This window comes from Schistocerca americana, chromosome 2, assembly GCF_021461395.2.
Source record: "Schistocerca americana isolate TAMUIC-IGC-003095 chromosome 2, iqSchAmer2.1, whole genome shotgun sequence".
NCBI classification, from domain to species: Eukaryota; Metazoa; Arthropoda; class Insecta; order Orthoptera; family Acrididae; genus Schistocerca; species Schistocerca americana.
Genome location: NC_060120.1, coordinates 283,408,562 through 283,552,740, shown reverse-complemented (window position 1 = coordinate 283,552,740; position 144,179 = coordinate 283,408,562). Strand labels below are relative to the sequence as shown.

The following is a 144,179-nucleotide window of genomic DNA, read 5'->3' as shown; positions in this document are numbered from 1 at the left end:
CCCATCTTTTCAGTAACAGTTATAAAATGTTTGTTAAAAAGTTCTGCAACACTATACACATCTGTCACCAATGTATCATTTACTCTTAAAGCTATTTGCCCCTCGTCATGTCTGGTTCTACTGATCTCCTCCTTCACTATATCCCATATTGTCTTTATTTGGTTATCTGACATGACTACCTTTTCCTTATAATATATTTGCCTTGGTGTCCATATTACAGCCTTTAATATTTTGCAGTATTTCTAGTATTGTGCTATTAGCGCCAACATCAGAACTGTTTTGGATTGACAGAAACAGTTTTCTTTTTGTTTTACAAGACACCTCTATTCCTTGAGTAATCTATGGCCTCTTTGTAGACTTTGCTCTAACCTTGGTTAGTTTTGGGGGATAACAGTTTTCAAAAAAGGTACGCACTTCATTAGCAAAAGTGTTGTATTTTTCATTCATTCCATGAGCATGTGAGAAGAGTCCTAAAATAATCAATTTTTGGCTTATTGATTACCCTCTTGGGTCCAGACTTAACAGATATCCTGTTCAGTGTTAACATTTAACAGAAGGAACTGAATGTCATGGTCTGAGAGGCCATTAACTCTTGGTTTTGTAATATAATTCTGTTCTTTGGACTTTTGTGTAAAGAAATTATCAGTGGCTGTTTGTGAGCAATTGGCTAACCTAGTTGGGAACTTAACAGTGGGAATTAAGTTTAATGATAGTGTTACTAACTCAAATACGTTTATGAAATTGTCCTTCTGTTGCATATGCTTCCATATGCTGTTCTAGGCAAAATTTATGAATGTCTATGTTCCTAAATTTATGACAGTTCCTGATGAATGTGGCAACTCCTCCTTCCTCCATTTCTGCTCTACAAAAGTGAGATGCTAACCCAAATCCTGTAACACTTAAAAGTTGTATGCCAGTGGTCACATGATGCGCAGAGAGGCAGATTATGTCAGCTGGATTTGAGGACTCTAATTCATCTATACAGGTAATTAATTCATTAATTTTCTCAGTCCTCGAATATTTTGCTGCAATAAAGTTGGCTGACATTTCACATTGACTGAGTTAAAATTGGGTAGAGTTGAAATTCCTGCTGATTGTTGGCAATTCTTAACCAACAGCTGTTTATGCTGATGTAATAAGCTAGAATTGTTTTTTGGTTTCTTTCTCAAACTACAGGTTTATCTCAATCCTAACCATTCTTAAAACTTGGTTTCTTTCTGTCCTCCCTACCCTAAAAAAGGGTCTTTTGTGAACCCTATAATCACTGGTATTTTATCACTCATGATACTGCCTCCCCCTTTAACTTTCCTGCTATTTTCCCAGCCAGTTTACCCTTCCCTTTCCTGTTGAGGTGAAGGCCTTGCTTAGTATAATCCCACCTATTGAGAGAATCAACAGGAACCACACCAATGTTTGACCCTGCACTTAACATAAGCAGCTGTTCCAACTCCAAATTACTTCTCCTGGCAGAAGAGTTCAAATGAGGTCAATCATGGCGCCCAGGAATAGATACAAATTCAACACCAGTACGCTTCAATGCTGATTCATTCTTTGCCGGGTCACACGCTATACTGTACCCAGGATCTCTGTCAGTACTGATACCTGGCCCACCCAGTATAACCATAATGTCTTCCCTAGTGAAATCTTTGCAAGGTGATCCTAAATCCTCTGTCACCTCCTCCAGATCAGCAGTAGGTTTAAAAAAATTGGTAACCTGGTATTCTGATCTTAGTTCATCCTGCAAAAGTTGGCCAGCATCTCACCCATGGAAACTACCTAACAACAACACTTTATGTTTGGACAACATGGTTGTGGAATAACAGCGATTGATATAAAATTAACTTAGTATTAAGAATGCAGTCTTAATATATAAAAAAACGTGATTGGGACTGCTTTATTAATACTAAAAGAACACTTTCTTTCTCTTTACTGATTTCCCTACATTCTCACTTTTCAGTTTCCTGCTGGAAGTTTTTTGTGCCCTGTCTACACTTGCAACTGCTTGAGTCTCAGCAGCTTCTAACTGAATCAACAGGTCAATCTATTTTCCACAGTCACCGCAAAGTTCTAGGCCTGTTCCTCCTGTTGCCTGTTGCCGCTTCCCACCGCTCTTCACCCTTCTCCCTCCTTAACCCATCAAGATCTCCTCTGGCCTTGTCTAATTCAGCCTGAAGGGCGGCAGTTTTCCCCTCCAGTTCTAATATCTTCCTATATCTACTACATATCATACAAAACCACTGATGAGTCTCATTTACTTCCTCTACTCCCACGCCACTACAGTCACCCAAATGGAAAAAAAACTACTGCATCCATCACACCAAAGCCCCAACCTAACAATTCTATGGCAAGTCAAGCACTTTTCACTCATGATAAACGTAACAGTTTATAAAGAATAAGTCTGTTAAATTACAGATAAACACGAAAACATGATTCGACAAATTTGACCTATACGCAACTCTATGTAAACAAAAGCAACAGTGCAAAGATTCTGAAACAACAACTTAAACATTACGCTACTTTCCGGAAATGTGAGTTAAGTAATGAAGAGGTACGCTACAGTTAAATTGCTGGAGAGAGCAAAAAGCATTTAAACGAAATCTATAGATTCGCTGCGTTAAAACGTAAATAGAAAATACGACTATAACCCGACTGTACGATCTTTTCGCGTTTTCTGCTATATTACGTACAGAAAAAAGAAATGTACGCTTAAAAGGCACACTAACACACCTATTTACCACGTAATCAGTACTAAGCTAAATGTTCAATGTGTGTGAAATCTTAAGGGACTTAACTGCTAAGGTCATCAGTCCCTAAGCTTACACACTACCTAACCTAAATTATCCTAAGGACAAACACACACACTCATGCCTGAGGGAGGACTCGAACCTCCGCCGGGACCAGCCGCGCAGTCCATGCCCGCAGCGCCTGAGACCACTCGTCTAATCCCGCGCGGCAAGCTAAATGTTATTATAATCTAAAATGACTTATCTTTACGAGAACACCAAAACTCATGCTAGTCGCCTGGCTGTAGGGCTGCTACCCCGGGTGGTTTCGGAAGATGTCACCTACAGCCCGAGGTTTGCTGGAGCCCATCGTTAGAACATTTGGTTGTTTGAACACTTTATTGTCCAATGAGAAAGTGAATTAGGAATTTAGTAAAATTTCAAGGAAGTCAATGTAAGCAGTACTTTGAGCTACTGTAAACTTTTTATGTTTCATAATACTGTTTTTAATAACTTCCACTGCTTCATCTATGCAGATGGATAGATTAGTGACAACTAGTGATAACATCTCGCACTTGTTAGGAACAGGAATCTTTTGTGGGTCATGTCCTACATTATAGCTGTTTTCTAAAAGGAATTTTCTTCAAATGTGTAATTGTTCCTGATAATCTCATTTAGTTTATGACTCAGCTTATAGGCTCGGCTGCTTCTAGAATTAATAATAGGTCTGACAGGGTGGTACTCGTTGTGACTCTTTAGTTGTGACCTCAGTTGTGGTTCTTTTGGGTTCATAGGGAATAAAAAGGCATTTCTCTTTGTTAGTAAGTAAGAAGTCAGTTGTCTTTAAGGATGCCTTGAGTTCAGTATGAAATTTGTCTGTTGGGTCTTTTTTTATCTGCATATTGTTATTTTTCTTAAAGAGGTGTAAGGTTTTTTGAATGTAAGTTTGATCATATACAATCACTGATGCACTGTCATCATTAGCTTATTTTCTCTTGCCTTATGTTCTCTTAGTTTACTGTTTACAGCTTTTTTTTAGTGTTGTACTGTCCATACTGGATTTACACCAGTGTGTCGGTCAGACTGGACGAAATTTCTAAACTAGATTTAAAGAACATATAAATATAAATACTTTTAGGTACAGCACCTCAATAAATCTGTCATAGCTAACCACATTAATGACACAGGACATGCTGTTGACAGTATGGCTAATAATCTGTTAGTACTTGCGGAAATAGTGCTAATGAACTAATTTGGAAGCTTCTCAATCGCAATACATGTCCCGTAAATTTTGCTACTTATGTTTGAGTGATGTAAATCATAAAATAACTGCCAAATCGCCAAAATAAATATATACTGAAGTACACAGCGTAAGATTTTTTTATTTTTTGCAGTGTGATTATCTTAAGTGATAACATTGCAAAGGATGAACGACATATTTGTTATCTCTGTCTTTGTTTAGTAATGTAACATAATAAAAAAAAGTTCTTTTACATACAGGGCACTGTATTTCAACAACGATTCACCTAACGAAAAGGGTGTAAGACCTTGGGAGAAAATAAAAAGTGACTTACACCAACAATTGTTTTAACTTATCTTTCATAAGCTATTGATAGCCTTTGTCTCCCTGACGTTTATCGCTCCAATGGCATTAAAATTTGTGAATAAGATTTGCTGATGACACTGTAATTCTGTTAGATGAAAAATGACATGGAAGAATAGTTGAGTGGCATCGATAGTGTGTTAAAAAGAGCTTATAAGGCGATCATGAACTGAAGTAAAACAGTTGTAATGGAATGTATCGAACTAAACCAGACGTTGCTGAGGGAATAAGATTAGAAAATGTGACAATGAAATCAGTAGCTGAGTTTTGCTGTTCTGAAAGAAATATCACTGTTGATGACTGAAGTAGAAATACAGACTGGCTATATGAAGAAAACAGTTTCTAAAGAAGAGGAATTTGTTAATATATCATATAAATTTCAGTGTTAGGAAGTCTTTTCTCAGTGTATTTATCTGAGGTATAGCCATGTGCGGAAGTTAAACGTGGACAATGAGCAGTTCCAAGAAGGGGAGCTTTTGGAGTGGGGTGCTGTAGAAGAATGCTAAATATTACCTGGACAGAGCGAATAACAAATGAGGAGGTACTGAAATGAACTGGAGAGAAAAAAAAATTATGGCATAGCCCGACTAGAAGAAGGGATCAGTTTATAGGACATATCCTGGCATCAAAGAGTCATCAGTTCTGTAATAGAGGGAAATGTGTGGAGAATACAGCAGGCAGGTTCAAATAGATGTTGTAAGTTGCAGTAGTTATTCAGGGATGAGGAAGCTTGCTCAGCGTAGACTAGTGTGGACTATCATGGAGAGGTGCACTAGCCAGTGTTCGAACTGAAGACTACACAACAATGCTCAGTAGCTGCTGTAATAGTTTTACTTTTAGTAATGACCAGTTCGATCGATACTGGAAACATATTTGTGTAGGTACGTTATATTAGCAGCTGTTGGTGCTGCATAAAAATGAGTATAATTAAAAATCGTTAATCACTGCAGAATATTAATGACGATTGTCACAGTGATGTGAGCTACAGAAAAACTGATGACGGTGCGTGTGCAGATACAGTAGGTGGAAGTTTCCAATAAAATCGTCTGTATTTTAGTTTAGTTTTTAAAATATTACAGTTAAAAATTGAATACAAATTTCTTGCTGTGAAGGCGTAGTGTTGAAGACCAGGGTTCGATCATCTAAGTTATGAGGATATAGTGAACAAAGTGTGTTCTGTAGAGGAAGCGAAATCCAGCAACGACAAGGCGAACTGGAAAACCATTTTCATGCTCTGCGAGATACAGAATTGGTTGATAATTTATTAAACGATGCAGAAGAAAATTCGTGTACCAGCGTTCAGACTATATGGAAAATGAGAACCGTCGTCAAGGGGAAAAAGGGAATAAAAAATAAAAAGAGAAAGAATTGGACTTTTAGCTAACGAAAGTGAACTGAAAGCAAGTGATAAAAATTCATTGTCTTTTAAGTGTAATTTTGAAGACAGATGGCCGGCCGGTGTGGCCGTGCGGTTCTAGGCGCTTCAGTCTGGAGCCGCGTGACCGCTACGGTCGCAGGTTCGAATCCTGCTTCAGGCATGGATGTGTGTGATGTCCTTAGTTAGGTTTAAGTAGTTCTAAGTTCTAGGGCACTGATGACCACAGATGTTAAGTCCCATAGTACTTAGAGCCATTTGAACCATTTTTTGAAGACAGATTGTCAGTTTCCTTGCAAGTAACTCATAAATGATGTACTTGTTTTCAAATTTGGAATGTAGCATATTTTGTAAATACAGTAGGTGGAAGTTTCCAGTAAAATCATCTGTATTTAAGTTTAGTTTTTCAAATATTTGTACAGCCTGAGATATACATTAATCCAACTAACGTGGAGCTTGCTGTATTTCGCTGGTTTCGGCGTACTTCACGATGTGTGTATATAGAGGCTATTAAATAATTCATAGATTAAATGTTGCTTTATCCATGTTGGATCTTGTGAACTCTACAACCATTAATGGTTGTTGGTGAATAACGCGACCAGCCACAAATACTTTTAAAGTGCCATTGTTTTACATCATTCATGCACATTATCAGATGGCTAAAGTTTCCAGCTACATAAAAGTTCCATCTTAAATTCCTTCACCCTTCCCTCTCTGTCCACCTCCTCCTCTCCCTGTCTCTGTCCATCTCTTGCTCCTGCCCCATTATCTCTTGGCATCACCTCCTCGCCATTCTCTCTGTCCATCTCCTCTTCTCATTGTGTTCTATTCCCCCCCCCCCACACTCACTGTCTCTGTTCTCTTATCCCTCTCTCTCTCTATTTGAACCTTGTTTGTTGTTACTGCAAACGAAGCCTTGATTGGGAATTGAAGTTGCTCAGAATGAGTGGCTAAATAGGTTGGAATTGTTGATATACGAGGTATGAGAGACACCCCGCCCCCCCCCCCCCAAGCTGCTGTATCTGTCAGGGTAGTAGCCTCAGTGACAGTAATATGTATAGTTTTGATACTGTGAATGGGTAGTATTGCAAAATTCAGATGATTCAAATTCTACAGTTAACATTCTAATCATAATCTAATAGGCCATACTACATTCTGATGATGAGGAACGAAACAAAACAGCACATTGTTATGTATTCAATTTTTGTTTGGAAAAACATACAAGGAGGAAAAATATATATTGGGCAATTAATTTGGCTAATGGTTTAAATGCCTGCTATTGTAGTTGAAAGTGGCTGCGAGAAAGAAATCGAAACTGCATGTTTTTACATCAGAGTGCAGCCCTTCCTTGCAGTCAGCTTTGACTGAAAAATTGTGAAATGTCATATAAAGAAATATATAGCCCAAGTCTATCTGTATGTTTATTAACACATTGTGTAAAAAATTCAAGTAAATTTTCAAGAGTTTCTCGAAATTTTTCCTAACAACATTCCTGCTTCCTAAAGTAAATCTACATTCTTATATTATGTACACTAGAAAAATACAAATAAATTGGTTAATTTTATTTTTAATAACCACATTTATCGTTCATACATTGTGTAAGTATTTATACAGTGCATACATTAAAAAATAAATGGCCTTTTGTCCATCAGAATGTGCACCAGAGAATCATTTAAAAATCTGAAGTAAATTGGTCAAGAATGTCCCAAAAATTTTTGGTAACAATTTTTCTCCTTTATATATTACATTTGTATTTATATACTACATTTATTAACAAAATATTTAGTCCACACCTGTGTGGATGTTCCTTAGAGTACTGTACAAATATCTGAAGTAAATTGGTCAAAAATTTTCCAACACTTTTGCTAAGAACATTTCCTTTTTGTATGTTACATACATATTTATATATTACAAATATTTAAAAAGTGTAGCCTATGCCTGTCCAAATGTTATGTAAAGTATTGTGTAAAAATTTAATGTAAATTGATCAAGAACTTTCGGAGATTTTTGGTAACATGAGTTCCTCTTTATATATTAAATGTAGCTTTATATGTTATTTGTAAATAATGTATATATGTGTATGTTCAAATGTTCATTGCGGAAAAATTTGAAGTAAATCAGTCAAGAACTATCTGAGAGTTTTCCTGACAACATTCCCCCTTTACATATTATGTACTTTTATGTGTATCATATATGCCTATGTCTGCCTCAATATTTATTACAATATCATGTCAAAATCTGATTAAGTCAGTCAAGAACTTTTCGAGACTCTTGCTCTCACTTTTGCTTTGTATGTTATATACATTTATATACCAAATATATTGAAAATATAGAGTCTATGTCCATTCAAATTTTTAGAGTATCGAGTTAAAATGTGATGTAAACTGGTCAAGACATTTGCACTATTTTTGCTAAAATGTTCCTCTTTATACAGGGTGTAATGGGTATAAGTGCACATATTTTTGTGTGTGTTACATTAACATGTACACATATCACTATGTCCATGTCAAAATATTCTTTCCACAAACATGTCACAAACTTTACAACCTGCTGTTTTCTGCATGGTTGTAACTGCACCACAAGTGGACTTCTTCTGTCAGTATAGACTAACCATTTTGCATTCAACTGTCCGCACTTCAACACTTGACCTGTTGCTCATGAAAAAGTAAGCATTAATGACTTGCTTTTCCAAGATTTAGCTGAACACAATAACAAGCCTAAAAATATACGAGTTATGATGACTATAATTATTAGTCTTATGTAAATACGGATGTAATGTCGTACAATACACCATCCTCAGTCGTCAGTAGCACTGCACTTATATCCGTTACACCTTGTATATTATTTGTATTTATATTTTGTGTTGTTGTTGCTGCAGTCTTCAGTTCTAAGACTGGTTTGATGCAGCTCTCTCATCTCTGAATAACAGCCTACATCATTCTGAATTTGCCTACCATATTCATTTCTTGGTCTCCATCAATGATTTTTTTACCTGACACTGCACTTCAGTACTAAACTGATGATCCCTTGATGTCACAGAATGTGCTCTATCAACCTACCCCTTCTCCTAGTCAGGCTGTGTCACACATTTCTTTTCTCCCTAATCCTATTCGGTGCTTCCTCATTAGCGCCGTGGTCTATCCACCTAATCTTCAGCATTCTTCTGTATCACATTTCAGAAGCTTCTATTCTCTTTTTGTCTAAACCATGTATCATGGATGTTTCACTTCCATACATGGCTACACTCCAAACAAAACTTTCAGGAAAGACCTCCTGACACTTAAGTCCATACTCAGCATTAACAAATTTCTCTTCTTCAGAAACGGTTTTCTTGACATTGCGTCTACATTTCATATCCTCTCTACTTCGGCTATCATTAGTTATTTTGCTGTCCAAACAGCAAAACCCATCTACTACTTTAAGTGTCTCATTTCCTACTCTAATTCCGTGATCATCATCTGATTTAATTGGACTACATTCCATTATTCTTGCTTTACTCTTGTTGATGTTCATCTTATGTCCTCCTTTCAAGACTGTCTGTTCCATTCAGCTACTCTTCCAAGGATTTTACTGCCTCTGACAGAATTACATGATTGGCAAACCTCAAATTGTTTATTTCTTCTCCTTGAAACTTAATTCCTACTCCAAATTTTTCTTTGGTTCCCCTTACTGCTTGCTCAATGTAGAGATGAATAACGTTGGGGATAGCCTTCAACCCTGTCTCACTCCCTCCTCAACTAATGCTTCCCTTTCATGTCCCTCAACTCTTACAACTGCCATCTGGTTTTTGTGCAAGTTGTAAACAGCGTTGTGCTCCCTGTATTTTACCATCGCTATCTTCAGATTTACAAAGAGACTATTCCAGTCAACACTGTCAAAAGCTTTCTCTAAGTCTACAAACACTATAAACATAGGTTTGCCTTTCCTTAACCTACTTTGTAAGATAAGCTCTGGGGTTGGTACTGCCTCACGTGTTCCTAAATTTGTATTAAAATGTATATAGTGTATGTCCATCTGTTTAAAAATTTGAAGTATATATGTCAAGAACTTTTCAAGATTTTTGGGAACAACTTTAAACAACGATTTGACTTTATATAGTGCTAAAGAACAGATACATATCTATATATGTGATCTATACTAATTTAATGAACACATGTAGCCTTTGTTACACGAACATTTATTAGAACATAGTGTACAAATTTGAAGTGAATTGGTGTAGGGTTTTTCGAGCTTTTGCTATAATGTTCCCTCTTCACCCCCCCCCCCACACACAGACACAAACACATACACACACACACACACACACACACACACACACACACACACACACACAAGTATATATATATATATATATATATATATATATATATATATATATATATATATATATATATATATATATATATACAGGGTGTTACAAAAAGGTACGGCCAAACTTTCAGGAAACATTCCTCACACACAAAGAAAGAAAATTATGTGGACATGTGTCCGGAAACGCTTACTTTCCATGTTAGAGCTCATTTTATTACTTCCCTTCAAATCACATTAATCATGGAATGGAAACACACAGCAACAGAACGTACCAGCGTGACTTCAAACACTTTGTTACAGGAAATGTGCAAAATGTCCTTCGTTAGCGAGGATACATGCATCCACCCTCCGTTGCATGGAATCCCTGATGCGCTGATGCAGCCCTGGAGAATGGCGTATTGTATCACAGCCGTCCACAATACGAGCACGAAGAGTCTCTACATTTGGTACCGGGATTGCGTAGACAAGTGCTTTCAAATGCCCCCATAAGTGAAAGTCAAGAGGGTTGAGGTCAGGAGAGCGTGGAGGCCATGGAATTGGTCCGCCTCTACCAATCCATCGGTCACCGAATCTGTTGTTGAGGAGCGTACGAACACTTCGACTGAAATGTGCAGGAGCTCCATCGTGCATGAACCACATGTTGTGTCGTACTTGTAAAGGCACATGTTCTAGCAGCACAGGTAGAGTATCCCGTATGAAATCATGATAATGTGCTCCATTGAGCGTAGGTGGAAGAACATACTGACGAAACTAAAATGAGCTCTAACATGGAAATTAAGCGTTTCCGGACACATGTCCACATAACATCTTTTCTTTATTTGTGTGTGAGGAATGTTTCCTGAAAGTTTGGCTGTACCTTATTGTAACACCCTGTATATATACACTCCTGGAAATTGAAATAAGAACACCGTGAATTCATTGTCCCAGGAAGGGGAAACTTTATTGACACATTCCTGGGGTCAGATACATCACATGATCACACTGACAGAACCACAGGCACATAGACACAGGCAACAGAGCATGCACAATGTCGGCACTAGTACAGTGTATATCCACCTTTCGCAGCAATGCAGGCTGCTATTCTCCCATGGAGACGATCGTAGAGATGCTGGATGTAGTCCTGTGGAACGGCTTGCCATGCCATTTCCACCTGGCGCCTCAGTTGGACCAGCGTTCGTGCTGGACGTGCAGACCGCGTGAGACGACGCTTCATCCAGTCCCAAACATGCTCAATGGGGGACAGATCCGGAGATCTTGCTGGCCAGGGTAGTTGACTTACACCTTCTAGAGCACGTTGGGTGGCACGGGATACATGCAGACGTGCATTGTCCTGTTGGAACAGCAAGTTCCCTTGCCGGTCTAGGAATGGTAGAACGATGGGTTCGATGACGGTTTGGATGTACCGTGCACTATTCAGTGTCCCCTCGACGATCACCAGTGGTGTACGGCCAGTGTAGGAGATCGCTCCCCACACCATGATGCTGGGTGTTGGCCCTGTGTGCCTCGGTCGTATGCAGTCCTGATTGTGGCGCTCACCTACACGGCGCCAAACACGCATACGACCATCATTGGCACCAAGGCAGAAGCGACTCTCATCGCTGAAGACGACACGTCTCCATTCGTCCCTCCATTCACGTCTGTCGCGACACCACTGGAGGCGGGCTGCACGATGTTGGGGCGTGAGCGGAAAACGGCCTAACGGTGTGCGGGACCGTAGCCCAGCTTCATGGAGACGGTTGCGAATGGTCCTCGCCGATTCCCCAGGAGCAACAGTGTCCCTAATTTGCTGGAAAGTGGCGGTGCGGTCCCCTACGGCACTGCGTAGGGTCCTACGGTCTTGGCGTGCATCCGTGCGTCGCTGCGGTCCGGTCCCAGGTCGACGGGCACGTGCACCTTCCGCCGACCACTGGCGACAACATCGATGTACTGTGGAGACCTCACGTCCCACGTGTTGAGCAATTCGGCGGTACGTCCACCCAGCCTCCCGCATGCCCATTATACGCCCTCGCTCAAAGTCCGTCAACTGCACATACGGTTCACGTCCACGCTGTCGCGGCATGCTACCAGTGTTAAAGACTGCGATGGAGCTCCGTATGCCACGGCAAACTGGCCGACACTGACGGCGGCGGTGCACAAATGCTGCGCAGCTAGCGCCATTCGACGGCCAACACCGCGGTTCCTGGTGTGTCCGCTGTGCCGTGCGTGTGATCATTGCTTGTACAGCCCTCTCGCAGTGTCCGGAGCAAGTATGGTGGGTCTGACACACCGGTGTCAATGTGTTCTTTTTTCCATTTCCAGGAGTGTATATACAGGGTGTTTCAAAAATGACCGGTATATTTGAAACGGCAATAAAAACTAAACGAGCAGCGATATAAATACACCGTTTGTTGCAATATGTTTGGGACAACAGTACATTTTCAGGCAGACAAACTTTCGAAATTGCAGTAGTTACAATTTTCAACAACAGATGGCGCTGCGGTCTGGGAAACTCTATAGTACGATATTTTTCACATATCCACCATGCGTAGCAATAATATGGCGTAGTCTCTGAATGAAATTACCCGGAACCTTTGACAACGTGTCTGGCGGAATGGCTTCACATGCAGATGAGATGTACTGCTTCAGCTGTTCAATTGTTTCTGGATTCTGGCGGTACACCTGGTCTTTCAAGTGTCCCCACAGAAAGAAGTCACAGGGGATCATGTCTGACGAATAGGGAGGCCAATCCACGCCGCCTCCTGTATGTTTCGAATAGCCCAAAGCAATCACACGATCATCGAAATATTCCATCAGGAAATTAAAGACGTCGGCCGTGCGATGTGGCCGGGCACCATCTTGCATAAACCACGAGGTGTTCGCAGTGTCGTCTAAGGCAGTTTGTACCGCCACAAATTCACGAAGAATGTCCAGATAGCGTGATGCAGTAATCGTTTCGGATCTGAAAAATGGGCCAATGATTCCTTTGGAAGAAATGGCGGCCCAGACCAGTACTTTTTGAGGATGCAGGGACGATGGGACTGCAACATGGGGCTTTTCGGTTCCCCATATGCGCCAGTTCTGTTTATTGACGAAGCCGTCCAGGTAAAAATAAGCTTCGTCAGTAAACCAAATGCTGCCCACATGCATATCGCCGTCATCAATCCTGTGCACTATATCGTTAGCCAATGTCTCTCGTGCAGAAATGGTAGCGGCGCTGAGGGGTTGCCGCGTTTGAATTTTGTATGGATAGAGGTGTAAACTCTGGCGCATGAGACGATACGTGGACGTTGGCGTCATTTGGATCGCCGCTGCAACACGGCGAACGGAAACCCGAGGCTGCTGTTGGATCACTTGCTGCAGTAGCTGCGCGTTGTCTTCTGTGGTTGCCGTACGCGGTCGCCCTACCTTTCCAGCATGTTCATCCGTCACGTTCCCAGTCCGTTGAAATTTTTCAAACAGATCCTTTATTGTATCGCTTTTCGGTCCTTTGGTTACATTAAACCTCCGTTGAAAACTTCGTCTTGTTGCAACAACACTGTGTTCTAGGCGGTGGAATTCCAACACCAGAAAAATCTTCTGGTCTAAGGAATAAACCATGTTGTCTACAGCACACTTGCACGTTGTGAACAGCACACGCTTACAGCAGAAAGACGACGTACAGAATGGCGCACCCATAGACTGCGTTGTCTTCTATATCTTTCACATCACTTGCAGCGCCATCTGTTGTTGAAAATATTAACTACTGTAATTTCGAAAGTTTGTCCGCCTGAAAATGTACTGTTGTCCCAAGCATATTGCAACAAACGGTGTATTTCTATCGCTGCTCGTTTAGTTTTCATTGCCGTTTCAAATATACCGGTCATTTTTGAAACACCCTATATATATATATATATATATATATATATATATATATATATATATATATATATATGTGTGTGTGTGTGTGTGTGTGTGTGTGTGTGTGCGTGTGTGTGTGTGTGTGTGTGTGTGTCTTATGTCCGTCTGAATGTTTATTAGAGCATCGTCTAAAAATGTGGAGTATATTGGTCTGCTACTCTTTGAGGTTTTTGGTAACAGTGTTAAACAACAATTAGTCTTTATGCGGTAGTATAAGTGAAATGGAACTGTTGTGTACACTTACATAGCGGATGGCGCTTCATCTTGCCATTGTTCCTATGCCCTTCCAGGAAAATGTGTAAGTTGTCGCGCATGTATTTCAGACAAATCACTGTGGCACATAGAACAAACTTCAGAGTATTCTTCACGCTAGTTTACACTTCACACATGTGGTTTAATTCGGGGTTCTTCCTCACACAGCAAAGAGCATCCACTAAGCAAAGATATCACTGATTCTTATTCAGCACACATCTAAACTAAGTAGAGAAAATATGGGGAGGGCAACATGTTAAAACAGGAAAAGCTTTACTCATTATTACTTATTATTTAAGGACTCTAGGCGAAATTGTTTCCAGCACCTTTTTTATAACAACTAGCAGCAGAAATTTTATCAAGACATTATAAAGCCATCAGATTCCATACCATAATTTATAGATGTACAGAACTTTTTTTGATCATTAGGGTTCATAAGTTTGTTGCGGGCAACACAGAATTAAAAAGGTGAAGGGTGGGAGGAGTTCAAAACACTTGTTCAAAATTATTATTTAGATTTAAGTAACTTGTTACTGCCATCAATTAATAGTTTTCTGGAACAGACTGCTTGGTTGACACTGGAGTTTTATAACAGCTCATTCCTAGTTAATAGATTAGCCCATTCCTATTTAAAATAGTACTATTTTAATTAAAGACTTCCATACATCTGATCCCCTCTCTTCACGTGCCTCAACTGTTAAATATTTTGCCACTTTTGATTAGAAGTCTCTCAAGAGGTCTGCAAACATCTTTAGCACTGAATGGATATACTTAAATGTTGATTGATGATTTAACTTTTATTAATATCTCATCATTACGTTTTGGTATATGCCCATCACCAGGCATTTGGTATAAATATACGATGTAAGCCAAGAAATGAAATTTAAAAGCACATTTTTCAATAATGCAGTGAAGTTGACAAACGCAACAGTCAGAAATCATATGCATTCCTATGTCGCCTTTTGTTACATTTCGGCAGATTATTAGTAACCACAGTGACGCAAGCAGTACAACACAGCAGAAGTAAACAAATTTGCCAGTAGGTGTCGTTTGTGACAGTACACTTATGAAGACATGCTAAACTGGTATATGACCTGGCTTATTGAAACTTGAGTTGTATAACTGATTAATAAAAGAATATAAAAATATAATTAAAGGGGCAGCTATTACATTTCAAGCTGCAAGATTTGGCTCAAATGGCTCTGAGCACTATGCGACTTAACTTCTGAGGTCATCAGTCGCCTAGAACTTAGAACTAATTAAACCTAACTAACCTAAGGACATCACACACATCCATGCAAGATTTTAAACAAAGTTAAAAGCAATGCTACACTGTACAACACAATCACAAATAGATCTGTATATGAAAAAGCGTAAAGAGAATAGTATGTAACAGACGATACAGATCAGAAACATGGATTTTTAAGCAAGTGGAATGAAGTCATGCCAGGGCATTTTCTTTTGATAAAAGAAACCATAAAAATGTATGGCTAATTACACGTTATAACAGGAGCATGGTCATAAGCCATTCCACGAAAGACAGTAGATAGCAACCGTCAGTCATATTTTCAGTCATTGTTATTTGAATACGAAGTTCTCATTCCTACATTAAAAAAGTACACTGGAGCGCAAAAATAAAGGACGAAAGTAACTTTTTCATGACATGTCTATGCCAAGTAACAGAGCTCAATGAATCTTGGACCTTATAAAGAAAGAAGTGCTACATTACTTACAGTACAGTAGAGTACAGAAGGTAACTGAAAGAAATAAGCAATGATACGAACAGAAATAGCACTTTTATTCAAATACAATAATTACACTGATGATCCCTTTGACGTAACAAAAGACCTGACATGATCATCATCAATGACAATGCACGCTCTGCAACGTGCTCCCGTGGTTGCTAAAAGATGGTAAGAGTTTTGTGTGGTAGTGCGTTTCGTCCCTCCACCATTGTGTTTGACAACTGCTGGATTGCCGGCGGTGCAAGTGCAGTGGACATGTTGCAATATGTCTCTACAACACACCCCACATGCGCTCGATGGGACTTAAGTCGAGGTAACGGCAGGTCAGTATTTTTGCCGAATGTCATTTCGTTCCAAGAGCTCCTCCAGCTGCGGTGGTCGTTGCGGTCGCGCTTTGTCACCGATAAAAATGAAGTCAGGCCGAAAGTACTCCTGAAAAGACGCTCGTGGGGAAAGAGTATAGTTTTACAATAATGTTGACTGCTGAGTGTACTGTGTTCAAAGATTTGGAGACCACTACGCCTACGCAACATCATGTAGATAGCCGCAGCCACGGCCTCTGCAGTTGTCGGGATAGCGAGGAGCGAAGTGTGAGGAGGAAGGTCCGTCAAGTGCCCAAAAGTGGTAGTAAGGCATTGTTAATAGAATACACATTTCTTGTTGATGGATAGACAGCTGTCTTATTTAACTTAACCAGTAGACAGGCGAGCAGGTGAAACTCAGACAAGGCCAGTATGCTTCTTCACGTTTTCGCGGCGTAAAGACTGTTCCATAAAATTTCGGGCGTGGAGCCGCATAAATTCAGTTTCTTCTTCAAATATTACGGCTGAATACCGTCCAGCCATCTTCAGGGTGAGCTGAGGTGGCTAACGCTCCAGCATTTGCTCCGTCCTTTTGAACCCAAGGACCGAACCACTGCGTATGCGGCCAAAGACACACAAGGCGCCAGAGACGTTGACAGGCGGCAAAGAGGTGTAACATTTGCATGGAAATTAAATCTGTGGCTGCGTAGTCTGTCCACACCGTGACATCGATGTGTCACGGAGAGCTGTACCGTCGCGACGTCTTTGTGATTTAATTACAGAAATTTCCGGATTTCATGATTTGTCCAAGCTGAAGCCGCTATCTCTATTAATTAAATTCGTAGTCAACCGAATTTCAGTTGCTTCCTTCACTACTGAGTCCTAGAAAGATGAGGTTGAGGATAAAATTTCGACATTATCGTACACCATAGAGTGCCCAGTGTCAATACAGTGCTCTGCCACCGCAGATCTATTAGGTTGTAAGAGACGGGTGTACCTGCGGTGCTCTGTGCATCTGTCATGGACTGTACGTGTCGTCTGTCCGATGTATGAACGGCTGCACTCACAGGAGATCATATAAACCCCAGGCTTCCGAAGTACCAAATCATCTGTAATTAAACCACAAAGACATCGCGACGGTACAGCTCTCCGTGACACATCGATATCACCGTGTGGATCGACTGCGCCGCCACAGATTTAATTTCCATGTGTATGTTACCCTTCTTTGCCGCCTACTAACGTCTCTGGCGCCCTGTGTGTCTTTGGCCGCATATGCAGTCGTTCGGTCCTCCAGTTCAAAAGGACGGAGTTAGTGCTGGAGCGTTAGTCACCTCGGATCACCCTGAAGATGGCTGGACGGTATTCAGTCGAAATATTAGAAGAAGAAACTGAATTTATGCGGCTGCACGCCCGAAATTTTACGGAAAAGGCCAGTATGCGTTTACTCCTCCAGGCTTTGTAGTCTCGGCCACTGGGGCAACGCGTCTGAACACCCAGTAGGCAGCTACATCACAGGAGTTTGCTGACTAGACGCTCTGCGTTCGTTACTTGCGTGGTCCCGGTGGCCAGAAGCAAGGCTAGCAGGTTACCAGCAGTTGACATCGTAGACGGCGCTCGGGAAAGGCACCCAACAGCTCTGCTCGATGTGTCCGTAGCCATCAAGAGTTGTGTCCGGCCTCCGAGTGAGAGAACGGCCAGCGACGATGGTGCCTGCTCGGGGATACAGGTCGCGGGTGGCAGCTACTGCACTCGCCTGGGATGATGGTAGTTTGGCAGGTCACTAGGTACCATCAGCGACGCCTCCTGGCTGGTAGAAGACGAGGCAGCAGCAGCTCATGGCAATCATAACTTTCAGGATGGGCTGGCTCTTGCATTGTAGATCGATGCAATCTAGGTGGACCACAGCTGCAGCGTCACAGATTCCACCTCAGGACTGATTAGCTATAAACTGAGAATTAGGTTTTGGAAGTCAGAGTGTTTTTACCAGTCGGTATGTGCCAATGACTTTATCAAGGGGCAATAATGACCGAATGGTCCTAGTTTTATGAATCTCTGCGCCACGCTGTGTCGCAACTATTCCGTCCAGGCTTTCAGTTCGGTTATTTCTGCAGCGTCTGTGTGCTGTGAAGCCACTCTCGCGTGCGACTTACGCATTGTTAGTTTACTGTGCGTTGTCGGGAGCATAGCCTTATGGTACCTTCTCTGTGAGGTAAATACTGCATCGGCACATTGGTTATCTATCTTGGATGGTGAGTAGCAGTTAACTCGCTGGTGTACTACATGCAATACCGGCTGTTCTTCTTTGTTGGCCTCCCAATCTAGATAATGGTACTAAACTGACTTGGGTTCAGCTATGGCGCTGGCACCAGCCAGGGAAGACTGTAAAAAAATTTCACATCCGTAATCTGTTTATTATTTCCATCGCCGTATCTGTTAATACGTTAATCCCACAGTGAGACAAGATGGCCAGTGCCTTCACGGGAAAATTTTTGCTGTTATTTACGGAGCCATGATTGTACTCCGCGGAGCACCTTTTCGTCCGAAATAAATTGACGGCCACGAATGTCTTTCTTCAGTACTCCACAAACACACAAATCGTGTGGGAGATATCGGGACTATTCAGGATGCGAAAGGGCGTCCCAGCGAAACGTCTGCAGTCTAATTGAAACAACCTTGGCAACGTGTTCCTTGCACATCCGCCATACAGTTCAGATCTCTCCCCATGCGGTTCCGTATTTTTTGAGGCCTGATGAAAGAAATTCTTGGCTGTCGATTTATTTCGGACGAAAAGATACGCCCCTGGGTACAATCGTGGCTCCATAGGCAACCACAAAAACTTTTCCATGAAGACACTGACCGTCTTGTCTCACAGTGGGGTAAACGTATAAACAATTAAGGCGATTGAAATAACAAACAGATTATTTACTTGCTTTTCACCTGTACAGTTTTCATTTGACTGCACCTTATAAGAACTCTACAGTCAGACACTATACGAACTGAAAACTACTGGTGAACAGGGTTGGTGATGGTCGAAGAGGAAGCTCCGTAACGTCAATTTTTTTTTACAAGAAATGATCGTATCATGTATATGCGCGTGGGAAATCACAATAATGGTCCATCTTTGCTACATGAGATACGCAGGAAATCGGTAAAAAATGCAATATAAAATCGAGTATAATAAAGGGAAGTGGTTCAATTGTTGCTTCTGTGAAAAAGCTTACTTGAAACCTGGAGAAGCAGGAGACGTGTTTTGTAATCTAATGAGCAACATGCCAGGAGGTCCGTTACCCACACAGTTCGCTGCCTGTGTCATAAAAGATGGTATTTATGAGGAAAATGTATCTTTGTCTCCTTGTGTTTCGGCAGGCGAGCCCCCTGCGCTTTTGGCAACGACAGACGCGTGCGTCTGTTTTCATTCTCGTTAGCTCTTTGTTCGAATTTGTTCACCATGAACAACTTGAAAAGAGTACTGACAGACTCTTACAGTCCGCTAAATAACGTCAGCTCTGTTTGAGCCTACGCATGTGTAATTCAGGAGTATAGTGGATGGTTATACGGCTTTAACTAATGTGCCACGCGATACAAATTCTATTCTTATCATATTCCATAACATTTTCGAAACGTATTTTTCTCTGCGTAAGACGGTGAGCTTGTTTCAGTGTTTGGCAACATTTATTTCACATTTCATGATACTTTTTATTCCTGTATTCTGAAAACACATTATAATTTATTGTTTCTAAAACTAACCGGTTAATCAAACTCAACAAACTGCAATTACCATTCAATGTAAACTATTCTATAAAAATGTCATCTGTGTATAGATACCGATATGAGTTATACCCTACGATTGATCGCTGTAAAGCTTTTGTATCTTTGGTTTGTGTTTCTGCGAATAGTAGTTGGCAATGAGCTCTGGAGGGGAGAATGTGGGGCGGTGGGTAAAAGTTAATCATTGTTTGTGCGCCGTTTTTCTCACACGAACCTGGCAACTAATTTTGTGGTCAGCCAGAAAGCGAAGGGAAACATACTGACCTTAGTTTCCAGCTTGCACGGCTGCATTCTGGTCCAGTTCATTGAAAGAGAAGTTTCTATTCTCCTATTTCTTTGCGGGATCAGGACTATGATCTTGAATAAAATATAAAGTTCCAGTCAAAATTTATATTACGTACAGTTTCTCGCACACAACACTTAGAAATTCACTATTGTCAATTGAAAGCAAGTCTTTCTATTCTAACAGCACATTTAGCACTTCAGAGGCGACCTCTACGGTACGTTCCTACCAGATTGTCTTTGGCCCTGACTAACATTACTCAATGAAAGTTTGCAATAAACGTTCCAAATTAATGCTCGCCATAAAAGTGGAAATAAAGTCACCACTTGCCATGCGGTATTGTAATTCTCACGGACTGCACACTAACAGTTACTTTGGCGAATTCTAAGCGATCCAGGACGGTGCACAGTCCTCGCGAGTTCATTATCCGTTTTTACTGCAAAATAAGCGCTTTGACACATTTCGGCTCTGACGTCAGCCGAGGCACAGCGCGATCCGACGTTTAACAGACGTGGATCTTACAGTAGCTGAATGCGAAGTGAACCTTACCTCTGGGGTTGCGTTTATATAGGTGCCGGAGCGGACGGCCGAGGGAACACCCGATTTCTACAGCTATCTGCATACTGCAGCAGCCTCCGAACGACCGCTTTCTCGGGCACATAAACTTTAATAATATAGTTACTAATTACTTCAGAACCCTTTTAATTTTTATTTGTATTTAGTTAAGTTGTTTGAAATCACCGAAAGAGTTTCAGCTCACTAGAATGAATACTTTGCCTTCTAGAATTTTTATAGTGGAACTAACGATAGATCGTTACCTCTGAACCATATCTTTAATAGAACTTATGTCAGCAGTTATTAATACTACAACTCTCAAATTTGGTATTGCTCTATCACTTGGTGTGTTTTACCATCCACTTTAACCAAAATTCTCTATCACTAAAATCACAGGTACTAAATCTACAACAATTGGGTACATTTTAGTTACAAAATTTGTTTTTACTTAACTAGCCAAAAACTATAAGACGAAGCTTAACATGGTCTTTCATCATAAAACAAATTTTGATGTTCCTAAAAATGGTTCAAATGTCTGAGGTCGCCGGCCGAAGTGGCCGTGCGGTTAAAGGCGCTGCAGTCTGGAACCGCAAGACCGCTACGGTCGCAGGTTCGAATCCTGCCTCGGGCATGGATGTTTGTGATGTCCTTAGGTTAGTTAGGTTTAACTAGTTCTAAGTTCTAGGGGACTAATGACCTCAGCAGTTGAGTCCCATAGTGCTCAGAGCCATTTGAACCATTTGTCTGAGGTCATCAGTCCCCTAGACTTAGAACCACTTAAACCTAACTAACCTAAGGACATCACACACATATGCCCGAGGCAGGATTCTAACCTGCGACCGTAGCAGCAGCGCGGTTCCGGACTGAAGCGGCTACAGCCCCTCGGCCACAGCGGCCGGCTCATGTTTCTAACTCCATTATTTAGCATCTCTGATTTTTCCTAAAAACGTGGATTCCGGTGTTAATTTTTGTTATACGGTTTTGGAAACCTGCACCACTTATTTATGAGCTGTAGGTGCACCTTCTGACCAAATTCTGGCTTTCTAGCTTCATTATTTGGCGCCACTTATTTTTCTCTTCAACCGGCATTTTTACGTGATCTGTTAAGTCTAGAACATAAAGACTTGGTATTTGGAACATTATAACACTAAACTATATTTTAACAAAGTTTTAAACATAAATTTTGATTTTTAATTTGGTACGTAATTGTGGTGCAATGCTTGCGCGCTACGTGCAGGCGCGTTAAGGTGACGTGGCGCTACTAGCAGTGAACTGGGGTAAGTCCTGGGACACTCGCTCACATCTGTATCTAACATACGATACAGCGCTTGGGTTGCTTCAGGAAGCAGTTGGTTGTGGGATGTATTGATGGTCGAACTTGGGAAGGCGAGACCGTAACTTGTCTCCATTGCACCCTCCTAAAATATATTGTCAACGAATGAACAAATTTTAAAAACTGTTCTGTGCTTATTCAGGAGTGAGGGACTGTAGGCTATGGTAATTTCAGATGGTGTTTCATTTCAAAGGCGTTTTATTTATACCTGATTACATTATTCTGAGAACACGATAGAATAGCATTATTGACGAATATTTTGGATGAAAGAACTACGACCGTATACTGAGACCGAGAATGAGATTAATGTATTGTTCTTAAACACTTCCAGGATCCAGGCACTCTCTCGGCGAAATCGAATCCCGTTTTATTTCAGGACAACGAGCAACAACAACGGTAACGAGCAGAAAGATGAGTATTAATTTCAACCATTAACATTTCACAACGAGCAGTGTTAACGAAGTAGTTCTAGCACTTGAGCCCTGCAACTCTTTTTAATCAATTGTATGTCTTGTGTGCACAGACAAAAATGTGATTGTTCTCTTATTACGACAGTTGTTCAACAATATTTTAATTATACGGGAGAACAGGGTGGCATTAGAGTACCAAAAACTGACAAGGAAGGCAAAGAAAGACAAGCACTCATCCAGTGTAAAACTGCTCAATGGCAGAATGTTGAAATGGATACAGTGCACTCTTTGAAGTCTGTTTCGCACAAAGCTTAGATCCTATCATTAGCTTAGAAATATCTTAGACTGACGCTCACAGTTATTAATTTCTTTCCTTTAAACTCTTGCAATGTTATGACCTCTATATATGCAGTCCATCAAGTTTCCTTAGAGCCGCATGGGGTTTGGCAGCAGTGAGTGGAAGCTGGCTGCCACACTCGTGGACTCAAAACACAATTAATTCTAGCATCTCTTCGACACTTGTAGTTTTACAGCGTCACAGTACGACACTGTTAATGAAAACCACTAAAACGTTCAGCGCAGATGCAGATAAAGTTGGATTACCAATAAATAAACCCCCAAAAATTATGAAAGAATTATCTTTCCTCGTTAATCCAAAAATGTTCCCCATAATGGCACCTGTTTTCCACCGGAACGCCAACAGAGTGAGTACACAATTCAGGTATACAGAGCCGTCTGATGATGTTTATTTAGAGAAAAGTGTTGCCACATCAGATGGTTGTAGAACAAAAACACGATTAAAGTTAATCCTTAATTTATTGCAATGCAAAAAGAGACAGCCAGTGCTGCAACTAAAATGGATGTTTATTTAGACGGTGACCTGTTTCGGGCTACGACCATTCTCAAACCAACCAATGTTTGCCAGGCGAAATGTCCGTCCAAAACGGCAGTAAATGAAGTGGATGCATATACGAATATTAGTTGGGATCACAGACATATGAAACCATTTTCTTTACTGCTATTTTGGACGAACATTTTACTTGGCAAACATTAGTTGGTTTGAGAATGCGCGAGACCCGAAACCGAACACCGAGTAAATAAACATCCACTTTAGTTGCAACTGTGGCTGTCCGTTTTGGCATCACAAGCTAAAATGAGTTGCTGTCCCAATATACTCAGCACGGTGGAGTCAGGCCTTAATTTATTGATTAAAGAATAATATGATTCGCAGGTCAAAGGAACCTATAGTGACAATTTACCATGTCATGAATAATGAAATTACTGCGCATGGAATTATAAACAGAAAGAAATTACCCAGTCACGAGATAAAATTCCTGTCTCTACTGATTGCATCGAATAAATACTGAAGGCCTCTGTGGAAGACTGCTACTCAGGAAGCCAATGATCTTTCGATGTCTGAGCAGCTCGCAAATTCAATTATACTGGAGAAGATCGACCGATGATACCAATACAAGAAATCCAATATCAAAAGAAAGCTCATAAATTAAACATGCTAATAGTGAGTTGCTCAGAGGAACTGCGACACTTACTCAAACAGAAGAGAGAAAGAAGCGCCAGGCAGGGTCGGACACCTCGCGATATGTCCTCTGCAACAAGACGGTGAGCTCCACGTCCTCCAACCCGACTCCGTCTGACTGTCCTCTCCTATATTCCTCACTGCTCCCCTACTCTACCGGTGGAGGTGAGGAACTGGAGGGGAGGAATATCGTTTTCTGCCATCGTGACGACTACGAACTTCTCCTCACATTCAAAATTGCAGGCCGAGAGCCTAGAGAATTTTCTCAAAAAGCACTTGTAGCATTTCTGTAAACTAACTAGAAGCTGGTACTGGGCGGGCTTTCGCCACGATTGGCTGAGAATTCGTCTGGGCACAAAGTGTAGTTTGTTGCCACGCTGCATACGGAAATATGGTGCTTATGCTTCTAGGAAAGACTCAGGGTGTTTCTGGCGTCCCCTCCCCCCAACCTCCTCCCTCAGGTACCACTTGTATTACGCACAGCTCTGAGAAGGCCGGCCTGGGAGCACCGTTACGTCCCGCACCCCTCTCACGCGGCTCTAATGCCCTTCGGGGAATTCAGGGAAATGTCCCAAAAATCCACTCCCCGGCTACCCACCGTCATTAGCCTGCAGTTGGCCTTTCACCACTTTCCAGCAATGGGGAGTTTAGCGAGTTCAGTACTCCCGACTTCATAAGCCGTGTTCCTCCATCCAGAAAATTTAGCATAATACAACAGCAATAGCTACATTTATGGTCGCTTAGCGACATGTGACTAACAAGTTACATCACACATTTGTTCAGCACGCTTCTGTCAGTTGTAATTTTAAAGATAATACAAGGGCTATTCGGAAAGTAAGCTCTGATGGGGTGAGAAATGGAAACCACAGAGAAAATCCTATGAAGCTTTGCACAGATGCGTTGGGCAGTGTTCCTAGTATGCATGTCGATAGCGACAAGTCATTCTTTTCCATTCTGAGCCCACAGTGAGCTCGTAAAGATGCCTAGAAAAATAGTGTCTCCCGCGAAGTTTGAGGGGCTGGTGTGAGATTTCGCCTGATGTCATGCAGCCTACATAACATAACTGTCATGCGTTTCCTTCTGAGTGACAGTTCTCGGCAGCATTCTGAAGGGGCAATGAAGATGCCCCTGCAGCGTTTTAAATGCGAAATGTTTGATCACCCACAATGGAGCCCGTAATTGATTCTCCCTGAGTTTCATTTTTGTTCACATGAACAAGAAGACGACGTTCTCGCACAGACAACGAGCTGTAGACCAGCGCAGAGAATTGGCAGGAAGTACAGGCGGCTCTTTCTATGACGAGGGTGACCGCCCGGTTGGCCATGCAGTCTAACGCACGGCTTTCCGGGCGGGAAGGAGCACCAGGTCCCCGGCACGAATCCGCCCGGCGGATTTGTGTCGAGGTCCGCTGAACCGGCCAGTCTGTGGATGGTTTTTAGGCGGTTTTCCATCTGCTTTGACGAATGCGGGCTGGTTCCCCTTATTCCGCCTCAGCTACGCTATGTCGGCGATAGCTGCGCAAACACGTTCTCCACGTGCATGAACACCACCAGTACTCTACCACGCAAACATAGGGGTTACACTCGTCTGGTGTGAGACGTTCCCTGGGGGGTCCACCGGGGACCGAACCGCACAATAACCCTGGGTTCGGTGTGGGGGTGAAGTGGACTGCGGTAGTCGTCGTGGGGTTGCGGATCACTGCGGCTGCGTCGGGGACGGAGCCTCTCCGTCGTTTCTAGGTCCCCGGTTAACATAACATAACATGATGAGGGTATTGGAAAGTTGGTACAACGCCAAGACAATTGTCTTAATCGGATCGGCAATTTTGTAGAGAAGTAAACTGGAAGGTGTAGCTAACTGTTGCAAATAAAACATTTTTTTTAATTTTTACTGTGTTTTCCATTTTGCGACAGATCGGACCTTACTTTCCGATTAGCCCTCATAATTCGTTTGTAAAGTTTGTTAGAAGAATTAATAGTTCTCTGTAGCTTGACATTGCTACAGTGGCGCAATATGCGTGTTGCTTGGAGTGGCCAAGGGAAAGGTGCGCTGCCAGTTACTGGCAGTACGAGCAGTTTAGGGCAAGTTGTGGGGCCGGCTGTCCCCGCGCCCCGCCGCTCTGGCGCCTGTGTACAGAGTGCCGGCACCTGCGGCGGGTGTTGCTCGCGCCTCGCACCACGAAAGCCGCCCGCCGGGCGGTGCGCGGGCCCCGCAACGGCAGCGGCAGCAGGCCGAGGCTGCGGGCGCGCCCATTATTACCGAAATTAATTTCAATCGGCCGCTGTGGGTGAGTCGGCAGTCGGCGAACAAAGCGCTGCCTGTGCCGCTGCCTGTCCCGGCAGCCCGTCCTAATTATACTCGCGCCGCTGCCAGCGCAGACCAGCCGCCGCCCGCCCTAACGAGCGCCACAAAACTTGGCCGCCCGCTGCCTAGCCGCTAATCCAGTGTCACAGAAGGGTTAACGTAGTTGGCGTCGCCAACGTTTACATCTACATCTACACTCTGCATCCCACTTTATATTTATTCATAGGTCTAAAATGGATTCTCGTGTCATACAGAGACAATAAATATGAGTATATTACGGATAAAACTTCGTTGACTGTCTGCATTTCTGTTTTTCGTATTATTATCTTTCGATAGATCTTTCGTAAAGCACCATCCAAGTTGACTATAAGTTTTTCATAATCACCTGCATCTGCTTTGCCAGATTGTGATGAAAATTTCGAATGAATCTTGCAGTTTCCTTTCCGTAATGTGTTGTTCTTATGGTCTTCAGTCCAGAGACTGGTTTGATGCAGCTCTCCATGCTGCTCTATAGCGTAATATGTATCGAAAATAAAAATGGTTCAAATGGTTCTGAGCACTATCGGACTCAACATCTGAGGTCATCAGTCCCCTAGAACTTAGAACTACTTAAACCTAACTAATCTAAGGACATCACACACATCCATGCCCGAGGCAGGACATTTCGTAGCGGTCGCGCGGTTCCAGACTGAAGCGCCTTGAACCGTTCGGTCACATGGGCCGACGAAAGCAAAATCTTCAGAAATTGAAATAAAGACAATCGACAGAAATGTATTAATAAAACATATAAGGCACTTGCGTCTGCAAGGTGGCACGGTGGCACGGTGCATTCCTGTTGCATTTGCGAACATTGCATGGCAACAACGGATATCAGTAAGGCCTGGAACTTGCTCTAAAGCCTCTCACTTTCCTGCCGTGGTCATTTCGTGGATGTACCCCGTGAGTCCAGAAAGTTTCGAGAGTGCTTCGTTAGTGACATGTCACGTAGATCACCTGAACGATTTTTTTGCCGTAGTGGTGTGGAATGATCAGTTTACAGGTATACATGGCATGTGGCAAGTGCTAACATAGTTCTGAAGGCCTAATCGTGTCACTACATTTAAAAGCTATATTTTTTCTTTTTTCTTTTTAGAGCCTACAACTTTTCTTTCTAGTACAAATTCCTCTGGGGATAGAAGGAGTTGTCCAGGAAAAATGATTTTACTCATAGGTTAGATTTAAAATTTCCGTTGCTACCTGTCAGATATTTTGGGTAGGGTAAATTATCAAAAGTTTTTCTTGCTGAAAATTTAACTCCTTTCTGAGACGCATACAGCTCTAATAACAGGTTATAAAGGTTATTTTTCCTCTATTGTTGTAATTCTGGACGTCGATATTCCTATCAAATTGTGACGTATTATTTATGACGAATTTTACCACCGAATATATGTATTGTGACGGCGCAGTTAAAAGACCTAGCTCCTGGAAGAGTTACCTACATGACGTCCTTGAATGAACACCACCTATTACTCTCACTGCTGGCTTTGGTGCAATCAATACCTTCTTTATAATTGATTAGTTACCAGAAAAAATTGTTCCATAAGATATTACTAAGTGGTAATAAGCAACAAATGCTGGCTTGTGTGGTCGAGCGGTTCTAGGTGCTTCAATCTGAAACCGCGCAACCGCTACGGTCGCAGGTTCGAATCCTGCCTCGGTTATGGATGTGTGTGATGTCCTTAGGTTAGGTTAGGTTTAAGTAGTTCTAAGTTCTAGGGGACTGATGTCCTCAGATGTTACGTCCCATAGTGCTCAGACCCATTTGAACCATTTGCAACACATCTCAGTAGGTCGTTGATTCGTTTGTTTGCAAGACTAGCAACTGTATGAAGAGCAAAAGTAGCTGAACTTAATCGTCTGAGAAGCTCAGTAATATGCTTCTTCCAGTTCAAGTTTTCACCCAAAAATGTTGAGCATTCTACCCTATTTACTCACTCCCGCTCATGTTAAAAAATGGTTCAAATGGCTCTAAGCACTATGAGACTTAACATCTGAGGTCATCAGTCCCCTAGACTTAGAGCTACTTAAACCTAAGTAATCCGAGGACATCACACACATCGATGCCCGAGGCAGCATTCGGACCTGCGACCGTAGCAGCAGCGAGGTTCCGGACTGAAGCGCCTAGAACCGCTCGGCCACAGCGGCCGGCCCTGCTCATGTGCTACGCAGTTGCTGGTTAGAATTTTTATAATTCTTTTAATTTCATTGAAGGATTAATAAAAAGTAGAGAAGAGTTAACATTGTAAGTTTAAGGCTTCAGATGTCCTACACAAACTCCTCCCAGTTAAGGACGCAAAGAACGTTGATCACCCATGTGATACTGTCACAAAATTCCTTCCTTGGAATGTTGTTGCTCAACTCGCACGTCACTTTGGCTTGAATGTTGGTTATGTCGTCAAAGCGTTGATCCTACACGTAAATTTCTGCACTTTGACGTTTTGTCTTAAGCTCCTCTTGATAACATCAGATCTAATCACCCTTGACGATTTGTTCTAGGAAGAATTTCCCACGTTTTTCATTTCGCTCTAGTTGCAACAGGCTTCCGCGGTCGTTGATTTTGTTCTAGAGTCAAGGTCTGGGAGACAAACTTTCCACACACTTTCCTCTTCTTCAAAGCATTCTGAGTAATGTCTTGAACACATGATTTAGAGATGATGCTCTATTGTGATTTGTGACGCAAAAGCGTTAACACACTGGGGTCGCACGTCCGATTCGTAATACTGCCTGCTCACAACTCACAGGTCGAATTCACATCTGTTGTTTGGCTGTTGGTTCGAACTGCCACCACAGTTACTGTACTGATGTCGTTTATAAGCCAGGAATAAAATCAGTCTCGGAACTTTCTGTAGGGGCGGGTGGCGGTAGTGACCGACTCTTCTGGGACTGTACACTCTCGGAATTTAACATCAAACTGTGATGCGCAAAGCCTCTCTTGTGACATCTGCTATTCAGTTTGCTGAACACCTCCGCAGTGTTGTTGCTCTGGATGATTGTGAATGAGACCAAACACGCAGCTCTTGTTTGAATCTTCTCTGTTTCCTCCATCAGTCCTACCTGGCAAAGCGCCCAGACTGACGGCCAATACTCAAGAATTCTTCAACAAGTGGTTTGAAAGCCATCGCCTTCCTTAAGGTTCTTCAGATGAATCCCAGCCTCTCATTTGCTTTTACTGCTACTAGGTTTTATGAACCGCTCGGGATAGCCGTGCGGTCTAGGGCGCCTTGTCACGGTCCGTGCGGCTCCCCCCGTCGGAGGTTCGAGTCTTCCCTCGATCATGGGTGTGTGTGTTGTCCACAGCATAAATTAGTTTAAGTTAGATTAAGTAGTGTGTGGGCTTAGGGACCGATGACCTCAGCAGTTTGGTCCCATAAGACCTTACCACAAATTTCCAAACAACTAGTTTTATGTGATAATTGCACTTTATCCATTTCCGAATGGCTCCTCCTCGGTATTTTCTGGCTGTTCAAGGCTAACAGTGTCGTTAGTAATGGGACCAAACATTCACTCATCTCTAATCGTGCAGCGTTATGCCTTCCCACACGATAACACCTGAACCATCAAAAGGATCCTGTATGATAGTGATGGACGTATCCTCATTTGGTGAAAGGTGAGAACACGTAACGCACTCAGGAACGCTGTCGAAGACGATCGTTTTGCTGATCCATATGATATGCGGAGGGATAATGTTGCACTGACGTATTGACTTTCAAATCTTTGAACTCGCTAATATCACCGATCAACTTTAGTGTCACTCTGTACTGCTTCCCCACGCGCTTTTTCTCAGGGCTGCTTTCAAGCTTGACTTGCGCGACCGCAACGAGCAGCGCAGATGAAGGAGCTCTTGCAGCGAGAGGATATTCGGCGAGCACGTGTGGGATGCGTTGGGGATACGTATTGAGACACCTCCACGTGCACCGAAGACCATGTTGCAGTTGTCAGCCGCACTTATGGAGGAATGGAACGTCCTAGCAAGAGAACCGCTCAACAACACTGAGGCCCGCGTGGGAGCCTGTTGCAGAGCATGACTGGCATGCATTGAATAAAAGTGTAATATCTGTTCATCTCATTGCGTATTTCTTTCAGTTAGCTTCTGTACCACAGTGTAGCAGTTCTTCCTAAGTCTTGTCCAAGCCCTCTGACCGAGCTATGTTACTTGGTAGCGACACATAATGAGAAAGTCACTTTCGTCCTTAAGTTTTGCATACTAGCGTACTTTTGTTGTTGCTAGAGTCTTCGCAAAACCAGTAAATGGGACATAGATTTTTTCGTAAATTCTCATGATGCACAGTAACATTTCTTGATCTCCGACAAGGTACGAATGTTCATAACATACGAGCAGCTATATTCGTAATATCTTTCTGACATATGGCCTACATAAAATAAGATTATCTACTTTTAACGTGCTTAATAGTATATATTAATTAAGTACACACGCGACGGCCTGTGTCTGAATTTTGTGTGTGTGTGTGCGTGTGTGTGTGTGTGTGTGTGTGTGTGGTTCAAAAAAAATGGCTCTGAGCACTATGGGACTTAACTTCTATGGTCATCAGTCCCCTAGAACTTAGAACTACTTAAACCTAACTAACCTAAGGACATCACACACATCCATGCCCGAGGCAGGATTCGAACCTGCGACCGTAGCAGTCCCGCGGTTCCGGACTGCGCGCCTAGAACCACTAGACCACCGCGGCCGGCCGTGTGTGTGTGTGTGTGTGTGTGTGTGTGTGGCCATTAGAGGAAGTGTGTCTCGATTTAATCATGCATCAGCATCGTCTCTTAGAGACGATTTCCTATTCCACATACCCACATTTTACTCTTTAGTGATGCTGCTCTTTGTAACACAATGTCAGATAAATCTTTGCTACTGATACGCGTATATTACTTTGACATTTCAATCTGCATTGCGTCCTACACTATGAGATGCTGTAACCATTCATATCGTACCTACTGCGATAATGCAGATTATTGTTATCAGCCGTCGGCGCTGACATTGGCGTGCGAGTATATTGATGTTAATTCAGTCTTGTGATAGGAAATCAGTGCACCGATAACGCACACGTTTGAGCAGTTGTTAAATTCTACCTCTTTCTTTTTTTTTTTCGAACGTATCATATAAATTATCCACATGTTCTTTTATCTGTGTAATTTTCTGGAATTTTTTAACTCATATTTTTGACGGGCAGTGTCCGTCAGCTGGTTTATATAGGAAGTCTCGTATCTTTTTCAGGTGCAATTCCCGAGAACCAGTATTTTTGCGAAAAGGAGAGTTCAGAAGTTGATAGGAAAACGGCGGTCCAGTGACGAAGTCTCTAGTTGTAAGCCGGACCGTAAGCCTTCATTTCGAACTCGGAAGTGGTAAAATATTTTACAGAAGCTTTGTGCAAGCCCGAAAGGAGTTCTTTGGTCGGCTTTTAAAAGTACGTCCTGCGCTTCTATTCTCCAGTCCTCACACATGAAACTTTACCGCGTTTCGAGTGATCAGGCGTTACTTCATGCTGATCCCGGAGAAAGGGACAATTATTGAGAGTGGTTGCTTGAAAAGACTGTGGATGGCGAACAAGACCCGACACTATCTTTTATGAGTGATAAAGGTTTCTTTCCCCTTTCTGGGCACGTGAAGAGCCCGACTTACCCCTACTGGTCTGCCGAAAACCGCCACATTGCGAGTCAGATTGAAGTTTCCTGCGTTGTTTGTGGCAATTAGACTATCGGTCCGATGTGCTTTGAAACCATCATCTGTATAGAAATTTATGTTTAAATTTTGGAGAAGTTATGCTCTCAATTAAAGGACCTTTGAACTGGAGTGCCGGCCAGAGCGGCCGAGCGGTTCTAGGCACTACAGTCTGGAGCCGCGCGAGCGCTACGGTCGCAGGTTCGAATCCTGCCTCGGGCATGGATGTGTGTGTTGTCCTTAGGTTAGTTAGGTTTAAGTAGTTCTAAGTTCTAGGGGACTGATGACCACAGAAGTTAAGTCCCATAGTGCTCAGAGCCATTTTGAACTGGAGTGTAGGGCTTTCTGGCTGCGTGCCACATGTTCTCGTCAACACTACCTTGCATTCGTGAGGCCTCCGTCTTGTGATTTCTGTCTTTGGGGACATTCAAAAGGAAACTTAAAAGGAAAAAAATATATAAAACGGTAACCAACTGAAGGAAAACTTACGCACGTGCGTTGAAAGAAAGTGTTACTGTTAGGGATAAAGTGAGTTTCAGTGTGCTATCACGAGCGGAAAAATGCATAGAGATTCTGGGCGACCGTTTTCAAAGTATGTTGTAATTTTCAAATTGCTCTAATTTTTAAAATACACTACCTGACATAAATGTAAAACACTCAGAAGGGGAGGAGGAAACGAAATGAAGCTGCACGGGTTGAGAGGGTACGTGGAATTCCAGCGATCACAATAGCGAGTCAGATTTACGAAGAAGTTAGGGGGCATCAGCCCACTTATCAGTATGACGTTGCAGCTCCTATGGCAGGATGCAAGCACTGATTCCATTGGGAAGCCGTTGTATCTTTTCCTGAAGTAAGCTGGTCAACAACTGTTGTAACTGGATACTCCACTCGGATGGAGCTCACATCCGATATGGCGTCACACATGTTCTATAGGAGACACATACGGGTATCTTGCTGTCCACGGGAGTACCTCAGCATCACATGTTCATACAAACATGCTCCACATGTGGACGAGCATTGTCATGTTGAAAAACGTCATCACGTTACTCTCATATAATAGATGACACATGAGGACACAGAGGGTGCGGTTCTGTCGCCAGAGTTCCCTCAATCGCCGTCAGCCGTGACTAAAGTCATACCCGATACGTCCCCGAACCATGGCAGCGGGAGTAACACTGCTGTGCGGCTGGTCCCGGCGGAGGTTCGAGTCCTCCCTCAGGCATGGATATGTGTCTTTGTCTTTAGGATAATTTAGGTTAAGTAGTGTGTAAGCTTAAGGACTGATGACCTTAGCAGTTAAGTCCCGTAAGATTTCAAAAAAAAAAAGTAACACAGCTGTGCGTCTCCGAAACATCGGAAGAATAGTTCTCTCCAGGCCGCCGCCATACTTGTCGACGACGGTCGTCAGTGGCAGCGCAGAACCGCGATTCATCGCTGAACACAATGCAACGCCATTCACCAGCAGTCAATGTTTACCGGTCACGGCTCCACACAAAACGCAGCCGTTTGCTTTGTGACGTTCACGGCAGTCTACGCACTGAACGGAAGTGCCCTAGATCGACTGCAGCCACTCTGTGACTAATGGTGCGGAATGACGCAGAATGTTCCAGGAAGTCGGTTACCTGTTCTTGGATGGCAAGCGCAGATGCGAAGTTTGTACGATCTGCTTGGTGCACATGACCCTCTGCCAGGCACTTAAGTGTGATTTGCAGAGTATCCAGGTAGATGTAGATCTAGATGACGGCGATACCCTCTTGTGGCGGTCACGCGTGGTCGACCGCAACCTTGACGACGGTTACGGTGAACTCGCGTTCTCGTGCAGTCCATCACTCACTCACTGTTGCAGCCGAACGCTCGACAGATCTGAATGCCGCACGACTTGACCTGCCGGTCAAATGAGATCCCCTCTAGACTTCGTCCGGTGCTGATGTCGCTGTCTCGCACGAGTACGCGGCATCGCCGTGTCCTCCACAGTAATCACTCAACGTGTCATGCTATTCACGTTCCTTCTGTACCGTACCAGGAGCGTTAACAGCGCTAAACCCGAACAACACTAATGCACTCTGGTCAGAGAGAATTGCAACTCTTTAATCATTTACACGCTACAGTGACATTTCTCCATGTATTAATGATTACTGAAAACCACCTGAGCTATATTTTTAAACATTTATTGTGTTACGACCGGTTTAGTTTCTCTGAACATCTTCAGGTTGCCTGTAGATTTAGAATAATTACGTGACATATATCTGAAGCGATAATTTTGATCCCGCAGAACGATCATAAGTTGTTAGTAACGTTGTTACAAGACAAGCGTTGTGTTTTAAACATGTAAAGAAGCAAAGGCAACCAGTCTGGTGGTTATCTTATGCTGTTGATCAAATCACAAGCGACCTGCTTTATGTTAGCTTCTTTTATTTACAATGGAGGAGTACATACACCAGTGGCTTCTAAAAGCTGCATGATCACTGTGATGATGACGACAAACGACTGATCGCACAGTAATTACATATAGTACAACATAACCCGTAATTGTGATCGTACAAAGGTATCATGACTGCAGAATAAAAGCCGTTACCACAAATAACATCTTGTCACTGAACGTATAAAGGAGTTCAAATTAGCCGAACAGGGTAAATAATTGCAGCTAACTTAAAACAGCTCCCTTGTAGTTTTATTAAAAGCATTCGATAACCATCAGTTCGAGTCCCTTAGCTCTTTTACATTTTTAAAAGGCATCGCATCTCTTGTAACAAGGTTACTTATAACTTACGATCGTATTGTCAGATCAAAATCATCGTTCCAGATATATTTTACCTAATTATTCTGCAACTGTACTTTATATTTGTTGACTTACTGTCAAAGCTGTCGAACGACGATGTAATATGGCGTAAGTACTGTCACCTGTTTCGATGTTGTGTATGTCTGGAAGAATAGACACCACGCATTAGTATAATGTTCCCTTGTTATTGTACGTAATTGTATTCTTAATATTTCTTCGGTTCTACTTTTCAGTTGTTTGCGTTAATTGTGCACTCTTTAATATTAGTTCTGTACTTAAGGTAACTTTAAGGTAACTCTAAAGGTAACTCTTACGATCGCACAGTCAACTGTCGCACTCGACGGACACCAGATACCGTGTTTACAAGTTTACTTCTGTGGAGGGGCGGCCCTGTCTAGGCAGTTTATTGTAAGCAGCTTGCCGTATCGGCTCGCGTTAATTCCGCCAAGCGGTCGGCAAAACGTTTACGATCTGTGTTCTTGGATGTTGCCTTTAACATTACATACCGCAAGCAGTCCATTCTACATCTTGACTTCATCATAACCCGGTTGGGGTTTAGCATAAGGTTATTATCAGGGCGAGTCGCCTGTTTTATTCGTTAAAATGATGTAGCCGTTGCCTAGCTTCCTGTTTTGTTTAACTACAGGCAAACTGAAGCTATCCGAGCTGTGTTCCAGCGCGATTTTGATTCTGGCGCCTGTCAGGGATACTTGATACAGTTGCTGCACGTTCGTTTCCGCAGTCGCCGTGTGGACACCGGGGGTGTGGTCATTTGTGTACTTAGCGTCGGTTGCTTGCCTTACAGGACAGCGGGGCGGCAGTTGGTGGATGGAGAACACGACGGGACAGCAACGAGCAGGAGGGACGAGCTATTGCTTGGAGATTAAATGGGAGTTCTCGACCCAAGTCGCTCCTGAGTGCGCTGAACGTTGCTTGACTGCTCACCCGTGGTCGCTGCCAAGCGGGTGCTTTCGACTATTACATGTTGAAATCTTGTGACTGTGTCTTCAGACCCGCGTGCTCTTGTTTGCACTGACGTTTATTTCCTCCGCGCTAGTCTGTTTCCCGAATGAAAGAACGCACATGTTTGAAGATAGGCAAGCAATCAGTTGTTGCCTTCATTTGACTGTTTTAGAGCAGTACTTCCAGCAGTCAGCTACTGAATTCGTGTTCTGCTTCAGCTGCCTTTTTACGACATTTGTACAGAAGATTGGCAAAATTCTGTTGTCTGTTTTGTTTCTGCAATTTCAGAATGTGTGCCGTGAGCTGTGATTGCCGCTCTCATAATTTGCTTTTTTTTCCTACGTTGCAGTAAGGCGAGAGTTGGGTGATTCCTTATCCGTATTAAGCTGCCTCCTATTAGTAGTTGAACGAGCATGCGAGGTGCAAGCACCGCGGCGCCATTTCGCTTCGTCGTACGGAAGCCAATTCATTCACCAATTTGGTTAATGTGTTTCTTATTAAATTTTCTCACTGCGTGACATATATATGTGTGCCCTGTTCAGTATATCGAAGGCTTGTGTAATTTTTTTAAAGTAATTGGAAATAAAACTTTCTGAGTCTTAAGCTTTACGTGGTTAGTTATGTAAATTCATACTGAATATTAAAAGACTCACTAAAGTCCATTTTCGTTAAAACGCACTTCATTTTCTTAATTCTGTATTCTCCTTTAGCTGAAACCTTTTATTTCAAATTATGATAAAGGCAGTAACAACTCATCTCAACACACTGGTCTGGTGATTTAATTATTGTTAATTAAGAGTTTATTTGATATAATGGTTACTTTTGTATCAAATTTCCTTTAGAAAAGGAGGAGAAGAAACAAAAAGAATCTAAGAAATAAGAGTGTTGCAGTTTAACCAAAATATTTCCTTTCTGACTAACCAACACTTGCCAATCTCCTGCCCGTGCCTTTTGTAACCAGTTCTGTTTAAATGTTCAGAGAAATGAAGCCGTTCGTAACACAATAAATATGTAAAAATGCAGCTGACGCAGTTTTCATTAATAATTAACATTAAGGTCAACTGTGGGCTCAACATGATAAAGATTATTTCTCCACGCGTCAGGGGGTTCCACATTCCTTGACAGTGTTACCGGCACGGGCTCGCTTCTGTCTCAGACACAGTGTAGCGTTCGGAAGGGCGCTAACACCAGCGACGTGTTTTAGTCAGGCCTGGACGGATGCTCGGATGGCTGGAAATCGCCTCTGAACTCCATGACGTACGAAGTATGCGGGTGGCCCGTAAACACGATCAATCTAAATTCGCGTTCGGTGTAACACAGATTTTAAATTGTCAGTTGATGTTCTCTGCTTACGCTCCTTCTTCTACATTGCTAGGAATTTGAGACACTAATTTAAAAATACGCGTAGCGCAAGCGTAGAGGATGGGCTGCTCACCTCACACGTTCCGTGGCACCCTGTGACACTAGGGGTTTACAAGTCACAATCAACTCAGAAGGTCTTCTATGTTTCACGCCATCTACGTGCTTCCTTCGTGTGCGTCAGTTCCTACCAAGGCAGTACATTATTTGCTCAAGTGTAATTACTACACAGGAATGCTGTAAAACCTGTTATACATGTCTATAAGGCTCATAATATGCAAAGTGTATGTCTGGTCGAAACTACTGAAGCTCGTTGCTGAAAAAACCTTGGGAAAATGTGGGCCTTTCAAGTAAACGGGAAGATGGGGTGAGCGAGAAGAGAAAATCTTCTCCTGTAGGCCGACTGAGCTGTACCTGACTGTCGGCCGGAGTGGCCGAGCGGTTCTAGGCGCTATAGTGTGGAACCGCAGACCGCTACGGTCGCAGGTTCGAATCCTGCCTCGGGCATAGATGTGTGTGATGTCCTTAGGTTAGTTAGGTTTAAGTAGTTCTAAGTTCTAGGGGACTGATTGTTGTGTTGGCAGAAGAGCCAATACCGTGTTACTAGTGGAGGCCGAAATGTACGCGTTTTAGCTCACGCAGGCTGGCGTGAGGATGGAAGAACTATACTGACGTGAGGTCTGGAACATGACAAGGGACGAGAATTCAGAAGGCGGGCGAAATTAGTTTGACACTTAACTTTAATCTATTAATGATGAACGTCGCTCTTGACGGTACATGATTCACAATATTATCTGTTCCGAAGACATTTTTGCAGATATGACGTATAGTAACTGAATATGGCGCATTGCTAGGTCGTAGCAAATGACGTAGCTGAAGGCTATGCTAAACTGTCGTCTCTGCAAATGAGAGCGTATGTAGACAGTGAACCATCGCTAGCAAAGTCGGCTGCACAAATGGGGCGAGTGCTTGGGAGTCTCTCTAGACTAGACCTGCCGTACGGCGGCGCTCGGTCTGCAATCACTGATAGTGGCGACACGCGGGTCCGACGTATACTAACGGACAGCGGCCGATTTAAAGGCTACCACCTATCAAGTGTGGTGTCTCGCGGTGACACCACACTTATGACCTCAGAAGTTAAGTCCCATAGTGCTCAGAGCCATTTTTTTGCACCTGACTCCGGGGCAAGGAGGGCCGGAGTGTACGGTGCACGTGCAAAACGGCAGCTGCGGGTGAGAGCCGCGGGATTTCCTGCGACACGATAAGACTTTGCGGAGAGATTAACTGCGGCCGATTACCTGCGTCTCGCCTCGCCTCCGTTACGCAACGGTGAGGAGCTGCGCGTCGCTGTCTGGCAGGTGAGCCGCGGCCGCCAGGGCTTCGCGGTGACAGCGTGCAAAGTCCCGCAGAAACGTCCCCAACCACACAGACTCCGGAAGGAGGATCTCCGAAATTTGGTGGAAGGACGTAGAAACCATTAGCTGCCGGACACACTGTCTGCTTGCGGTGTCGATATGTAGCGCCTCCTGAGTCGTTTGCACACTCACTAAGGAACGAATCAATTTTTCATTCAGCCATACGAATAATCGAAAATCGTGTGCCTACGGCTATGCAGAAACGCACTCAATATGGGAACTCACTGAATAAATCGCGACAGTCATGATGATGATGATGCTGATGACTGTGGTGGCAAATTTTGACGATGATGACGTGATGATCATGGTCACGATAAGGAAGTTGATAGGTCAGGAAATGTTTAAGCGATCGCTCTGTGGACGAGTCTGTGATAGAAGTGGCTACAAACAAGTGCCTGTTAAAACCAACGGTGGTTTCCAAAACATAGATCATGCAAAACTCATCTCAAGCGAATCATGGTTCAAATGACTCTAAGCACTATGGGACTTAACATCTGAGGTCATCAGTCCCCTAGGCTTAGAATTACTTAAACTTAACTAACCTAAGGACATCACACACATCCATGCCCGAGGCAGGATTCGAACCTGCGACCGTAGCAGCAGCGCGGTTCCGGACTAAAGAGCCTAGAACCGCTCGGCCACAGCGGCCAGCCTCAAGTGAATCATGTCTGACAACAGCGGTGCCCTCAGCAGAAGGAACGCAGTTGATTCTTTTTCTGTACTTTCTGAAAGCTTTTGATTCAGTTCCACACAGGCCCCTTGCAAAGAGAATTCGTTCCTACGGGATATGCAACCAGGTTTGTGACTGAATGGGAAGTGCCCCGACAGCCAGATAGCAGCCGTTATCCTGGATTACAAGTCATCCACATCAACTGACATAATTTATGAGCTGCTGCAAGAGAGTGTGATTGGACCGTTTTTGTTCATTTTGTATGTTGATAGCTTAGCGGGAAGTGTTGATTGCAATCTCAGACTTTTCGCAGGTGATACAGTTTATATGAGAAAGTAAAGAGTACACTTTTCAACACATTTCAGGTGATTTGCAGAGTTCAGATGTAAATGTAGACGTCTATTGTCATGTCCACTCTGCGGCATCTTTCTTCCTGTAGATCTGGAAAGAGCAGTTCTTGAGCCCACTGTCTGAACAATGAACCGCTTCCATTAGTCTGTACCTTTTTAACGAAGAAATATGCTACGTATTAACAGGCGCGGCGCCAGTGTTCTGCTGGTAGTCGTGCTTCCTTCCCTCTCGAATAACAATTATTTGTAACAAACTCCTGTTGTACGAAACAGCCAAAAACCCCCAACTGCGTTCCAATGTTACATGGCCGAATGAGTCTATCGCAGCCTTATTTCGACGCTTAACGCCATTGGGACCAATAGCTAGAGATGTATACTAATATGGCACGAAATCTTCCAGTCAGTCTTGAAAAAAATAACAAATGTTTAGTGGTTACTGGTACATATGTACTAAGAAATACTCAGTGAGAGAGACGTTCAAACCTGCTTGGAGAACGCGGATTCGGTTTTTCAACACAAGGCAGCAACGACATGAGAGAATACTTGAAAGGTATGAGATAAAAGTACCTCTGTCTGATGTGTATGATTTCGTGACGAGGGTGTTTCAAGAAAGATGGCTCCGACTTCACAGCACTTTATCTTGTACACTGCCAACGACCTTGCCGCAGTGGTAACACCCGTTCCCGTCGGATCACCACTGTTAAGCGCTATTGGGCTTGGCTAGCATTTGGACAGGTGACCATCTGGGTCTACAGAGCGCTTTTGGCAAGCGGGCTGCACTCAGCCCATGTGAAGCCAACTGAGGAGCTGCTTGATAGAGGAGTAGGGGCTCCGCTTACGAAAGCTGACAACGGCCGGAACAGCGGTGTGCTGACCACATACCCCTCCATATCCGCACCCAGTGACGCCTATGTCGCCGAGGATGATACGGTAGTCGGACGGCACCGTTTGGTCTCCGGGCTTGCTTTGACGGAGCAATATCTTCTGCATGAACGAAGATAGGAACTTAGGTTATACTTTTTCAAAAAAGTCATCCCATTTAACAGGATTATATCTTTTAATACCCGCACATACAACCTTAGAGTACTTTTTACAACTATGTTTAAAGAAGAAGTTCTTATTTACCTTCCACAAATGTTCAGTATGCCCCCTAGCGGACGCACGATAAACATCCAGACGGTAGCCAAACCCGTCCCATAGTTTTGAGAACATGTCTCGCGTTACTGCGTTCCCCACTACAGTTACACGGCGCCGCACTTCACCCAGAGACGATGAAAGAGGAGGCACATACACGCAGCCTTTCACAAAAACCCACAAAAAATTAGAAATAAGTCACACACCACGAGAGCATGCGGCCGTCTAGGCCAGCGGCGGGTGATGTGCGAGCACCAATGCATCGCTGAACCCCTACTCACGACGAAAATGACGTCGCACGTTTGTGACTGAACTGATCTTCTTGAAATGGAAAAGGCAAGACGCCTTCTGTTCAGTTGACAACTGGAAACCGACTCTCCGCGCACGAAGTCAAACCCAATTAACACCAAAATAAAACATGTTGAATATTGTCTACTGTAGTTAGTAATTAACGTCTATAAAAGAACAAAAAAACTATAAATATCCATCTGTATTCCAACAATATTTAGTGCAATTAAATTGATTGAGTTACTAGGTACTAGCTGCTAATACTACGTACAGAAAGCCCGTTAAAACCCATATTGTCGGGAAGACATTTAAGCGTATACTGAAAGGATAGGCTAACGAGAAATGGTCTCGTGTATATGTCGCAGTACACAATAAACTCAAATTCGAAGAGGTAGAAACTGAAGCTGCCTGTGAGATTGGTTGGCTCAGTATCAGGGGTGAGCGTAAGTTATAACTGCATCCCCTAACTGCATCCTTCTATCGACCACCAGACTCACCCACTTCCCAGACGTAAACGAAAACTTCTCTGAAGGAAATCTCAGTTCACCAGTACGTAAGCTCCCCAACAGTACTGAAATCATCGCTGTAGATTTTAATCATCTAACAATCAAATGGGACAGTTACAGATTTGTTAGTAGCGGACGTGACAAGAGAGCCTGCGAAACATAACTAAATACTTTCTCTGAAGACTATCTAAAACAGTTAGTTCCGAACTCCAGTCAAGTTACAGAATATTAGATTTAATGGAAACAGACAGGCCTGTCCTCTCTAAGAACGCCCGCTTCGAAGCTGGTAACGTGAACGTGGGTCTGTTGTGGCAACAAAGAGTAACAAAACACAAAAACCACCAAAAACAAATAGAAAGATTTATATTTTCAGAAAATTAGATAGTGAGACATTAGTGTCACATCTCAATGACGAACTTGAAACATTTCGCTCTGGAGAGAACCATTTAGAAGAATTACGGGCAATTTAAAAGAATAGTTGATCTCAATATATATATATATATATATATATATATATATATATATATATATATGGTGTTACAAAAAGGTACGGCCAAACTTTCAGGAAACATTCCTCACACACAAATAAAGGCGCTACAGTGGGGAACCGCACGACAGCTACGGTCGCAGGTTCGAATCCTGCCTCGGGCATGGATGTGTGTGATGTCCTTAGGTTAGTTAGGTTTAAGTAGTTCTAAGTTCTAGGGGACTTATGACCACAGCAGTTGAGTCCCATAGTGCTCAGAGCCATTTTTGAACACAAATAAAGAAAAGATGTTATGTGGACACGTGTCCGGAAACGCTTAATTTCCATGTTAGAGCTCATTTTAGTTTCGTCAGTATGTACTGTACTTCCTCGATTCACAGCCAGTTGGCCCAATTGAAGGAAGGTAATGTTGACTTCGGTGCTTGTGTTGACATGCGACTCATTGCTCTACAGTACTAGCATCAAGTACATGAGTACGTAGCATCAACAGGTTAGTGTTCATCACGAACGTGGTTTTGCAGTCAGTGCAATGTTTACAAATGCGGAGTTGGCAGATGCCCATTTGATGTATGGATTAGCACGGGGCAATAGCCGTGGCGCGGTATGTTTGTATCGAGACAGATTTCCAGAACGAAGGTGTCCCGACAGGAAGACGTTCGAAACAATTGATCGGCGTCTTAGGGAGCACGGAACATTCCAGCCTATGACTAGCGACTGGGGAAGACCTAGAACGACGAGGACACCTGCAATGGGCGAGGCAATTCTTCGTGCAGCTGACGATAACACTAATGTCAGCGTCAGAGAAGTTGCTGCTGTACAAGGTAACGTTGACCACGTCACTGTATGGAGAGTGGTACTGGAGAACCAGTTGTTTCCGTACCATGTACAGCGTGTGCAGGCGCTATCAGCAGCTGATTGACCTCCACGGGTACACTTCTGCGAATGGTTCATCCAACAATGTGTCAATCCTCATTTCAGTGCAAATGTTCTCTTTACGGATGAGGCTTCATTCCAATGTGATCAAATTGTAAATTTTCACAATCAACATGTGTGGGCTGACGAGAATCCGCACGCAATTGTGCAATCACGTCATCGACACAGATTTTCTGTGAACGTTTGAGCAGGCATTGTTGGTGATGTCTTGATTGGGCCCCATGTTCTTCCACGTACGCTCAATAGAGCACGTTATCATGATTTCATACGGGATACTCTACCTGTGCTGCTAGAACATGTGCCTTTACAAGTACGACACAACATGTGGTTCATGCACGATGGAGCTCCTGCACATTTTAGTCAAAGTGTTCGAACGCTTCTCATCAACAGATTCGGTGACCGATGGATTGGTAGAGGTGGACCAATTCCATGGCCTCCACGCTCTCCTGACCACAACCCTCATGACTTTCATTTAAAGGGGCATTTGAAAGCTCTTGTCTACGCAACCCCGGTACCAAATGTAGAGACTCTTCGTGCTCGTATTGTGGACGGCTGTGATACAATACGCCATTTTCCAGGGCTGCATCAGCGCATCAGGGATTCCATGCGACGGAGGGTGGATGCATGTATCCTCGCTAACATTTTGAACATTTCCTGTAACAAAGTGTTTGAAGTCACGCTGGTACGTTCTGTTGCTGTGTGTTTCCATTCCACGATTAATGTGGTTTGAAGAGAAGTAATAAAATGAGCTCTAACATGGAAAGTAAGCGTTTCCGGACACATGTCTACATAACATATTTTCTTTCTTTGTGTGTGAGTAATGTTTCCTGAAAGTTTGGCCGTACCTTTTTCTAACACCCTATATATATATATATATATATATATGTGTGTGTGTGTGTGTGTGTGAGGGGCAATACATGGTATACAGTCACTGCAATGGAACTTCTAAACAAAGAGAGACAACTGTATAATAGGTGTAAAACAAAGTGTGGAAGGATGTTTAATTAAACGCTTTTGGCTGTCTAGAGGGCAATGCAATTAGTGAAGCCTTCAATGACTAACGTAACTAATTATTTTCCAATGATCTCTCACAAAACGCGAGACATCTTGGTCTTATGTGAAGGTTGCTAGTGGCACCGAATTTAGTGTCAAGTCCCTAGGGACTAAGACAGGAACTCAAATTGAGAGTAGCAAAGGAAAAACAGAAATGCTAAACTCTGTTTTCAAATATTCCTTTACACAAGGAAAATCAGGAGTGTTGCACCATTTTAAGTCTCGTACCTCTGAAATAGAGATTAGTGTCAGCAGTATAGAGAAACAACTGAAATCGTTGAAACTGAACAAACCTCCACGAACCGATGTAATTTCTGTCCTTCGAACAACATGCCGTTCTCAGTAGTTGAATGAAAGCACAAGTCACACCTGTCTGCAACGTAGGTAGCAGAAGCGATCCAGAAAACTAAGGTCCATTATTACTGACATTCATTTGTTGTAGAATCCTAGAACATATTCTGAGCTAAAACGTAATGAGGCACCTCGAATAGAACTATCTCCCCAATACCAATCAGTATCGATACCGAAAACATTGATCATGTGAAACCCAACCCCCAGTTTTCTCACTGAAAGCCATGGCTAAAGGCAGCCAGATAAATGCAGTATTTCGCATTTGACTCAGCATTACATACGCTTATTATCAAATATGGGGTATTCAAACGCCATTTGTGACTGGATTGAGAATTTATTGACCGGGAGTAATCATGACTTTATCTTGGATGCAGAGTCACAGTCAGATGTAGAAGTAATTTGAGGTGTGCCCCAGGGAAATGTGCTAGGACCATTGCTGTTCACGTTGTATGTTAATGACCTCGCGAACGTTATTAATAGTAATCTCAGGCTTTTCGCAGACGATGCTCTTATCTATAAGTAAGTACTGTCTGAGCAAAACGTGCATAAATGTCCAGTCAGATCTTGATCAGATTTCAGAGTGGTGTAAGGACTGGCAACATGCTTTAAATGATCAGAAAAACAATTTTCCACTTCACAAAATCAAAATATCAATTAGTTGAAATCAATCAAATATCTGGGTGTAAAACTCAAGAAGATTCGAAACAGAATGATCACATAGTCTCAGTCGGAGGTAAAGCTAGTGGCGAACTTTGGTTCACTGGTAGAATACTGGGGAAGTGCACTCAGTCTACAAAGGAGACTGCATACAAAATACTCGTGTGTCCCATCCTAGAATGTTGGGGTCCGTGTCAAATGAGATTAAAGAGCTATGTACGTATACGGAAAAGGGTAGCACAAGTGGTCAGAAGTTTGACTGACCTGTGGGAGAGTGTCACGGAAGTGCTGAAAGAATTGAAACGGCAGACACTTGAAGATCGACAGGAACTATCCTTGAAAGCGTTCTTGGAAAGTCTCTACAACTGGCTTTATATTATTACTCTAGGGATATACGACAACCCCCTAAGTATCGCTCTCGCTCACATAGGAATCGTGAAGATAAGATTAAACTAATTACTGCAACCACAGAGACTCGAACAATCATTCTTCCCACGCTCCGTACGTGAGTGGAGACGATAACGTGAGATTGCCATAATAAGTGGTACAAAGGTAAGTACCCTCTGTTATGCACTTCACAGTGGTTTGCTGAGTATAGATGCAGGTGTAGAATTAATTAATATTGCCGTATTTTTTATTTAATGCAAGTAATGTCAGATTTTAAGAATAGTCATTAAAATATCCATAAATGCGCATATTTTCACAGAAATTAATAATACAGATAATAGATTAAAACCGTACAGGATATTATGAAACTATCAGAATTAAACAGAATGGCAATCTTGTGACCGAAAATTCACGAGTTGTGAGTGTTTTAAACATCACTTTTTAAATGTAGCAACAAAAATAATATTAAACAGTTCGGTTGAAGAAACGAGATAGCACATTAAAAATATCGTTTCACAAAACTTTAAGCAACTAGAAGTAACTTCAATATCCTTTACTGAAGTTAGTCGAATTATAAAAGTTCTGAAAAAAAATGGCTCTAAGCGCTAAGGGAGTTAACATCTGAGGTCAACAGTCCCCTAGACTTACAACTACTTAAACCTAACTAACCTAAGGACAGCCGGCCAGTGTGGCCAAGCGGTTCTAGGCGCTTCAGTCTGGAACCGTGCGACCGCTACGGCCGCAGGTTCGAATCCTGCGTCGGGCATGGATGTGTGTGATGTCCTTAGGTTAGTTAGGTTTAAGTAGTTCTAAGTTCTAGGCGACTGATGACCTCAGATGTTAAGTCCCATAGTGCTCAGAGCCATTTGAACCATTTTGAACCTAAGGGCTTCACACACATCCGTGCCCGAGGCAGGATTCGAATCTGCGACCGTAGCAGCAGAGCGGTTCCGGACTGAAGCGCCTAGAACCTCTCGGCCACAGCGGCCGGCATAAAAGTTCTGACGAAATTTAAGACAGAATTTTGAACAGTTGCTCTAACATAATAAGTAGCGTTGTTAATGACAAACTTTTACACCACTGGCACAGAGAATCTTTCCAGACAGTTCAAAATACGCCATTGTTAAACCTCTTCATAAAAAAAGGTGCCAAGAAAGAGTTAAATAGTTTTCGTCCAATTTCCTTACCGATGTCTGTTTCCACTAAACTTCCATTGAGCAGAACTGGTGCTTTGTGCAAACGGTATTAGTGTTGTGATAAATTCCATGAGACGAAAGGAACAGAACTATTGTGATTCTCTGAAAATGGACTCTCCCCTAATTTTGAGAAAACAAAATGGAAAAAAAGTCGGTAAACCTGGTACAGTGCTTCAAATATATAGGGCCTGATTTGTAAAAAGAAAGCTTACGGCACTGTGACCCTCTGGGCAGGAGTTTCCGAAATTTAGACTTCTTAAAACCTTATTTTAAGACTTTTCTGCGCGTTTTAGAAGTGCGAATACAACATTTGTACTCGTAAAGAATGAAGTTCCATCGTACCAACACATTTAAAATCTGCGGCTCTGATTTTTGTTTTTCGTCAGATGTACAGGTACGGCGTACCGGAGCGTACCGTCACAACTCAGTGAAAACTTCAGCTGGAAGAAACGTATTACTGTTCTGCTCAAACAGTCAGGTTCAGCTGCTATTGTTCCTCGTATTATTGCTAGTCATGCAAACAAAGGAATCAACACCCTAAAATACTTGGCACATTTAACCGGTCAGTAACGTCTTACGATGAGCACCCGTGGTCTGTCCCTCTGTAGTTGGGGAGAGCCAGGCTGGCGTTCCGTACAGCATCACATCCAAGACAGGTTCAAATGGCTCTGAGCACTATGGGACTTAACATCTATGGTCATCAGTCCCCTAGTTCTTAGAACTACTTAAACTTAACTAACCTAAGGGCATCACACAACACCCAGTCATCACGAGGCAGAGAAAATCCTTGACCCCGCCGGGAATCGAACACATCCAAGACAGACTGATCTGAATTCTAAGCAGTGTGGAAGGAAAGCGACTGCCTGGAGAGCTGCACTCTTTGAGGTATTAGCAAAGCAGTATCAGTATGTTGTAGATATTTTAGGCGACACTATTGGAGATTGGAGGTAGAAAACGCCAACGGCAGTGCACAAGATAACTCCAGTTGCATCATTTCTTTAAGAAGATTCTTTTAGCCGATGTAGCTCAAGTAATATGGGAAGTTATTTTAGTTCATTCTTTGAATATCATTTTTGTAACATTTTCATTTGAACACGTATACTAATTATAATCATGTAATAAAGAATTATCTCTGCCCCGGTAGCTGAGTGGTCAGCGTGACAGAATGTCAATCGTAAAGGCCCGGGTTCGATTCCCGGTTGGGTCGGAGATTTTCTCCTCTCATGGACTGGGTGTTGTGTTGTCCTAATCATCATCATTCCATCCTCATCGACGCGCAAGTTACCGAAGTGGTGTCAAATCGAAGGACTTGCACCCGGCGAACGGTCTACCCTACGGGAGGCCCTAGTCACACGACATTTACATTTATTTTATAAAAAATAATTAAATAAATCAAATTTTAAAAATAATAAAAGGAAAATTGGGGAGCCTTACATCCCTTTGCCTTGGGAGAATTTTTGAGAATAATTTCAGGAAACTCCTGAAGAGGATAGTTTTTTTTTATGGTAGCGCATAAGTGTGCAGCGCCAGGTCGGGGATAGATTTGATTGTCATTTGTTTCTTTAGAGGAAACAGGTTCAGGGTACTCTCTTCCCCTTGGGGTGGGAAACTGTCCCTAAAAGGCGAATAAACCAGCAACGATCAACGTCATGAGAATGCAACAATCAATGGAAACCACTGCTTTACAGACACATAATGTCTATCCACAGGACATGTGACCTGTCATTGAAAAAGTGTCATAATGGTCTCTCCGATGCCGAAAGATTGTGGAATAGTGCCCCATTCGGATCTCTGGGAGGGGACTGCCAAGGAGGAGGTGATCATGAGAATAAGATTGAATAACCTACGAAAGCGTAATGTTCATCGAGTCGGGGCGTGGAATGTCAGAAGCTTGAAAATCTGAAAAGGGAAATCCTAAGGCTCAATCCAGATGTAGCAAGGGTCAGTGAAGTGAAATGGAAAGAAGAAAGGTTTTCCGGTCCGACGAATATAGGGTAATATCAACAGCAGCAGAAAATCGTATAAAGGGGTAGGATTCATTATGAATAAGTAGGTAGGGCAAGCAGTGAGCAACTGTAAACAGTTCACTGATAGGTTTGTTTTCATCAGAATCGACAGCAAAACAATACCGACAACAACAGTTCAGGTATAAATGCAAGCAGCAGAGAAAGAGAGAGAGAAAGTATATGACAATAGTGAACGGGCGGTTCAGTATGTAAAGGAAGACGAGAATCTAATAGTCATGGGGGATTGGAATGCGGTTTGCAGGAAAAGGAATTGAAGAAAGAGTTGTGAGAAAATATGTGCTTAGTAGTAGGAATGAGAGAGGAGAAGACTAAATGAGTTCTGCAATAAATTTCTGCTAGTAATAGCGAATATTCTGTTCAAGGAGAAGGTGTACTTGGAAAAGGCCAAGAGGCACGGGAATATTTCAGTTGGATTACATCATGATCAGGCAGAGATTCCGAAATCAGAATCTGGATAAGGCGTACCCAGAAGTAGATTTAGGCTCAAATCATAATTTAGTAATGATGAGAGTAGTCTGAAATTTAAGAGACTAGTCAGACAGAATCAATGCGCAAAGAACTGGGATGCTAATGTACTAAGGAATGAACAGATACGCTTGCAATACTCTGAAGTAAGAGCAGTCAAGCAATTGGAAAGAAAAGCATAGATACAAGGAAGGTAACTGCGCAGGATCCAGGGGTAATAGAAGAAATACTTCAGTTGATCGATGAAAGAAGGAAGTGCTTAAATGTTCAAGGAAATTCAGGAATACAGAAATACAAGTCACTTAACAACGAAATAATTAGGATGTGCAGGAATTTCAAGGCGAAACGGCTGCATGAAAAATGTGAAGAAATCGAGAAAGAAATGGCTGTCGGAAGGACTGGCTCAGTATACAGAAAACTCAAAATAACCTTTGGAAACGCACTGTTAAATGCAGAGGAGAGAGAGGATGAGTGGAAACAACACAGTGTAGATCTCTATGAGGGAGAGAACTTGTCTGACGACGTGACGGAAGAAGAAACAGGAGGCGACAGGGAAACAATAGGAGATCCACTATCAGTATCAGATTCTAAAAGGGCTTTGAACGACTGAAGATCAGATAAGGCAGAAGGGATAGATAACATTCCATGGAAGTTTATATAATTGTAGAAATTATTATCACTGGGGGAAGTAGCAACAAACCGACTATTCACGTTGATGCGTAGGATGTGTGAGACTGGTTATATGTCATCAGACTTTCGGACCTCAAAATTTCGAAGACAGCAACAGCCGACAAGTGTGAGAATTATCGTACAAGTAGCTTAATAGCTCATGCACCCAAATACCTGACAAGAATAGCACACTGAAGAATGGAAAAGAAAACTGAGGATTTGCTAGATTACGATCGGTTTGGCTTCAGGAAACGTAAATGCACCAGTGAGGCAGTCCGACGCTGCGGTTGATAATGGAAGCGAGACTAAAGAAAAATCAAGACACGTTCACAGAATTTGTCGACCTGGAAACAGCGATCGACAATGTCAAATGGTGAAAGGTGTTCGAAATTCTGAGAAAAATAGGGGTGAGCTGTAGGGAAAGGCAAATAATATACAAATGTTTAAGAAACAAGAGGGAACAGTTCAAGTAAGACTGGAAGACCAAGAACGAAGAGCTAGGAAATGGGTGTAAGACAGGGCTGTAGTCTTTCGCCTCTAGTGTTCAATTTATATGTCAAAGAAGCAGTTGTGGAAATAAAAGACAAGCTCATGAGTGGCATTAAGATTGAAGGTGAAAGGTTATGAATAATAAGATTCGCTGATGAGATTACTATCCTTAGTGGAGATGAAGAAGAATTACAGGATCTGTTGAATGGAATGAATTGTTTAATAAGTACAGAATATGAGTTGAGAGCAAAACGAAGAAAGACGAAAGTAATGAGAAGTAGGAGAAAAGAGAACAGCGAGAAATTTAACGCCAGATCTGGAGATCACTAAGTAGATGAAGGTTAGGAATTCTAACATCTAGGCAGAAAATAACCAGTGATGGACGAGATAGGGAGGACATATAAAGCAGACCAGCACTGGTGAAAAGGGAGTTCCTGGCCACGAGAAGTCTGCTGGTGTCAAACATAGGCCTTAATTTGAGGAATAAATTTCTGAGAATATATGGCAAAGAAACATGGACTGTTGCAAAACCTGAAAGGAAGAGAATCGAAGCATTTGAGATATGGTGCTGCAGAACAATGTTGAAAAGTAGGTGGGCTAATAAGGTAAGGAATGAGCAGGTTCTCCCCAGAATCGGGGAGGAAAGGGATGTGTGGAAAGCACTGGCAAGGAGAAGGGACAGGATGACAGGATTTATTTTAAGACATCACAGAATAACTTGCTACGCTGAGATGAAGAGTTCGGGGCAGGACAGGAATTCGTGGCGGGCCGCATCAAACCAGTCAGAAGACTGACGACTAAAAAGAGAAAGAGAGCAGTAAGAATAATATATGGTGTTCACCTGCAGTCATCTTATAGGTATCTCATCAAGAAGTCAGGTATTTTAACTGCACCATCACAATATATAATTCGCTAATGAAATTCGTCATAAGTAATGCTTCACAACCTGAAAAAATTTGTGATCTCCGTAACTACAAAACTAGAGGTTCAGTTTGCATCAAGAAATAATTTTAATCATTTCCCCAATAACAAAATTTTTGACACACAGCAAGGCAAGATTTTTATCTAACCTTAAATCATTTATTCTGGGCCACTGTTTTAAGTGTAGCTGGATGAGTAGGGCTGAAAAATAGTACGTTAATTAATGTTAAAACTGGTAATGTACACATATCCTGTAAACCGGATTGCCGGCCGCGGTGGTCTCGTGGTTCTAGGCGCGCTGTCCGGAACCGTGCGACTGCTACGGTCGCAGGTTCGAATCCTGCCTCGGGCATGGATGTGTGTGATGTCCTTAGGTTAGTTAGGTTTAAGTAGTTCTAAGATCTAGGGGACTGATGACCACAGCAGTTGAGTCCCATAGTGCTCAGAGCCATTTGTAACCCGGATTCATTCCAGAAATTGTGCAAATGACCCATGGAAAATGTAGCTAACTAATTGGTGGTTCTTCACCTTGTTATGCATGGTTCAGATTCTTATAAAGCTTAGTAGGTAGTCAGGTTCTCCTAAAAAAATACAGTGATATTAGTTCCTGTCATAAATAGTATAAATGTTTAAAATAATGTAACAAGATCTCCTAGTTTGAATCTGCCTCTCAGGGTTTCCACCAATGGGAGATTTGTTGTTGGTCATGTGTGAGGCTAGTCTCACTATTTCTTTGAGTTTTGCTTAAGAGAAAGAGAAAGTGGACATGTTTACACCCTTGAAAATTAATGTGTAATTTTTATTAATGAAAATATTTTTTTAAAAAAATTAACTGTAGAGCTGACTCGATACATGAAAATGCGGCCTACATACAGGAGTAAGGCTCAATCCACGGCAGTGTCAGCGGCAGCTGCGAGACACAACAAAACTTAGAACAGGAGCCGACCACCTGGTGCTCTCAGGGCGCTCTGCAGACAGAAATTAGGATAGGAGGCAGTACATACAACCCAAGAAACTTCTACTGAAAAGTTCGCGGTAAGGACAATTTCACTGATCAACGGAATGTGAGCTGCTTTTAAACCTCCCGGCAGATTGAAACAAACAGTCCAGTTTACGTTTTACTGTGTAACGTATTCACTGCATCAGAAGGCGAAGCTGTCCTTGACACTATATGGTCCAATTATACAAATATGACCACCACCTATGATCGACATCAACGTGCAATAACCACTTACAGACGGTAGATAGCAGCACTAACAGTGTCTCGGGGGAAGGGGGGGGGGGGGGGATGCGGAAAACAGTGAAGTCATTGTAATGCGGAAACGGAGCGATTTATGTGGCGACCAAAAGGGCATGATCATTCGTTTTCGGGCCAAGAGTGGAATAGTTTCCCGATCGTCTAAGTCTGTAAACTGTTCGCGTGCCGCCGTGGTTAAAGTATACCGTGCATGGCAAAATGGCGCTATCCAAAACCGGTGCGCAAACGACTATGGTGCACCACGGGCGACAGAGGTCAGGGGTGATCGACAGCTTTGGAGATGTGTGCGAGAGAGAAGACGCGCAACTGTTGATCAACTGACCGCCCAGATGAAACAAGGGCCTACCAGCTGCGTCTCCCCTCAACGACCGTTCAGGGAACGTTGCTGCTGATGGGCCTCCGCAGCAGGTGCCTGCTTCATGCACCCATACCGACTGCTGTTCACCGACAACGAAGGCTGGAATTTGCACTCCAGTACTGCAGCTGCACATCCAATGAGTGGTGACAGGTGGCCGTTTCAGATGAATCACATTTCATGCTCTATAGGACAAATTCCCTTTGGCGTGTACGGCGTGAAAGCAAACACTCTGCAACAGCAGTCGGAAGGGTCAAGCGTTGTGGCCTGGGGAATGTTTTCGTGGCGTTCCCTGGATGATACCGTCATGCTGGAAGGCACAATGGATGAACACATATCCTTGGGGACCATGTCTACCCCTGTATGCAGTTTGTTTTCCCACAGCAGAAAGACAATGCAGTGTGTCACACAGCTTGCGGTGTATGTGCGTGGTTCTAAGAGCACCAGGATGAGTTTGCCGTACTTCCTTGGCCACCAAATTCCCCGGATTAAAACGCAATCGAGGATATGTGTGGCAACCTCGATCGAGCTGCTCACGCCATGGATCTTCAGCCTAGAAACCTGGCGCATCTGGCAACAGCACTGGAGTCGGCGTGGTTCCACATTCCTGTTGGTACCTTCCAGAACCTAAATGACTCTTGTCTTACACGTTTCGGAGCGGTCCTTCTTACAAATGGTCGTTATTGGGGCTTTCAACAGGTGGTCTCATTAACGTCACTGTGCAGTGTATTTGTGTGAGACGAGTCCGAGAAACACAATTTTAAAAACCCGTTAAATTTATTAGCTTTCAAAATATGTTCCGGTGTATATTAACCCGGGACTGGGCGACACGCCACGTGTTTCCCAGGGTCTGGAGACCTGAGGATTCGCCTGGCGTGCGCGCTGCTCCTGAGGAACGGCGGCCTCCGTGCCAAGGCAACAGGTGCCCCGCACGGCACAATGCGTTGACCGGCCACGTCCGCGGCGCTGGCAGTGTGCATATGGACACGTGTGCCGACCGGGCAGGCCGCGGCGGAGTGCGAGTCGCATGGAAACTCGGCCATTATGCTAACGGCTGTTTGTGTTCCGAGATTCCCAGGCCACGGCAGTCTGCTGCCGTCCACAGTCGCGCAATCACCGCTGTCGTGGCGGTAACGGGTCAGTGAGTTCTGCGAAGTGCCAGGTAACACATTTCGCTTACTTCGACTTTGGACGGAGAAAACACGGCAATAGCACTCTGAGCAGGTGCCTGTCAAGAGATCCAAAAACTATCACAGTGCACAGCTTTTCACTTTATGTTAATATACGAGGGGCGTTCAACAAGTATTGCAACACTTTGTAACCTCCCAACAGAAAAAATATGCATAACAATCACGTTCAGTGTAACCTCCGCACAGATAAATCCCGTAACCTACCAATAATAAAATGTGATTAATTTCTCAATAAAATTGTGGCTCACATACAACCTTTCAATAATTAACTGACTGTGAATCTAAACTGGTAAATTAGGACGTCAGTAGTGCTGCGTCATGGCCCTGAAAGATCATTCTGAATAAATTGAAAATTCTTACCTCCATGAAGTCGCTAGATAACGCTTATATATGTGCTCCTACAAAAAATTTTTCTGGTACAGCCCAGTGCAACGCTAGCCGCCAGATTTTTCTTTACGATAATCGGGATGACCATGGATTGCAGAAATTAGCAAATTCTTTAAATTTAGATGAATGATTGTCAAAAAGTTAATTTCATAAAAAAGATTATTATTAAAAGATTTTTTTGAAAAATTTACATGCGACTTGATATAACAATAGTACAAATTTAGTTGTAACAAACTACATATGCGCGCGGCTGCATTTACCTTATACTACATCACCCAGGCACCGCCATCGCTTCCCACGACCGGTCCCGCCAACTCCATGCACCAGACTGCTCGCTACTAGTTACTCTTACTGACACTGCTCTCTGGTCTGCCATTCTCTTATAGCTTACATATCGCAGGCAGCGCGTGAGTAATCCATCGAAATTACATCTGCTCGAGTGCGCTAGCAATAAATTCCTCAGTCATGGACCTCTTACAACTTTTTTTCTGAAAGCAGGTTCGTTTATTCAGGATGCCAATACACCATATTATTCACCACTCTTTTGGTTACAATACACTATTTTTCAACATCACCTACGTTCATTACGACGGCCTTACGCCACCTTATTGGGGAGGCCTGTACGTCCGCGTGGTGCCACGCTAGTGGACGCCGTCGGAGTAAAAGTTCTGCTGCACCAATAACCTCCCCATTATATATGTACTCCTTCCCGCGGAGTGCATACTTCGTTGGACGAAACAGATGGAAGTGGTAAGGTGCGAGATCCGGGCTGTAGGGTGGATGAGGAAGAACAGTCCAATGAACTTTTGTGAGCTCCTCTCGGTGTGAGGCCTTGCGTTTCCAAGGAGAAGGAGAAGTTCGTTTCATTTTTGTGCTAACGAACACGCTGAAGTCTTTTCTTCAGTTTCCTGAGAGTAGCACAAAACATGTCAGAGTTGATCGTTGCACAATGAGGTAGAAAATCAGACAAAACTACCCTCTGCCAGTCACTTAAATGTGATTTGCAGAGTATCCATGTAGATGTAGATGTACCCCTTCAGAGTCCCAGAAGACCGTCACCATGAGTTTGGGGGTTGGGTTGTTTGGGGGAGGAGACCAAACAGTGAGGTCATAGGTCTCATCGAATTTGGGAAGGACGAGGAAGGAATTCGGCCGTGCCATTTCAAAGGAACCATCCTGGCATTTGCGTGGAGCGATTTAGGGAAATCACGGAAAACCTAAATCAGGATGGTTGGACGCGGGATTGAACCGTCGTCCTCCCGGCCATCACTTTACCGGCTCAGTGTGCAGCTTTGAACCTTTTGTTCGGAGGAGAGGTGGTGTGGCGCCACTGCATGGGCTGCCATTTTGTTCCCGGTTGAAAGCGATTCTTCGCCTGTGACGATGTTTGACAAAAAAAAATCCCGACCAGCCTCGTAACTCGCAAGCAATTCCGCACACATGGCCATTCATTGCTCTTTACGATCTTCTGTACGACGGTTTGGAACCCAGTGAGAACACATCTTTGAGTACCGCAACTGGTGGACGAGTGTGTCAGTACTGATACGTCCAGTGGAGCAGCGAGGTGTCTGATTGTGATCCGTCGATCACCATAAAAGGGAGTGTCCGCACATTCCGATACTGCAGGAGTCGCAGCTGTGTGTGGCCGGCCGGCACGCGAGAGATAGATGGGTTTGCACGACCTGGTTTTGGTGATGACAGACACCTTGTCCAAATGGCCCAACGACCCATCGTTCTTTTGTTGACTTCCAGATCTCCGTAGATATTCTACAAGTGCCTATGAACACCTGCGATGCTCTGGTTTGCTGGCAAAAGAAACTCAGTGATAGCTCTCTGCATGGAACCTATCTTCATTACAGACAACATTCTGAAAGCTATGTATAGTGCATCCGCCTATCGGGACTTCGCGATAGGGGCTGAAGCAGGAATATTCCACTATGTTCTGCAACAAATTCCACATCTTTTGAATCATATGTGGCCGTATTTGAACACATCGCTGGAAAACTATATAGTGTTACTAGAACACCCCAACCAACACGCACGGTATCTGATAGTCTAAAATAAAGTTCACGAAATATTTTGAGTGGCAGCCAACAGCATCTTCAGTCAATTAATGGTATGCATTCAAGAGATCTACCGAGTCATTATTTCCAGTTTCTGCACAAGTTTTCGACGAACGACCTAGCCGTCTTCTTCAGGTGGTGCGAGTTGTGGGTACCCGCTGCCTGATCTCCAGCCAGACTGTGAAATATGGTCGGTCTCGCGCCGCTGTTTATAACCGACTTCGATTTTCCGACGCCCACTGCGCCGTTTTACGCTGTTTTCTTCTTCAGAGCTCGCACTGGTATTCCGTGAAACGAACATTCTCTCACCATTTCCCAGCTATAAATTGAGTGTCGGACCCAAAGCCTTGTTTAAACTAAACCTTCCGTCCTTGTTTATTATGGTTTCTGGCATCTTTATCTTCATAGGCTCCTTAATGTTGCTGTCACAGTAACTTGGAGCCTGCACCACGATACTGATCTCACCGCATTATATTTGAGGTAGCGCTCGGCGACAGCTGATCTGCTCGGTTGTTTTAGTCGGATGGGATGTGTCGTTTATGTTCCTTGCATCTGTCCTCTACTGTTCTGATGTCCGCCCACGTAAGATATGGCACATTCACTCCGAATTCAATACACACTCGGCTTTCTGAGACCCAGATCCTCTTGATGCATTACAGAGAAGATGTTTTATCTTTCTTGGTGGTAGAGAAACCCAATGGATACCGCATTTCTATAGGAGTCCACTGATCTTCCTCGGAACTGAGCAAGAGTTCGACAAGCGATTGTTGGCTTCTCTTTCTGTTTCTCGATCCCGACCTCTTTCGCAGGTGTTCTTTGACTGGGGCCGCATCGCATGCTCAGCTTGACGATTTGAGTACCCACTCCTTCTCAACACTATTCATAGGTCCTGTAATTCTTCGCGAGCCCCTTCTTGTCTGAAAGCTGCGTCCGACCTCTGCGAACCAGAGTCTTCAGCATCACATTGCTTTGTCACGATGGTAATGACTCGAGACGCGGAAACAGAGATCAATGTACGGTGTTCTTCTATACGCAATTTGATCCAGGGAGGTCGCCCGATCTAACTAACACGTCGAGAAAAGGTATTTGGCCCTCTTTTACGAGTTCTGTAGTGCCGCATCTGTCGCTTGGAGTCGCCAACAATGAAATCCCCGTCCGTGCCTCGACCTGCGCGAACCGCCATGGTTCGTGGATCGGACTACAGCACTCCTGGAAGAAAGGATATGGCGGAGGCGTGGCTTAGCCACAGACTGTGGGATGTCCCCAGAATGAAATTTTCACTCTGCAGCAGTGTGTGCGCTGACATGAAACTTCCTGAGTGGGTAGTGAGTCGTGCCTGGGTAACTCAGTTGGCAGAGCACTCGCCCGCGAAAGACATAGGTCCCGAGTCTGAGTCTCGGTCCAACACACTGTTTTTAATCAGCCTGGAAGTTTCATATCAGCGCACACTCCGCTGCAGAGTGAAACTTTCATTCTAGGAGGAACAGACTGATTTTCCAGGAACACTTCAACCTTTTCGTTCCATGTGGTCGCATCACAAACGTGTCGTCTACTTATCGTCAGAAAAAACTATGGTCTGAACTTGGGGGATCCTAGCTACTTCGCTTCAATGTTTGCGCGCGAAGGTTCGCCACGACAGGCGATAACGGACTCCCCGTCGCCACGCTGTTGGTTTGTTCACAGTATTTTCCGTCTAGCAGAAAAATGTCGTCAGGACGTGCCTAAAATGCTTAGCGAAAGAACCGTCACACCTTTCCGTGCTTTGTTATAAGGACTCAGGAACTGAGAGTCTCGTAAAGAGGGACACTACATCGAAACTGATCACAGTATTCGTATTCTGAATGTGTCTTCACGTAGCACTTTATATAAATGACGAAGACCCATGTCTCGTTATACGTATGGACTATTTAAACACGCATGACACGGGGGCAGTGCCCTGTTGAAAATGGCCGACGCACTGACACACTACATAGTGAGCTGTCACTTGAAAATAGCGATCTTGGTAAATGGTTACGTATGGTAACAGTCCAGATGGATGTCCAGATGACAGTCCACATGGTAACAGTCCAAACGTTGTACCGGCACTTTCTAAAATGTTGCACGGTTGTGGATGCAGGTACACGGAAAATAACCACGTATAATACTGTTCACACAACCGTTTTCGTTGGTGTTACTCGGTATGTTTAATTTAGAGTTAGATTATATTTTACATTGACACCCTTTAAATTTTCGCGGACAGAGCAACTCTCCAAACGCGAGTGACTTGAACTAGTATCTTCCAGGAAAATGAACCTCTGGCATCTGAATGTCGAAGTGATAGGATAGAAGAGAGAGAAATGTGCTGCTAGGTCAGACTTAACAGTGCATTTTGTTCCGCTCGTCAGTAAAAGCTAACGCGTCTGTTACGCGCAGTTGAGTCATTTGTACGCGATATCGTCTGCGGACAGTTCCGCTAAGGGTGATCCGGCAACGACACAGACGATAAGGTACTTGTGCCGATATTAAATTCATTTCACGACTTTCTGTCCGAGCGCGGTAAACAACATATGGCCGTCGGAACAATTGTATTGCGCAGAGAGACAAAATTCATTGTTCAGGAGACGAAATCTCGTACGTTTTGTACTCGGCCTTGCGAAAGGCGGAACGCTCTCTCGACATTACAACGCATTGTTCGCAGTTAGGGGAGCTTTCCGCCTTTATTAATATTTCGCTCATTCATCTCCTAAATATTGCTCCCAATTTTATCTTATCGCCGTAGTTTAACGTTGCCATTGTCAGAAGGGCCAAGGCATTATTACCCGGAGGCTAATGGGCGTCCCCGCCATTGTGCAGGGTGGCGCTGACTGGCGGCGCGGGCGTAAATTAGAAAACAAAAGACGGCGCTCTCGCTCGCCGAGGGGCAGTCAGTCAGTCGGTGCTGGTCTGGCGCAGCGCTGCCCTGCGTTGCGCGCGCCTCGCTTCGTCTCGTCGCGTGATCAAAAGGCGCAAATCCGCCGGCGGTGCTGGACACAATTAGCGGCGTGGCGTGCTGTTTAGGAGCCGTTAGCCGCGGAGATACACATCGCCTCGCCCCCTGCTACTTGCTGCACGTCTCGGACACGCCCCACCATTCTCTCTTTCTCTCTCTCTGTCTCTCGCCTGTACTCTCTCTGTGGCTCCATGCTCAGTGAGCGACTTGCCTCAATGAATTTTTCCGAGTCGGATTGAATGTTTCGTCGCCGGTCTAGTGTTCCACGACGCACGTAATCATAAATAAAGTTATCCGTACTGTGAGCTGAGAAACGATTTATATTATCGTTATAGTTTATTGTATAGTCCAGCCATAGCGTAAATCCGGCTGTGTCTAATAAAGTCTTCAGTAGCTGTCTCACAAAATATAGAACCTCATGAATTCCTGTAAGCTGTATTACTTCAACGAAGAATACCTGTCACAGTTCGACATATGACTTCACAGTTTTTCCCTGCTCGTTACCGATCATTGCACTGGTGGTTGATTACCACAATAAAAATGGTTCAAATGGCTCTGAACACTATGGGACTTAACATCTGAGATCGTCAGTCCCCTAGAGCTTAGAACTACTTAGACCTAACTAACCTAAGAACATCACACACTTCCATGCCCGAGGCAGGATTCGAATCTGCGACCGTAGCAGTGGCACGGTTCCGGACTGAAGCGCCTAGAACCGCTCGGCCACCGCAGCCGGCGATTACCACAAAAGTCTGCGACTTTTCCCCCTGCACCGGAATTTAATAATAATGTTCCAGAATGAATTTTCTCTCTGCAGTGCAGTGTGCGCTGATATGACACTTAAAATTGTGTGCCGCACTTCGGCCCGAACCCGAGATCTCTGCTTTTCGTGGGCAAGTGTTCTTCCAACTGAGCTACCCAAACACGACTCACTACTCGTCCACACAATTCTACTTCCGCCAGTATCAGGAGTGCTAGTCCCGCAATTTTCACAGGAGAACTTCTCTGAAGTGTGGAAGTTACGAGACGAGGTACTGGCGGAAGTAAAGCTTTGGAGATAAGTCGTGAATCGTGTTTGGGTAGCTTAGTTGGTAGAGCTGCCGCCTCTGCAGGCCATTGACCCCACTCCGATGGTGTCGACACTGCCAACGATTGACGCACCCTTCATCGCCAAGATGGAGATCGACTCGCTCATCAGCCTTCTTGCGGGAGCGACGCACTCCCTGGTATCGTCGGACATGGAAGGTCACTTGGGGAAACAACATTCTCCGAAACAAAACGTGTTTGGATATGTTGGTTCACATACAAACAGGAAGTAGCCACTTGAGAGAGAGCAGAGGCGGTTTCCCAAGCATCAAATACTGAAGGACGCCGACTTCTGCTCTGCAGTCGCTGGACTGTCCAAGTGGCAAGGCTCGAAGTGCCGTCTGGGTCAGTGAATAGCGAACTGCTGCTCAGTATGCATTTCGCTCCTTCACGATCACGTGGGTTACGGGCAAGGTGTGGAGGAGGGTGCTTATATTCTCAAATGGGTCTGCACACAAGACCCCCGATACACGGCGAGTGTTTTTGAAATTTAATTACTTGATTTGCTTTCGTCTGTCTATAGATGTGTGGACGGATCACATCACTCTTTGCGATGTGGTCACCATTCAGTAGTGTCCACCGATGTTGCTTGTGTTGCTGCGGTCGTTCGCTAGTTGTCCGCAAGCGTAGCGAAGCGCAGTAAGGGAGTTGTTTTTCTGGCGCTGTGCATCCACTAGGGCCTGTTAGGAGGTGTGTGTTTTAGAATCTGTATATGGTGTGCGTGTTAGATGGTGTTTTTTTGGAAATCTTTGATGAATGTTTAGGTCTCCATTAGCATGTTTTTTTGTGATACGTTTTTCCCAACGAAAGATGTAGCTCCGTAAACAGAGCAGGACATCACGTCTGATGTTTGTGCCAGCGAAAACCTAGTGTTTCCTACCTCCTCTTACCTTTCAGCACAGCTGCGCAAAGGCTTGTTATCACCTGATGCTTTGTTTGAGGAATAGCGCAACTTCCGGTTTGCGCATCGTGAGCTAGCTCTGTGTGCGAGCTTCTCTCCCAATCTGTGTGAGTGGGAATACGCGAGGCAGCTGGCATGTCTGCCATGCGGTCACTGTGAAGACGTGATCGGTAGGTTGTTTTTGCCGGATATGGGTTGCGGTGTTGGAGGAAGGTGCTTGGTACGTTGGTACGTACAAGACGTTGGATACATGGCGAGTCTTTTTCCCGCAGATTGCAATATTCCACACAGTCGCTCAATCTGATGAGATATTTCCCAGAAACCGATGGATTGTGGGACTGATGCAGTAAGTATTTTGACCTAACTGTACGAGTATCAAGCAAAAGGATTTGAGGTGATGTCGTAAGAGTGGAGGTACTGCAACTGAGTTATTTCCTACCAAAGAGTAGCCTTGTCTCCCGCAAACTGATTAAATAAAGAATATGCGGTAACGTATTACTGACACTGATTTGGATTTCGTGTCATGAGATCCTTCCTCTCCGTCATAGACTGAGTCTTTTCCGCCAATTTATAGGTGAAAGAGGGGAGGGGGAAATGGGGAAGGGCAGGGCTTGGGGATACTCTAGGAGGGGACAGGTGGCTTAGAACTGAACAAATGCCCTTTGCCCAGAGGGGTGAGGCGAGGAGGGGGAGGTGAGGCTTGAGGGTTTCTCAGAAGAACAGATTATCCCAGCGGAGGTATAATCAGCCCTCAGGGTGTACTAAACCACTTGGCAAAACTATAGGTGAAGGGAAGAGGGTGGGGTTGGTTTAATTGATCGATTTAGTCAACTGATCGGTTTAGTTAACCAGCATATCAATTTGATATCAAAAGTGCGCTAGAATGAACGTTACTGTATAAGAACATTGCGCTACTACTCAGAACAACATCACTAGTTTGGGCACAACATGCCGTTTTCATTGTATGTTTTTGTGACAATTATATGCCCAATAAACCTCACGTTTTAATCATGGACATACTAATCCAGTATTCTAAAAGTCTTGTAGAGACTGATTGTTATTGACGTTTAGAAATCTCCAAAGCGACGTAGAAGACGCAGAGATAAGTAATTTAATACGGGGCCGCAAATGTCGGGAAATACACCAAAATTGGATGACAAATGTTAAACATGTGACGTCACCAGATGATGCACCTCGCCGCACGTGCAGCAGCCGGGCACACTGGCAGGGGGCAGTGCTAAACACCACTCCCGTTGGCTTCTCTCCTTTAGTAAATGTAAATCGATTGATCGTCGTCTTGTTTGCCACTATCACAACCACTACCGTATCACATCGGATAATGCAACCATGAAAACCGAGTAGCCTAGCGGAGCAATGTGTAGCACAGCCCCCTATCAGAGAGACCAACCGTTGCAAGTGTGGCGAGGTACGTCATCTGGTGAAGTCATACATTCAACATTTGTCAACCACTTTTGGGTTATTCCCGACAGTTGCAGCTCCATGTGTCACATATCAAATTGACCGCCTCAGCATCTTCTATATCGATTAGAGTGTTTTTAAACGTTAATAAGAGTCACCCTATCTATTAAAACGAGAGTTATGTCCGTTGCTGTAATAGGTCCACTAAACACAAGACTTCAAAGTTGAAATTTTAACGTATTTCAAGAAATGTTGATTAATTAAGTCTGAAAGCATTTTTAACTCATATGTTACAGATGTACAAGATGGTACGCGGTAGTGTGTTTTCAAGCACTCACGCCATGGACTGGCAGTTGCCTAGTTGTTGCATTAACAACTAGTGCCGTAACACTGCTGTACTGTTTTGCGACTTGGGATGGACACTGCTTACAGAAATTGGTGGGTATCCTCTGCAGTCGAAATATGTAGCTACATGTGGTGCCAAGTTCGTGTTTCTTAAGTCACGTGGCTGTTAGTCATGTAACCACAACAACATTAGAAATACTTGGCTTCTAGGTGTAGAACCATTGACTGTGTATATTTTCCAAAAAAGTTAAATTAATGTTGCAACTATTGCTAAATTACATAGAGTGGCAAGTTTCTGAGGGCGGCAAAATCTTGAATATTAATATCGTTTAGAAAGGATGAATCAAACAAGAAAATGAAACTTTTTATGTAAATAAAGAAGCATCCATAAAATCTAGCGTCTTACCACAAATTATCTACAGAATTGTGAAACAGATGACAAACGAAGCACTAGAGTTGGTCTCTTTGTGTTTGTTTAAAAAAAAAAATGGTTCAAATGGCTCTGAGCACTATGGGACTTAACTTCTGAGGTCATCAGTCCCCTAGAACTTAGAACTACTTAAACCTAACTAACCTAAGGACATCACACACATCCATGCCCGAGGCAGGATTCGAACCTGCGACCGTAGCGGTCGTGCGGTTTTAGACTGTAGGGCCTAGAACCGCTCGGCCACTCCGGCCGGCTTTGTTTTTCAAAATAGCAAAATTTGCTAGTGGCAGTGTTGCCAAATCAATTTATAGCAAGCGCCTACACAACACTTGAAATGTACCTATGTCAGCTTGAAAGTCCCAATACAAGCGAAAAACTTTGCAATAAACAAATAAAGATAAATGCCGGTTTAGGATGGCCTAACAGTTCCTATACAACTGCCTTAAACAGAATTGCGGCATTCAATAAAAAATGAAGAATAAGTAACATATACACTGTAAATGTTTCACTTCCATTCCACTGACTGGTGCACAATATCTGACTCTGGTATTGAAGATGTATTCATGTCAGAAACATGTGTGAGTAGGCATGATATGTGAAAATAAGACATCACATATGAAGAAGTTTGTGAAAAGGGTAGACTATATCTGTAAACCTCCCCCCCCCCCCCCCCCCCCCATGAACCATGGACCTTGCCGTTGGTGGGGAGGCTTGCGTGCCTCACCGATATAGATAGCCGTACCGTAGGTGCAACCACAACGGAGGGGTATCTGTTGAGAGGCCAGACAAACGTGTGGTTCCTGAAGAGGGGCAGCAGTAGTTGCAGGGGCAACAGTCTGGATGATTGACTGATCTGGCCTTGTAACACTAACCAAAAAGGCCTTGCTGTGCTGGCACTGCGAACGGCTGAAAGCAAGGGGAAACTACAGCCGTAATTTTTCCCGAGGGCATGCAGCTTTACTGTATGATTAAATGATGATGGCGTCCTCTTGGGTAAAATATTCCGGAGGTAAAATAGTCCCCCATTCGCATCTCCGAGCGGGGACTACTCAAGAGGATGTCGTTATCAGGAGAAAGAAAACTGGCGTTCTACAGATCGGAGCGTGGAATGTCAGATCCCTTAATCGGGCAGGTAGGTTAGAAAATTTAAAAAGAGAAATGGATAGGTTAAAGTTAGATATAGTGGGAATTAGTGAAGTTCGGTGGCAGGAGGAACAAGACTCCTGGTCAGGTGAATACAGGGTTATAAATACAAAATCAAATAGGGGTAATGCAGGAGTAGGTTTAATAATGAATAAAAAAAATAGGAGTGCGGGTAAGCTACTACAAACAGCATAGTGAACGTATTATAGTGGCCAAGATAGACGCGAAGCCCACGCCTACTACAGTAGTACAAGTTTATATGCCAACGAGCTCTGCAGATGATGAAGAAATTGAAGAAATGTATGATGAGATAAAAGAAATTATTCAGGTAGTGAAGGGAGACGAAAATTTAATAGTCATGGGTGACTGGAATTCAAGAGTAGGAAAAGGGAGAGAAGGAAACATAGTAGGTGAATATGGATTGGGGGGAAGAAATGAAAGAGGAAGCCGTCTGGTAGAATTTTGCACAGAGCATAACTTAATCATAGCTAACACTTGGTTTAAGAATCATAAAAGAAAGTTGTATACATGGAAGAATCCTGGAGATACTAAAAGGTATCAGATAGATTATGTAATGGTAAGACAGAGATTTAGGAACCAGGTTTTAAATTATAAGACATTTCCAGGGGCAGATGTGGACTCTGACCACAATCTATTGGTGATGAATTGTAGATTAAAACCGAAGAAATTGCAAAAAGGTGGGAATTTAAGGAGATGGGACCTGGATAAACTGACTAAACCAGAGGTTGTACAGAGTTTCAGGGAGAGCATAAGGGAACAATTGACAGGAATGGGGGAAAGAAATACAGTAGAAGAAGAATGGGTACCTCTGAGGGTTGAAGTAGTGAAGGCAGCAGAGGATCAAGTAGGTAAAAAGACGAGGGCTTATAGAAAACCTTGGGTAACAGAAGAAATATTGAATTTAATAAATGAAAGGAGAAAATATAAAAATGTAGTAAATGAAGCAGGCAAAAAGGAATACAAATGTCTCAAAAATGAGATCGACCGGAAGTGTAAAATGGCTAAGCAGGCATGGCTAGAGGACAAATGTAAGGATGTAGAGGCATATCTCACTAGGGGTAAGACAGATACTGCCTACAGGAAAATTAAAGAGACCTTTGGAGAAAAGAGAGCCACTTATATGAATATCAAGAGCTCAGATGGAAACCCAGTTCTCAGCAAAGAAGGGAGAGCAGAAAGATGGAAGGAGTATATAGAGGGTCTATACAAGGACGATGCACTTGAGGACAATATTATGGAAATGGAAGAGGATGTAGATGAAGATGAAATGGGAGATACGATACTGCGTGAAGAGTTTGACAGAACACTGAAAGACCTGAGTCGAAACAAGGCCCCGGGAGTAGACAACATGCCATTAGAACTACTGACGGCCTTGGGAGAGCCAGTCCTGCCAAAAGTCTACCATATGGTGAGCAAGATGTACGAGACCGACGAAATACCCTCAGACTTCAAGAAAAATGTAATAACTGCAATCCCAAAAAAGTAGGTGTTGACAGATGTGAAAATTACCGAACCATCAGTTTAATAAGTCACAGCTGCAAAATACTAACGCGAATTATTTACAGACGAATGGAAAAACTGGTAGAAGTCGACCTCGGGGAAGATCAGTTTGGATTCCGTAGAAATGTTGGAACACGTGAGGCAACACTGACCTTATGACTTATCTTAGAAGAAAGATTAAGGAAAGGCAAACCTACGTTTCTAGCATTTGTAGACTTAGAAAGCTTTTGACAATGTTGACTGAAATACACTCTTTCAAATTCTAAAGGTGGCAGGGGTAAATTACAGGGAGTGAAAGGCTATTTACAATTTGTACAGAAACAAGATGGAAGTTATAAGAGTCGAGGGGCATGAAAGGGAAGCAGTGGTTGGGAAGGGAGTGAGACAGGGTTGTAGCTTCTCCCCGATGTTATTCAATCTGTATATTGAGCAAGCAGTAAAGGAAACAAAAGAAAAATTTGGAGTAGGTATTAAAATCCAGGGAGAAGAAATAGAAACTTTGAGGTTCGCCGATGACATTGTAATTCTGTCAGAGATAACAAAAGGCTTGGAAGAGGAGTTGAACGGAATGGACAGTGGCTTGAAAGGAGGATATAAGATGAACATTAACAAAAACAAAACGAGGATAATGGAATGTAGTCGAATTAAGTCGGGTGATGCTGAGGGAATTAGATTAGGAAATGAGACACTTAAAGTAGTAAAGGAGTTTTGCTATTTAGGGAGTAAAATAACTGATGATGGTCGAAGTAGAGAGGATATAAAATGTAGACTGGCAATGGCAAGGAAATCGTTTCTGAAAAAGAGAAATTTGTTAACATCGAGCATAGATTTAAGTGTCAGGAAGTCATTTCTGAAAGTATTTGTATGGAGTGTAGCCATGTATGGAAGTGAAACATGGACAATAAATATTTTGGACAAGAAGAGAATAGAAGCTTTCGAAATGTGGTGCTACAGAAGAATGTTGAAGATTAGGTGGGTAGATCACGTAACTAATGAGGAGGTATTGAATAGGATTGGGGAGAAGAGAAGTTTGTGGCACAACTTGACTAGAAGAAGGGATCGGTTGGTAGGACATGTCCTGAGGTATCAAGGGATCACAAATTTAGTATTGGAGGGCAGCGTAGAGGGTAAAAATCGTAGAGGGACACCAAGAGATGAATACACTAAGCAGATTCAGAAGGATGTAGTTTGCAGTAAGTACTGGGAGATGAAGAAGCTTGCACAGGATAGAGTAGCATGGAGAGCTGCATCAAACCAATCTCAGGACTGAAGACCACAACAACAACAACATATCTGTAAACGTAGGAAAAGGGGGGGGGGGGGGTGGTAACCTGAAATTTTCTCTTGTTGTGGGAAAATCCCTGGAGCCAGCCCTGTCTACGACGTTTGTTGTCTTGTACACAACTGGCCATTAAAGTTGCTACACCAAGAAGAAATGCAGATGATAAACGGGTATTCATTGGACAAATATATTATACTAGAACTGGCATGTGATTACATTTTCAAGCAATTTGGGTGCATAGATCCTGAGAAATCAGTACCCAGAACAACCATCTCTGGCCGTAATAACGGCCTTGATACGCCTGGGCATTGAGTCTAACAGGCATTGGATGGCGTGTACAGGTACAGCCGCCCATGCAGCTTCAACACGATACCACAGTTCATCAAGAGTAGTGACTGGCGTATTGAGTCGAGCCAGTTGCTCGGCCACCATTGAACAGACGTCGTCAATTGGTGAGAGATCTGGAGAATGTGCTGGCCAAGGCAGCAGCCGAACATTTTCTGTATCCAGAAAGGCCCGTACAGGACCTGCAACATGCGGTCGTGCATTATCCTGCTGAAATGTAGGGTTTCGCAGGGATCGAATTAAGGGTAGAGCCACGGGTAGTAACACATTTGAAATGTAACGTCCACTGTTCAATGTGCCGTCAGTGCGAACAAGAGGTCACCGACGTTTTCCTATTCGTGCATGCAGGTTCGTCGTTGAGTACACCATCCTGACTGTGATGCAGCGTCAAGGGTAACCGCAGCCAAGGTCTGCTGCAAACGACGTCGAACTGTTCGTGCAGATGGTTGTTGTCTTGCAAACGTCCTCATCTGTTGACTCAGGGATCGAGACGTGGCTGCACGATCCGTTACAGCCATGCGGATAAGATGCCTGTCATCTCGAATGCTAGTGATATGAGGCCGTTGGGATCCAGCACGGCGTTCCGTATTGCCCTCCTGAACCCATCGATTCCATATTCTGCTAACAGTCATTGGATCTCGATCAAGCAGCAATGTCGCGATACGATAAACCGCAATCGCGATAGGCTACAATCCGACCTTTATGAAAGTCGGAAACGTGATGGTACGCATTTCTGCTCCTTACAACAGGCATCACGACAACGGTTCACCTGGCAACGCCGGTCAACTGCTGTTTGTGTATGAGAAATCAGTTGGAAACTTTCCTCGTGTCAGCACGTTGTAGGTGTCGCCACCGGCGCCAACCTTGTGTGAATGCTCTGAAAAGCTAATCATTTGCATATCACAGCATCTTCTTCCTATCGGTTAAATTTCGCATCTGTAGCACGTCATCTTCGTGGTGTAGCAATTTTAAAGGCCAGTAGTGTAGATTGAAGACAGCGTTCTGACAGAAACTTCCTGGCAGATTAAAAGTGTGTGCCCGACTGCGGCTTGAAGCTGGAACCTTTGCTTTTCACAAGCAAGTGCTCTATGACCTTCTTCCTTTTAAATCGAACAAGAACTGAACACGGGCCAGCAGTTTGGTAGTTTATTGCCTTCTCTTATATTTTTAAAAGATTTTACATTTCTGATATGGAACTGACAAGCAGGGGCTCGGGGGACAGAGTGCGCTGTGCAGGGGAGGAATCCCGCGGCATGGACCCCCTCACCGCCACCAAGCCAGTATGGTATAGGGAAGAGGGCAACATGGGAATCAACTGAAGTGTCGAGATGGGCTTTTGCTCCGTCATGTAAGGGCGTATTTGGCTATGGGAAAATACTTATCCTCTAGGTATACGAGCGTTCATGGTTTGATTGCATCCGGCAGCACCTGGATGTAGCAGGCAGTCATTTGCTGGACTAATCACCAGGTGTTGTGTGAAGAGGTGCAGGTCGCAGAGCGGTCGTCAGTGTTGAGTTGTTGGCAAAGCAGGCAAAGACGAAGGAATCCAACAAAGTGATGGTGTCCAGTTGCTGTTGTGTAGCAAATTTCCTGTTGATAATGTTTTACTACGTATCCTGGACGTTGGTAGAGAGGAAGGGTTGGTGGATAGTATGCCCCAAAATAGGCCATTGGGTGGAGGGATATTTGGTCGCTGGCCGGTGTGGCCAAGCGGTTTTAGGCGCTTCAGTCTGCAACCGCTCGACCGCTATGGTCGCAGGTTCGAATCCTGCCTCGGGCATGGATGTGTCTGATGTCCTTAGGTTATTTAGGTTTAAGCAGTTCTAAGTTCTAGGGGACTGATGATCTCAGATGTTAAGTCCCATAGTGCTCAGAGCCATTTGAACCATTTGATATTTGGTCTCCTGTACGTTACAGGGAACATGGTGCAAGAGTAGAGTGTAAAAATCCTTTATCTGTGTGGGTACGTGTCTGGGAGACTGGAATGTGCGTAACTGTGGTCGGTGAAGAACTCCAAAATGTGAGACAGGTTGACAGACACCGATGGCGAGGTAGATGCAGGTGGAAGAATCTGAAGCAAACCATGTGTTTGGGATGTGCCCTCTCCAGATCATTGTTTTCTATTAGTACTCATAGACAAGGCTGCAGCTCATATCTGTATGTTGACGAGTGGAAGGTCACCATCCCATGGAGGGGAGGAAAGGATAAGAGTCTCATTATAGTCTTTAAACATAGAACCAACCATGTGATAATACCCATATGCCACCTAAATGGGTTGCAGCCGTCGCCAGTGGCAGAGGGAACACTTGTGTGGTGTGTACAAGTTGGTATGCCACATAGCGATAAAGGAACTCAGGGCATTGGAGGGGGTCCTGGCGGCGCAGAAGGCTTTGGCAAACATCGTTTGAATGATGTGTAATTGCGATTGAAATTCGTTGTGCCTGAGCATGTGGTGGTGGATATAAAAGTAACGCCCACATACCAGAAAGTCTGCACCTGCTGCAGGGGCACACCTCGCTTTCCTGGAAGCCTCATCTGATGTACACTGTAGAAGATTTGGCCATGTTCAAGACATTGCTTGTGGCAGCCCCATAACAAATAATCAATCTGAAGATTACTCAGATCTCTGAGTCAGAGTGGACGTGGAGTAAGAGGTTGGCAGCGTATGCCCGGCAATGAAAGCTGTGGTGGTGAAGGGTGAGTCCAGAGATCTTAGGTGTCAGCCTCCCAGTGAAAGGTTCAAGTGCAACATCATATGGTAGGGTAGAGTGGGGGCCCCCTTGCCAGAGTGAGCAGTGGGTGGATACCAGCCACGCCAAACATTAGTTGACTTGGACTTGGGAACAGGCACTGCTGTAAAGGCACCAGAGGATATCAATGCGGGGAGGTAGTATGCCCATGTGGGCCGCCACCAAAAACTGGAAACAATGGCCCACTTTATCGAAGATACTATTGAAATCTTTAGTGATATCTTCAGAATGGAGTCCGTAAGTCGCCACCATCACAATTAAATTGCAGCACTCGCCTGTGGCAGTTTATATGTTAACCTTTCCCCCACGTGTCGTTTGCTCCACCAGAAGGACATGAGGGAGCATTTATCAGAGACGTATTGCCAGTAAAGGTGCGAAGATCTTGTAATCTGTGTTGAGTACAGTGAGCGGCTGACAGCATGTGGCCGTCAAACTGTGGAATAGTATGTGAACCAGAATGATGATGCTCTTAAGAATAATGTGGGCAGCATTGCTTGAATAGATGTCATCAGTTCCTGAAATGTAATCGTCCAATGTGGCGCCATGAGCCCTTGGAAGGCGCAGTAAAACTCGTTCTGTAAACTGTCGATGCTGGGCGATTTGTTGACCGCACCTTTCTCAATGCATTATCGACCTTATCCCATGTGACTGCCACCATTATACAGGGTTATTCCAAATGATGGACCCATTCTCAAAACTTCTTATTTATTCAAGTACAAATCCAAAATGAACAAGTTTTATACCAATGGAAATAGGAGGTTTCAAAGTTTTTTCCATAATGTTTGATATCAATTTAATAAATTTTTATAATTTGTAATTAATTAGGTTTTAATAATTATTTAATAATTATAAATGTTCAATGTGGCCACTGTTGGCTGCATGGTAAACATTGACGCAGTAGCCAAACTCATCCCATTCACTCGAAAGCGTATCTGCTGTTACTGAGTGCACGGCACAAGTGATCTGGTTCTGTAGATGATTCAGAGTGGTTGATAGAGGCGGGACGTAAACAGCTTCCCTCACTTAACCCCATAAGGTATAGTCGCAAGGTATGAGATCAGGAGATCTCGGTCGCCAGAAGTGCAGAACCAGGTCCTCAAGTCCCCTGCGACCGATCCAGCACTGAGGAAGGGAGTCGTTCAAATAGCCTCGTACGTCACGGTGCCATCCTGTTGGAAAATGAAGTCCTGGGAATCTTCCATAACTTGATGGAACAGCCATTGTTCCAACATGTCCAGATACGTGATTCCCATTACAATTCTTTCCACAAAGAAAAATGGTCCATGTACCTTTGTAGGGGATACGGCACAGAACACATTGATCTTCAGTGAGTCTCGTTCGTGTTTCAATGGTGAATGTGGATTTTCCAAACCTCATATGCGAACATTGTGTCTGCTGACTTTTCCACTAAGGTGGATCATTGCTTCATCGCTAAAAATTACAAGCTGTAGAAATGCGTCATTCTCCATCTTTGCTAGCACATAACCACAAAATGCGAGACGCTTCTCTTTGTCATTGGGGTTGGGCGCCTGCACAAGTTCTAATCGGCAGTGTTTGTACAGCAAAAGCCATCTCACAACTTTCCATACAGTTGGTTGGGGTATTCCAAGTTCTCGAGTGGCTCCATTGGTAGACTTTCCGGGACTGCGCACACAACTTTCTCAAATCCGTCCCACATCATCCTCTGACACACGCTGTCGGCCTGCGCTTTTCCCTTGGCAGACACTCCTAGTCTGGTTGAATTGGTTAAACCAAGGGCTAATGCTTTTGGGAGTTGGTGGTTGAATACTGAATTTGGTACGAAATACCCACGGCCCTGCAGTTTGCGACTCACTTTTCGCGAAATCAAGAACGCAGAAAACCTTGTGCTCCACAGTCGCCATCTCACTTGCAACTGACAGCCGCTTCTGAAACCATCACCGCCCTCCCATTGGCGCCCGTCAAAACCTTTGAAACTTGCTCTTTTCATTGGTATAAAATTTGTTCATTTTGGATTTCTAATTGAATGCATACGAATTTTTGAAAATGGATCCATTATTTAGAATAACCCTTCAGTATCTGTCTCTATATCGCTAACTCAGAGATGCTGTGTCCCATTGCTCGTGCTCTCACTATAACACCATGTCCAAACTCACTTAAATCTTGATAACGTGCCACGGTAGCAGCAGTAACCGATCTATCAACGACGCCAGACACTCGTTGTCTTATATAGGCGTTGCCGACCGCAGCGCCGTATTCTTGCTTTTTACGTATCTCTGTATTTGAATACGGATGTGTATACCAGTTTCCTTGGCGCTTCAGTATATGATTCATTGTTGGATACTGACCACATAGCGCTTTTCTTCTGCCGTCTACTGCCAGATACTCCATATCAGCGACCTCAGTAGTCATTAGACACCGTGAGAGAGCAGAATGGGGCACTCCACAGAACTCAGGACCTTCAAACGTGGTCAGGTGATTGGGTGTCACTTGTGTCGTAAGTCTGTATGCGAGATTTCCGCGATTCTAAACGTCCCTAGGTCCACTGTTTCCAATGTGATAGTGAAGTGGAAACGTGAAGGGATACGTACAGCACAAAAGCGTACAGGCTGACCTCGTCTGTTGACTGACAGACACCGCTGACAGTTGTAGAAGGTCATAATATTGTAGGCGCCCCGATGGTCCTGATCGCCTACGGTGGACTTGCAGCCGAGCAGTGACCTCTCCAGTTGTCAGGATGCTAGGAAATGACTGTGGACGCATCAGAAACGCCAAAGAAACCTTATTAATTCATGACACCTTTATTCCTGCCGAGTACAACGTGGCCCACGTAACACAGGCTGACTGAGCTTGGTGATATCAACGACCTTCCCCGAGTCCTCGCTGACTCGGAGCGATGACACCAGCTCCGGGCCGCACCCGTCTTGCTAGCGCAGCGCCGCGTGCTGTGACGTAACGGTGGAACACCCTTACTTCGGCCACGAGTGTCTGGCCAGGCGGTTCGGCGGTGGACAGCAGGCCACTGCGCATAGGAAGCTCCGGGTTGGAGTCCCGGCGCTGTCGGCACGAGAGGCGTTCTCGTAGTGCGGAGTGTACTCCATCCCACTCCATCTTCTTCCCTGCTCCTCCTGGTGGCTCGTCCGCGGTGGACGGGCGGAACGGGCTGCAGTCCCCCAGCGTCGTTGGCTCACCCAGTTGTGACGGCGGATGCACAGGGCCTAGGCCCTGCACGATCTCGACGACGGCTCACTGATGTGGTCAGCATTGGCGGCGAGCGAGTCTGCCGCGATGTCTGCTAATCCTGGGTTGATGATTGACAGCGGCGGCAGAGAGGACCAGAGCTGGTATTGTCCCCTCACGTCTGCTGCTGGATGGGCCGCCCTTACTGCAACATCTCCTTAATAAAGATTAACATGTCGATCACCGAGCTGAGCGCTACGCAGCGACCCAGTACACATCTAACTACAAGTCTAATTGCAAGTGCCTTGTTGCTATCAAAACTGGCGTATTTAAAGGAAGCACGAGCGACGTCCTGACGTCATGCTCGTTTGTAATGAATGCATTCGTTCCACTTATACTGCTGATTTATCTGTCGTACTCGCCCCTTAGGTGTTCTTGCGACAGTGTTACGTGTTGTTACGGTAGACTTACACGAAGTTATGAAATGCATTACAGCTAGCGCTATACCTCTGTCTTACACTCTACGAAAGTCTCCGTCTAACACAAACCCGCGTGCTAAGCAATTCTCTCTCGCCTGTTGTGTGTAACCAGGCCACTGCCCCTGCGTGACGACACATTCCGATACATGTGCAATCCTCTTACATCTTGGCTAACCTACTCCCTCTGGCTCTCGGCATAGGCAATGAAACGTTGACAATATTCCACGTTTCCAACTCGAGGTACCCACATGCCTTGCTCATACAGTGGCATCAAGCAGTCAGGCCTGCAAGATGAGTGGTCTGCCAAGCGAGTGGATTCATTCTTATTTATCGAGTAACATGGACTCTCGTACTCACAATTAAGTTACAAATTACCCTCCTGTATGAATATTACGCAACGGAAACGCACATCTGACTATCAGTAATTTACAGAACTCTGACTGTTCACTACACACTGGCAGTACCACATTTTCTTTCTTATTTAACGGCTTTGATCAACACGTGGCCATCGCACTGAATATGAATGGCGCACACATCATAAATTCTGGATATCATGACAGCATACAAGTCGAAGGAAAAGGCTACCAATCTTTTTCTTTTCACTATCGTATTTATTCCGATAAATTCTGTAACCTAAACACACAAATCCATAACCTACAACAATAACACATTAGAAATTCCGCCCAGTGGGCATGGCTTTACTTTGGTGATTCTCTGTCTTATGGTCTCGTAATTATTTAATGCTACAGTGCACTTTCTGGATAGGATGGTGGATCTTTTGCTATATCTCACACTTTGACTCTCACAACCATCACCACGAAACTTTCCTCCAGACCGAGCGGTACAAAAGGAACATGCATAACCCACTACCTCTGAAACTACCTTTCTACTCTCCCATGCAAACCACACATACTTAAATTACATGACATACACCACACTGCAACATGGAATACAACATTAGGAATAGTCACAACATTATAATCACATCACATTCAGCTTTCCCACTTCAATTAGTATTCATCCCAGTTTCACACGACACTGCCCTACGTCGTAACTTTTCTTTCCTACTACGAACTCTGGACGATATATGCACATCTTCCTGTGCAATGCAAGCCAAGTGGCGTTGCTGGATAGACGGCTGACTCACCTTGCTTCTCTCTCAGAGTATTATAGTTTGAATCAAGCGTCACACGGAAACATAACACGCAAAGTAATATTAAGAACATATTCATGACACACGCGAGTCCTCAACTGATACCATGGACGAGTACTTCTCTTTATCCTTTGTCTCATACACAGATTGAGACTCACACAGTACTCACCACGTGGAAGAACTCGTCTCTAATTTCAAGTCCTGCACACGCCATTTCTTAAATATTTCCAACTTATAGTACACACGCTAGTAATTCAGCTTAACTTAAGCACTCGGAAGTATTTCAACTTATTGCTACACGTGGTTTCATTGTGACCGTTGGTCACTTCCGAATATTACTACGATCCCCTTAATATTACCTGCCTGACATTTAATTCTCCCCACAAAAGTTCCTGAAATAGAGAAATTACTATTCTAAACTACTCTTAAGTATTTCAAATGCATACCATGTCTCCACTCTTTTGTCTTTACGGAGCACGCCTAAGACAGGTCTTACCAACACTAGATCCAGCGGCAGAGTGCTGAAACATGGCCGTTCTTCAGGTTCTCTCGCACCTCTGCCGAAGTGGGGGAGCACCTTGCTACCATATTGGTCAGCCACATTTCAGGCGCTCAAAGCTCCAGTAAATTTTATCTCTTTGGTTCTACCAAAGGTGACCAAAGGGTCGTTTCAAAGATGATCATATATTCACATTCACTATCTGCAGTTAGCAGACGACCATACATTCATTCATTTCACAGATCTCACCAAACTGGATGTAGGGATTTATTTTGTGGGAGTGCACATGTGATCAATTAAATAAATAAATTGTCATTCTTTCCCACACTGGTATCCGGCTTCGCTGTATTAATTGAAATTGAGCTATTTTTACAAAAAATGTATTGTTCTGACAAGAATAATGAAGTATGTTGTACCTATTTTCAATGTCGGGCGGTACTGTACCCTTTCACCACTTCCTACTGTTGAAGAGCGATACGGGGATGGCGATTGCGTCTTTCAGCACGATCGAGCACCTGATCATAATGCACGGCCTGTGGCGAGGTGGTTACACGACAGTAACAGCCCTGTAATGGACTGGCCTGCACAGAGTCCCGACCTGAATCCTAGAGAACACCTTTGGGATGTTTTCGAACGCCAACTTCGTGCCAGGCCTCACCGACCGACGTCGATACCTTTCGTCAGTGCACCACTCCGTGAAGAATGGGCAGCCATTCCCCAAGAAACCTTCCAGCATCTGATTTAACGTATGCCTGAGAGAGTGGAAGCTGTCATCAAGTCTAAGGATGGGCCAACACCATATTGAATTCCAGCATTACCGATGGAGTGCGCCACCAACTCGTAAGTCATTTCAGCCAGGTGTCGGGATACTTTTGATCACATAGTGTATATGGCTATAATGGTCGCCATGTAGGACTTCCCAGATATCATGCAGCAGGAGGCCCCACATGACTAAACGTAGTTTGGTCAAATGGTACAGTGGGGAGCATGATCGTTTTGGTGCAAGATGCAGTTAAGATCACCTCCTAGCAGGCAGTGCTCATATCGACCTAAAAACAAGGAGGTGATGTGTCTGGAATAAAACCAGGCCGTTCCATGTTGTTGTACAGTGTCACAAGGAGTGTAAATATTAATGAATTTCATCTTCATGACAGTAAGCGTCTTGCCCCCAGATGGTGATGGAAGGAGAATCGGTGATAGGAATCCCTTTGCAGACACAGATGGCCACCCTATAGCCCATGGAGTCACCTAACACAGACTCACCCTGCAAACTTTTTATTCCACTCGCTGTGCTAAAAAACTTTAAGATGATAAAACTACTACCTTCTACGCCAAAGGAATAAACCATAGATTCTTTGTGATGCAAGTGTTATATATAGCTTTCTGGAGGTGTATGACACCAACTGTTCATGTCTGATTACGATTCGTAAATTATGTTATGCTTGCATCAGTCCAATAAAATGATCGTTAACAATGGAAAATGCATGAAGCAACGACACCTTATCAGGAAAAAATTATGTTATACTTTCATCAGTCCTATGAAATGATCGTTAACAATGGAAAATGCATGAAACAACGACACCTTATGAAGAAATGGTAAGAAGTTCGCTGTTAACGACTGAAGTCAGATATCGCTCTAAGCCACACACAGAATACTGAGTTGTATACAAGTCAAACACAGGTTATAACACAGAGCTGAAACAGCCCGTGAGAATAATGTGATAAATGACCTACAGCAACATCTCCCTCTCTCTAGAATGCATTATCAGTCTATCATTAAATCATACATCGTTACGCCCCCCTCTCAACCGATCACTCCATCTACTACCATCCTTTAACGCAGATCATTAACCATTCAGAGACAGATAGCTCTTTTATCTAGGAAGACATCCAAGACAAACGTTAACTTTCATGTGCTCCTATTACCTCAGTAGACTGATAGCAATTAAAAACCATGCAGCAATTGTTCTCTAACGTATTTGTTAGATGACACCGTATGTTTGTGATTAATACAGAATACAGAGACGCACATTGTAAACGCACTTTGTTAGACTTTAAAACATGTAAACAGTCATGCACAGGGTCAAACATATGATCCATTCTATAGTTGTACACTGCAGCTCCCAAGCTGGTAATACATTGCTCTTTAACTAAGGACACTTTATAAATATCTATAAGGTGGATGCTGATAACTTCTGTGGCCACACTTTGGCTTGTGATCTGACATGTATAAATTTATTACTCTACATCTGGTGGTCATCCACGTTAACCAATCAGTTCCAGCAGTCTTATCGCTGTCCGCGAAAAGTAGCAGTTTCCCTGGTTCCCTGTGCTTCCATATTAACTTTTTCTCATGCCCTTCATGTTGTCACACACTCGTTCCTATGTACAAGAATTTTCCTGCACCAAACAGACAAATTCTCCTCGTTCTCCCACAGTTCCTTCACATTTGGTGCATTTTCCATCAGTTTATACGTATTTTCCGACAATTTTGTAATTTTACCGATTTTACCTCACTTCTGCTCATATCAACATGACTTCTTAAAATTGTTTGTAAATTTAATACATATTCCAAAACCTAGCACAATGTGTGCGTGTGTGTGTGTGTGTGTGTGTGTGTGTGTGTGTGGTTCGGCTATGGAATGTAGTTTTGCACCTCCCCTCTGCTGATGGCTACTTCCCACACTAAGACAGAGTATTTGTGTCTTATGATGTAGGCGGTGTAACAGGGTTCGCGATATGTCCGCATGTATATGAACCTCACAAAGCAATGGAGGGTTGTTTAGCAATGTTACAGAAACTGAGGACCGACAAGTGATTTGGACCTCATTTAATTGAATGAAATGCATTGAAATTACATAAAACATGGTAAAATTACAGAAATTGATAGAAAATACGTTAAACTGATGAAAATACGACAGAAATGTGGAGGAAAGTGGGTACTTACACACTTACACACTTCCATTCATCCACCAGTGGGACTGACAAATGATGGTGCATATTATCCATGCTCTAAGGGCTTAAGTCCTGCAGAGTACCCCCTAGTTCCACTTGCATTTATGCAGCGTAAGTCATAAAAGTGAAAGACACAGTGTCCAAAGATTTGGAGATAAGTATCAATACCACCTATGAGACGGAAACAGCCATCATATACCTGGGTGCAGCATGCACCACCAATATGAGGAATCAGTTCTCTTGGTCTCTTCGAAAATAGAACACCAAGACATCTGCTACTCCATCACTGTAGAAGATCAGATTCGGACAGCCGCTGGGAAACAGGTTTCATAAGTTGTGCAGTCTTTATTATTTTTGTCAATAAGAAACGCCGCTTCTGTCTTTTATTTCAACCATCCTGTGTGGTGTGGGAGCAGCTTAGTTTACACCAAGCGATTTCCTGCTTTCTGTGAGAGCCAATGGGTCAAAATGTATTAATGTTGGTTTAGCACCTGCATAGACCACAAAGTCACAACAGAAGAACAAAATGTTTCACTGTGTACAGAGCTGTAGTAATGCACTGCTTCGATATGTTACACCAAAAGAAGAATTGGATCAAATTGCTTATGAAAAAGCAACACAAGAATCTTCTCTTGTGATTGGTAGTGTCTGAGATATGATCTTACTCCAGTACAGGGACTTCAATCACTGGTCACCTGCTCATACATCTATATTTAATGGAATCACCATATATCATCGACAAATTAAATGTATTCATATTCACGAATAGTGAAAACCATCAGCTGCAGGCTGAAATGACAACAATGAAAATTTGTGCTGGACTACGACTCTAACCCAGATTTCCCACTTATCACAAGCGCTCACCTTACAGTTTGGCTATCCGTGCATGACTTACGGCCAGACTCACACTTCCATATGTAATCAACCACGAACTCGTAAATCCGTTGTGTATATTCCCATACAGATCAGATGTTGTACTTGAAAGTCGCTTGCCTGGTATAGTACACTGAAGCGCCAAAGAAACTGGTATAGGCATGTGTACTCAAATACAGAGATATGTAAACAGGCAGAATATGGCGCTGTGGTCGGCAACGCCTATATAGGACAAAAAGTGTCTGGCGCACTTATTAGGTCAGTTACTGCTACTACAATATCAGGTTATCAACATTTAAGTGAGTTTGAACATGGTGTTACAGTCGGCGCACGAGCGATGTGACACAGCATCTCCTAGGCAGCGATGAAGTGGGGATTTTCCCATACAACCGTTTCATGAATGAATCGTGAATATCAGGAATGTAGTAAAGCATCAAATCTTTGACATCGCTGCAGCCGGAAGAAGAAGCCTGCAAGAACAGGACCAACGACGACTGAAGGGAATCCTTCCGTGTGACAGAAGTGCAACCCTTCCACAAATTGCTGCAGATTTCAATGCAGGGCCATCAACTAGTATCAACGTGTGAACCATTCAACAAAACATCATCGATATGGGCTTTCGGAGCCGAAAGCCCATTCTTGTACCCTTGATGACTGCACGACACAAAGGTCTACGCCTCGCCTGGATCCGGCAACACCGACATTGAACAGTTGATAATTGGAAACATGTGCCTGGTCGGTGGAGTCTCATTTCAAATTGTTTCGAGCAGACGAAGATGTATGAGTATGGAGACAACCTCATGAATCTATGGACCCTGCATGTCAGCAGGGTACTGTCCAAGCTGGGCTCTGTAATGGTGTGGGGTGTGTGCAGCTGGAGTGATATGGGACCCCTGATACATCTACATACGACTCTGAGAGATGACGCATACGTAAGCATCCTGTCTGATCACCTGCATCCATTCATGTCCATTGTGCATTGCGATGGATTTAGGCAATTCGAGCAGGACAATGCGATACCCGTTACGTCCAGAATCGCTACAGAGTGTTTCCAGGAACACTCTTCTGAGTCTAAACTCTTCTGCTGGCGACCAAACTCCCCAGACAGGAACATTATTGAGCATATCTTGGATTCTTGCAACGTGCTGGTCAGAAGAGATCCCCACCTCCTCGTACTCTTACCGATTTATGGACAGGCCTGCAGGATTCATGGCGTCAGTTCCCTCCAGCACTACTTCAGACATCAGTCAAGTCCATGCCACGTCGTGTTGCGGCACTGCTGCGTGCTTGTGGGGGCCTTATATGATATTAGGCAGATGTACCAGTTTCTTTGACTCTTTAGTGTATATTCCCACACAGGTCAGACGTTTTACCTGAAAGTCACTTGCCTAGTATTGGCAGAGAAGTGCGGTATTTCAGTGCCTGTGTTATTCTGATTATGATGCAAAGTTCCTTCGTACATGCATGCACTTATTATTGTGATTACGATGCAAAATTCCTGTGGATATTCATGCGTGTCCAAACGAACTTTGCATTGTAATAAGAATAAAAGACACTGGAATATCGTACATATGGCAGATGTCACCATTCGGACGGTATTTGTTTTTGATGAATCGGAAGGGAGAGATGCGGTAAAATCTTATTGAGTCTCTATCATTAGCGAAGTTCGTATGGTTCGTAGTTTTACACCATTGGATGTTACAAAAGTAATGAGGAGGGAAAGAGAGAGAGAGAGCGCGCGAGAGAATGTGCTGTCAACTAAGATTGTGACATCATTTACACTGTCGAATTTCTAGTCTAGTAATCATAGGAATACGATAAAGAAGTTGGGACATGATATTTATTGACAGGCATTTGATATCAGTGAACTGTGTGTGTTATGCTTCTGAATTTCTTTTTGCAGTTCACGTATACTTTGCTCAGTCGTGAATTTTCATCTGTACGTCACTGTGCTATTTTTCTCGTTGGGGTAGCCACGCGGTCTGGGGCACCTTGTCACGGTCCGCGCAGCTCCTCTCGTTGTAGGTTCTAGTCCTCCCTCGGGAATGGGTGTGTGTGCTGTTCTTAAAGTAAGTTAGTTTAAGTTAGATGAAGTAGTCTGCAAGTCTAGGGACCGGTGACCTCAGCAGTTTGGTCCCATAGAAGCTTACCACAAATTTCCAAATTTTTTCTCGTTGTGATCGTTCCCTACCTTGTTAGTGACACGTGGAGGAGGACTAGACAGTCTTCTAAGTAATGGAACAACGCTGACGTGACGTGGTGTGCTTCCGAGAGAATTAGCAGAGGTCTGTGGCTTGGCGGGGGACATGTCTTACTTGTCGTAATCGGGTGGATTCAAATGCTGTATATCGAAGACTTGAGGGGTCGTGAGAATACGGCAGGTAAGCTATACTCTGACCAAAGGGGAGTTGAGAGGTGAGGTTCAGAGGACAGCTCTATACAGTTTCTTCTAAATATTGTGGACAAACAAGTTAGAACCTCTCACGTAAGTTACGCAAAGTGACTGCAGTGAGAAAATTAGAAGGTAATGCGCAGGTTTTTAACGAGAGACAATCAGCATCCTTCTGCGAGTTCTGCGTGTATGTAAATGGATGAGCTGACATCTTAATAGGTAGAGTAAATTTACATCTACATCTACAGGCATGCTTCGCAAGCCATTGTAAGGTGCATGGGGAGGGCACCCTGCACCACTGCTAGTCATTTCCTTTCCGTTCCACTGGCAAATACAGCGAGGGAAAGAAAGACTGTCTGTACACCTATGTATGAGCGTTAATTCCTCTTCAGTGTATATTGACACCTTATTGAATCATTAGGTAATAAAATATTGTGAATTTTAGTGCATAATAGTTACTTTTATTCTTTATTTATAGGAAAGCACATTGTTGCAAGGCTACTCGCAATGGCATTCAAAGCTAAGAAGGAAACTGTATTGGTTTTGTGTAAAAGAATTTAACGTCTGTTATGTAATGGATATTATTGTTACTTTATTTACAACGTGAAAGTGGCCAAGCTTTGATTATTTAATTATGTTAAAATGTAGAATAATGTAGAATAAACTGAAGCTGATCAGATGGACGGTTTCAGTTGAGACTAGTTAGTTGAGCGAGGATATTCGGCGCGCGGAAAACGCTGCCGGGGACGGGCAGATGGCAGTGCTGGTGGAGACGCGAAAGCGGACAGTTCTGGTCTAGACACACCAAAGGGTATACAGTTCGGATGCAGACGCGAAAGCGTACAGTCGGTCTTTAGACAGCTAGGAAGTGAAACGACTTAGAAAATTTCGCTTTGATATCAAACACATGGTTCTGAATTGCAGTGTTCACACTGGCGGCCGGGCCGCGCCGGCACGGCATGAGCCTCCCAGCACTACAGCTGCTGCAGTACACGCATCACTTAATCTACCGTATTTACATGCATTTACAACAATAGCTTGCCAGCGATAGCGGCATTGCCGCCACTGAATAGTTCGGATTTACTTGTAAACGGAGACAGATATGAGTGTCAATGAGGGACGGAAATGTGTCCCTACCAGATGACAATGCATTGTAAACTCATGCTGTGGCGCTTTACTATAAGCTGTTGTCTGTGACATCTTTTTGCGATGTTCTTACTTTAATGAATGCAGAATAACATATACATGACATTAACTTGTGTCCATCAACTTGGTATCAGAAATTCGGCTAGTATGACAGTAATTATGGAGTTTCCAGATTATGGAACGAAGTAACCAAGGAGTGTGTTTCAGATAGTACACACATATATAAATTATTTTCCTTTAGAATTTTATTTGTTTTATTTACAATGAAATGAGATACACAAAACCACAGTAAATAGCTAAGTACTTTCAATTCCAAAATTTATTTTTGAAAGGTTTTTTAATTATTTTAAGTTGCATTTATAACGAAATATTCGACAAAAGTGTTCCTGACAGTTTTCGAACGTAATGTGGAATTTCTGTTGAATGTGGCACCAGTTGTCTTCATATCAGCATTGTTACAAAACTTTTCAGCTTCAAAATTGCATCCTTCTCTGTCAATGACAATATTATGAAGTAGACAAATGCACTTGACTATGTGATCAGCTACGTCAATGGATGTTTCAATTTCCTTCCTCAGTAGTCTCCATTTATTGGTCATTGTACCAGATGCACATTCAACAACTTTTCTTGCTCTGGAATGCATATCAGTGTATAGAATCTTCTCGTTGTCCAAATTTCTGAAAGGAAAAGGTCTCATCAAATTCTCTAATAAGGGGTAAGCTTCATCTCCTAAAATGACGTACGGTAGTTCCTGACACATTCCTTCGAGTCTTGTTGGTGGCGTTAATAACAGCTTCCCATTTGTAAGTTTCTTATATAACGTACTTTCTTTAAACACGCCTGCATCAGACTGTTTACCGTAGGCACCGACATCTACAGCTATAAATTTGTAATTTGCATCAGCAACTGCTTAGAGTACAATCGAATAATACTGTTTGTAATTGTAAAACATGCTGCCAAAAAGATTCCGTCTATACATCCAACACAGTTTGGAAATCCCCATCTCGTATGCATTTCACTGGCAACTTCTTTAAATCGAGAAACAGTTGGCGTTGGTAAAAGAATGGGAGCAAGTGACTCCCATATGGCCATACAAACGTCTTTCGCGACCACTGATACGGTGGACACTCCTAATCGGAATGACGATGCTAGTGCATGAAAGGAGATGCCAGTGGACAGGTACCTGGGAAAAAAAAATCGTAAAATGTGTTACTCAAATGTGGTGTTGGGCGAAGGTTTAACAGTTTTGTTTGCACGGTAGATATTTACTTAGTCCATGTCATTTCACTGTTATACAACAATAAATAATTAAAGAGACATTTTCTTGCACACTTCTATATTCTTTCAATTAGAATAATGAAATCGAACTGCGAAGACCTGAGAGACAGTTACAGAGAATAATTTGTATAACTTGGCAAAATAAGGTCATGTGATCCAGGGAATAGTACACTAAAATGCAATTCCACTCGAGCTTTGTTCTGTCATATGATTTTCCTAAGTTCCAAGAGCTATGCACAGTTCCTTATCAGTGGAAATAGAACCACAGAGTCAAAGGGCATTATCTCAAAACTCCTCGCCCATCACTCTGTCTATCTTACAAGGTAATGAAAAGAACTCTGTGAGGTCATCAGTGGCTCCACATGATGAACCATCACCACTGCCAAGCGCTGCATCATGAAGAAAAAAGAAGAAAAAACTTGGAAAATTCTGAAGCAGTATTTCTGCGGTTCTTCGTTGAAGACACAGCAAGACATTACCCAAAATGACGAAGCTAATTACTTCCTAATGATTCTCAGGAGTCCCACAAACTCTCTTCCCCTCAGAGGTAAGCGTTTGTGAAACTTAAAATACAAAAGCATGACTACAATTAATTGGACGTAGTGAATGCTGTACAAAGTTCTACTGCAAACCAAAAAGTGTGTACTAACGAATCTTACCTTATCGTGCCGGCCGCGGTGGTCTAGCGGTTCTGGCGCTGCAGTCCGGAACGGCGGGACTGCTACGGTCGCAGGTTCGAATCCTGCCTCGGGCATGGGTGTGTGTGATGTCCTTAGGTTAGTTAGGTTTAAGTAGTTCTAAGTTCTAGGGGACTGACGACCTCAGATGTTAAGTCCCATAGTGCTCAGAGCCATTTTTTTTACCTTATCGTTATACATAATTTTTCTTCTGCTGTTATACTTCTGCGAAAATTTGTGTTCTGTTTCGAAATTTTGTCTTGAATGTTCTGCAGCACATACTGAAATGTATTATGATTCATTCTGTAATATGAATAAAATTTCTCAGGATAGTTTTTAAGTTCTTCATGTAAAGAAAAAAACTCTCCTAATTGTCTGTCGCTATTCATGGGATGAATCCATAACCTCCTAGTTCTTCTGTACTTCAAAACTCGACGAGTTACTGCAGAGTCAAAACAATACCAATAAAAGAGTGAAGACATTGTTCTACACGACAGCACAGACTAGCTAAAGGCGAGCAACTGTTGACTGCAGCTGCGTTTTCTACTGACTTGCTTGTCAGCTGTCAAAAGGTGGGGATTTTTTTAAATTTATTTATTTGGCCTCCGGCAGCTAACAACCATTTAGCCAAAGAGTGGGGATTACCTTGACAGTGCAGCGCAGCCCGCCAAGGAAAAAAAAAATGATGAACAATGAAACGCACATCTGTGTCGATCTACAGTAGTTTCATTAACTCTCCATTATTTTTTCTGTCAAACTAGACAACGAGACTACAGAATTGCGCTTCAGTTTCTGCAGTAAACGTATCACAAATCTCCAGTTTGTTTTTGTGATTAGTTTTACAATGCATCAGGAGCAAGAACTCGTCTTAGATTAATATACTCTTATCTTTTAGTTCGAAATACGAAATGTACATAATACTAATTGTAGGATGTTGATGACAAATAATTGTTTGTCTTTTGTGATGCAACGTGTGGCCAATTATAAAAGCGTAGCAGATGATTGTCCAGTAGCCGAGGGAAAAATTCTTATACATTTGGACTTATCTAGACAATGAGACCATTAAAATAATACGAGGGACCGACACTAGGTCTGCGATGATCACTAGTAATCAGTTTTTTTCTGTCCTGCATTATATGACTACACTAAACCAAGCTGTAACCGCGCGAACTCCGTGGCTTGCGGACGCGGCACTGACGCCACTGAATAGCTCGCATTACTTGAGACCAGAGACAGATATCAGAATCATTATCATTTCAAAAACTTTTTGGTACCTTTAGCTACATTTCATTCCCAACAATGTATGGTCTAAAACGGATCTAACAGTAAGCTACCCGCTACATAACTTTTTCACTACAAGATTTGTAAATCAAGTGCACGACGTTGACAAATAGCATCATTTCACAATGACTGTTAAGAAATATGGAAAGATAAATGATTCAATACGAAGCTAAGATGTTACACTACAACATGTACAAAAATCAGATTTTTTAGCCGCATACTTTCTTCAAAATCGGTTGGGAAGCGTTACGAAACTAAGAAATCACGCGAAACGAAAAGTAGACTTTTTCTTTTTTCACGACGTAAGTAACACTTTTAAGAAAAAATAAGTTCATAAAACGATCTGGCGAAATCTTATATACCGCTAAGAATTTTTAAAACATGAAAATCGGAGAAGTGGTTTTTCCCCCATTTCGCCGTCCCGGCTCGGCGCGGCGCGCAATGTAAATGCACTACACGTCGGCCTGAGCTCGCTAGGCACGAGCCGAGCCAGTACGCGTCAGCCCGGCCCGGCCCGGCCGGCAGTGTGAACGCAGCCTAATTAGTGTCTGAGCGGTGAGCAGCCGCGCGCCTGGTGTGAACTCTTAACATTTCGCGTAGACAACTTGTATTTCGCAATGAGACTGTTAATGTTCGAACTGTGTCAAATGGATATGCGCTCGAGTGTAACAGTAACTCGAAATACGACCACTTTCGCTATTAGTTTGCTTTCTGAATAAACATTATTCTAACCAAATCGCAACTGTGTGGTCTACATCATTTATGGGTCGTTAATTTAGTTCCCGATATTATTATTACCGCTAATATATGTTATTAACTTTGTTTTTTTGCAAATTTGCCATCAGCCAGACAATTTAACCAACGGGTCACAAGTGTCTAATTTAGTGCGTGTAATGCGACACGTGCAGTTCAACCCCTAGACGAGTTTCAGCCAAGACATTTCGATGAAGAGGAAGCACATGTGATCCCGAACATCTCTGGGATGTTAGCTCGCAACCGCAACCAAAAAACATCTTTGTTTTGAAGATTGTCATCCTAAACCGTGGCACTCCCTCTACTATTTCATGATAATTCGAAACGCACTGCCCTTCTATGAACTTTTCCAGTGTCCCTGACAATCCTATCTAGTAAGGATCCCAACCTGCACAATAAAACTCTAGAAAAGGACGAACAAGTATGGTGTATTCAGTTCCTGTAGTAGATCTTTTGGTTCTTCTAAGTGTTCTCCCAATAATGTGCACTCTTTGATTCGCCTTCCCCGCAAAGTTTTCCACGTGATAGACTGACTTAAGTTGTTTGTATCTATAATTTCTAAGTATTTAGTAGACTGGCCAACCCTTAAATAAACATGAGTTACCGTGTAACTGAAAATTAAAGGAATATTTTTAGTACTCATGTTGCAGACCTCACACTTTTTATTGTTCATACCCAATTGCTCCTTCCATACCATGCACATATCGTAAGTAAATTATGCTCTAATTCGTATAAACCTTCTGTCGAGTTTGGTAAATGACACCATCATCCACAAACAATCCAAGAGGGCTGTTCAGATTGTCTCCCAAAACTTTGTAGATTAATAACAGCAGAGGGCCTATGATATTCCGTTGGAAAATCCCAGATATCACTTCTGTTTCACTCAATGACCTCTCGTTAATTACTGTGTGCACTGGCCTTTCTGACAGGAAATCACAAATCCAGTCACACAGCTGAGATGATATTCCATAGGCAAGCAACTTGATTACTAGATCCTTCTGAAGAACGGTGTCAAAAGCTTCAGAAAACCTAAAAAAGTGTTGAATCAGCTTGAGATCCCTGTCAATAGCAATAATTAATTCGTTAGAATAAAACGGCAGTTGTTTTTTACAAGGACTATATTTTCTGAAACCATGTTGGCAATGTGCTGAATGGTCATTTTCTTCGAGATATTTCATAATGTTCGAACAAAGTATATGTTCAAAAACCCTGCTGCAAATCGATGTCAGTGATGTGTCTCTATAATTCAGGGGATTACTTGAGTAGTGGTATTTTACCATGCTGACAATTGGGCCCTCGCTACAAGATGTAGCACAATTGAAGCATCTGAGGATATCCTAACGAAAGACCTGAAGATAATGGGTGAATATTTCCGTAAGTGGAGACTTCAACCAAATGCTTCCAAAACAGAGGTTAGTTGCTTCCATCTCAACAACAAACTCTCTGGAAAGGAACTCAACATTCGATTTGAAAACACCGTTCTCAGGCATAATAAAACTCCGAAGTACTTGGGCATGACGCTGGACAGAACACTATCTTTCAAAGAGCACCTAACAAAGACAGCCGAAATATTAAAGACAAGAAACAACATTATTCAAAAGCTCTGTGGTACTACCTGAGGAGCAACGGTCTCCACTCTCCGCACCTCTGCTTTAGCAATTGTATTCTCGGCTGCCGAATACTGTGCTCCCATTTGGCTAAACAGCCCACATGTAAAAAAGGTGGATGTCCAGTTGCATAACACTTAACGGTGATTTCTGGAGTAATTAAACCCACTCCAACGCAACAGCTCCCAATATTAAGTCACATCCCGCCACCACACCTGCGATGTACTGACGCCCTTGTACGTGAATACAAAAACATCATGGGAAATCGAAGCCTGCCAGCCCACCAAGACATTCAGGCTGCAAAAACTAATAGGCTTCGGTCTAGGAACCCGCCAACAAGAACAGCAAGGAACTGTGTACAAGAAGGTTTCAGTATCATAAACGCATGGTCTGAAAAATGGAACGTATGGCAAAATCATAACATGCCTTGCATCACACAAAAGCCACCTGGTTTTGACCTACCACGCAAAACGTGGTCCACTGTAAATAGGATTAGAACTCTTATTGGTAGATGTGCTTACTCCCTGTGTAAATGGGGTAAAATACTATCCCCTCATTGTGACTGCGGAGAAAGTCAGACCATCAGCCACATTGTTGAAGACTGTTCCAGAAGAGCCTATAATGGGAGCCCCGACGACTTCCTGCTCGCAACTCCAGAGTCGATAGATTATATTAATAGACTTGACGCTTGTTTGTAACCCGTAAACTTTGTTATATTAGTAATGCTTGTTTGCAATTATTAACGTTTGTTATATTAGTGATTTGTCTGTTTCTTTCTTATGTGTCTGTATTGCCATACGATAAATAAAATAAACCATCTCTAGGACAGCCTGCCTTGTTGCCAAATTTCCAGAAACCTACTTTCTCCTATGATACTATGCAATGTTGCAAGACATCACTCCCACTCTTCCCCCTATCCATCTGATGTCACAATCCAAGATGGCAGAGCCATCCCACCTGTCCTAAGTATAAAATGGCGGGAAATTCGAAATAGCCAAGATTATAAAACTAGCACAGCAGGAAATTCAAAAAATCCAAGATCGGCACTTGTGCTAAGCCTGAAATGGTAGTAAATTTCAGAAAATCCCAGACAGTGCACTTATCCTAAGTTTAAAATGGTGCCACATCATTTTTATTTAAACAGTTATCGTTTTATAGTCTAACAGCACAGCAAAATTTACTTAATTAAACATATGCTGTTCACAGTGGGAACGGCTTCAGCAGTCCTGTAGTAACAGCCTTCCTTCTGTTCTGGCACAGGGCTCGTGAAGCCTGTAGGTGCCTCACCATGCCACGAGTCCTACTCTGACCAGGAATCCTAAGCATGTCTACTGCACCACGCCTTGCAGCCAGCTGTGTGCATCCACTGTGCATTCTATTTCCTATTTACCCTACTGTACTTCTGGTGACATTACTAACATTCCAGTACAAGAAAGGATTTAGGATATGCTATTTCTTGCCCACAAACATAACTGCTTGATCTATTCTGTTTCTAGTGACGCTGCTAATATTCCAACATAGGAAAGCAATTACCAGGGCACAAATATATGTCTCTGACATAATTTCTGTCGCATACAATAAACAGAAACTTATGGTACAGGTAAAACATGCTCAAAGAAGTTCATAAAGATGTGTGTTAGTGGGGGGGGGGGGGGGGGGGAGGGGGGGTTGCGTGTGTGTGTGTGTGTGTGTGTGTGTGTGTGTGTGTGTGTGTGTGTGTGTTCATTATGGGACAGTCACTAAGGTGGTAGTATAGTAGTAGTAGCAGTAGCTGTAGCAGTAGAGTAGTGTTAGTAATACCAGTATATTTCCACCATAGATTTAAAAGAGGTGCCCAGCCTTCTGTACTGCAATCACCATACACCTTTTCTGTGATGTTCCCCCCACTGCAACATGAAATTAATATAAGTACCAGCAACACAGAATGGTTTCAGTTAGAAATCGGTTATAAAACAGTCAACATCACCATGATTTAGTGTTCTGCATCAAAACAGTCTGCATTATATAAGTATTTTCAGGAGGTATGTGTGTGTTTGTGTGTGTGTGTGTGTGTGTGTGTGTGTGTGGCTGGTTCAAATGATTTCCCAAATGATTATGTTGTGTATCCATTGACAAAGTTACTGAAACAGAAGAACATATCAATTTTCAAATTATTAATCAGTTTAAACTCTAGTGAGAGTAAACGTGTCTGCATAGGAATGATGTTAGATCATGAATCAAACCAGCTGCGATTTTTGGAAAGCCACAGTATTGTGGCAGTGAAGTGATATCATCCCCAACAGAGTGGTATCATTATTGGGTAACTAAATGGCTATTGTGGGCGTGTTTGTTTAAAATACTCACACAGGATTACTAAGCGATTTCCACATCAGTGCAGGTGACTTGCCATGAACAACTGAACTTTTTAATGAAACAGGGACCACTCATATACAATAGCAGATGTTTAAGAATTTAATGCCAGGAGTAGAACACTGGCGGCGTGAGCGCAATTTGTTAGTGCGGTTTGCCTACATCGGGGTGAGTACACACTCAGGAGGAAACCTACTGCTTTCTTTCGATTGACAGGTCCTTAACCAATTGTTCTGCTATATGGATTACGACCCCCTGGGGATAATCCATCCTTCCAAGAAACCCACACCCTTCCCCCTCTCCCTCCTCCTCCTCCACCACCTCTCTGGGAACTCCCCTCACTGATAAAAGCACACTTTTGATATCAATTTGATTGACTAACTAATTAAATCGATCAATTAACTAACCCTTGCCCCTCTGGGAAACCCCACAGCTCTCCCCTCCTGTCCCCCACCTGGAAATAACAAGATGACTACAGTATGACATGGGATAAATCTTAGCCATTGTATAACACAGAATGACTTGAAATTTGCAATAAACCTGAAAGAATTAGAGAAATAAAGATCTGTTTTCTGTCAGCACAGAAATAAGAAAATTTAAAAAACCTGCTTAGACATTCAACCTACAAGTACGATATTCAGATTCGTGACAACCAAACAGAACATCATGTTCACCCCCCACAATTCTTTAACATGGCGAACATCACTTTATACTTCAGGAGAAGGTAGCAACGATGAGATGAAGAGTAAAGATAATTTACTGTGCCATAACCAGCTTCCATTCAACTAACTACATCCAGCCTATGAGCAACCTTTTTACTGTGTGTAAGAACATAGCCCCATATCTATATGCGGCGTGATCGTAACTATGCAATGTCAGTGTAAACTCCTCTCAAAATATGTTTCACCACGGTAAATAAATTGAAATCATCTCACCCAAGTGTTTCTTCATTGTAGTATATGCACAAGAGCGTGGGAAACAGAAAGGTAGTCTCAACATCAGAAGAGACCAGAATCGACTTCAGAATACAACATAGACTAGAATCATAACAGAATCATAATAGTGATGAATTCGCTTCAAAATGAGCAGAACCACGTGGTCTGACACCTGCCAACGAACTTTTTTTTTTTCAGAAAACAAATTGAGTAACGAAAGAAGTGGAATTGGTGCACTAACTATGCAAAGACATTGCTGCAATGGAATCGTCTTATCGAAACTGATTACAGCAGGCACTCATAATATAAAGTAAAGTATCTGCTACGACATGTTAAGAACAAAATATAATAGGAAGAAATAGCTGACCAGAACGTCACATTTCCCTCTCAAAATCCTTTAACGATCAGAACATCATTTCACACTTGAGGAGATGGCAGCAACCTTGAGTTGTGGCTATGTGGAAAGTCTGTATTTAAATTTGCACCACAAGAGCTTGGATTACTCATTAAAGCAACAAAAAAGCTACTTCCCAGCAGACCATTTACAAATGTCAATTTGCTTAAATTATCAAAATTTGTCCACTCCAAGAGTTTGTGCATTTCTTGTGCAAATTACATCACCTAGGCTAAGTGGTAATCTAATAAATGCAAATTGTAAATTTAGATGTTGTACAGAGGACCTGGAATTCACTGATGGCGCATGTTAATAGAAACCAAAATACCATCTATAACTATTATTCATTTGGAGACATACAACCACTTGAAGAATTACACCACTACTTTACCTACAAAAAGCTTGTTTGTCACAATTTTCAGTGCTATCAAAACTTCAGAACATACCTGTGCACAGATTTATACCTTGTGTTACTCCTGATGGCTACAACAATAGAAACAATCATCACAACGTCAGTTCATCAGTTGAGCTTCAAGACGGATGTCATACACTCTGGTTTAAAAACAGTGATCATCGGTGCTACTCATGAATTGTTTCCCATCAACTGCATTAAGCAAAGGGACTGTCATATTGCATTGATAGGGCTAAAAATGTACAACAGCACTCCCAATATCACACCATCAAACTGCAAACTACATCCATGATGCGGTGAAGTTCTGCAAGCACCACACAGCACATATACCATCGATGATTTAAACATGTATTTAAAACAGTCTGTACCAGGTTTCAGGTTTTGCTCTTATGACAAGGTGCTTAAAACTGATATAAGAACGGCCAACTAGATAATAGACTTTATATAGGAAAGTTCGATAGGATCGCTACCAGTTTTCCCAAAAGAGCAAATTTGGCAACTGGATCAGGCTAAATTTTAAGAATCAGGCCATTAGCAGATAGTCTACCAGTTGGAACAATTGATAACGAGTGCAGTATTGTGATGATTTCGTATCTCAACCACAAATTGAGGCACAGTATCTACAGATTATTCCCTACAATTGGCTCAACATACAAAATGGTAGAGACATCAGCCAACATCATTTACCTGCCAGTGAATGTTCAGACTTCAGGCCATCTTAAATTGTATACTGTGGACCAAGACGAGCGTCTTGCCGGCTATCATGGTGAAGAAATCATAATACGGTTAGGCATACTGTATAAAGCAACCACTCACAACCAACAGTGTCCCACTACACAGCAGAAACACAACACGTTAGCACCAATTCTTTAAATCTCTGTGCTTGAAACTGCATAAGAAAAAAGACATCGTTCAATATAACCGCTTCACTCGATTATGATGAATGAACCATACGTCAAGAATGCTTCTCACACAACCATTTGGCTTTATTGAAAACTTGGTTTCAGACTGCATAGATGAATATCTTAACAGGGGCTGTTAGACCAGCTTAAGTAAAATTATATATTAGATTTCAGTTTTGACAGAACTTCGTCACAACAGTCAAGGTTAGGTATTTTGTGTATGACAAAAGTATTAAAAGCTCATAATTCTGACAGAGTATTAATTCTATAAATATTAGCAGTTCCAGTTTACGTTAATGTATTCACATATATTGACAATGTCCTGACAAATGATCGGGGTAGTGAGAATTTAAGTTATACTCTCTGATTGTTCTGCACCCACGAGAAACATCTCATTTTAGAGTCTATGGAACGAAAACTGAAGATAATGTAATCTCATAACAACGGTGAGTTTAGGATTACGCACCAGAATGATTTAACCAAATCAAGCAATAGTTTCGTTCTCTACACATCGAGGTAAATTTTGTGAAAAAAATGGATGGAAATGATACAGCAGTATCTCAACTTACTGGATGTGGATGCTTAAACTTTTAAAGACACTACATGCCACTACTCAACTGGCCCTAAATTTCTGGTCATCCTTATTTCTAGTCAGCAAAGAACTAACAGGATCCTTATTCCCACCAAGAGTTTAGGCACCCAACCCTTTTTCCAGTTACATTTGCCCACCATTGGCATCATAGTTTCCATTACATTACATTCCTTAACAAAATATCCCACCAAGAAGAGGCGAAACATTAAAAACTAATAATCATGATTTTCTCCCCACTTTTCTGAGAAAACTTCACGCTATGTGTTGCATTCACCTGATGCCACATCAGCTTCATCAGTTGGTCGATTCTCAAGCCCCACATCTTTAGTCCTGACAATAGTAAGAATTGTGCTCGAGGCCCAGCCGCCAACTTTGCGGCTCCTTCTGAGCCTGTAGTATGTCAGAAGTGTTTTGCCATGTTCTTTGGAAATACAGGAGATGATTACCAGCTGAGTGTACTTTTCGTAACGTGGTCCAAAGACCTATCTGCAGCCAGCAGAGTTCTGCCATCCAGAACGAATGGTTTCAGGTCAGCTGTCCAAACTGTAAACGTGCAATAAACTGCACAACAGGCCCAATGCCGCTATGATGCTAGCTGAAGCGATTTTCGCAAGACATGATCAGGGCTGCTATACCTGTGACTCTCCTACTCACAGTTGCGCAAAGCCGGTGACTTCTCGCCCCACAGGGAGCCGCTTTCACTGTGCCACCTGCAACTCCTGTCCAGCATCCGCAACACTCCTCAATTGCAAAGCTTACCCAAGAAAACAATGAATACTGCATCAGGTTAAATTAAAAAGGAGGAAATGAAGTCAGTGAATAGATCTCATTAACCAAGCAAAACTTTATATTTCCAATCTCTGAGTATCCAACTGCCGTCCAGTCGAATTATTTATCATAAATACGAGTGCTGTCCGTAAAATAAGGTTCTACAATGAAAAACATGTTTATTGGCTTTGAATTATACATGTGTGGAAAGCTTAGACTTTTTTCCTACTTTTCGACATAATCGCCGTTGATATCAATGCATTTTTGCGTGCAGTGTGCCATCTTCCGTATACCTGCATCGTAGAACTCTCCTGCCGCACCACTAAGGCAGCTTAAAACCTCTTCTTTCAGCTCCTCTCCGGTTGAGAAATATATCCCACCCACTTGTTTCTTCAATTCAGGGAAGAGATGAAAGTCACTTGGGGCTACGTCTGGGCTGCAAGGTGTGTGTGTGACAGTATCCAATCCAGATTGATTGATGATATTGGTTGTGACACGAGCGATGTGTGTACGAGCTATGTCCTGATGCAAACGCAGTACCTTCATGAGTGTGCCTCTCTTGTTTCGGAACGCGCGGCGGAGGTTCTTCAAAGTTTCACAGTAGCGCTCCGCATTGATTGTTGTACCGGCAGGCAGAAATTCGCACAACAATAACCCCTTCCTGTCCCAAAACATGCTCGCCATCACTTTGCCGGCAGACAGTGTGCGTTTAAACTTTCGCGGCTTCGGTGACGCTGGCTGTTTCCACTGACGGGATTGTTGTTTCGTTTCCGGTGTTGTATAGTGGACACAGGTCTCGTCTCCAGTGACAATAGAGTCCAAGAATTCCTCACCATCAGTTATTTAGGCCGCTTCCAAACGTTTCCGTTTGTGATCGTCTATAAGCATTCTCGGGACCCACCTTGCACAACCCTTAGCATACCCTAACTGGTCTGTCAAATTTTTGTCAATGTTGGTCTTGCTGAGATCAGGGATCATCTCGCAGAGCTCCTGAATTGTCACCCTTCGATCTTTCAGCAATGCTTCTTTCACTTTCGTAATCGTTTCGTCCGAAACCATTGGCCATCCAGGACACTGTCCGTCATGGACGACTGTAAGTCCGTCTTTGAATTCTCTGCACCATTTGCGCACATATTGTACCCTCTTACACGTTTCTCCATAGGTTTCACACAGTTGGGAACGAGTGCCCTCTGGCGCAGTCATTTTTGCACACAAAAAACGAATCATAGAGCGTAATTTGCACTTGGAACGAGACACGAGTGGGAGGTCCATCTCTGGCAGCTGCTAAGTCAACACTGAATACCGCAGACAGCTCACCGACAAGACATGGGAGAGGCAGAAGCACCCTAGACGCCAGCGTTGGTAGATCCCGCGTAACAGCGTTCCTCGCGACTGCAGGTCCTTGGGAACCCTTGTAAATGAAAAGAGATGAGTCGAAGATCTAGCCACTTTTCATCACATCCTGCTTGCACAAAAGTTTTGTGCAGAAGGTGTCCCTCTAAAGAAAGGTAGTGGGACACCAACAAGAAAAATTTTAAAATGATCTGTACCCAGTGAGATCGACAAGTCCCAATGTCATCAGCTGAAAGGAACAAAAAGATATCATTGCCAACCAGAACATGAAAATAAAGGCCACAAAAGCAACACTCATTCATTGACATGGAAATCACCCGACGCATTCATCCTTAAAACTGAACGAGATGCTGCAGACAATTACTTGAAGCTGTTATTGCAGACTGAGCCTCAACAACAGCTTACAAATTGAATATCAGATGTCCAGCCAATTAAACTATTCACTCTTTTACCAAGGCTAAAGTTGACATTATGTTAAAATTTTATTTTGTTACTCTGCCCTTCCTCAAAATGTGGTACCCTGATTAATCTCTAAGAGACAGGACAAAACGTTAGCTGACTTAAGGTTCACTCATACCACTTATACTACATACAACATTGATCGTTATTGCTATATAGAGCTTTATAAAGGAAACACATGGTTAAGCTGTTACGAAAATTGAAATTTTATGTTATGAATATTATTTTTCAGAATAATTATGCAATTATATTACACTAATTTAATATTGAGGTATTAGTATACAGCATGAAATTCAACAATGTTACACGCTAATACTGTCGTATAGTAGTTAATTGGAAACACAAAATAAACACTTTAACAAATATTATACAAAATAATAAATTATACTACTAAAGCTACCCAAGTTCCACATATGTGCGTTGTGTATTTTTTCAACCCTTAGATATGACAGACCACAACACAAGATAATTAATGTAGCATCGAAATGTAACAAGAACGTATGTGAAAACATGGCACATGCAGTTACTTTGCTGTGACAACTACAACATAAAATATAGATAGGCACTAAACACACCATATTATTTTTTATATATTGTATGATAGACGTAAGATATGCTGATAGTCACAGTTGCGATAATAAGTGTAAGCAGGCTAGAAAATAAACACATAATGCCCTCATTTTTTTCTGGTCCATAATCCTTGTTCCAAAATATGTATATTAGTTATCATAACACAAAGTGTTGAGAACACTTTTCGTCGTTGTACTCACATCCTTAGTTATGCTCTTCATTTTATTTATGTTAACCTTGTCTGCAATCACGCACCTCCAGTTTGCTGTATTCTATATATAGAAAATACGTAAAACATGTTGTTAAAATATTCTTTGTATCAAGTTTAATATCCCACTGCTGTCGGTAAGATTGCTGTAGACTGATGTCTGTGTAACTCACCACTGTAACTCGTATTCCTTTGATCTTAAGCCATTCTTTCCGTCCCTTGTAATCCAAGAAAGCTTACTTACGATACAATAGCTAGAACATTTCATGCTCTTTTAAAAAAAATACAAAAAGATGATCCCATCAAATTATTATTTTGCTCAAACATACCATAATGTCGAACTATCTCAAAACACACTCGTTCCTTAATACAACAATGTCCAACCACGAGTTTAGCAAAGACCGCTTTTCAAACTCCACTATAACCTGTCATCCGAAAACGCTCCATCAGCGTGGAGGAAATACACATAAGCACCTACTCAATCACTACCTGCCAACTAAGGACATCCACAACAAAACTAATACCACATATCATGTACCAGCAGGCAATCTTTCCACCCAACAGTCAACCTGACACCAGGTACATTCCTATATAAACAAATCATCTCCAGCATCAATCTGGATAGTAACATGCATGTGATACCCCTGGTTTATGACTACTCTTTGCGATATCACCTTCTCAGCCACATATTACATCTTATTTGAAGACATCGGCAGATGGTACCCTCCTTTCTTTTGTAGTGCTCTGATTTAACTGTGCTTGCAGTCACTAACACTGCTTCTTAAATGCAGAGAATCTATTGAAGTCATACACCTTGGGTCAATGCTGTGCACTGTAATTGGTCATCCAACTCCATACAAAAGTATATTCATATGAACAAAAAATCTTAATTTGCTTTAGCTGCTTGACCTGAGTCCTTATTCTGTATTTTACTCCAAGAAGGGTTTGATGTGTCTAATATGATGCGTGCCAACAGATTTCTTTTATTTCCAGCTCAAAAGCATTTGCATGAGCAGTTTTCTTATCCTCATCAGTCCATTATACACAGAAAAGGAATTGTGACTTAATCTCTTTTGTTTGTTCGATAATCGGAAGGATTTTACTAAGTCTTTCTGCCCCGCATGATATTCTCGCACTCCAGCCTCGTTGTCCAGCCGTTCCTTTCCCTTGTGGCCTGCGTCTTGTATTCTGTGCAACGCCTGGTCGACCAATTCTCTATGCTGTTGTTGCATCTGTGATAGATCTAATTCTCTCGATCTATCTGGTGGATGATGATTCTATAAAACAAAAGTAACTCCAAAGTGGCCAAATCATATCTTCCTACAGTGGAGTCGCCACCTCACTCTGGGTGTCTGACTTTGCTTCATTTTGGGAAAACCTCGTCTAAGTGTTGTCTCACTGCACTGAAAAACTACGCCTCACAGAGAACGCGTTTCGTGACTCTGTGGAACCAAACACGCTTGGAGTTTGCTCCTGACTAAGCCGTTTCGGACCGTCATATATGACTGAGTTACGCAAATCGCTGGTACGAATTAATGGCGCAACTGAAGCTTCATATCTCCACCAGGCAAGACTTCCACTACGTTTGTTAGCGACCTCACAAGTTCTAAGTTACTTTTGTTAGACTCCAAGCGAACGTCATTAATATCCACCAACTCACAGACGCTGACTGGCGATGTACCATCTGACACACCCTTACCTTGAGCAATCAGCTGGACTACAGTGACAGCAGCGCCAAGTTTCGTTCGACCTTCCTGTGTCAGAACATGCTCTGACAAGCGTCCTCAGTGACCACTTACTCTGTATTACCTCCTTCTCTGCTATTGTCCTAGTCTTTTCTTCTTCGTCTTTAGTTGCTTTCCTATTTCCTTTAGTTCTTTTATTATTTCGTCTGTCCCCTTCTGTGCTTTTGCATCAATTTTCTTTAAAAATTCTTTAAAAATATTGGTCTCCATTTACAGTCCGTCTATTTGACGCATTTTGCGCAAACTCATTTGAATATCTCTTCTCACTGACGTGTCTAGCCTATTGTTATCTTCTGTATCGTAATTTCTAATCGTCACTACGGATTCAATTTGTTTTGAATCGACTTCCTCTTCTTCCTCGTTATTTCTATCTCTAGCGTCGTTTAAGTCATCACCTGCTTCTATGTTGTCTGCGCCAATAATTTCATTACCGCTAATGTTCGGACGTGACTGCTCCGTGAGAAAGGCCAATTGTTCCTCTCCTGAATAAATGACTGCCCCATGACAGATACAGGTTTATTCTTAGCCTCTTCTTGTTTTAGCCGTGTCGTACTTCTTGTTCTCATGCAAACTATGTATTGAACACAATGGTTAATAAAACAAAATGAACCTCCTCACCGCTAATATCTCACATATCAGATAACTCAACAGATCTCATCTATGTAAAGCATAACCCTCCTTAAATTTTCAACGCCGGTATCACAACGCCGATAACCAATCAGACATGGAAAAGAATTCAAAAAAATATAGAAAGGAAGCTGAAAATGAAGTTCGTACGGTAGTTACTTGCGCTAGTAGTCGTTTTAGAGAACATCGCGGTTCTAAATGTTCACAGTCTTCAAATAAATAATTAAAATCGAAAAAAGGTAGACTTCTCACTGCATCCCAGAATGTCCTATTTTAATTTGACCCTCGCAGGGCAGCCAATTTTTGCAAAACCTCGTGTGTGTGTGAGTGAATTTACCTGTATTAGAATTATTTTTGATAAGATACACCCTTGAGACACAAAGCTGGAATAGTTATACACAACAGATTGGTTAATGCTATAGAAGACCGTTGCCCTAGAGTGAATCTTAAGCTGAAGAATTTCCATTTTATCAGTGAAATATATCAGATGTGATTATGGAGGCAATATCTACTAGAATCAAAGACAGAAGTAAGCTCTTTATTTTAGTATAAGAAGCAATAGAATTGTCAAGCAAGCACCTAAATAAATAATGAAATCACAAGAGTTACAAGCCTAGAATATTACCTATGATCACAAAAGTTACCCAGAGGTCAAATGGTTCAAAAGGCTCTAGGCACTATGGGACTTAACATCTGAGGTCATCAGTCCCCTAGAACTTAGAACTACTTAAACCTAACTAACCTAAGGACATCACACACATACATGCCCGAGGTAGGATTCGAATCTGCGACCGTAGCTGCAGGGCGGTTCCGGACTGAAGCGCCTAGAACCTCTCGGCCACAGCGGCCGGCTCCAGAGGGGGTCAGATTTAGTTATTACTCACGTATCTGACACGGAGAAATTTATGTCGACCTACATATACATCAGTTACAGTGATTTTTTGTCTGTGCAGAATTCAAAGAATCCCACGCAAATGGGAATGCACTGATGACGGTGGGAAAGGGAAACCGATCACGAATCCGAACTTCTAGTTTATGAAGGCCCTAACATTGCGAAGCTGCTAATTATGCTCACCATTATAGGAGGTGCGATATCAGCAGGACGGTGGCCGGAAGCCGTCAAGAAAACGCGAGATTCACTCTGCGAAGAACTCGAACACTAGACCCCACTCCGCGGATAGAGTTTGCTGTTCCAGCTGAGAGAACAGCCTGAAGAGTACTGATGTGTTGAGCGCTAAGTCCAGACATGAAGAGCTTTTTTCCAGCCAGTAAAAGAACTGACCGCAGCCTCATTCCTGTCAAGAACTTAGGCAGCCAATCCTCTAAATTTAGACTGGCCCATCAATGGCGTGATAGTATCCCTATCAAATCAGATCTTCAAGAAGAGGCGAAACGTTAAGCAACCAATAATGTCGATTTGCTCGCCACGTTCCTAAAAAAAAACTTGGCACTACGTGTTACATCGTGCTATGTCACATACATTTCACCAGTCGGTGCCCTCTCAAGCAGTAGGCCAGCCTCACATCACAGGCCCTGGGAAAGGCTAAAAACTGTTCTTAAGGCTAGTTGCCAAGAGTACAGTGCCTTCTGAACCTTCAGTATGTTATAATTGTTTTTCATGGTTTTTTGGAAAGCCAGGAGACGTTTATCAACTGAACACACTTTTCTGATTTTCTGAACATGGTCCAAGTGACAGAGTTCCGACATCTGGAACAAATGCTTTCACAGCTCCGTCATCGAAATTGGATGTGTCCAATGAACTGCACAATAGGTCAGGCGCCAGTATGACGCCAGCTGAGGCGACTGTCCCAGCAGAACGTAAAGGCCACCACAACTGTCACTTCGCCGCCGCCCCCCCCCCCCCCCCCGGAGGTTCGAGTCCTGCCTCGGGCATGGATGTGTGTGTTGTCGTTAGTTAGGTTAAACAGTGTGTAAGCCTAGGGACCGACGACCGTAGCAGTTTGGTCCCATAGGAGCTTACCACAAATTTCCAAAATTTCCACCGCTCCCAATTCTGTGATGGCCGCTTTCCGTCGCTCCACAGGGGCCGCTATCACCATGGCACTTGTGACTCCCATCCTGTAATCCTGTATTGACAGTGCTCCCAAATTCTGAGGCTTATGGAGAACAGCAATGAATACATCCAGCATCAGTTTAAATTTGAGAATGTTAAAAAAGAGGAAATCAAGCCAGCATATATAATCACTTTAATCACATTTATCCATCTAAGTTTTATATTATCAAAGCCTCTAACTTAATTCCAATCCAGTTGAGATATTTATCATAAATAAATGGAATGCCTGCCACTTTTATAAATTAATAAGCACAGTATCTCATTTAAACCGGTTCACGAAGGCATTGCAAACTTCAAAGATTATAAATGACACTCAAGGCTCACTCGATGAATACTGACAGTTTGTATTTAATAATATTGTACTTACCACCTTCATGAATGATGGAAGAGATACAACGCCTTTCTGCAAAAATATCAAGTCATGAAAACTTTTCAGAGACTTAGAACGGCTCATGACGTAAAAACACGCAATGGCTAACGTGTAACAATCACGGGAAACACTGGAATAAAGCAGGAATAACTTATGACGATGTGGTGACACTCTTTGAACTTTTGACTACATTGCTTCGATTTTTATATGAAAGGTAGTGACAAGTCAACTTATTATTTCACATTCCCATGAAAGCTTGCACATACCCAGCGCTCATGTGTTGAGCCAAATTCATGCAACCCTGTGGCACACATCACACGTCCATTCAAGGTGAAAGCTTGATCGCGAGTGGCTGTTTCTTAACCCCATCGCCGCTACCATTACTATGTCTATGTAAGGCAGGCTGGAAAAACGGTTTTTTTTTCGGTATGTCAGTGTTCATCGACCCATCACAATGAAATGCAGCAACAAGCTACATCTTGATGCCTCAGTCATCATTGTTGATGGTAACCATATATATATATATATATATATATATATATATATATATATATATATATATGTGTTGTGTGTGCATATTTATTACACTTATCAACTGATGTTTTTTCTTCAAGATTGTTGAATGAGAGCTATTTGTCACAAACACGGCTTACTGTACATGATGATCATCTGATGGCAAGCCAGTTTAAGGCGTTGTGATCATCACAGGGCTTAGTAGGTGACTGACAATTACAAGCACTGATTTGGCTGTACGCTTTTCGTTTCATGCCATGAAGTAAATACCTTGCATTCCTCTGTAAAAAGAACCTTTTGTCTCTCTTCAGACAAGACGACATAAATGCTCTCCCGCAATATGGTCCCAATTATTTCCTCACACTATACAAGTGACAGATAAATCCGTCACACAGAGCCACTAGCTAATTAATGTGCGTAACTGACAATTAACAATGTGTGCACTCTCCGAAACACTCGACGCACGTTCATATGGCAACACTGAAATACACATCTAATTAATACAAACAGCTCTCTATCTCTCGCCAGCTACGTAATTATAGACCAGCTCAATTGGGAGCTTTTTAATGTCGATGCCGGAAAAGGTGGAGTTCAACGCACACATGGGCACTTCTCGGTTGATGTCGACCAACACTACCAAATGAGCTGGAAAGACGGTGAGAATGATGATAAGTGGTGAGGGGTGGACGTGCAACACCTTGTAGCCTTTCTGTAGATGCTTATGACAGAAGCATGCGAAGAACCGATCTGCTTCACGGTTTTCGAGATACTCTATTCATGTTCCCAAGCGCCGAGCCTTGTGTCAGAGCGATTACCCAGCTGTAGTTCTTAGCATCGCTACAGTGACTCACCATCTGTCTCTGCTCCGTCTCTAGTTTCTTCTCTGCGCCACTTCTCGAGGAGGCATTCAGTCTCACAGTTGGCAGAGGTCGTAATATTTTCGCCACAATGTTACAGAACGTACAGGCGACACAAAAGGACATCTGTGATGACAATCATGTTGACAGGAATATATTCTCGTCTAATCGGGATAGATACTGTATACTGTGGAAAGTATTCATGGCCAATGTGGTAATGGAAGGAATCTGTATGTCATCGGGACATTGTTACAACTCAAGCTGCTAACGCAACTGGTTCTCGCTTTCGAATTGGCTTCTTGAAGCCCTGGTGCAAGAAGAAATCACGCGATCGATTTGAAACTGGAGAGAAAGTGGTCGGAGCGTAGTTCCTGGTCAACATAACACAGTCCCGGGTTTAAGTAGCCGCGCGGGGTAGCCGTGGTCTAACGCGCATTGCTACGGTTCGCGCTGCTCCCAACCCCCCCCCCCCCCCCCCCCCCCCCGTCGGAGGTTCGAGTCCTCCTCCCTTGGGCATGGGTGTGTGTGTGTATGTGTGTCTGTTGTCCTTAGCGTAAGTTAGTGTGTAAGCCTAGGGACCAATGACCTCAGCAGTTTGGTCCCATAGAACTTACCACAAATTTCCAATTTTCCGGGTTCAATCCCATACCTCTACAGAGCACTTTATTCAATGGGAGACATGTTACACAACATATGTCTGTGTACTGCGCAGCTCACTTTATAGCACACGGCGGTGAGAACTTCTGACCAATATTTGTGATTTTTCTTTTCTCCTTTTCCATCAGTGTACAGAGCGACGAGAAAATTTGTCTATATTGCCCGTATGCGTACTAACCCCATTTATTATTTTCATTGTTGCTACGTGATATATATGATGGAGGCGGCAGAATTGCCTCAGTTCTTTGGAATACCATTTCTCTAAATTTATCCGGCGGTGTTTCCCGATAATTACGAATTCAGTGATGGGCCACGCAGTAAACAGTGTGTTATTCATGAATGTCCGTCTTGATCACATATGCTATACAGTTCAGAATGACTAGTTTCGGTTTATTGCTATATTCATATATGTTAGAAACAGAAAAAAAGCAGTAATGTGACAAAAAAACAGATTCAGTTGACTGGGGAACGAATATACAAAAAATCAGGGAGTACAAAAATAGACAACGTGGCTACAGCCACAGACACCAGCAACGCATACCACGAAAAGTATTCTGACAGAAGTATCATCGTCACACAATCCGTACATGTGGGTAAGAAGTGCCTGTGATCACCTGGCGGCGTCCTGTATTTAGACAAATTTAATTAGGAGACCAGTACTTAAATACATAAGTGAACAGCAACGTAAATTTAAAATTTTCAAATTTAAATACATGGTCATTCGTGAAAATGATTTCATATGACAAAATGTGTGTCTGACAATAAAAAAAACTAAATAAAAATTGTAGAAATAAAATCCACACTTAAAGTCAGAATAAACCGTGCAGAAGATACCAAAAAGTCCCTCAATACAAACCTAATAACGCAACATTGTGTGAAAGTCAGAATAAAAGGGGTAGAGCCAAAACCTATTAACACAAAATCTTTCAGGATGACAACCAAATGAAACACCACTTTGCGTGGATGATGGTTAATGAAACAAGAACTATTTGATGAAAAGTCTCCAGGGTCGACAGCGCTTGTAGGTAGGCGGTGGCGGATTTAGAAGTTTTGCGCCCCTAGCCACACCATATTATATACGGCCCCCCCCCCCCCCACCAAAAAAACATGTTTTAAATAATAACTATTACCCAATCACTTCACAATTGCCGTTTTGGGTGGGAGCGCTGTGAGCTGTTTCCGTACTCTGCTATTCGTTGTTCTGAAGGACGCGTCAGCGGTCTAGTCGCGCTCAATCAAAATTTGATATGGTTCCTGAACTGTACTGGGTGAACGGCAGCAGATAAAACAAACTTAAAACTGCATTGTGTTAACACATTCTTCTGTCGAAAGACGACAGAAACGAACACAGTGAAAATAACTTTTCTTTTATGGCCTAAAAATTCAGCAGAGCATGTAGGAGACAACGGATTTTTGTAATAAATTCACTTTTAATATGTTCTTTTACACGAAACCGATGAAAATGAAAATAAAAACGTTGTGTTACGATCTAAAAATTGAAGCGAACTTGTCGGACATTAGAAATTGATACGTACTTTTACAGAGATACGTTCAAAATTAAAATTAAAGTGTCGTTTACGATCTAATAACTTCAATGCGTAGCAGGTAAAAAAAACACGTTCGGTATTAATACGTGAATCTATATGAAAGCTTAAGAAATGAAAATGAAATAGAGATTTTGCTGCATGAACTAATAACTAAATACATACGAACAAACAGAGAACTGGATTTGCTATTACATAATTTTACAGACTAGTGTGGAAAAATTAATCTGTTTTATAATCTAATAGTTAACATGAAAAGCATTAGGGTCAGTGTAGCTAGATGCTGCATAATAAGTGTACACAATACCAATAATCCATGTAAGGGCTGAACAGTTTTGTACCGCAGCTACTGCTCTCACCATAGCTCTTTCTAATTATTAGCAAACCTTTTACGTATTTATCAACAGAACTGAGCTACGTTATTTATTAACACTTTTTCATGTGAGCATACTCTCCGATAATGTACACTCCTGGAAATTGAAATAAGAACACCGTGAATTCATTGTCCCAGGAAGGGGAAACTTTATTGACACATTCCTGGGGTCAGATACATCACGTGATCACACTGACAGAACCACAGGCACATAGACACAGGCAACAGAGCATGCACAATATCGGCACCAGTACAGTGTATATCCACCTTTCGCAGCAATGCAGGCTGCTATTCTCCCATGGAGACGATCGTAGAGATGCTGGATGTAGTCCTGTGGAACGGCTTGCCATGCCATTTCCACCTGGCGCCTCAGTTGGACCAGCGTTCGTGCTGGACGTGCAGACCGCGTGAGACGACGCTTCATCCAGTCCCAAACATGCTCAATGGGGGACAGATCCGGAGATCTTGCTGGCCAGGGTAGTTGACTTACACCTTCTAGAGCACGTTGGGTGGCACGGGATACATGCGGACGTGCATTGTCCTGTTGGAACAGCAAGTTCCCTTGCCGGTCTAGGAATGGTAGAACGATGGGTTCGATGACGGTTTGGATGTACCGTGCACTATTCAGTGTCCCCTCGACGACCACCAGTGGTGTACGGCCAGTGTAGGAGATCGCTCCCCACACCATGATGCCGGGTGTTGGCCCTGTGTGCCTCGGTCGTATGCAGTCCTGATTGTGGCGCTCACCTGCACGGCGCCAAACACGCATACGACCATCATTGGCACCAAGGCAGAAGCGACACTCATCGCTGAAGACGACACGTCTCCATTCGTCCCTCCATTCACGCCTGTCGCGACACCACTCGAGGCGGGCTGCGCGATGTTTGGGCGTGAGCGGAAGACGGCCTAACGGTGTGCGGGACCGTAGCCCAGCTTCATGGAGACGGTTGCGAATGGTCATCGCCGATACCCCAGGAGCAACAGTGTCCCTAATTTGCTGGGAAGTGGCGGTGCGGTCCCCTACGGCACTGCGTAGGATCCTACGGTCTTGGCGTGCATCCGTGCGTCGCTGCGGTCCGGTCCCATGTCGACGGGCACGTGCACCTTCCGCCGACCACTGGCGACGACATCGATGTACTGTGGAGACCTCACGCCCCACGTGTTGAGCAATTCGGCGGTACGTCCACCCGGCCTCCCGCATGCCCACTATACGCCCTCGCTCAAAGTCCGTCAACTGCACATACGGTTCACGTCCACGCTGTCGCGGCATGCTACCAGTGTTAAAGACTGCGATGGAGCTCCGTATGCCACGGCAAACTGGCTGACACTGACGGCGGCGGTGCACAAATGCTGCGCAGCTAGCGCCATTCGACGGCCAACACCGCGGTTCCTGGTGTGTCCGCTGTGCCGTGCGTGTGATCATTGCTTGTACAGCCCTCTCGCAGTGTCCGGAGCAAGTATGGTGGGTCTGACACACCGGTGTCAATGTGTTCTTTTTTCCATTTCCAGGAGTGTATTTCCGCGATAACTGTACATATCAGCAGACGCCAAGAATAGGCATCAGTTGCAATATACTACAGTCTCAGTATGACTTGACTGTACAGAGCCGAGCGGCCTGGCTCATTTGGGTATTGTTTAGTATTGTCGGGCGCCTTCGGTCACGTCTGCACGTAAACGAGTTTTAGTTCGACGTTCTTCCACCGGCAATTGTAAACTAAACAGGTAATACGCAGTTTGTAAATCCAATGAATGTGCTCTAAGTTATAATAAAAATCACATTATGATCTTAAAATTTTAAAACTAATATGCATAAATAAACAAACTCACCAGTCAGCAAAGTTTGCGTCTGGCTTTGACGGCAGATAACTCGTTGATCATATCTTCGTAGTTCAGACAGTTATCAGTTAGAGGTCGGCTTCGATGTGAAGACAGGACAAGACGTTCAATAACTCCTCAGACAACGTAGAACGTAGGTACGATTTCAGTCTTTTAAGACCCAAAAACGAGCGTTCCGCTGAACAATTTCTAAGTTCCATACGTAGAAATATTCTAAACGCAATGTCAACATTCGGAAACACGGACTGTAACCTCTCATTTCGTAAAAATTTCCTCATTTCGACTGGTATGCCGGCCGGTGTGGCCGAGCGGTTCTAGGCGCTTCAGTCTGGAACCGTGTGATCGCTACGGTCGCAGGTTCGATTCCTGCCTCGGGCATGGATGTGTGTGATTTCCTTACGTTAGTTGGGTTTAAATAGTTCTAAGTTCTAGGAGACTGATGACCTCAGATGTTAAGTCCCATAGGGCTCAGAGCCACTTGAACCATTTTCGACTGGTATATCACTAATCTCAGAAGTTTTCAGAAGTTCCGCGAAAAGTACACATTCACTAGGGAAGGAAGGCTCTAAATCTGTGTCATATGACGCTTGGAGTTTTGCTGTACGTTCAGCAATATCGTCAGATGAACTGTTCTTAAGGTTACTGAACACTGTGGAGGAATCCAGCAGTGTTCTATAGCTTTCCCACCTTCTCAGTAATTCGGCGTACAAGCTGTCGAGTACTGGGAAAAATGTTTCGACTCTAAATTTTTCCCTTCCAGTCAGATAAACTTCTTCAGAGTCCACTTCGTCCTCATCATGAAGTTTGCGTTTTCGTGAACTTTTATAGGTGCATTCATAGTCAATATCAGTCACAATCTCCATGGATTTATTTTCATAGTAGTTGAACGTGCCACGAACAGATGCAATAAATCCTACAAGTGACTCATATAATTCATGCACTATTTTAGTATTAACATTTACACTTTGCAATTTCAGATTTACACTAGTAAAGCTCTGGAGTATGGCCTTCCAAACTGTCATCATGAATACGGTTTCTAGTCTGCTGAGTTGATTCAATAAAGCTGAAGCCTCATTTCGCACAAGTGGTTTTTCAAACGTATTATTGGCAATATGTGTGAGGGCACTGATAACGCCCTCTCACTTTTCATATAGACTTACGCTTCCTCTCTTGCTGACCAACATATTTTTGATAAACTTTTTACCGCTTTGCTTCCTGGTTTCATAAAAGAAAGAAGTTTATTCCAGCGCTGTGTGGAAGTAGAGAAAAAATTATAAAGGTTTTGCACTACACTGAAAAATGAACATGCTTCCCGACAACAGCTTGCAGCACTAGTGCCGACTAAATTCAAAGAATGTGCTGCGCAAAGCACATAATGCGCTTTCGGATTTCGTTCTTTAATGCGTGCCTGCAAACCAGTGTAGGTTCCTGACATATTGCTTGCGTTGTCATATGACTGGCCTCTACAGTCAGTAATATCAATGGAATTTGTAGACAGGACTTTTAGTACGGCCTCAGCTGAGTTTCCAGACTTGTGTCCCAGGTTTGGTAAAAACAGAAGGAAACGTTCAACAGGTTCACCATTCTCATTCACATATCTTAATGTGAAACATAATCGATCAATACGTGAAATGTCCACGGAAGAATCTACTATCATGGAGAAATATTTGGCCTCTTTTATTTCACTTACGATAATTCTTTTTATTCGTTCAGAAAGAAGCTTTATTATTTCATCACAGATTGTTGAAGAAAGATAACTTGTATGTCCCTGCCCTGGATTTCCATTTCGTTCAATGTGCTCTGTGAGAAAAGGATCAAACTCGACTATAAGTTCAAGAGACATCATAAATTAACCATCATGTAATGAATGGAATCTTTCAAGGTGTCCACGTAGGGGGAGTCCACAACTCGTTAACTTCTTCTCTACTGCAAACACACTTTTCAACACACTGTGCCAGTACATTTTTTCTGTCTCAACATGTCATTCGAAATGGGTATCTATTGTTCCAAGTGACTTTTTTCTTGTTAAGACTGATAACTCAGAATTTTTGTGTTCAAGTGAATTCTCATGAGCCGGTCGGTGTGGCCGTGCGGTTCTAGGCGCTTCAGTCTGGAACCGCGTGACCACTACGGTCGCAGGTTCGAATCTGCCTCGGGCATGGATGTGTGTGATGTCCTTAGGTTAGTTAGGTTTAAGTAGTTCTAAGTTCTAGGGGACTGATGACCACAGATATTAAGTCCCATAGTGCTCAGAGCCATTTTTGAATTCTCATGATGAGATAAAATATTATAAATATTTTTCCAATCTGCAATACGATTTGTAGCAATCGTGGCCTTACCTCCAAGTAATTACATGGTGCACAAAAAACAGCACCGGTGCTACAGGAGTATACTAGAAAATCACGCAAATTTAATTCACCATTTAAGAGTTTACGGTAAAACACATTTTTGTTCAAATATGTGGTTTTATCGCCATTGATCTTCTTGAATTAGAAAAATCATCGTTACAATTTTGATTAATGCCACCTTGTAAGAGAATGTGGAATGTTGATTTATTGACACACTATTCTGCAGGATAATAACCAAAGAGGTTCTTTCTTTCTGTAATATCTGAGTCGACACTTATTTTTTCGTGAAACTCGAAATCAGAAACAATTTGCTTTTCTTCATTTTTAACTTTTGTTTCGTCTGTATTTACTTCTTTTACAACAGCTGCACAGCCAGAAACATCATCTGTGCTACTTGAACTCGAAGTCGAACCAGCAACATTTTTTGCAAAAAATGTATCTACCCTGCCAAGCGTTTTTAGAACATTGGCTTCTCGTTCTCGCTTTTCCTTCGATAATTTCCGAAATGCCGCCCCACTTAATTTTGCACGTTTATTTTTTCTCCCTTATTCATGTTAAGGCACTCACAAAATTGCCAACCAACAGTCAAAACAAAAGAAAAAAATTTGTAAAAGGAAAGGAAGAAAGACCGTATCCAGTTCCAATCGTACTGCACCGCACATCAGCACAAAGGATTTTACTTTAAACACGGAGCGATGAACTGACCAACTCGGATTACTCGACGTAACTGTGCCATGAAAATACGATAACGCAGAATAATTTAATTTCATTGTAGCCTGTTTCTCTGTTGTTAGTGAACAGCAGAAGCACTCCTGGCATCTGGAATTCGCCTCGTAAAGAAAACGGGAGAGTCACATTTCTGGCTTCTGTTTCCCGCGTCGCCGGAATTATAGCTAGGACACAAATATGTTCTGAATATTCTTGACACTGTCTTTCTAATTTAAAAAGCAACAAATTTTTGCAGTTTCTTACAGTGAGGAGTGCTGGTTTGACTCTTATCCCACTTATTCTTATAACATTTTAGTGGTTTCTGTGGGCAGAGAAGACAGACTACAAAGTATAAGTAGTCTTGTTGGCAGTTGATGTGGTGTGTTGTCATTTGCGTGAGCACTGCTGTTGTGTCTACACACAAATGCACCTTTTGTCCCAACATAAAATAAAAATAACCTTTCCTCGAAGAAAAAAAGCTTAATCAAGAAGTTTAATATAAATTTTTCAGTGCCACGTGCTATTCTATTGCACAGATTGGGAACTATGATATCGTGCAGGCTGCAGCACAATAAATGAGAAAAACGAAAGTTGGTTTCTTCTTTTTTCGCCAAAGAAGTAACTGAGTAAGTAAACAAATAAAATTTTTTAACTGTTGTGAAGTGTATTTCACACATTATTAGATATTCTGCTTATGTTCTTTTTTGTCTAAACATGTGTTTAAAAATGTAAAACATTCCAGGTATCAACATGTTTTGTTAAACGGGTGCCATTAAAGCAAAGCTCACTGAAGACCACAGAGTTTTCACATTAATTACAGTAATGAGGGTTGACTTGATACTTCCCCGTAGTTTGTACAAGAAATTTAAGTAGAGTCCCGTTTTACATACTGAGGCCCACACGTGTTACAGTATTTAAGAAACTACTGATTAGTTTACCACAGCTTTTCAGGGGTCCCGGTATTTTCACAGGGAAAATATGGCAGGGTTACGTAGAAGCCGACAACTTTCTCGAAATAATAATGTTTCAAACATTGCATTGTACGAGGGTAATCCCAAAAGTAAGGTCTCCTATTTTTTATAAGTACATAGAGCTGTTTATTTCTACAATGGTTTACATCATTTACAGCTTGAACATTTAGCTATTTTTCGACATCACCATTTCTGTCGATGTATTTTTGTAGACGCTGTGGCAGTTTTTGTATGCCAGCTCGCCGCCGTGCTGTTCTTCTTTCACCTCGTCGTCGGAGCTGAATCGCTTTCCGGCCAAATGTTCTTTTAATCTAGGGAACAGACGACAGTCACTGGGCACCAAGTCAGGACTATAGGGCGGGTGGGGGGTGATTATGTTCCAGTGAAACTGTTGCCGGAGAGCAACAGTTTGCAGAGCGATGTGTGGGCTAGCGTTGTCATGGAGAATGTGTACGCCCTTGCTCAACATCCTTTTCTCCGGTTCTGAATTGCCCGTTTGAGTTTTTTCAGAGTCTCACAGTACCTGTCAGCGTTAAGTGTGGTCCCAGCGATCCAGCGCCGACGACGAGGTGAAAGAAGAGGTTCATAACTTTCTGAATAGCATGGCGGCGAGCTGATATGACACGGGTATACAAAATCTTCCACAGTGTCTACAAAAAAGCATCGACAGAAATGGTGATTATGTCGAAAAATATCTAAATGTTCAAGCTGTAAACTGATGTAAACCACTGTAGAAATAAACAGGTCTATGTACTTATTAAAAAATAGGGCACCTTACTTTTGGGAGATTGCCGTCCTGACAGCTTGCTTCAGAATATTTTGAACAATCATGAAGATGGTACCAGACAGAAACCAAATGCTAAATTTCCATTCAGTCACCAAGTAAACTATGTATATTTGCAAGCTTGTATTGTCGAATTTCGTTCTTAAGTCTTATTTAAACTAGCAAGTTGTTTAACAATATTAAAATTTTTTGTTGTTTTTAAGAGCAGTTATTTGAAAACGTGAAAGGTTAAAACGAGTACTGAGCAAAAAATGCCGCCCCCTTAAGGTGCCCCTCCCGCAGGCCCGTGCCTAGTGGACCTATATTTAAATCCGTCACTGAGGGTAGGAACGCAGTCGTCACGACGCCGCGGCCTCTCCGCATGACGTTTTGTTTGGCTGCGGCGCTGGTCGGCTGCCCTTCGGAGGGAGGCCCAGTCCCCGTTCCGCCGATGTCTCGGTGCACGGCCGCACGCCCAGCCGCTGTGGACATCGACGCTGTTCACCCCACTGACAGGGGAAACTCCCCATCGCACCCCCCTTCAGGTATAGTGGTGAGATGGTCCGGCCGATAACCCGTCAAAAACTAAACACACATCGAGCATGAAAAGGAAGAAAGTGACGAACTGTGAAAAAAGAAGAAAAATCGAAGCAGTGAACGGTCGAAGCTCAATAGCGTAACATCGAGCGAATGTGAGTAGGCACGGCGTCGTGGTTGTGTGGTCACGGTGTTGGACTGCGAAGGGAAAGATCCGTCTTCAAAACAAATGGTTCAAATGGCTCTGAGCACTATGGGACTTAACTGCTGAGGTCATCAGTCACCTAGATCTTAGAACTACTTAAACCTAACTAACCTAAGGACATCACACACATCCATGCCCGAGGCAGGATTCGAACCTGCGACCGTAGCAACAGCGCGGGTTCAGACTGCAGCGCCTAGAACCGCTCGGCCACTCCGGCCGGCGATCCCTCTTCAAATCTCCTCCGGGCTTCATATTATTATTATTATTATTATTATTGTTATTATTATTATTTACAAATTTATGAACCGTCCGTCCAGTCAAGTACGGTTCTGTTCGCTGTATTCATATTTCTGCCTGTGTCGTGTTGTGACGTCCGTTTGCAACATCGAGCTGTGAGAAAGGGACCTCGAGACGTTCGTACCTCTTGCTTGTTCTATGCAACGACAAGATGTGATGACTCTTGCGTTCTGTTTCGGAAATTTTGACTCTTAAATTCCTTTGTTGTAACATATTTCACACACGTATATTTGATGTTCTCATTTCTGTGAATTCCTCCCTGTCACCTTTACGGTGTAGCCTAGAACTAGTTGTACTTTATTTTTTCTGAAAGCTTCCGCAATTATATGGGAAAGTCCACCACTGAATGGTATAGCACCAAACCTCTTACTACTGGAACCTATCTTCTTCTTATCATGTATTTTTGACCTTAGCTTGTTATCACGGTCCTTGTATCCGTTCACCATGGCTTTTTGTTTAATAACACTCAACTCTTTTGCTGCGTCGTTACGATCGAGTGGCAGTTTTAACATCCTATTAATCACAGCTGTGAAATATGTCCACTTATACTTTTAATTTTTTTATTGTTAGATACACATTTTGCGGCATGTAATAATCTTAATGGATGCCTGTGTATATTCTATTTTAAACTGCTGAATTTATGTTGCTGATCAGTTACGTATCTCAGCAGTAGTGCACTCTAATGGCTATAGGTATGTTTGTAAAAGCGGACTCGTTTACGGACTTCATGTCTTCAGTTGAGTAAACAGTGTGTTGGTTGCGAATCAGACAAGAAATCAGGCAGTGATGGCTGCAATTAAATCTGCCGCAACGATGTAAGGAGGCGGTACACAACAAGAAGACTTCCTGTGTTAACACACGCCATGTTCCTCAGTTCACCCCGAGACAACGCCGCCACGTAAGAATAGTTATGTCCTTCAGGAGTACGTGTTTGAATTATCACAAGTGCACGGTTATGAGGTCAACGGGAAATTACATTACACCAGTAAATTACTCTGCAAGAGACCAACAAACTCTGACTGGTGTAGACTACCGCACAACACATTAATTACTTTCCAAGAACAGTTACGTTAGAAAAACCTCCAATATGCCTACAGACTGTAGCAGCAAGCATTTTAGATCGGCGTTGTATGACGAGGCTACAGCAAACATCTATGATACCAGAGTCAATGGTAAGCACGAAAAAGTCGCCACATCTAGAAAATCGCGTACAGCTGAAAGGGCAAGAAATTTTTAATATATCCAGCACACTGGTGAAATCTGGTATCCGGGCCCACTACAAGAGCCAGGAAAAAAACAGGCATTATCCCGTGGACAATCCAAAATACAAATGAAATCTTTGTCACACCCTAGCATTTTTCTCACTTGTGAACTACCAGAATACTTAGTGGTGCATGCTTTGATTAGAGTACCGTCAACTCGCCCTTTTTTTAGTAATTCATCTCACTGTTTAATTCCTTAGTGTGCTTATTACAGTATTTCCTCATCCCATAAGTTTAGGTTGTCCATCTGAACAAATACTGATCCAGCCTCACACATCATACATCACGTCACCTCGTAACGTTATGCCTTGATATTTAGTCTATATTATTGTCTCCAGCAGCCTACTACCAATGATATACTAAAATTCTACTAGGCTCTCTGTTCTCATTACGCACATTACGTTGATATCTATGGAAATTTAAGGTAAAGTGTAATTCATTAAACTATGTTAATTATTATGACAGTCTTTCTGAATGTCTGTACAATATTCCACAATAATACTCCCTGTATCAAACTGTATTGTGAAAGCACAACCCAAGTGTGCTACTCACACTCGTTTACCTAAACTTTCTCCGCTGTGGAAGTTGACACTTTGATGAGATCTGTCACTGTTACAACTACGCATATCCCAGCAGATCTGAGCTACCCAAGCACGACTCACGATCCGTCCTCACAGCTTTACTTCCACCATTACCTCGTCTCCTACGTCCCACACTTCACAGAAGTTCTGCTGCGAAACCTGCAAGACTAGCACTCCAGGAAGAAAGGATATTGCGGAGACGTGGCTTAGCCACAGCTTGGGGGACGTTCCCAGAATGAAATTTTCACTCTGCAGCGGAGTGTGCGCTATATGAAACTTCCTGGCAGATTAAAAGCGTGTGCCGGACCAAGATTCGAATTCAGGACCATTGCCTTTCGCAGTCCCGAGTTCGAGTCTTGGTCCGGCACTCAGTTTTAATCTGCCAGGACGTTTCAAAATGTAAGCTATTGTAACTTCTAGTTATATAAAAAAAACTTGATTGTTTTGAAAATCAGCGTTATGCAAACATAATTAGTTTATTTTTATATTTACACGTACATGTTTCGACATCAATGTGTCATCTTCTGTGGGTCACATTTTTATTTCTGTAAAGTACAGTATCGTATTTATAATAATTTAACTGCTGTAAGCCTAAGATTACATATGTGCAATTTTCTTTCTTTTGTTTAGACACTCACCTCAAAATTACGTCGCTAACTGAACTGTATTATTACACAACGGTTTTAATGCTCGTTTTCGTCGTTTTTTTGACAGCATGTCATCTGCAAACTAGCCATGAAGAAAATTATTGCGTATTTGTGAAGAACTGATTCGAGTGTAGAAGTTATGTACGTCACTGTACTTACATTTTTCGTCCTGTTTCGTGTCACTGGTTGGTGTCTTGACCGACTGCTATTTATTGCATTGTTTTCACTCAGTTTTTCACAAATTTCAGCTCACTAATTCACTTCACAAGCACTTTCACAAAATGTGGCGAAATGTGATCTGTGTTCTGCGAATATTCTTCAAAACTTGAACACAAAGAAAAAATTCAGTTCACAGCAACATGACAATAGATTCCATACAAAAATTATGGACTGTTCGTATAAGTGTTCACACAACGCCTTGTACAGCAGATTAGTGCAGTATTTCATCCCCACCATTTATGATGTAAGTCTGCAATACAATGTCACTAACCACGTACATAATATATCAGTTTGAACCGATATAATGAACGAAATGAACTGAATCGATCTATCGAGATACAGTGAAATGAAACGATGTCAGTACAAACCTTTCACACTTCCTGTACTTGCAAGGTACAGAACAAGCAGCTGAGCAGCGATGATCGAAAATTTATGCCAGACCTGTGCCTGAAGACTGGTACACCCACAGTCTCGACTCAACCCCTCACTTTCAACCGACGCTTCCGTATATGATTTCCCAACACTGACTGTTGCCAGAGTTTCCGTGTCGGGGTATTCCTCGATCTGATTATCTTCCTATAACTGTGAATGGCTGGAGCTTTAATCTGATCTTGAAGGATCTGCGTTCAATCGTTCTCACCCTCTGCACTGTTGTTAATCACGTTAAATCAAATTCCCTGTCCGATATAAAGTTCTACTGCCATATGCAATAGCTACAATGGACGAACTTCCAGCCATCAACGGTCATCTTCCGAACCTCGAATATCAGGCAGCACGATATGACGTCTTGAGTATGGCAGCTTGAACCTTGCTGGGGATACTTTCAGTGAGGTGTCTGAATATGCGTGGAGGAGTGAGAGCCCAGTCTTCCTCGAGAGCCGAAAACAAAGAAACTAGCGATGCTGGACGCTCGGATCTGGTGCGAAGTTGAAGTTGTAACTCAACACAAAGGTGTTCCACTTGGTTCAGGTCGGGTCTCTGGGCAGGCCAGTCCACTGTCTCACAGATGCTACTTTTCGGCAGGGTGCACTGTAGTGCTGACACAAAAACCCATCACCTCCCAACTGTTCCTTTACTGTATGCAGCACACAGTGTGCATTTATCTTTTTCTTAAACATAGTAAAGAGACCACATTCAAACGACAAAAAACATTTCCGCACCATAGCACCAGCTCGTTCGTACTTTACTGTTAGCACTACACAAGGACAATTACCAAACCCAAACGCTTCCTCGGATTGCCAGAAGGAGCAGCGCGGTTCATCACTCCAAATCACTCTTCCTGTCACCCACCGTCAACTGACGTCGCTGCTCGCACCTCCTCAAGTCTCGCTTAGCACTGAATAGAGGAACGTGTGGCTTACAGAATCAGCTGCACCACTGTACTCCATTATTTTTTAACACCCTACGCACAGTCATCGTGCTAGTTGATTTCCTGGTAGAACTTAGCAAATCTAATGATTTCAAACTATTTTTTTACAACCACTCTCCGCAGTGCTCGACTACCTCTGTCCATCAGTACACAAGGTGTGCGTGTTCTCGGTTTAGCTGTGGCTGTTCCTTCGCTTTTCCACTTCACATTCACATCACCAACAGTCGAATTGGGCAGCTTTAGTTGGGCTGAAATGTCCCTGACGGATTTGTTGTTGAGGTGACATCCAATGACCAGCCCTCGTTCGACGTCACTGAGCCCACCGGCGACCCATTCTGCTGTTACTGCTTCCCCGCTGACAATACAATAATGCCCGCATTCTGTTTACACTGTCGGGCCAGATTCTCGTGCGCGCAGTCCACTGCAGTGAACTCTCCCTATTGGTGCTGCGCCCTGCGTCCATTTGCAGCCTCAGGACTGGTCCGAAACGTCAAACAAGCGACCATTAACGGCTCTCGAAAGCAGTGGACACCTGTACCACTGTGTTAACACACTTTACATTTCCTACCGTCTCTTTAATTAGATTTGTTATTATTAGTAGCATTGCTACCCTTATTGGTTTCTGGTCACTACTGTCATTGCAAATGCTCTCAGCCGTATGCAGATCGGTTTCAAAACATGATCTCGCTTGTATTAACGCCTTTGTCTTTATCATTACGTACAATACTATAACTACTACCATTATTCAACTAAACTGTGATGCAGAACATTTTGTACATGTAAAATCCTGGTTCGTGAAAGAGAGGCTCTGTAACCCCTAATCCCAACACATTAAATAATAAGTAAATTTGTATCTGCTGTACCTGGTCCTTCCCTCGTTCACTACGTAGGGTAGGTGAGGGTAAATCTCTGAAAATGTCATATTACCGTCTGGCGCCGCTGCAAAAACACTTTATTTATACAGCCATTTTCAGTCGTCTGACCATCATCAGATTTATAAAAGTGTTCACAGCATCATGGTAGGCGAAACATGAAACCGTTATCGTCAGACGCTGAAACCACAAGTAATACACATTTAGCATATTGCAATATGAATTACGTCGCCAAATATATGAGCTATGGGGCCTCACCTTTGAGTATACTTCCAAGAGACAAAAACACTGCTACACCTGCGTAATATTGTGTAGGGCCGCCGCGAGCACGCAGAACTGTCTCATCACGACATGGCATGGACTCGGCTAATGTCTGAAGTAACGTTGCAGGGAACTGACACCATGACTCGTGCAGGGCTACCCATAAATCCGTAAGACTACGATGGGGTGGAGATCACTTCTGAACAGCACGTTGGAATGCATCCCAGGCATGCTCAATAATATTAATGTCTGAGGAGATCGGTAGTCAGCGTAAGTGTTCAAACTCTGAAGAGGGTTCCTGAACCACTCTGTGGCAATTCTGGACGTGTGGGGTGTCGAATTGTCCTGATGGAATTGCCCAACTCCGTTGGAATGCACAAAGGACATGAATGGATGCAGATAAGCAGACAGGATGCTTACGTACGTGTCATCTGGCAGAGTCGTATCTAGACGTATCGTGGGCCCTGTATCACTCCAATAACACACGCCTCTCACAATTACAGAGCCTCCACCGGCTTGAACATCCCCTGTTGACATGCAGGATCCATGGATTCATGACGTTGTATCCATTCGCTAGACACAATTTGAAACGAAACTCGTCCGAGCAGGCAACATGTTTCCAGTCATCAACAGTCCAATGTCGGTATTGACGGGTCCAGGCGAGGCGTAAAGCTTTGTGTTGTGCAGTCATCAAGGGTACACGAGTAGGCCTTTGCTTCGAAAGCCCATACCGATGATGCTTCGTTGAATGGTTCGCACGTTGACACTTGTTGATGGCGCAGCATTGAAATTTGCAGCAATTTGCGAAAGGGTTGCACTTCTGTCACGTTGTGCGATTCTCTCCAGTCGTCGTTGGTTCCGTTCTTGCAGGACCTTTTTCCGGCCGCAGAGAGTTGATGTTTTAGCGGATTCGTGATATTCACGGTACAGTCTCGAAATGGTCGTACGGGAAAATCCCCATTTCATCGCTACCTCGGAGATGCTGTGTCCCATCGGTCGTGCGCCGACGATAACACCACGTTGAAACTGACTTAAATCTTGATAACCTGCCATTGTAGATGCAGTAACCGATCTAAGAACTGCGCCAGACACTTGTCTTATATAGGCGTTGCCGTCCGCAGCGCTGTTTCCTGTCTGTTTACACGTCTCTGTATTTGAATACGCACCCCTATATCAGTTTTTTGGCGCTACAGTGTGTATTTGTAAACCTATTCGATACGGTGGTACCTTTCGCAGTAGCGGATGGTGCGATCTGATACGGAAAGCACCTGTCGGCTCAGGAAGCGCGCACAGGGTTGCGTAGCGATAGATTCATTGAAGGCAGTCGACTCCACTGAAACGTAACCGGCGAGCCCGCCGGCACGGTCCTGGACGGCAGTGGACGGGCGTGTTCCCAGGCGGGCGTCGCGGGCGGCCGTGCGTGCCCGCTGTCGGCGGCGTGTGGTCCCCCCAGAGCCGGTGTACCCTCTGCTCTGCCCTGGCCTGCCCTGCGCCGTGTCCGCAGCGACCGTGAAATGAGTGGCGCGGCCATTGTGCGCGCGCCCAGAGCAAACACGCCGGCCCACACAATGGCGGTGGCGCGCGGCCGTCTTCCACGGGACGCGTTATTGAAGCGACACACCGCCCTCGCCCACTCCCTGCCTGCCCGGCCGGATCATTGTGTACTGTCCCTGCCTATCGGCAGTTTGCCCACTGACTTATCGCTACGCTGTCGTCCGCCGCTTTTCCACGTTGTCGCAGCTCTCCGGCCTCTCGACACGGACCACGACACGGCTCGAGTCCCCCTCTTGCTGCAGTTATTAGCTGCCCTCCACTCGACGATGTCTCGCGGTGGCGGAGTCTCCGCCACCAGTCCCTTCGACCCGAGCGACTTTCTCATCTTAATCGACTCGTCCCAGTTACTCGACTAGTCTCCCTGGCGAATAGATTCCCACAGCGAATCGTCGTTTTCGTTGACTCGTCGGCGCCAAAATGGCCACTGTAGGGTTAGGAGCGACTCTTGTTCTTACAAAAAATCGGTATATACTGAAACATTAAGAAGTGCACTACAGTACCATTAATAAGTAGAGTTTATCAACGGCTGAAAAATAGCTCACCTAGACAAAGGTCATCCAGTGATTTCTCCCCGGCTCTGAGAACTGAGAGAACAGCAGAACTGTCCTCCAGACATTGCAAAACGTCAGCTTTCATTTGCTGCATTTTACTTATTTACTACCTAGCAAACCTGATGTGGCCCAGGTATCCATTTCGCCAGTTATATGTTAGAAATTAAAACGTAAAAGTTGAACAGTGTTTGTAGAGTAACATCGAAAAAAATTCATTTCCATGCATTCGTGAAACACCTTTGAAATTATGAAACAGTCGTACAAAGAAATACACATAATGTACAAATTTATAAGTACAGTATCCAAATTATGAAGCATAGTTTGTAAAATGCAAATTATCTGAATGTTATTTCTGTACGTTGGGCGCAGCTGCTTCGCGCGTGTGCAACGCTGTTTTGTACGCTCCGTTTCATCTACATCTACGTCTACGTGATTACTCTGCTATTCACAATTAAGTGCCTCGTAGAGGGTTCAATGAACAACCTTCAAGCTGATGAATTCTTCTCGGGTTATCAGCCGAGTGGTGGCGTCGTCTGATAACCCGAGAAGAATTCATCAGTGGAATACGCCGAGATAAAGACTTCAGTCGCATACACCTTCAAGCTGTCTCTCTACCGTTCCACTCTCGAACAGCGCCCGGGAAAAACGAGCACTTAAATTTTTCTGTGCGAGCCCTGATTTCTCTTGTTTTATCGTGATGATCATTTCTCTCTACGTAGGTGGGTGTCAACAGAATGTTTTCGCAGTCGGAAGAGAAAACCGGTGATAGAAATTTCATGAGAAGATCCCGTAGCAACGAAAAACGCCTTTGTTTTAATGATTGCCACTCCAATTCACGTATCATGTCTGTGGCACTATCTCCCCTATTTCGCGATAGTACAAAACGAGCTGCCCCTCTTTGTACTTTTCCCATGTCATCCGTGAGTCCCGCCTAATGCGGATCCCACACCGCACACCAATATTCCAGAATAGGGCGGACAAGTGTGGTGTAAGCGGTCTCTTTAGTAGATCTGTTGCAGCTTCTAAGTGTTCTGCCGATAAATGGCAGTTTGTGGTTTGGTCTACCCACAACATTATCTATGTGATCGTTCCAATTTAGGTTATTTGTAATTGTAATCCCTAAGTATTTGGTTCAATTTATAGCTTTCAGATTTGTGTGACTTATCGCGTAATCGAAATTTAGCGGATTTCTTTTAGTACTCATGTGAATTACTTCACACTTTTTCTTTATTCATGGTCAACTGCCACTTTTCGCACCACACAGATATCTTATTTAAATCATTTTGCAATTCATTTTTGTCATTTGATGACTTAACAAGACGGTAAATGACAGCATGATTTGCAAACAATCTTAGACGGCTACTCAGATTGTCTCCTATGTCGTTAATATAGATAAGGAACAATAGAGGACCTATAACACTTCCTTGGGGAACGCCGGATATTACTTCTGTTTTACTCGATGACTTTCCGTCTATTACTACGAACTGTGACCTTTCTGACAGGAAATCACGAATCCAGTCGCACAACTGAGGCGATACTCCGTAAGCACGCAGTTTGATTAGAAGACGCTTGTGAGGAACGGTGTCGAAAGCCTTCGGGAAATATAGAAATATGGAATCAATTTGACATCCCCTGTCGATAGCACTCATTACATGAGTATAAAGAGCTAGTTCTGTTCCGCAAGAACGATATTTTCTGAATCCTTGCTGACTGTCAATAAATCGTTTTCTTCGAGGTAATTCATGATGTTCGAACACAGTATACGTTCCAAAACCCTAACTGCAAATCGACGTTAGTGATGTTGTTGTTGTGGCCTTCAGTCCTGAGACTGGTTTGATGCAGCTCTCCATGCTACTCTATCTTGTGCAAGCTTCTTCATCCCCCAGTACTTACTGCAACCTACATCCTTCTGAATCTGCTTAGTGTATTCATCTCTAGGTCTCCCTCTACGATTTTTACCCTCCACGCTGCCCTCCAATGCTAAATTTGTGATCCGTTGATGTCTCAGAACATGTCCTACCAACCGGTCCCCTCTTCTTGTCGAGTTGTACCACAAACTCCTCTTCTCCCCAATTCTATTCAATACCTCCTCATTAGTTCTGTGATCTACCCATTAATCTTCAGCATTCTTCTGTAGCACCACATTTCGAAAGCTTCTATTCTCTTCTTGTCTAAATTGGTTATCTTCATTGTAACTTCCATGTATGTCTACACTCAATACAAATACTTTCAGACACGACTTCCTGACACTTATATCGATCCTCGATGTTAACAAATTTCTCTTCTTCAGAAACGCTTTCCTTGCCATTGCCAGTCTACATTTTATATCCTCTCTACTTCGGCCATCATCAGTTATTTTGCTCCCCAAATAGCAGAACTCCTTTACTACTTTAAGTGTCTCATTTCCTAATCTAATTCCCTCAGCATCACCCTACTTAATTCGACTACATTCCAAGTGATATGGGCCTGTAATTCAGCGGATTACTCCTATTTCCCATTTTTGGGTATTGGTGTAACCTGAGGAACTTTCCAGTGTTTCGGTATGGAACTTTCTGTGAGCGAGCGGTTGTATATAATTGCTAAATATGGAGCTATTGCATCTGCATACTCTGAAAGGAACCTGACTGGTATACCATCTGTACCGGAAGCCTTGCCTTTATTAAGTGATTTAAGCTGCTTTGCTACACCGAGGACATCTACTTCGATGTGTATCATCTTCGCAGTTTTTCTTGATTGGAATTCGGGAATATTTACTTCGTCTTCTTTGGTGAAGAAGTTTCGGAAAACCGTGTTTATTAACTCTGCTTTGGTGGTACCGTCATCAGTGACTTCACCGTTGTTATCGCGCAGTGAAGATATTGATTGCGTCTTACCACTGGTGTGCTTTATATATGACCAGAATCTCTTTGGGCTTCCTGCCAGATTCCGAGACAGAGTTTCGTTGTGGAAATTATTAAAAGCATCTCGCATTGAAGCACGCGCTATATTTCGAACTTCTGCAAAACTTTGCCAGTCATGGGGATTTTGCGTTATTTTAAATTTGGCATGTTTTTTTCGTTGCTTCTGCAACAGCGGTCTGATCCGTTTTCTGTACCACGGGGGATCAGTACCATCACTTATTAATTATGTGGTATATATCTCTCATTTGGAATCGATACTGTTCCACATCTTTTCTACGCTTACGTGATCAGATCGGAAGCAGTGGAGACTATCTCTTAAAAAGGCGTTAAGAGCATGTTTATCAGCGTTTTTAAATAGTTGTACTTTACGTTTCTTTTTGATGGTTGGGGGTGTTACGGTATTCAGCCTATCAGCAACTGCCTTGTGGTCGTTTACCCCTGTGTTCGTCATAATACTCCCTATTTCTCCAGGATTATTTGTTGCTAAGAGGTCAAGTATGCTTTCGGAACCATTTACGCTTCAAGTAGGCTCATGAACTAATTGTTCAAAATAATTTTCTGAGAAAGTATTCAGTACAATTTCGGATGACGTTTAATGCCTGCCGCTGCCTTTAAACGTATAATTTTTCCAGCATATCGAGGGTAGATTGAAGTCGCCACCGACTATAATTGTATGAGTGGGGTACCTATTTGAAATGAGACTCAAGTTTTCTTTGAACTGTTGCATGGGGGCTTATTTAAATTTATGTGATTGAAAATACTTTTGTAACTGTCTGTCCGATTACGTAAGTCTCGTAATCGGTTGGCCCTGACTAGAATTGTTACGCTATCTGACTGCAGAGAACAATGTAAGAAAATTTCAGTAAACACAGTTAATTAATTAAGTCCCCAGCAACTAAAAAACCAACAAAACCAATAAGCACAAAAGTAACTGTTCTGTATGTGGGAGTGTGACTCAACGTCCACATCTGGCACGGTTCTTCTCAAACAAGACAAGAATTCTTAAATACCAATTATACCGACGTGACAAAGAAATTTAGAAAAACTATAATTACGCAAGAAAACCAAAATTCACTCTAATACAAGAACACGAGCCAGATGCTTTGTTGACTGAACCTGTAGTGACACATTATTTCAGATACACAACTAATAAAGGAACATTATAAATTTTACCTTCATATATATTGACGAAATGCACTCATTACAATAACATCTGCTATCTCTCCCATCAAATAACTGCATAAAACAAGGAACAACACTTTTTACTACAACATATCCTTCCGATTTCACGACAAGCAGTGCCTGCTACGAACTCCCAACACACACTGTCCTCTCCGATCTCCTAACAAGCACTGACTGCTATGAACTCTCGACAACCACAGACTGCCACGAACTCTAAACACGCACTGTGGAGGCGGCTTAATAGTACTCTTTGGCGCACTCTCTGGCGCAGTGGCACAGTGTAGCCACCTTTCATATGCCCCTCCTCCACAGGCCAGAATTTGATGGTATTTTTGCCAGCATTGGTGGTGAAAATACCACCAAATTCGTCCACAAAAATACAGACAAAAATAAAGATAATATTAATACCTAAATATCACATAATTAGTTAAAAATTTTGGCTTTGCACTGACCTTTTACTAACCTAATATATGAAATACAGTAAGCAATACAACTTCTTTTCATGCATTTGGCTTTACATAATAGTTTACACAATATACAAAAAAAATCAGTTTATACAAATGTTCACATAAAATGTTTTCAATGATTAGTTTATACAAAAAAAGACACCAACAGGTTACATGTTTTCCGTAGAAGCAGTCCATCAGTTGCACCCAATAAAGTTTAGCAGGTACACCCGGCAACAAGTCACATTAATTCAGTAGAAGCAGACCATCAGTGGCCCCAGTAAAGTTCAAGAGGTACACACAGCAACAAGTCACATTAATTCAGTAGAAGCAGTTCATCAGTGGCACCCAGTAAAGTTGAGAGCAGGTGCAGACACCAACAAGTGACACCATTTCAGTAGAAGCAGTCCATCAGAGGCACCCAGCAATGTTGAGTAGGTGCAGACAGCAACCAGTGACTTCATTTCAGTAAAAACAGTTCATCAGTTGCATCCAGCAATGTTGAGTAGGTGCAAACACCAACAAGTGACACCATTTCAGTAAAAACAGTCCATTAGTGGCATCAGCAATGTTGATCAGGTGCACACAGCAACAGGGGACATCTTTTCAGTAGAAGCAGTTCCATCAAATTCATTAGCACTGATCACTCTGTTCATCAGCAGAAATTAAACACGACCAAATGTCACACATCATGTTGAAAAGTGCAGGTAACAGTTCAGAATATTTATCTTCACTAATCAGACAGTTCAGGCATGAACAATAGTTTGAATGCACATACAGATGCTTTTACAGTAACATACAAATCACAACAAACACACAAATGATATCAGATAATTATCCTATTAACTATTACAATACACAAATACCAGTAAACCTATAATATTCATGGGTGTCAGTGCAAGCCACTACAAACAAATAAAATAATATTTAGGAGATAGGTGGGTAGGATTAGGAAAGGAAAACACACAAAACACACTCACGCATCTCTCATCCACATTAAATACTACTGTGTAATTGAATAGTGTTAATTGTGTAACTGAAATTCTGTCTCAATCTGATGTTCATCATGTGTATCAAGTAGTACTGGCAGCAATGTATAACAGTCAATAATAGTTAAGTCAACGTCATAGTCATCATGTCAAGACCAATGTTTGCCAAGCCAGATCAAAATGTACTGTTGTTGAACAACTGTCAGTGAGCCAAGATATGCAATTACTTCCTCTCTCCAAAAAAAAGTATATACTGCTTAGTTATTTAACAAAGTGTGTGTATAGACCATCTTCCTGCTATTTTAGTGTTCTAGTCTGCTCTCTTCATCCTCCTTGTTCCATAAGACCAACCAAAAAAAATATGCTCCTCACTTACTTTACCTCTTATACACCAAAACTTCGATAATCATCAGCATCACATAATCTCAATACGTCACTAATACTTCTTCAATACGTCGATACATATAACTCTTATCATCAACATCATTTACCTTACCTCTTGTCCACAAACAACTTCATATACTCTCAATACCTATAATAATACGTCGATAAATATAAACCTCAGCACCAATATCATTTCACTTCCATAACAACTCTTTCCTCTAGTCAGTCTCCTCGAACAAGTACAGATAAAATCCTAATGCAAACCTCAATTCAGCATCCCATACAATTCGAAGACACAGTGTCCACACACAACCTCTGTGTAATCCATCTGACCCAATCTTCTACTCATTATAAATTATAAGATACATTTTGGTTCCTTGTCCATCATTAAATAAAAGAAATGCATACCTGACCTCTAACAGACTTAGTTCGAATAACTCTCAGTAATTAAGTACGATAACGGAGTGTGAATAATCATAATGTTTCACAGTGTGTACACCACTTCAAGAATCATAGCAGACAGAAGCAAACATGTGGAGTATTTCTTGTGTCAAGTGTCACTTCCTATTTCAATTGCTCACGAAAAATGCAGTGTAATAACTGTTAATGGTCTAAACCTAGTATTGGTATGTCATGTCGTTAGCTTCCTTCCTATTAGCATAAATTTATACAGCTTCCATAAAACCTCAGCTCATGTGACTTCTATGACTTTCTTGTACTAATGTCGTTCGTCGAATTATAGCAGTTAATTTCCTTATCTTAAAATATAAGGCACTGAGCGTAAGCAAAACTTGCAATAGCGAGTAAATATACCAGTAGAGAACAGAATGTCAACTAGTGGATGCAGCACAATTCCTACAACGAGGCTTTGCCAAGCGAACAATCTATAATTAATACCACAGTGTAACCTAAACTCTATGTTTATACACAGTACATCAGCATTGCTATACACCAAAGTAAAGAGCAGTTATGGCAACAAAACAGAAATGTGTAAATATGTAATCCATACAAAAAGCAGCAAACATATATCTTACGTAATAAACAGGTCATTAGCATCATATCAGCATAAGCAAATAAATGTTCATATGTAATCTTAATAAGTAAACATGGAGGCGCAAGCAGATAAATCACAAAGTATAACTTACATACCTAAACACATCAGCACAATAAATCAGGTTACCATTACAATTTAAATAAATAAGCACAGCAGGCACATAATTAAAAAAAAAAATATGACATCAGTGAAAAAGCATAGTAGCCAAGCGATGCATAATATATACAAGTCAACCCAGTTCATTAATCAATAATTGTCAAAATCAGTAAATGTATACAAGCACGTCGCTTCACAAGTAAATCCATAGAACATGAAATTAGCACAAAGTATGAATCACGTAATCGCGAGCAGCAAATTACGTCTAAAGTACGTACCTAAGTGGAAATTTGTTACCTGAAAAATGAACTCAATTAACAGTTACCTTTTTTAGTTTATTAGTTTCTTCTTCGAAATTACATTCTTCCTGAAAATTTCTCGATAGCAGGTCGTCTTAACGTCGGACACGCACAGAATTTACCTGAAGTTCTTAAATATTTTATACAACCGTGTCCTGAAAAATACTGAATGTTAATAACAGAATTCATCAAGTCACTATAGCTTTATACTGAATTTAGTCGGAGAAATTAAACTGTGTATTTGTTTACGGCTGTCAGTGCATTCGCACTGAGCGCTCGATCAGCTGTAGGCGCGTGACGTAGGAAGCAATTGTTCGCGGTCAACGACTGCCTTGTGCGGCGCGCAGACTTGACTGTTGCTTTGAGTATGTGCCGCCGCCAAAACACAGCGCGGTATCCTTGTACTCTCCGCATGTTTACATGTAGCTGTTAGTTCTCCAAAGTATGTCATTCCACAAAAATTTTTACGTTAGATATATGGTGTATTCCTTTAGAGCGTCGAGATTTAAGAGTTTCTACTTCAACAGTGTTATCATGTATAATTTTGCGAATTCTGTATGGACCGTTATAAAGCAGAAAAAATTTGCGACATAAGCTTTTTCCTTTATGAGACAAACGGTGGGACTTAATTAATACCTTCTGACCAACTGACAAATTTTTTAAACGACCAGGACGTTTCGCCGATTTCTTTCTTCTAGCAGCCGCGGATGCAATATTTCGTAGAGCCATGTTCACAACTTCAGAATGCCGTAGTTTCCGTGAAGGTGGAAAAGGGACTATTTCAGAAATGCGATTTGTCGGTGCTTTATTTATTAATATCAATAGAGGCGGTAAAGAAGTTGAATCATTAGGGAGTTCATTCAGAATGTTTTGAAAAATATGAAGATACTGATCCCAAGTTCTGTGATTCTGATGACAATAAAGACGGCACAATTTATTGATTTCCTTCATCCATCTCTCTGAAGCGTTAGATTGAGGGTGAAAAAGTGAAATGAAGATTGGTTTAATTTTACGACGCTGAAGAGTACGAAGCCAAATTTTAGAACGAAACTGTGATCCATTATCTGATATAACCTTATCAACGTGACCGACTTCTTTAAGAAAATGTTTGATAAAAGCGTTAGATACTGAACGAGCTGTTGCTTTGCGTAAAGGTGTAAAACACACATATTTTGATGTCAGTTCCACTGCTACGAAAATGTACGCAAAACCATTAGAAGAACGAACCACTGGACCAAACAAATCGACTGCAGCCATCTCCTTTAATTTCGCTGGAATGACGGGAAACAACGGTGCTCTGTGAGAAATCGTTGGAGGCTTAGCCATTTGACATAATTTGCATCTGGCAAGAACAGATCGAATACGTTTTTCCATATTACTGAAATAACAATTTTCTCGTAATTTGTGAAAGCATTTTCGGGGACCAAAGTGTGCATAACTGAAATGCGTATACCAAATCAATTTATTGACCCACTCATCAGGAATACAAACTAACCAAACGGAGTTGTCGACCGATTTTCGTTTAAAAAGAATGTCATTGCGGACTAAATAATGCTGTCTAATCGCTACGCTTTCCTTTTTCCTCCACTTCTCCTTAATGTCCTTCCAGATAGGATCCTTATTTTGCTCCTTAGCGATGTCCTGGAGCGAAGACGAAATAAAGTTCTCAAACGCAACACCTTGAATATACATCAAACAATAATTGTCTTCCTTGCAGTCCTCTTCAGCACTTTGTTTCAAACCCATAGGTGCACGTGATAAAGCATCGGCAACAATATTTGAAGAACCCTGTATGTAAACAATACTAAAGTCAAATTCCTGTAGGTACAACGCCCATCGTGACAATCTGCCATGAGTTAATTTTGTTGACATAAGAAATTCCAGAGCTCGATGATCGGTGTAAACCTTAGTATGTCTGCCAAACAAAAATGTGCGAAATTTTGTGAAAGCCCAAACAACCGCCAAAGCTTCAAGTTCCGTAATCGAATAATTCTTTTCTGATTTAGAAAGAACACGACTTCCAAATGCAATAGTCTTCTGTACTACAACGCCGTTTTCTTCTATCTCTTGAAATAAGTGTGCACCTAGGCCTTTGTATGATGAGTCCGTCGCCAAACAAAATTCTTTAGATAAATCCGGATGTGAAAGAAGTGGAGCAGCAACTAAAGCATCACGAAGCTGTTCAAATTCTGACTGAGCTTCCTCATCCCAACACCAATTAGATTTCTTTCCGGATAGTTCACATAAACGAGGTGTGGCCAAATCGTCCAATTTAACAAAGCGTCGAAGAAAATTACAGACACCAAGGAAACTACGAACATCACGTTTTGTAGTAGGAACAGCATAATTACGAATAGCATCTAATTTCTCTGGATCAGGGAGAATACCTTCTGTAGAAATAATGTGGCCGAGAAATTTCACCTGAGAACGACCAAATTCAGATTTTTCCAAGTTCACTGTCATGCCAACTTTTGCAAAGATACGTAATAATGAGTCCAAAATTTTGTTGTGCTCACTCCAAGAACGTTTAGCAATAAGAATGTCGTCAACATAAGAAGTAATATTGTCACGAAGATAAACAGGTAAAATTTCATTTAAGCTACGAATGAATGCTGCTGAAGATACAGTAAGTCCAAACGGTAATTTCCGAAATTGGTAACAGTTACCAAAAGCTAAAAAGGCAGTATATTTTCTACAATCAGGGTGGAGTTCTATTTGCCAAAAACTTGCGCGCATGTCAATCGTGGACAAAACTTTAATTCCATGGAAATGTTGAAGAAGTTCATCTAAATTTTGTGGGCGGTCAGTTTCAGGAATAATGATATTGTTTATCTGTCTGGAATCCAGAACCAGACGAATTGATCCATCCTTTTTAAGAACAACGTGTAATGGGCTAGTATAAGGACTGACTGCAGGCTCAATAATGCCCTGATCTAACATGTACTGAAGTTCATTCTTAACCTTGTCTCTGTAAGCCAAAGGAATAGCGTACGTTTTCCCGCGAAATGGTGTGTGTTCTTTCACTTTAAATAAATATTGTAGGCCTTGTATAGTTCCTGTGTGATGACTAAACACTGTAGCATGTGAAGTCAAAATGTGGTGCAGCTCTTCTCTTGCAACGTCATCTGGCACTTCAGCTTTCTTAACCTTCTCTTTAATTAACTCTTCGCTATTAATTATCTCATCCATCGCGTCTCTGTATCTATTGTCATTATCATGAATAAACACATTGTCGTCATAATGCTCAACGAAAACATCAGAAGTAAGAAACCTTAAACATTTTGTATCTGACTCAGATCTTGTTAAACACACGAAGAATTTTAGACACTTCGGCATTCCAGCAACAGTCAAGTTTACACTTCCTTCTTTAAAGTTCAAAATTGCCTTATGTGCGTTAAGAAACTCCATACCTAAAATAATTTGTGTACTGAGTAATGGAACAATAATAAAATTAGCAGAAAATTCGTATCCTTGACAAATGAAATTTAAATTGGTCTGTTGTCTGACCTCCACACTTTTTCCAGAAATCGCACCTCGAATTGTAGTTTTAGAAATAGGTAACACAGGACAGGCAATAGTTCTTTCACATATACGAAAAACTGATTCACTAATGACATTCAGTGGGCTCCCAGAATCTAATACTGCAGTGAACTTATTCTTACCCACACATATTTCAATAACAGGGTGTAAAAATGCGTCTACATTATTTTCCTTTTCGTCTAATAAAATATCTCTCATGTCTTCCAGGCGTACGTAGTGTAAAGTCGTAGTGTCATTACTTTCTGAACCGTCTATATTGCTGCCAGAAGCCGAAGCTACAAGTCATTGTCGATTGTTTGCGTCACGTCTTTGAGTATTCGCGTCATTTCGCGGATCAATTTCTACGATTTGCACTTGTCTCTCTGAAGTTCTGTCACGTGGAGGATGCCAATTAGGTCCTTCCTGTCTGTTAGATGCAAATTCTTGGCTGTGTCTGTTATTAAAATTTCTGTTTTCCTGTCTGTCTGCATAACTACTTCTTGTGTAATTTCGACTGTCATTTCTGAAATTATTGTTGTATCTACTACCCTGATTATTTCTGTAGTAAGAATTTCTATTACTGTATGAATAATTTCTGCCCTGATGATACCGATTACTGTTCCCGTATGATTGATCATTTCGGTACGAATTACCGCTATTGTCTGTGTAATTTCTGTTAGAACGTCTGTTATTGTCATAGGGCTGGTATCTATTGTCGTGTCTGTTACGTCTATCGTTCTCAAAGTTACTCACATAACGCCCGTTCCGATCACTATCTCTTTTCTCTGGAAATCTATTGTAAATACTGTTACTGAAAAAGTTACAAGAGGTCCCGTCGTCGTTGTCATACTCAAGTTCTTGCAACAAAGTCTTAAAGGTCTCGATGTCGTCTTTACATCTTCCGGCTAAAGCAATTTGTCTTATGGATTGTGGCAACTTAGTTAAACAAATGCGAATTAATTCAGTCGGGCTATAAGGGTTGGACAGGAACTGATTCTTTCGAATCATGTCTTCAAAGTACTCTGCCGGCGTGCGGAACTCAGACTGTTTGAAATTACGCTGCATAATAAGACTGTGTTTAACTCTGTCCTGCGTGTTTTCGGACCAATATGCCGATAGAAATGCATGATAAAAATCATTCAGATTATTACAATCTCTAATGAGTGCGCGCATCCGCGTCGCCGGTTCGTTTTCTAAATATCCACACATAAATTCCAGTTTGTGACTTAGTGGCCAATTTGGTGGAAGTGCGTACATAAATTGATCTAACCATGCACATGGATGTATGTCATTCTTAGAATTACGGAAGATCTTAAATTTCCGGACAGTCAAAAAGTGTTTATAGTCAAAGTTTTCGCCTCGTGGCGACAAAGACCTACCGCGTCTGTCCCAGTCCGAATGTCGATTATTGTCAAGTTCACGCGCCTGGCGCTCTCTTGTTGCTTCTCGTAAATGAAATAAATTACTTTCTTCATACCCCTCTGCTATCTGTGAATCTAAGTTCCTTCTACTATCCTTTCCTACTATTTCGCCTTCAATTTGTTTGACTTGCTTCCGTAATGCCTCAAATTCCCTTTTCACACGTTCATTAAATTTTCCCTGATTTTCAACATGCTTATTTATGTTCTGATACTCTTCGGTTTCTGCAAATGGTAATGGGGCTGTATCATCCGAATCTCTGTCCCCATGTAAACTAAGATTTGTCAATTTATCTGAAATTTCCTCAACTCTTTCCGATAAGTCGCCTATTTTTTCTTTCTGTTTGTTTACATCTTCCGTAAGTGTCGCGACTCGCGTTTCAGTATTGACACATTTGGTAGTTAACTGTTCATATTGTCGTGTTAGATTATTTATTCTGTCATTTGGTACGGATTCCTCGATCCTTTCAAATATTTCTTCCTTATCCTTTGCACGTTGTAAATTTAACTCTGAAAATTTTTGTACTATCACGCGATCTCTTTCTTCCTGTTCTCTATCCTGTTCCCTTTGTCTGATTTCTACTGCAATTAATCTATTATTGTGAGCATTCAAAATTGGTTGTACTTCCTCTCTGATTTCTTTCTTTAATTCATCTTTCATATTTTTGAAACATGTCCCTATTCTTGAATCTAACCGTGTTTCCATTGTTCCCATCTCTGTTTTAATTGTTCCTATCTCTGTTTTAAATTCAGATCCTAAAGTTTCCATTCGTGTTTCCATTGTCCCTATGTCATTTTTAATTTCAGATCGCAAAGTTCCCATCTCTGTTTCCATTTTTCCTATTCTTGATCCCACTGTTTTTAATTCAGATCCAAACCGTGTTTCCATTTTTAATATAGCACTCATCAACTGCCCCATGGTAACTGTTTCAAAATTATTTTCGCCCCTAACATTTCCCGCAAAACCAGTTTCCTTCGTCATAGCTGTAAAGCTATCTGTGTTCGATACTATTTCAGAATCTTCTATCGTTGATCTCGTATTCTGTGAATTTTCTGATTGAGAAAAATTTTGAAATGGTTCCGGACTATTTTCCCGACTTATCACATTGTTTTCCACCTCATTATCCATCACACTGTTTTCCTCTGTTGGCGAGTTCGCCATGTCAACAATTCCGTTATTCTCACTATTCATCATTTTTGCCTTTTTCATTGATCGCGTAATCATTTACAAAATATACGAAAGATTCGTCACTGTACGAAAATTACACACGGTGACTCTTTATCTCAACAATACCATTCAAATGCAATGACTCCCTCAAACACGATCAATCGAACAATTGAAATAATTGCACTAAATTGTCAAACCCGTTGACAAGACAACAAATTTAATTCTGAGAAAAAATACCATTAGAAGAATGACAATTACCAAATCTACACATGCAAAATAGACTACAATTACTAACTACAAATTACTACAACAATACTACAGTCTACAATTTTCACAATCAGAAGAATCCGAAGCAGCGGTCGCCACGTGCATGGGGGCTTATTTAAATTTACGTGATTGAAAATACTTTTGTAACTGTCTGTCCGATTACGTAAGTCTCGTAATCGGTTGGCCCTGACTAGAATTGTTACGCTATCTGACTGCAGAGAACAATGTAAGAAAATTTCAGTAAACACAGTTAATTAATTAAGTCCCCAGCAACTAAAAAACCAACAAAACCAATAAGCACAAAAGTAACTGTTCTGTATGTGGGAGTGTGACTCAACGTCCACATCTGGCACGGTTCTTCTCAAACAAGACAAGAATTCTTAAATACCAATTATACCGACGTGACAAAGAAATTTAGAAAAACTATAATTACGCAAGAAAACCAAAATTCACTCTAATACAAGAACACGAGCCAGATGCTTTGTTGACTGAACCTGTAGTGACACATTATTTCAGATACACAACTAATAAAGGAACATTATAAATTTTACCTTCATATATATTGACGAAATGCACTCATTACAATAACATCTGCTATCTCTCCCATCAAATAACTGCATAAAACAAGGAACAACACTTTTTACTACAACATATCCTTCCGATTTCACGACAAGCAGTGCCTGCTACGAACTCCCAACACACACTGTCCTCTCCGATCTCCTAACAAGCACTGACTGCTATGAACTCTCGACAACCACAGACTGCCACGAACTCTAAACACGCACTGTGGAGGCGGCTTAATAGTACTCTTTGGCGCACTCTCTGGCGCAGTGGCACAGTGTAGCCACCTTTCACTGTTCAGCAACTATATATTCTGAGTCGGTGGGTCGGTAAAACGATCCAATTAATGGTTTAGTCCGATTCTCAAGTATAACCTCTACCCATACTATTTCGCAGGAATTATCTGCTTCAATTTCAGTACAAGGCAAACTACCTCTGACAGCAATAAATACTCCACCACCAACAGTATTTAATCTATCATTTCTGAGCACCGTTAGAACGTTTAAAAAAAATCGGCTGAATTTATTTCCGGCTTTAGCCAGCTTTCTGTGCCTATAACTATTTGAGCTTCAGTGCATTGTATTAGCGCTTGGAGCTCCGGTTCTTTCCCAACACAGCTACGACAATTTACAACTACAATACCGATAGTTTCTACAACTACCTTAGTGTGTTTTACCTGCCCCCTTTTAGACGGACGCCCTTTCTGTGGTTTACTGAGACCCTCTAACCTGAAAAACCGCACAGTCCCTTCCATACAGCCCCCGCTACCCGTGTAGCCGCTTCCTGTGTGTAGTGGCCTCCTAACATATTAAGCAGTACCCGGAAATCCACAACCCGATAGCGCAAGTCAAGGAATCTGCAGCCTACATGCTCACAGAACCGCCTGAGCCTCTGATTCCGACCCTCCACTCGGCTCTGCACCAAAGTACCAGTCGGTTCCGTCGAGGATGCTGCAGATGGTGAGCTCCGCCTTAATCTCCGAAGCAAGACTGGCAGTCTTTACCATTTCCGCTAGCCACCCGAAACCAGAGAGCATCTTCTCTAGTCCAAAGAGACACACGTCATTGCTACCGACATGGGCTACCACCTGCAGTTGACAGCACCCTGTACTTTTCATGGCATCTGGAAGCACTCTTTCCACATCCGGAATGACTCCCCCCAGTATGCGCACTACGTGCACACTGGCTTCCTTCCCCTCGTTGGCAGCCATGTTCCTAAGGGGCCCCATTGCGCGCCTAACGTTGGAGCTCCCAACTACCAGCAAACTCACCCTATGTGAATGCCCAGACCTTGCAGGCCGAGAAGCTTCCTCTGGAACAGGGTGCATCCGTCTCAGAGACTTCGTCAGCCACAGATAACGCCCGAAACCTGTTCATCAAACGAACCAGGGAGGCCCTACACTCGGTGCCACAGAAAGTTTTTCGCTGCATGCCAGACTTTGGAATGATCTCCCACTCGACCACGGGTGAGGGGTCAACCTCAGTGAAGGCAGTACCCTGGGCGCCCACAGCAGTGGACCGATCGGGGGACACGTGGGAAATGCTCGACGTCCCTCTCATCCCCACATCTGACCACCTTCAGTGATGACCCTTGGCAGCAGCCTCAAGCTGTGTGACGGAACCCAACACTGCCTGGAGCTGTGAGCGAAGGGTCACCAACTCAGCTCGCATCTGTACACACAATCACAGTGCCTATTCATTTCTGAACCCGCTCCTGTTTGAAACTCGTAAAGATATGTAATAAACAAACGGTGTACTCGCCTTATTAGCAGCAGGAACTCGCGGTGCTCTCTTACCTCTGTAGACGGGTGTGGACTTCGCCTACAGCCTTTGTGCTTCGCAGTTGAAAGCTGTCAAAATCCCACCAGGTGTCCTTAAGTTGACTCGGCTGAGGAGTGTCTCAGTAGTAAGGAATAAACATATTAAAACTTCGTGCATAATGAGGCAGTTTTTTACGCATCTTAGTGATTATGACGTCATGTCCGTAGAACGACGTGTCGTATACTGATGTATTTGTGTAGGTATATTCAGCGACATATTTGGATACCGTCTGCGAAATGTATTGCGAACAGAGTTATTAGCAAAGAAGTAATAAGTTTAAACGTTATGCACGCTGAGGCAGTTTTTCATGCATCTCATTGTTTATGACGTCATATCTCCTCAACTATGATAGACAGGAGGATCTTACCCTCACACCGATTGTTGCCTGACAGTAAGGGATAAGTGCACTAAGTTTAGTTGAAACCAATCCAGCGGTTTAGGAGGAGATGTGAAACACAGAGACATACACATACACAAATACATATCTCCATTTGTATAATATTTATAGATGTAACATGATCAGATTAGAACATCAGGCCCTCCCCTATATCAGCTGAGGTAACACCCACGAAAGTTGGAGGAAATGGAATGAAACTTCAGGGCTGAGAGGGTAGGTGATGTTACCTCAGTCATTAAATATCGAGTGAAATTTGCATACCTGCCAAAAAGACCCACTTGCTACTATGACGTTGAAGCACCTCTGGCCTGAATGCATGCACTGATTCGGATTTGGAAGGTGATATAAAGCCGGACGTATCCTCTCCTGAGGCAAGCTGGCCCACAGGTGTTGTAACTGGTCCTTGGTACGCTGGATGCTCGCACTGGGACAGAGTTGACGGCCAAGCTGATCCCAGACATGTGCCGTTGGGCACACATCTGGGGACCTTGCTAGCCACGGGAGTACATCAGCATCAAGCAGTCAGTTGACAGAAACACGCGCCACGTATGGGCGAGCATTGTCGTGTTGAAAACTGACACCAGATGTTCTCACACGAGAGGCAACATATCAGAACACAGGATGTACGCGACATAGTTATGCAAACAAAAAGTCATGAAAAAAACAATAAAATGAACATTAAGAGGATACCAAACAACAACAACCACTACTGTAAAAGAAGCGAGCGCGACAGGAAGTGGTTACAACAGCTGACATTAGCAGATGATGCCACGGACAGAGTTTCTGCGCATGCGCGATCTTCAGGATACTTACGGTTTCAGAACTCTATACACAGCACAGTTAGTTGATCACTGACGACACTGCCCAACCGTAATGTGGTTGATGGTTGATTTTTCACGCTGTCATGTGACGTGTACCCACCAGGAGCTGTCGATTCTGATAAGGAAGTCGCTTGTGAAGGCCAGGCTTCAGTTTCCGCTATTTGTTGCTCATCAAGGCACAATCAACATTTGTCGCAGCCTGAAACTGTACAGAAAAACGATAGAGGAATGCCTCACGGTACACGTCAATGCTACACCTCGTAAATACATACACTAAACAAGCTTGGTTTAAAGAATATATGAAAGTGAAGATGTGAAACTGATGTAGAAAAAAGGGCACATACATGTTCGTAACAGGTGATCCTAGATTGTAAACGTTAAATGAAGTCAGCTGCATCGCAGCAAAGACATGAAGTAAGTACCACACAAAACTGAAAGCAGCACCAAAATTTGTGTGCCAAAATGTGTCTTTAATCTAACAATAGTTAACACGGTATAAAGTAAAATAAATACATGCACATATTAATAAAAGTAATTATGTATGTTTTGCTTACATAGAGTGTTAACAAAAGTTTGTATCACGGGCCACTTAAGATGCTTAAAAAATAAAAGAAGTGGAACACATCTGTCAATGACACAGCATTTTATTTATGTGTAGAGACGAGTCTTATATGTTAAGAAGACAGAAATAATAAAACCAGTAACTGAGGAAAGACAGGAAATACACACATCAAAACATGTTATGCATCACCTCGGTTCCAACGGTTCCGGGACCTGTACAGAAAATTAGAATAGAGATCAACATAAACATCATTTTCGCCCTTTTTATTGCTCATGAAAACCACACATTGCATGTTGTAGCACCATACAGCTAGACCTCTAAAACCCAGTAGCACGTCCTCTTGCGTTGATGCAGGCCTGTATTCGTCGTGGCGTACTATACACAAGTTCATCAAGGTACTGTTAGTCCAGATTGTCCCACTTCTCAACGGCGATTCAGCGTAGATCCCTCAGAGTGGTTGGTGGGTCACGTCTTCCATAAACAGCCCCTTTCAATCTATTCCAGGCATGTTCGATAGGGCTGGCATTCAGTATCGGTCAGAGGATGGCTTTCACGTATCGTACAGCCGTTACGGCGGCGTACGTCGGCCCCACATAATGCCACCCCAAAACAGCAGGGAACCTCCACCTTGCTGCACTCGCTGGACAGTGTGTCCAAGGCGTTCAGCCTGACCGGGTTGCCTCCAACCACGTCTCCGACGATTGTTTGGCTGAAGACATATGCGGCAATCATCGGGGAAGAGAACGTGATGCCAATCCTGAGCGGTCCATACGGTATGTTGTTGGGCCCATCTGTACCGCGCTGCATGGTGTCGTGGTTGCAAAGATGGACCTCGCCATGGACGTCGGGAGTGAAGTTGCGCATCATGCAGCCTATTGCGCACAGTTTGAGTCATAACACGACGTCCTGTGGCTGCACAAAAAGTAGTATTCAACACGGTGACGTCGCTGTCAGGGTTTCTCCGAGCCGTAATTCGTAGGTAGCGGTCATTCACTGCAGTAGTATCCATTGGGCTGCCTAAGCGAGGCATGTCATCGACAGTTCCTGTCTCTCTGTATCTTCTCCATGTTCGAACAACATCGCTTTGGTTCACTCCGAGGCGCCTGGACACTTCCCTTGTTGGGAGCCTTTGCTGACACAAAGTAACAATGCGGAAGCGATCGAACCGCGGTATTGACCGTCTAGGCATGGTTGAAGTACAGACAACAAGAGCCGTGTACCTCCTTCCTTGTGGAATGACTGGAAATGATCGGCTGTCGGACCCCCTCCGTCTAATAGACGCCGCTCATCCATGGTTGTTTACATCTCTGGGCGGGTTTGGAGACATGTTCTAACGGTCAAAGGAACTGTGTCTGTGATACAATCTCCACAGTCAACGTCTATCTTTAGGTGTTCTGGGAACCGGGGTGATACAAAACTTTTTTTGATGTGTGTATTTTCTAATGGATTGCTTTGCACTTGAATCATTATCCCTAATTATTTGTTACTAAGTAAGTAAGGCGCAAGGAGAAGACTTGAGACAGTGATATAAGGCTTGGATGTCGCACACACGCAAAACTGGACGTCCCTTCCACCTACCCAATATACACCAAAGCGCCAAAGAAACTGGTATAGGCATGCATATTCAAATATAGAGATATGTAAACGGGCAGATGTATTTTCACAGTGAAAATGTTGGGAAAATTATTAGGTGTTTATTTCTCTGCTCACATATGATGAATACTTTCTTCAGTCGTATCGTTTAAAAGCATTTCTTTTTCTTTTTTTAATTTTTGCCCATCGGATTCTCATTGTTCACCTTCCAAGTGTCCATAATTTTTACATGGAATCTATTGTCATGTTGTTGCGAACTGATTTTTTTCTTTGTGATCAAGTTTTGAAGAATATTCGCAGAACACTAACCATATCAAGACACCATCGTGTACAATAAACATGTAGACTAGACATTATGCACTGATACGTAGATGTTGATGTGTCTGACCACTCTGAAGTTCCTAACCCGACTATCATGCTACCTTCCATCCCTTTAAAAGTAACTACTCTCCATTTTAAGGGGAGACTCCAACCATTCCAATTTTTTGAATAATATTTCACTCCTAAATCCCAAAAACGATTTGGCTATATTCAATTTACAAGTAAGTCTAAGAAGTGTCTGAAATACAGACTGCTTAAGGGGCCGTGGCACACCGAAAGATGACAAAGATACTTTTTTTATTTCTATCAGTATTAAACAGAACCGTCTTTACTCCTAACTTGGCATAAACTCCAACAGGGAAAAACAAATTGCAAGATTTCTAGGAAAAGTGAAGCGAAACAATTGGTAGTCAGTCATTGGAAATCAACTGCTTTGTCCGCTGACTGTGTAAAAATAAATTTGGGGAATACACTGAAGTCCTGTTCAGTAGAATCAACAAGTTCTAAGGAAACAGGCATTGGCTTATAATCAGATGTTCCTACCATTGCACCTACTCAAGAAGACTGTCAGTAGATTTTAGTCAGGAACTCAAGAAAAAGGCTTCCCTGATCTTGAAATTACAAGAAGAAGCTTCATATAAGCAGGAAAGGAAAACGTTATGTTGAATTTTAATGAGTATGTGTCTTGTAGTAACATTCTTTTTGTTAAAATGTTAAAATCCATTTTAACATCTAAGCTCAGCGCCGACTTTTTTATCACTAATATTAACCAATCGGCAACAAGTAGTCTTAATGTTGAAACGTGTCGCTTTATACCGCTCATGTCTAGAGCCTGTGTATCTGAAGAATTGCCGCGCGGGGTAGCCGAGTGGTCTGTGGCGTCTTGCCATGGCTCGCACGGCTCCCCCCGTCGGAGGTTCGAGTTCTCCCTTGGGCATAGGTGTGTGTGTTGACCTTAGCGTAAGTTAGATTGAGTAGTGTGTAAGCCTAGGAACCGATGACCTGAGCAGTTTGGTCCCATAGGAACTTACCACAAATTTCCAAAAAAATTTCAGGAGAATGACTCAAGCGTGCACAATGACAGATGGTCTGAAGCGGGTTCAGCCGAGTACGTAGTTATAGTTTTCATCTGCTACAGGATAGTAGTGCACAGAGACATTCAAGAAACAAGTCAAGGGAATATTTTTGGGAAGTGTTCTGTTTATTTTGAAAGGGTACAGTACCGCCCGGCTTTGAAAATCGGTACAACATACTTCATTATTCTTGTCAGAACAACACATTTTTTCAGAATGAGATTTTCACTCTGCAGCGGAGTGTGCGCTGATATGAAACTTCCTGGCAGATTAAAACTGTATGCCCGACCGAGACTCGAACTCGGGACCTTTGCCTTTCGCGGGCAAGTGCTCTACCAACTGAGCTACCGAAGCACGACTCACGCCCCGTACTCACAGCCTTACTTCTACCAGTATCTCGTCTCCTACCTTCCAAACTTTACAGAAGCTCTCCTGCGAACCCTGCAGAACTAGCACTCCTGAAAGAAAGGATATAGCGGAAACATAGGCTTAGCCACAGCCTGGGGGATGTTTCCAGAATGAGATTTTCACTCTGCAGCGGAGTGTGCGCTGACATGAAACTTCCTGGTAGAAGCTTCCGTAAAGTTTGGAAGGTAGGAGACGAGATACTGGCAGAAGTAAGGCTGTGAGTACTGGGCGTGAGTCGTGCTTCGGTAGCTCAGTTGGTAGAGCACTTGCCCGCTAAATGCAAAGGTACCGAGTTCGAGTCTCGGTCGGGCACACAGTTTTAATCTGCCAGGAAGTAACACATTTTTTTGTAAGACTAACTCAGTTTCAATTAATACAGCGAAGCCGGATACCAGTGTGGGAAAGAATGACAATTTATTTATTTAATTGATCACATGTGCACTCCCACAAAATAAATCCCTACATCCAGTTTGGTGAGATCTGTGAAATGAATGAATGTATGGTCGTCAGCTAACCGCAGATAGTGAATGTGAATATATGATCATCTTTGAGACGATCCTTTGGCCACCTTTGGTGGAACCAAAGAGATGACATATACCTGAGCTTTGAGCGCCTGAAATGTGGCTGACCAATACGGTAGCAAGGTGCTCCCCCACTTCGGCAGAGGTGCGAGAGAACCTGAAGAACGGCCATGTTTCAGCACTCTGCCGCTGGATCTAGTGTTGGTAAGACCTGTCTTAGGCATGCTCCGTAAAGACAAAAGAGTGGAGACATGGTATGCATGTGAAATACTTAAGAGTAGTTTAGAATAGTAATTTCTCTATTTCAGGAACTTTTGTGGGGAGAATTAAATGTCAGGCAAGTAATATTAAGGGGATCGTAGTAATCTTCGGAAGTGACCAACGGTCACAATGAAACCACGTGTAGCAATAAGTTGAAATACTTCCGAGTGCTTAAGTTAAGCTGAATTACTAGCGTGTGTACTATAAGTTGGAAATATTTAAGAAATGGCGTGTGCAGGACTTGAAATTAGAGACGAGTTCTTCCACGTGGTGAGTACTGTGTGAGTCTCAATCTGTATGAGACAAAGGATAAAGAGAAGTACTTGCCCATGGTATCAGTTGAGGACTCGCGTGTGTGATGAATATGTTCTTAATATTACTTTGCGTGTTATGTTTCCGTGTGACGCTTGATTCAAACTATAATACTCTGAGAGAGAAGCAAGGTGAGTCAGCCGTCTATCCAGCAACGCCACTTGGCTTGCATTGCACAGGAAGATGTGCATATATCGTCCAGAGTTCGTAGTAGGAAAGAAAAGTTACGAAGTAGGGCAGTGT

At 42.7% G+C, this 144,179-nt stretch overlaps 1 non-coding gene across 1 annotated transcript; it reads right to left on the bottom strand.

Moving 5' to 3' along the window:
- Positions 1-142,714: 142,714 nt before the first annotated feature.
- Trnas-cga lies at positions 142,715-142,789 on the bottom strand. The gene has a single exon. It is a non-coding gene; the product is annotated as a tRNA-Ser (tRNA).
- Between the last annotated feature and the right edge of the window lie 1,390 nt (positions 142,790-144,179).